Genomic DNA, 124,407 nt, shown 5'->3' on the forward strand with positions numbered 1-124,407 from the left:
TCCCGGCCTGATGAGTGCAAGAGGTCTGGCCGGACACAGCTGTGGATTGCGCTACGGAGCCCAAGGGCGAGGCTTATTAGAAAATAAGCACATCGAACACCCTGGCATTAACGATTGCTGTCCTTCTCTTTCCAAAATCCCTGCAACGTTATGATCAGAATCCCCACCTATTTTGCTCAACAGCGATCATCAGTTACATTTCCCGGAGGGCAACAACTTAATGATGGGACCGAAAAAGAATCATTTCCTCTTCCATTGAAAAGTGACAGCTTGGAAAGGTCACTAAACGGTGCAAGATATAAACACTCTATACGTATAAAGCAGCAAGGGGCTGCAAGAGGGATTGTCTTTGCTGTGCCTCCGACACCCATCCAGAGCAAACACACTGAATCCATAGTTCAATTGTGAGACAAGACATAAGCAAATTGCACTCATTCAAGGGGCCTACTTTAGGAACAATTGGAATTCAAATAGCTATTGCACAATGAAATTAAATGCCTTCCCCAGCCACACCACAAAACAACACACCCATCTCTCCACAATCCCACCACCACCACACAGCCCCGAAGGACACATCAATGCAAAACCATGGAGTTCAACATAGCCATGGCTCCAAGATCACAGCTGTTCCTCAGTCTGTTTGTCCTTGTCTTTGTCATCCTGTACCATCTGACAGATGACAATAATTTTTTAAAAAAGAATATGCTGGTGAGATGGATCTCCAAGAATGCTCTGAGCTTTCCTAAGGCAGGGGAATTATAAAACTCTTCTAAAGAGGGGAGAAAGAGCGCAACCCATGATTCTATGCGCAGTTGTGGTGACCCTTTGGAGCACCTTTGGAGTGCCTTCGGAGGACAAGGTTTTAGCACAGCAGGCTAATCACCAAGCTGCAATAATTTTGCCAACCAGAAGACTGAGAGTTCGAAGCCCGGGTCAGGGTGAGCTCCTGACGTTTAGCCCAGCTTCTGCCAACCTAGCAGTTCGAAAACAAATGTGGGTAGATAAATAGGAACCGCATTAAAAGCGGAGAGGTATTTAGGCTCAGCATTTAGATAAAAAAAGGAGGTGAAGCAACAGCACCCCCAGGTGGCTGGAACTGAGCACAGCCTCCAAAGACGCCAACAGATGGGAAAGCCTATATATACCTCTAACTGTTGCCTGTCTTGTCACTGTTATAATCGGCATTGAATATTTGCCGTATATGTCAGAATAATGCATTTTAATGGCTATGGCTCAATGCTGTGGCATTTGTTCAATAGTGTAGATCAGGCATGGGCAAACTTGGGCCCTTGCTCCAGGGTTTTTGGACTGCAACTCCCACCATTCCTAACAGCCTCAGGCCCCTTCCTTTCCCCCCTCAGCCGCTTAAGCGGCTGAGGGGGGAAAGGAAAGGGCCTGAGGCTGTTAGGAATGGTGGGAGTTGAAATCCAAAAACCCTGGAGCGAGGGCCCAAGTTTGCCACAACGACCTTGTTTTCCTTTGTTGTTGGGAAAATATTTGGTCAGGAGGAGGAGAAAGCCATAAAGGGGCAGAGGGGAGAGAGAGAGCTGTGATTTCCCATTGAAGGGTGTGCAGACAACCCTTGCTGCTGGGTGAGTGATGGCTCTTCCCAACCCAGGAACAAATATGGCAGTTAAAGGCTCGGCACATAAATATCGGTGACAGTGTATTTCCTTTGCTCGGAGCCAGGAAGCCAGAAACAGAGCCTGCCGGAGATCAATCTCTCGGCCGGGCTCCGCACTTCCGGGCTCCCGGCCCAGACCCCTGCCTTCCCCCCGCCCTTCCTTGCAGAAAGAAAAGACCCTCCGGCTCTGAGCAAACACCGGGTTTCCAGGAGAAAGACATCCCTCAGACAGGAAAGAAGGTAGGAGTCACAGGCACCACCGGAGCCGAGCACAAGGCAGCATCCTTTGTGAAAGACTGAGCTGGACCACAATGGATTTCAATAGGGAGAAATATACAGTACTGCACGGATATAGGATGTGTGGAGCCTGGCTTGGAAACAGCCCATGTGAAAGGGGTCTGGGGGTCTTAGCAGTGTTCCAATTCCAGCAATACTCTGCAAAAGAAATACCCGTATTTACTCAAGTCTAATGCACCATCGAATCTAGTGTGCACCTCAATTTACAAAACCCTGAAACTGAATGTAATGTGCAAAAAGTATCCAAATGTGACCTCTTTGTAAATTGGTCATTGCAGTTGCTGCCTGCTTAGGATTCCCGTTGGGACTCAACAAGAGGCTGAGGATTTGTCAGAGAACGAGGGGGATGATGGGTTTCCAATTGAACAAATAATAATAATAATAATAATAATAATAATAATAATAATAATAATACTTTATTTATACCCCGTCACCATCTCCCCAACGGGGACTTGGGGCGGCTTACATGGGGCCATGCCCAGAACAATACAATATAACAAAATATAAATAAAACAACAAATCATAACGCATTAAACAATGCAATAAAAGAAAATATACACTACAATAAACAAAATCAAAAGAACAGTAGAACTATAAAACCAAGGGTGGGCCACTAGGTTAAAACTCGGGGTGAGAAAGGAAGTGGGAGTAAAAACCACAGAGAGCAGGGTTAGAGAGTGGTGGTGCAATCTGGAGGACAGATATTGGAGGAGAACAGCAAAAGGGATATATGTAGCAATTACTCTCCAAAAGCACAGCGGAAGAGCCATGTTTTCAGGTCTTTCTTAAAGGCTGCTAATGTGGGGGCTTGCCTAATCTCACCGGGCAGTGAGTTCCACAATCGGGGGGCCACAGCAGAGAAGGCCCTCTCCCTTGTTCCCACAAGGCGGGCCTGAGACATCGGCAATGGTAACAGGAGAGCCTCCCCTGACGATCAAAGGGATCGGGCAGGTTTATAATAGGAGACACAAACTGAGGAGTCTGTGTGTGATCAGGGACAATTGCTGGCCTTAGACCAGAGAGATGTGCAGACAGTTGAAGGTGAGTCAGAGAGTGTTTTGGATCCCAATGTTCATTCCTTAGCAACAGAGGAAAGGGAAACCGGTGAAAGGCCCTTTTTCCTATGATATCAGATCAGGTTTCTGGATGGAGGAAGTGATAGATTAATTAGGCATTCAGAGAGACTTCATGGGAAGTCCTTGAAACCCAGGTGTGTGAGGCATGATCTCATGGCTTCTTGGTTGGGCTTGGGCTTAAACTAAGTGATGTTTACTTGGTGTCTCTCAGAGGAGACAATGTTGCCAAAATGTTTGGGTACCTGTCTCAGCTCTCAGGTTCATTATTCACGTTTCTTGTGTTTGTCTATGCTCCTGAAAGAGTTTTGCCTTGGAAAAAGTTTCTGCTTTCATGCTTATGGATTTATGCCTGATATCTTGACTTCCTTGACTTCATGTACTTTGCCAATTTGGGGCTACAGTTCTTTTGTATATGGACTACTGCTATTTTATAGCTCCTTTTCTCCTGCTCTTTTGGGAAATGCCTTTTTCTCTTTGTACCTGCATTTCTTAATAAACTGTTGTAGTTAGTACTGCTGGACTCTGGTGTGGTGCTGGGTGAAAAGGTGTCTCACTACTAGAATGCAGCAAGTCCTTCCTTAAAAACAAAAGTGTTAGAACACCAAAGCTTCCAGGAATTGAAGAGAAACCCTGGGGTGCATCTATGCTGCAGGATGTCTTCCCTTTAACTGCTTTGGTTCAATGTTATGGAATCATGGGGACTGTGGTTTTACAAGGCCTTGATCCTTCTCTGCCAAAGGATGCTGATGCCTTACCACACTACAAATCCCAGGATGGCATAGCCCTGCGTCCTGGCCATTTAATTAGAGATGATGTCCCTGAAAGAGGAGCTCCTGAATCAGGTTCCCCTTTGGCTTTGGCTCAGCACAAAGATTACCATGTGATGCAAATCGAATGAACACGTTCAGTTAGCCAAAAAAGGTGAGCATTAGATGCAAGTAAATATGGTGGCCTTCAATGTGAGGATGGATGGACTAAATAACTTTGGTAGGGATTAATTGCCCCTGCCTTAACCCTCTCGGGTTGTCTGTCCTGCCCCCATCTATCATGCTGCTATGCTGATATATATTCTTAGGTGCTGCTTCTCTCTCAAACTTCCAGTCCCTCCCCCAGAATTTCCCATCTCTTTGTCTTCTTCAATGATAGCTATGGATTGGTTAGGAACCCATTTTCTCATCTCTATCCGCAATGTAGTTCCTTTAACAAGGATTCCTTTTTAACTTGAGCTACAGGAGGAACCCATTTTCTCATCTCTATTCGCAATGTAGTTTCTTTAACTTGAGCTACAGGAGTTTGCTCCTTAGAGTGGCGTCTCACAATCCTCCACTATGAACCTTCTCTGCTAGCAACTAAACCCCAAGCTGAACATGAGTCAAGAGTGTGATGCAGCAACCAAAAAAGCCAATGTGATTCTATGTTGCATCATGAGGAGTCTAGGGTCCAGATTGAAGGACACCATGAAGCCTTTCTATTCTTCTGCTTTGGCCAGGGCTCTTCACCTGGAAAAATAACCCCATGTGCAGTTCTAGGCAGTTCAAGATGGAGATGGGCAAGAGGTGAACTATGAAGCCCTCTGAGGAGCCATTGATTCACATGGCAAGAAAAGAGGTCCCAACTGAACATGAGGAAGCTCTTCCTGATGGTAAGAGGAGCTGTTCAGCCCTGGAATGTGCTTCCACTGGAGCCTCATTCTCTGGCAGGGTTTAAGCAGAAACTGGGTGGCCATCTGTCTAGAGTGCTTTCATTGTATCTTCCTGTCTGGCAGAATGGGATTGCCTGGCAGAAGAAGGTCACCCAATTCTAGGATTGCAAAAGCATTCTTTGCAGAAGATGAAATGCTTCCATGTGCTCCCTCTGCATCCTCTTTCTCTCCTTCCTGCAGAAATATACAGAGATGCAGGCTGGGTGAGTGTGTTTGTGTGTATTTCTGTCAGGAGGAGGGAGTGTGTGCAGCCTTCCAGCTGCCTGGCCTATATCACCACGCCAAGCACCAGCGCCATTCCTCGGAGTGTTTTTACAAAGCACTTCAAGGACCATCAACAGCATTTACTGGACTATGAAGCAGCCCCGTGCAGAGCGAGGGGAAAGGCCCGGCTGGGCAGCCAACCTGGAGCGCTTGCTTTATTGTGTGCACAACTTGGAACAACATCTATAAAAGCCAGAAGGAAGGGGCCATAAATCCAAGCTGACCGTCAGGCGGCAAGAGGGAAGAGGGAGCCGAGTGCTGGCAAAGGCAGACACCAGGCTGGGACCACAGCATCCTCCAGTGGGAAGGAAGGGGCACCCAAAGGCCATCCAGCCCAACCCCGTTCCTGCCATGACCCTTCCTTTCGGCTGGCTTTATTCCAAGCTAAACACTCCCAGCTCCCTCAGCGCTCCCTCATACGGCTTGGTCTCGAACCCCTTGGCCCTTGTGGTGGCCCTTCTCTGGACACACCTTCCATCCTTTCCTCCATGACCTTCTTGAATTGCTTTGCCCAGAACTGGACACAAGGCTATTTCTCCAGGTGAGAAGGCCAGGCCAAAGCAGAAGGGAGGGAGAGGGACTAGGGCCCCTTCCACACAGCTGTATACAGTCCCACATTATCTGCTCTGAACTGGGTTATACGACAGTGCAGACTCAGATAACCCAGTTCAAAGCAGATGTTGTGGATTATCTGCCTCGATATTCTGGGTTCTATGGCTGTGTAGAAGGGCCCTTGGACTTCCCTTGATCTGGACACTATACTCCTCTGGATGCAGCCCAGAATCGCATTGGCTGTTTCAGCTGCCGCATCACACTGTTGCCTCATGTAGAGTTTGCGCTCTACTGAGACTCAAGCCAGGTGTCATCCATCCTAGATCTGTGCATTTCATCTTGATTGCCTAAGTGCAGGCCTTCCTTTGGCCCTCAAAATCTGCCTGATACAATCCTAGAATCCAAGAGGTGGAGGAGACCCCCAAGGGCCATCCAATCCAACCCTGATGTTGAAATTCACCCCTGAAGGAGAAGAGGAGGCCCATTGCTGTCCATCATTGGAGGCTCCACAGCTTAGACTCTCTTGGTGATGCCGATGGCCTCGTCCTGCTTGAACGCCAAGAATGTAACACCGTACCCTCTTTCCTTGATGGAGGAGCTCAACTCTTACCATCAAGTACGGAGCGACATTGGTTTGAGAGGCCACTTTGAGTTGTGGTTTGAGTGTTGGACTTGGACTCTGGAGACCAGGGTTCAAATCCCTGTTCAGCCATGGAAACCTACTGGGTGAGCTTGGAAAGTCACGCTCTCTCGGCCTCATAGGCAGGCCAAGAAATCTCTGTGATACTCATTGCCATTAGTTGGAATTGACTTGAAGATACACAACAGCCATTTGCAAACAGAAACTGGCCCTTTGAGAGGTCCATACGGAACAAGAAGTGCCTCCTACAGTCCATGCACAAGGCAGCACAAGGCCGGTGACCTTCCACGAAGCGGCCAGGGTCACCCCCAAACTACGCCCACCTATTCAAAGCAAAAGGCTGCAGGGAGAGGGTAAGTTTCAGGCAGTGGATTCTGGAGGAAATGACTCCCCAATCCAATTATGTCTCCTCCGGATTTGCTGAGCCTGCAGTGGCTTTTATTAAATTATCCCTGAACTCCTTATGCAAATCCTTCTGAGGGTCGGCCACGGTGCATGTCAACCCCCGGCTGTGTCTGTGCGGAGGGCAGAGGGTGGCTCCGGGGCTCCCGGGGAGGCCTCTGCTGCGGATCAGGATCACGATCCTCCGTCAAGATGGCCTTGCTTGCGTTACATGACCCTTGCGATGAGCAGCGCAGAATCACAGAACCACAGCGTTGGAAGAGACCCCAAGGGCATCAGTGCACAGCCAGAGGCAGAACCAAATGCCAAAGGATTCCTTCAGCCATTTCAAGAGGGCCAGGTGGGCACATGTCACCTGAGAATGTGCAGCGACGTGTGCAAGAGGAATTCACAGGATCAGAGAATCACTGGGCTTAAAGAGAACATTCTGTCCAATTCCCTTCTTCCAGGCAGGAAAACATAATCAAAGCACCTCAACAGATGGTGAGCCAGCTTCTGCTTAAAAGAGGGAGATTTCACCAGGCTCCAAGGAAGAACTTTCCACTAGAGATGGGAGGTACCCCCAAAAGATACCTTCCAAAAGGTATGCCCCATTCATGACAGGTGGGCAGATGCAGTCCAATCCTTCCCAACAGATGGGCACCTTGCCTCTCTTAGAAACCTCCAGAGAAGAACGGAGACTCCACCAGACTCTAAGGCAAGGTATGACACAGACCAGACTCGGGTCTTCACCCAAAAGGCCTCCAGCCAGAAGCACACTCAGCCTCTTCCAGCTCCGCAGGACCAACGAGCCCAGGCCAAGCGGAGAAGGGACCCAGTAGGGAGGAGGAGGGGAGGGAGGATCCCAGGAAAGAAGCCCTCCCAAGTGGGATCCCAGCAGCATCACTGCCGAGACCCCTCCCAAGTCACCTGCAAATCCCACCGAATCTCACTCGGCCCAACTCATGTAGAAAGAACAACCCAAAAGAGGCGACACAAGCCAAGAGCTCCCCCCTCAGCAAATGTTAATTATTTGATGTAAGGTTTCAAAGTAGACATGAATGGCTCTTGGCACTGCCTAATGCTGTTGGGTAGGAAGTAGACATCGTTTCTGGAATATTTAATGGATTTCGTGCTTTCAGAAATGAAACAATGCCTGATTTCCTTAACAGCAAATAAATTTTGGTCTTCACCATTTGTGTCAGGCTCATTTACCCACTGCATCACCAAAAAGTCCTTCTGTGACATGACTGTATTTCACAATTCTGTCTCGGACCAGATCCGGAGCAGGGCTTAGAAGGACCATTCTTGGCCGAAACCCAAAGACACACATTTTTGGCCCTTCTGTTGAGTTCAGAGGAAAACCTACTGTGGGTCAAGGTAGTTTGAGGCGGGATGGGATTGCCTTAGAAGAGGTGGACACCCCCCCCCCCTTAGTCTGGAGTGAGGAGGGCCCTCTCTCAGGGGAGCTTTCCTTGTGGATTCCTGCCTGGAAGAACAGGGTTGGACTAGATGTTCCCTGGGATCTGTTCCAGCTTTGTGCCTAGAATCTTCTTTGTGGCATAGAATCCCATTGCTTCTTCAAGGCCACCCAATCCAACTCCTTCTGACAGACAGGGAGACACCATCCAAACTCTCCCAAATGATCCAGCTTCTGCTGAAAATCCTCCAGAGAAGGAGACTCCATTGTCCTTCAAGGCAGTCCATTCCCCTGTCAAACCGTTCTAACCATCAGGGATCTCTTCCCCATGTTGAAGCGGGATCCCTTGTCCCTCCATTTGAACCCACTGCAAAAGTGTGGGCCCATTGTACTGAAGGTGGGCATTCCTGACTCTCTGTGGTCCCACTTGGGTCACTGGGATTATGGGAAGAGCCCCTGTGCATTGTTCCCTGTTGTACAAGGGAGCAAGAGGCCCCGGGTGCATGGGCAGAGACATCACTGATCGCACAATCGAACCACCACGCAACTGCATGGCACCAAATTTGCACCATGCAAGTCCTATGCAGTGGAGGATTCTGCCCCCGTGATCTTAAGATTCTGTGGCTACTAGTAGTAAGCCAACACCCCCCATGTGTCCTTTCTGTGCCTCTCATTGGAGATGGAGGAGTGGGTTAGGGTCATGGATGCGAGTGACCCTTCCCCCAAGCCCCCTGCCGCTGCCCAAGACGGGAAGGGTGGCCCAGAGGGGCCACTCCACGGCATCCCAGGGCCCGCTTCAGGACTGTGGCTCATTAAGGCCGGGATTGATTGATCGGAGCGCTTCTAGCCATTACTCATCCAATTAGAGAAGCAAGTGCTAACATGTTACAGAATGAATTAATAGTATTACCATTACCATTTAGCCATCAGTTGCCAAAGGCCACTTTGATGGGATTGCCTAAAGAGATCCCAGGGAACGTGGTCCCTCCATGCGCTCTTGGGAGGAAGGAGGAGGACGGAAGGGAGAAGAGGAGGATTAGAGGACACTTCTGCGGGGAGGCTTCCTCCATGAGGGATTAGGGGGACAGTATTATATTATATTCTTTGATCTCTTCCTTAAGCATATTGCAAGAGGGCAGGGGGTGTGTGTATGTGTGTGTGTGGGGGGGGGGGGTCTCCTTGGAAGCTCTGTCCGTTGCAGTGCTGACCAGTGCAGTGCCTGCCATTGAACGGTCCAGGCTTCCCCGTCCGGCCGCCATCCAAGGTCAGGAGCCTCCAATTAGTCCTTTCAGGCGCTTCCCAGGCGTGAATTGCAATCATATTTCAATATGGCAAAACTGAGGCTTGGCTTATTAAAGCAATCACTCACATATTAATCATGTTTCCTGGAGGTTTTCAAGCAGAAACAAGGCCAGTTTGCAAAGGAGGACTCTGGCCGTCCTTCACTCGGCGAGTCCCCTCTCCCAGGACGGAGACCTGCCAGTCAGAAACATGCTTTACTCCAAAAGGAACATCAAAGGAGGAGCTGCGCATGCAGAGCGTTGCTACTCACACGCTGCACCGCTTTGGAAACACATCACACCTGGCTCACCCCAGTGCCGACCCCATGACCTTCAGCTGCAAATGGATGCTGTGAAATAGGCAAATCCACCCACCCATCCCTACAAATAAGAAACCCACTGAGTATTGACCCAAAAGAGAGTTTCTCCAGTGCAATCCATTCCGCTGTCCATCTCTTATAGTCAAGATCAAGGGTCCCCAAACTTTTTAAACAGGGGGCCGGTTCACGATCCTTCGGACCGTTGGAGGGCCGGACTATAGTTGGCCACCGAGCAATAATAATAATAATAATAATAATAATAATAATAATAATAATAATAATAATAATAATAATAATATTTCCAGCATATCTATCTTGTTTGCTGTGTCATACAATAAAATAACAACAACAACAACAACAACAACAATAAAAAAGAGGGTTGGAAGAGACCCTTTGGGCCATTGAGTCCAATCCCCTTCTGCCTTTGTGCACCGAAAGCACAAGCAAAACACCCCTGACAGATGGCCACCCAGCCTCAATTTTTATTAATAATAATAATAATAAAGAGGGTTGGAAGAGACCCCTTGGGCCATTAAGTCCAACCCCCTTTTGCCTTTGTGCACCAAAAGCACAAGCAAAGCACCCCTGACAGATGGCCACCCAGCCTCAATGTATAATAATAATAATAATAATAATAATAATAATAATAATAATAATAATAATAATAAAGAAGGTTGGAAGAGACCCTTTAGGCCATTGAGTCCAATCCCCTTCTGCCTTTGTGCATCAAAAGCACTAGCAAAGCACCCCTGACAGATGGCCACCCAGCCTCAATGTTAATAATAATAATAATGTGATTTTGTGATACGAAATCCAGCATATCTATCTTGTTTGCTGTGTCATAAAATATAATAATAATAATAATAATAATAATAATAATAATAATAATAATAATAATAATGGTTGTAAGAGAAGAAGAGACCCCTTGGGTCATTTAGTCTAACCCCCTTCTGCCCTTGTGCCATGGGGGCCGGATAAATGGCTTCAATGGGCCGCATCCGGCCCCCGGGCCTTAGTTTGGGGACCCCTGGTCAAGATGTTCTTCTTAATGTTTGGTAGAATCTCTTTCCCTGCCATTTGGATCCATGGCTCCATGGTGTCTCAGTCTCCTGAGCAGCAGAAAACAAGCCTTGCCCACTCCTCTTCAATGGGACATCCTTTCAAATATTGAAATATCACTATGATGCCCTTGACTTCTTGCAGAAAATGTTGCTCTATATTAGCTGGAGACCCTGAGACTCCAAGAGAAACTGTTTTAATCAAATCTGCAAATAATCACATCTCCAAAAGTTCCACCTGCAAACATGGAGGGCCAGCTGTTCAATCAAAATGATTTAATGCACAGAAATGAGATGTAATGCCATTGATTACTTATTTAATACTTTTCAGTCACTGACCTTGCCCACCCTTACTCTGGTTGCATCTACAATGTAGAATTACTGCAGTTTGGTCCCTTTTCAAGTGCGGGTCAATGCTACAGAATCTTGGGAGTTGTAGTTTCACAAGATCATCATCATCATCATCATCATCATCATCATCATCATTTATAGACTGCCCTCTCTCCCCAAGGGGACTCACCTTCTCTGCAAAAAAGTGCTGGTGCCTCATGAAACTACACTTCCCAGGATCCCATGGAATGGAGCCATGGCAGTTCAAGTGGGGTCAAACAGTTATTGAGTCACGGCACCCCCTCCCCCAAAGAATAAAGACAATGAAGAGTCTTCAAGGAAGTTACATGTTTTTTCTTTATTTTCTTTATTTTAAAACATTTTCCATGGATCCAAAGTAGTGAAATGCCAGCGCCTCTACAGCAGGCCTGGGCAAACTTCAGCCCTCCAGATGTTTTGGACTTCAACTCTTACAATTCCTAACAACCGGTGGGAGTTGAAGTCCCAAACACCTGGAAGGCTGAAGTTTGCCCAGGCCTGCCCTAGAGGCCCTGAGATGGACCTAAAAGCAGCTGTAACTTAAAAACCCTATCAAATCTAATTCTTCAATAAACGTATCAACTTGATAATTTTTGTGTAATTTGTATCTTTTATGTTCGTGCCAATTCTTAAAAGTATAAAGTGTATAAACTGTTTCAAATGTATGTATCAAAATATATCTTGAAGGCTCTTCCTGCCCTCAGTTTGCATAATTTCTTGGGAAAGGAAATCACAGCCAGGATCCTTCTAGCTATTTCCCAAGTCAGGTATCAAAACTTTTGTGTATGTGTGTGTAGATAGATTATTCTCTTTGTCACCAGGATAAGCTCTGGGTGTTTGTTCATTCAGCTTGAGGCTGAGAGTCTGCTGCTCCTGCAGAAGAGGGTCTCAGCAAACATGATTTCATTAACTCTCTACAGGCAGCCAAGCCCTTGTCTGGAATTACCACTCTTTGGGTCTTGTACCCTTTGTCTCACATGGAACTGGACACTTGAGTTACACAAAGGCTCATCAGCATATCCACATCGCCATTTCCTCCAAGGTCATGCCCTCCCAGGAGATGACCTTGCAACGGATTGACTCTTTAAACTGTCCAACCATCAGCTGTTCTTCCTGTTATGGAAATGTCCTCCTTCATGCTGTGATGTCAAGGGAGCCCCCCCCCCCCCCCGGGGCAATCTTAGAATGAATCCTAGCCACCCTTTTCAGCCAATCAGGGAAAGAAGCAGGAAGTCTGAATAGCTATCAGAACTGTATTAAACATCATGTATTTTTCTGCAAATTTGTGCTTATACCTTTTGAAGTGTATTGCATGTACTGGCACCCTATTTGGCCAAATAGTAATAAACCTCCGTAGTTTTGCCTTCAAACCGGAATGCTTGCATTCTGTCCTGGCTGATTTGGTTTAGTGAAGGCTTACTGAGCACAGACCTCTCTATCTACAGTCCTAGCTGAAATCACGACAAAACTGCACTGATTCTATAGTGTAGACACCTGCTGTGACTCTGCCATTCTCCCAACCCTCCAAAGGCCATGCCCCTTATTCAAACCCCCTTTTGCATTCCACCCATTGCCATTCGCTCCCACCCACCCCACAGATCCTTAGCTTAAAACCTCTAAGGCAGGCCATTCCAAACCTTTTCAGCCACTGAGCCCTTGTTGAAGCAAAAGTGTCTCATGGAACCCCAAGAAATGTTTAGTGTTCAGTTCTGTGTTCTATGATGCATATAACAAATGCTACATACAGTATATGGAAGTATGAATAATAAGGTATATATATTAATAAAGGAAACAATAGTAAAAAAAAGAAAACTGGAGATGATATTGTTCATTATTTAAATTTACCAAATGATACAAAAACTACTTGAGATATTTGAAAAAAGTTACAATGTTACATGTACCCACGAAGTTAATGTCAACAATGTACCTGCTTTTTGTGGTAGAGTTTGTCAATGTCCGGTTAGAATCATAGAATCCTGGAGTTGGAAGAGACCTCATGGACCATCCAGTCCAACTCCTTTCTGCCAAGAAACAGGGAAATTGCATTCAAAGCCCCCCTGATAGATGGCCATCCAGCTTCTGCTGAAAAGCCTCCCAACAAGGAGGCTCCACCACACCCAGGAAATTCTTCCATATGTTCAGATGGAATCTCCTTGTTTTCCTGTCATTTGATGCCATTGTTCCATTGCGTCCTAGTCTGCAGGGCAGCATAAAACAAGCTTGCTCCCTCCTCCCTAGGACTTCCTTCCCCTCACATCTTGATCCCTGTCCCTCATCATGTGTCCTCTCTCTCCAGCTTCTCTTCTGCAGGCTAAACATGCCCAGCTCTTTCAGCCGCTCCTCATAGGGCTTCTTCTCCAGACCCTTGATCCTTTGAGTCACCCTCCTCTGGGCACATTCCGGCTTCTCAACATCTCCTCTAAATTGCAATGCCCAGAAGTGGACACAGTGTGCTTCCAGGTATGGTCTGACCAAGGTGGAATAGAGGGTTAGTTTAGCAGCTAACAATTGGAGGAGGAGGAAGGAAGCGGCATGGTGCTACCTGATGCAGAGCCCCTCACAATCACTCATGGAGCCCCAAGGCCTCCGCAGAGCACACTTTGGGAACCCCTGCTCAAAGGCACATTGCATGTATAACTAACTATGCCTTACCTTCCTATTTCTAATAATAGCAACACCATCAAACTGGCCACAAATTAGGGGCGAGGGCTGTCTCCTCTGCCTCTTCCTCCTGAAGCCAGATGGTGCATAGATGGGTCTGGGGTCCAAAGTGTCCCCTTCCTTTGGCATTTGGCCCTGATGACCAAGGGCCCCTCTTGCCTCGAGCCCTCTCCAATTGCCGCTTTGCCAGGCAGCAGCTGACTGCTTCAAGGGAGCTGGTAGTGAGCTTGTCTTTGGAGGCCAAACCCGGTTGTTATCGAGAGTAAATCTCACAAAGATATCCATCACACACACCCCTCCCGTTCTGTACACAAAAGAAACATTCACAATAATCTCCAATGCAATGTAAACATGGGCAACTACAAGCATTTAATTACTTTTCCCCCATTCATTTTCTTGTCGCAATTAGTTTGACTACATGTATCTCTTCCATCGGGATGCTCCTTATGAAAAAGTCAGATGCAATAGATGTGGGCACGGTCGGAAATGAGCAGGAAACCCAGGTGGCTGATCAGACAAAATAGAGTTGCCGGGGGTGCGGCAAAAGGAAGGGCCAAAACACTCCCCAGCACCGTTCTGTTTCTCCAGTAAAGTTGGTGGGCAACAGAATGCAAAGGGGCAGAAAGCCACGCCAATACTTCTCTCCCCCCACCCCCACCCCACACATTGAGGCCAAAGGTCCTGGAAGTTCAGATGAAACTTAAGGCAAGAGGCACAAAAGGAGTGGACCAAGTCTCTTGAAGCGCTCCTGTGGCCGGCCACAAGAGACCAGTCCAAGGGAAAGGGAACCAGGAGTGTCAGTGAACTACAGGCTGAACATGAGCTAAGAGTGTGACGTGGCAGTGATAAAGGCCAATGTGGTATTGGGCTCCATCCATAGGAGTCTAGTGCCTTAGTCAAGTTGAAGCCCCCTTTGTCCTGCCTCGGTCAGATCTCCACAACTGAAGTCTACTTCTGGACAAAGGAATTCAATAAGGAAAGGGACAAGATGGAAGGTGCCATGGATCCCTCTGAGGAGTGACTGAGGGAAGTGGGTAGGTTTAGCTTGGAGAAGAGAAGGGTGAGAGGGGGCTTCCTCGCCATCTTTGCTTATCTGAAAGAAGGCCACATTGAGGAGGGAGCTCTGCTGCTTTGGAGAATAGGATGCAAGGGAACCATGGATTCAAAAGGCAGGAGAAGAGATTCCACTGAAACATTAGGGAGAACTTCCTGACCCATCTCTCCTTGAAAGCCAACCCCATGGTCAGTCTTAACTATGACACGTTCTGTGTTTATCGTTCCATGTATTTTAATATGTGCGTGTTCCAATATGTGATTGCAAAGAACATATTCTAGTCATACGATGCATTTTAACTATGTTGTGTCCCACCTTCAGTAATTTAAATAACCTCAACCGCCATGACTTGGAAGTGCATTTGGAGGTCATGGGAGGGGCGGAGAATGTGGGCACCCATACTCTTTCCCTCCTTCGCGGTCCATCCTTCGCTCCATTCAGGGCTGCATTAATTTCCCAGCAAATACATAACGGGAGCCGGCGGCGGCAGCAGCCAGCGGATGGAAATTGAAACCGTCCAAATGGTAAATAAGACGCAGCTTGTTAACAATAAGAATAATTAACCACTGGAACAGCTTGCCCAAGGGAAGTGGCAGATTTATCTGCTGTAAATGGAGCCGGGATGTCTCTCCAAAGAAAAGGAGATCCAGCAGACACTCAATCACTCACTCACTCATTCTCTGGGCACGGAGAGGCAGGCGGGCACTTCACCAGCCCCTTTCAGGCACAGAAGGGCAGACGGGTGGGATGGGAGGAAGAAGAAGAAGAAGAAGAAGAAGAAGAAGAAGAAGAAGAAGAAGAAGAAGAGGAGGAGGAGGAGGAGGAGGAGGAGGAGGAGGAAGAAGGGGGTGTGACAACAGGAGGAAGAACAGAAACAAGGACAGGCAGTGCAGGCAGATATGGGTTGGCCAAGAAGTGACCCCACATCTGGCTGCAGGGCAAGGCACGCCTGCTTGGGCCTGAGGAGTCCCATCCGCACGGGGTCCCTTTGGAAGATGGCCTCTTCCCAACACTGTCATGACCAGCATAGCATCCCAGAGCTGCAACCATCCAATTCCTCCCAATAAACAGCCAGCCAGCCTTTGTTTAAAAAGCTCCAGAGAAGGAAGGAGACCCCACCAGCCTCCCAGGGCAGAAGCAAATCCCACCTTCTTGCCGCCAGGATGTTCTTCATAATGTTGAAGTGGAATCTCTTTTCCTGCAATTTGAATCCATTGCTCCATTGTGTCCCAGTCTCTGGAGCAGCAGAAAAGAAGCCGACTCTCTTCTCAATGGGATCTCCCTTCAAATACTTAAATATGTTGTTGTAGTAGTAGTAGTAGTAGTAGTAGTGATACTTTATTTGTATTCCGCCCTATCTATCTCGCCCCATGGGGACTCAGGGCAGATTCCAACATACAACGGCAAACAATCAGTGGCTCTATAAAAACAAACAAATACTGACATAAAAACCCAGAAACCCATATAAAGAAAACCCCATGTGTAAAAATAATGTTAAACCCTGACATCAAATTAAATCTTACATCGATGAATTAAACTAAATTTAGACCCGGTGGCGAAGTGTGTTAAATCACTGAGCTGCTGAACTTGCAGACCGAAAGGTCCCAGGTTCAAATCCCGGGAGTAGAGTGAGCACCCACTGTTAGCTCCAGTTTCTGCCAACCTAGCAGTTCGAAAACATGCCAGTGTGAGTAGATCAATAGGTACTGCTCCGGCGGGAAGGTAATGGCACTCAATGCAGTCATGCCAGTGGACACATGACCTTGGAAGTGTCTACGGACAACGCCGGGTCTTCAGCTTAGAAATGGAGATGAGCACCAACCCCCAGACATGACTGGACTTAACGTCAGGGGAAAACCTTTACCTAGTCAAACAAAAATTATATGATGACATAGAGTCTGCACAACCATCCACATTAATCTACAGAGCCAGCTAGAGTTCAGAAAGTTGTGTGTGTTAGTTGTGTGGCTAATGATGGTAAACATGGCTCTCGCGTCTCCTTCTCTCGGCCTTCTTTTCTCCAAGCTAAACATTCCCATCTCTAGTATGCAGCGGATTCCAACATCCAATGGCTGACCACAAGGGAAGGTGGCCATTGCAAGGAGGACCCCCCCCCCCAGTTTCCCCGCAAGACAACCTGGCTCTCGAGGAGCCCTAGAGGTGTGGGGCCCTTGAGAAGACTTCCAGTCAGCATAGTCTTCATGGGCAAGGGCCAAAGGCTCCTCCAAGCCCAAGCAAGGCATTGCCAGGCTCCTCCTCGGGCTGCTTTGGAACAAGGACAAGGACCGCCCCTCTCTGTGTGGGGCCCTGGGCTGGTTTTCTGACCCAAAGGGGTCAGGGCGTCTAAAAATGTTTAGCCCCCAAATGGCCCCAAATGCCATCCAGTGAGGCTTATTTTTAAAGAAAGAATCACTTCTGGGTCTCAAATGGCCCAAAGGACCAAAATCATGGTGGAATTGTGCCCACTCTTCAATATTTCCAAGCAATATTTCCGTATTTCCCCCCAAATGAAGGTGTGTAGCTTCCCAAGGCCCCTGATGTGGCCCTCAACCTCTTTTGCCCCCCCCCCCCCCACCATTCTGAATATAATGTGTTGGGAAAGATGGTTTGCAGCCCATGCTTCTGTGAAGAAAGCTTGATGCCTGAACTCTTTGCAGCCACCGCCGGCCCCGGTCTCTTCCATCCACCCTTCTTTGCAAAGTTCCTTCTGTCCGTCTCCAGAATATCTTGAATGGGTGCAAATGCCTCCTGGGATCTCAGGCGAAGGGGGGGCCATGGGGGCTGCAGGGCGGATTGAATATCCAAAGAGGCGCCACATCACTCATGGCTCCCTTCCGAGGCATCGGACTCCGTGTCTCCGTCTGGAGGAAAAATGACTCTCAAATATGTGGGAAAGAAAATACCATTAATCGTGAAAATCAGCACCACAGCCTTCCTGGAAAAGTTGCAGAGAGGAGCGAGCCTAGCTGGGGGGGGGGGGGGAGGACAATTAACAAAGGCAATTAATCTGGAAGGACCTGTCACAGGACGGCTGGCATTGATTAATTCCACAGATGCCGCTTGGAAGGAAGACGCCGGGAAGAGGCATAAACAAGTTGTGTCTCTGTTGTCCAGGCTGCAGAACTGGAAGGGTGGGTTCAGACCAAGGCAAACGTCCCACTAGAAGCGGAGTCCTTTCCAACGTCATCATGGCTGTTATGGAGTTCAGGTTCTTGCACCAGGCAAGGGAGTTGCACCTGCAGTTTGGACTACTTCTCAAAATCCAGGGCCTGTAATTTGGAATCATGGAGTCATAGAAGCATCGAGTTGGAAGAGACTCCTAAAGTCCATCAAGCCCATCATCTTCTGACCGGGGAGGAAAACACAATCCAAACCCTCCTGCCAGAGAGCCATCCACCTTCTGTTTCCAAAAAAAAAAAAAAAAAACCATGAGAAGGAGAATCCACTGAATTCCCAGGAAACAGCAGATTCTGTTGGGCGAGTGGGCCTATTAACAAAAGACACACACACACACACACACACACCCAATAAACGTAGAGAAGAGTAAGTTATTAGCAACAGCGTGACCCAGCACCAGTAACCTAAAGACTATTTGAAAAGGCCCGGGCTGTGGCACAGGTGGGAGAGCAAGCCAGCTGCAATTAACTGCAATGAATCACTCTGACCAGGAGGTCATGAGTTCGAGGCCCGCTCAGAGCCTATGTTTGTTTGTCTTTGTTCTATGTTAAAAGGCATTGAATGTTTGCCTATATGTGTAATGTGGTCCCCCCTGAGTCAAGCCTTCAAGGTGAGAAAGAAGGGCGGGATATAAATGCTGTAAATAAATAAATAAATACATAAATGTGAAGCCAACAAATGCTGTGATGCTTAGAATGCTGCCAGTTCTGACACTAACTGGGATGGAGTTGCTTGGGGGTTTTTCCCCATTGCATAAAGCTTTTCTACCTCAAAGTGAGGGGCCTGCATCTGGCAGAGAATGACACCCAGCAACCTCAGGTGTGGGATCCGGGCCTTTGTTTGTCTTTGCTTTCAATGCAAGACTTTTTAATGCATTTACAAGCCGCCTTGGCTGACAGTTTTGCAGAAAAGGGGGAAGAGAAATGCAGAAATTAATGAACAAACCACAACTGCAACAGCAAGGTTTACTGATGCGCCCCCTCCCCCCCTTCCCCCCTGGACTTCTGGGAAAGACCCCCTCCACCCCTCCCTTTCACCTTTCCTGCTCCCGAATCCCCCTCCCCTCTCCTTCCCTTCCTGGGGATCAATACGAATTAGTTGTGATTTGTCAGAGGCTGCTCTAAGTGACTCCGGGCCGGGAAGTGCGGCTAATCCTCCTCCTCGTCACTGCCCTTGCCTCTGGTGGGTCGCCAGTGGGGCAGGCCTTTCCCCTCCTGGCCTGATCTACTGGTTGCTGAGAGGATTAAGCCAAGAGAGAAGGCTTTGCAAGTGGAAAAGGGCAGAGGGAAAGAGGAGAACCTGCTGGAGGGGAAGTAATGCAACCTGGACCAAGGCAAGAAAGGACAGCCGGGGTCACAGACTCATAGAATAGAGTTGAAAGAGACCACAAAGGCCATCTAGTCCAACCTTCTTCTGCCAGGCAGAAAAGCACCATCATGGAGCCACAGAGTCCAACCCGGTTCTACTCAGTTCAGGGCCTACAGCCAGAACATCCCCAGCAGCAGGGAACTACCCAACCTGAACCACTCTCCCTCTCAAGAAGTTCCTTCTAATGTTCAGAGGAACTCTACCGTCCTGTGACTTCACCCCATTCGGTTTTGTTCTGGCTTATGATCCTAGAGTTGGAAGGGGCCTCATGAGCCATGGGCTCACTCCAACCCCGTTCTGCTCAATGCAGGACCTCCAGCCAGAACATCCCCAGCAGCATGGAACTATCCGGGCTGGGGTTTTGTTATGTGTTTTGAGATGTCCAGGAAGGAGACTCTGGCACTGCACAAGGCAATGGGGACCATGGCCAAATCCTCTCATTGACAAGAAGTCCCTTCTAATGTTCAAGTGAAATATACCCTCTTCTCACTTCAAACCATCCCCCTTGGGTGAGGGTTATCGTTGTAATTAGCTGGCCAACATTGCATTAGGATTAGGGTTAGGATGGTCTGGGGCAGCAGAAAACTGGGACTTGTGCATTAGTGACTGGCAAGGCCACTTAACTGAATGTGTAAACATTATAAATGAGAATTGCACCCCAGCAATGTCCAGCAGTATCAATGCATAATGCGCATCTGCATTTCCAGTGTGCAATTTGAGAGATAATGGCACCCCGCTTCTATTTATTTATTTATTTATTTTTCAAACTTATATGCCGCCACTCCCCTAGGGCTCGGGGTGGCTTACAAGAACAGGCTAAAATCAACAATTTAAAAACATCTTAAAAACATCTTTTTAAAAAAACCAGTGCTGTGCCACAGTCAAAGTGGGCGGACCAAATCCAATGGAGAGTTAACACAGAGAAGGATGGCAGCCAATGGGTTTAGCTCCTGCATTTCCTTCCATAACGGCTTCAATACTTTTGCTGTTTGATTCTCTTTTCATTGTTAGCCAACTGTATTTTAGTACACTCAATAAAACTGGATATAAACATTGAAGGAGCCAAGGCCAAGCCAAAGTCCTGGTTTTGAACAGGGACTGATTCCTACATTATAGCATTATGATACCACTTCAGTTGCCATGGCAACATCCCATGGGATCCTTGGGCCCTGGAGCTCCCCTCCCCAACTGCCAGTCTTGGGATGCCGTAGGAATGGAGCCATGGCAATGGAAATGGAATAACAGGGCTGAGGTTCTGGAGAGGCTGGATGGTCATCTGTTGGGGGTGCTTTGAATGTGATTTTCCTGCTTCTTGGCAGAATACGGTTGGACTGGATGGCCCATGAGATCTCTTCCAGCTCTCCAGGTTCTGTAATTCTATGAGTGCAGATGGGTCTTGGACTCATTGTTTGGTGTATTTTGGGAAAGGACACCTGAGCGTATTGAAGCCCAGGCCCGGACTTGTGACCAGGATGATTGCTGGATGCGACATGGAAATCGACATGCATCTGGTCTCTTGAGGATGTGGGACTTGTCACTGTTCGGATCGTTGTCTTTGCAAATGAGTAGCTTAGAGGCTCATTTGCAGAATGCTTTGGGCACGTCCACCAAGTGCAGGCATTTGCTTTCTCGATATAACTGTTTCCTGCCTTTTGGTTCCAAATATCTCCAAGAATGAAATTAAACCCTAACAAGAAAGATAAGAAGATACATTTCCAGTCAAACAGCAAACCAAAACACAACTGGAAAAGGCAGCAAGAAAAAGAGCCCAGCGCTTCAATGGAGTATCAGTAGGGGCTTTGGGGGGATTTGGAGGGGAAAATCTATCAAAGGACATGGCAACAAAAAGTGAGAGTGCATCTACACAAAGCATGGGCCAACTTTGGCCCTCCGGGTGTTTTGGACTTCAACTCCCACAATTCCTAACAGCCTACCGGCTGTTAGGAATTGTGGGAGTTGAAGTCCAAAACACCCGGAGGGCCAAAGTTGGCCCATTTCTGATCTACACTGTAGAATGAATGCAGTTTGAATCCACTTTAACTGCCTTGGCTCCATGCTATGGGATGCTGGGAGTTCTAGCTTTGCAAGGACTTTAGTCTGCCAAAGCTGCTGGTGCCTCACCAAACTACATCTCCCATAATCCCATAGCAGTGGGCCATGGCAGTTTAAGTGTTTCAAATGGCATTCATTCTGCAGTGTAGATGTCCTCCTCATTCTGGGAAGAAAGGGAGAGGATAGAGTCTCGAGGTGCAGAAATCCCGCGCTGGGTTTGTGCAGCCAAAAGGAACGTAATATGTGTGCATGAGCATTGTCTCTGCACGCACAATTCTTTTTTTCTCATCCATGAACCTGATCTAGGCTTTGCATTGGGCTGAAATGCTGAATCACCTTCTCCTTTCTTCTCATTGCATTCTGTGGATGGCTCGCCTTCTTTCCCTCAAGGCTGTTTACAGAAAGGTTAAAACAATACATTTCGGGCCATAAAAAGAACATTGGCTCATAAAAAAGATACCAGTGAGCTAGAAGTCATGGGAAAACGAGACTCCCTGGAAGCAGGAAGGGGAGGGGGAGGAGGATCATGATGATAATGATGATGATGATGATGATGATGTCAAGTTTACAGCCAGGAAGTTCAAGACCCTTCATGACATCTGGAACTTGGAGGGCAACTCCTTAACAGAGTATTGGATATGCCAGATATTTAGGAAAGGTCTGAAGAAGTTTAGTGGAGGAAGAAAAGGAAAAGCCCGAAGGGTTTGAGAAGTGCCTTCTCTGGAGAGAAGAGACATGGCTTTGGTGTGTTTGTGTGTGTGTTAAAGTGTTAGAAAATGTCATTCTGCACTGCCTAAGTCTCTATCGTTAGATAGCAAAGCCTAGAACAGAGTTAGGGACACCTTCCCACAGTCCTATGCATGCTTGATAGGCTTTACTCTTATTTCCTTCTTCCTGTTCTGTTTAGATCCAACCATTTGCTTGTTGACGTAGAAATGTGATCTCTCCTAGGGCTTCGATGTAACTTCCTCAATTTAGCCTTTGGAATTTTTATGGCCCTAAAGAGAAGAAAGGGACTCACCATGCGGTGGTTGCCATTCCTTTCCTGCTTTTGTTTCACTGAGAGGACACGCTTTTTGTCCCCTCTTGTAGTCAAGATGTAGCTATCTAGATTCTTTGTTTTTACCCGCCTATGTGTCTTAGACCAGCTTAGAGAAGCTAGTTTAGCTCCAAACCTTTTCTATCCATCAATGGATTTCTTTTTACCTGAATAAATGCTTTTAAACTTTTAAGCTGATTTTGCGATCCTTTGCCATCCTGAAGAAGACAAAGGCTTTCCTAAATTCACTCTGCTTAAGTTTCTCTGCTGCATTGGAAGAAATACTGCTGCTTTTCCTGGGAATTTACCTCACAAAGAGGGTGATTTTAGCTTAACAGCTCCTAGATTCCCAACATAAAGGACTTCTGGCAATGCCTGTTTTCAACCCATCCAAAATCCATTCACCCGCTCTTCCATTCATGGATTCATCCCAGCATCGCGCACTTCCCTGGCCCAAATCGCAGATCTCAGGGTCTGGAAGAGTGGCCTTGGCTGTGATGACCGTCACCCCGGCTTTCAAATTGATTTGGACCCGCAGCGGAGAGTTCCGCAGATCCATCACCAAAAGGAACGGAGCGGGACCGCAGCAGACTATTATTAAAAGATCTTTTTTTTCTTCACTTTCCCCTTCCCTGAACTATGTAACAAATCCCCCAATAAAAGTAGCCTTCATTTTTAACAGTAACACTCTCTATCTGGTTATTTTGTGTCTTTCTCTGACTCCTTCCTTTGCATGCAATTTCTCTCTCTCTCTCTCTCTCTCTCTCTCTCTCACTAACCCGTCCGATCTTTAAACCCTGGCGGAGGCTTCGCCCGCCATAGATTAATACGGTGGGCGATACAAATTGGCTCATATCTTTATCAAAATTACCCCTAGCACACTCTTCTTTTAGTCCTAACCCTTTCTAAGGCTCCTGACTCAAGGACCACCAGCGGAACCAAAATCGGTCCAGTTCTCGGCACCTCATCAGCTGACTGTCAAACGGGACCGACTGCTCTTTTCAAGCCAGACTGCTCTCTTCCAGCCTTAGCCCGGACTTTCCTCTCCCTGCGACCCGCGGAATGGTTTTAGGAGATCCCTGGTCCCTTTCTGTGAACTGGGGATGGGGGATCGCTCTCCCGCTGGGGAGACATAGTTCTCCAAGGACCCTCACCCTCCCTACAGCTGCCAGGAGGGTGCCTGGACGGGCGCACTCCACGTTTCATTCATACCTTCATAATTTTATGAAGGAGAAGAACACTCTTCCCCAGACCTATCCCTGAACTTATGAAATCTTATACTTCCAAAGACTGCAACCCACATGTGCCTTTTCCCCATGCCATCCTTCCACCACAGATGAACTCCTTTCCTCATGTATCCGTGAATTTTCATATTCTATGTACCTGGACGTCCTCATGAATCACTGTTGTATGAATTTCTAATCGTTGGGCTAACTTCATGAATTGTGAAATCATGCTGCTAAAACTCCACTTTTATGAATTTCCATATTGGGTTCCCCAGATGTTGTGAACTTCGTGCTTATCCAATGTTTTCAAATTGTTTATATCATTCATGATTCCCCTTTATGCAATGTAACCCACCTCTATGGATTCTCCCTTACTTCCTTGAAATCTATCTAACTGCCTATATGTATTTGTACTCTTTGGGATCCCCGGAAAATATGTGTTTTTCCCAGCTGGGTTTATGTTCCAACTTTATTTTATTTTTCATTTTATTTCATATAATTGTCAAATCATGAAATCAAATGGGAAATATTTTGACCCCAACATGAACCCCAGCTCCTATGACCCAGGCTTCCCTTCCCAAAAACAAAAGGATAATCTGCCACAGCTTAATCCAATCTAATTCAGATTGCATGGACTATATAGGGCTTGAGTCGCCGAATAAAAGGTGATTCGCCCTCAAGGCAAACATTGTCATATCTCCTCCAAAGGGAAAACCAGGACGTCTCAGGAAGACGCCCTGCTGAGCCCATTGCCACCCATCCTTACTTCCCCCCCCTGACACCCCAAGGCATATCTGAAATCAGTGTACATGACAGGAACCCCTGATGGCTGTCATTAATCCCTTTAGAATTCGGCCGGGCAGGAACTAATCTGACCCTTCCTGCTCAGTCACTTCATTGTTTCAATAACTCCCGCCTTCTCCTCTCTGATTGGCCCGAGTGGGGACAAAAAGCAGCTCCCTTATTGGGCCAGCAGAGCAAGGCGGGAAACGAAAGCCCGCCTCGTTCAACCTTCTAGCCTATCCGCGATCAGATGGGCGGGGGAGTGGGGCGGGAAATTCAAGGGGCTGTCAGACCGAAACATTGTATAAATATGGCTTTATTTTGAATATATGATACGCTAGTAGGCTGAATGATCGCTACAAGTGTCATTTTCAGCTGAATCGCTCAATAAAGACTCCTTGGCGGATTTTCCTTCAACTTTGGCGGACCTTCTTCATTTCGGCTCCAGGTTGTATTGCGGCTCATATTCTCCTATTGGCTCCGCCAAGGTCCGTTCTCTCAGGACCGGATCGGCTCTCTCCTTAAGGGGCCCGATCCCCTAGAAACGCGGTCGACAACAGCTGGGCTTGGCTGCCATTTCCAGCCTCCAGGAAGAAGCATCTCGGGCTCTTGCTTCGGTTGAACTCCCCTGGAAGGGACCACTCGCTCCCAATTGGGACTTCTTTCAAAGGGACTTTGCCAAAAAGAGGGTCTCCACCTGGACGCCTGGAGGCACATCGCTCCATTCCTGAAGGGGAGCTGACTTCTGGTACTCTGCTCTATTTTGGTGGAATTGCCCCAACGGTTATTTTGGAGCCTAACAGCTCAGATTGCCCAACAGAAAGCCCACCTGGTGGTTCAGCAAAAGGAAGGCCAGAGAGCAGAATGGCTTAGTGTGAGGCCTGGGGTGGGAAGGGTCCCATGAGGCCATTGAGTCCCTCCCACAGAGACCCCACGGCCTGCTGCAGCCACAGCACCTCCATAGGCATCCTTCTTCCCACAAATGTGGGAAATGCCACAGGGATTTGCAGGGCTGGCATGGGGGGGGGGGGGGGTGTCGGCAAAGGCTGGCCCATGACGGCAGTTCATCTCCGGGAGGAGAGCGGCTCCTTCATCCCCGTAATCTCTCCTTCATGTGAATGCAAATGACTTTGGGAAAACAAATAGGAGAATCTCTCCAGCAGCAGAAACCTGTCTCTGTTCTGAAGTACAGCTCTGACATAAATCTTCATTTCTCTTGTCATCTTGCCTTTGGATGTTTTATGAGATTTCACCAGCTGATTCAAACTGAAAGGCAGGGGAGCCCCCCCCCCTTCCCATCCCCCGGCCCCCTCCATACGCATTTCAGAGTCTGAAGCTGAAATTGAAAGATGTTCTGCCATGAATACACTTAAAGGCCTCGCACAAGATCGGCCTCACCGACAAGGCCGGCCAGGGAGCCCACCCAGCAGACCCTCCTTCCCCTGACATTTTGGGGGGGGGGGGGGGGTCTCAGGCCATTGAGCAAAGGGGAGGGAGGGAGGGAGGGGAGAAGAGGGGCAGGAGAGAGTAGAAGATAAGGAAGGGAAGAAGGAGGGCGGGGAGGGGAAAGGAAGGAAGGAGAGCAGGGAAGAAAGGGGAAAGAGTGGGAAGGGGAGGGAGGGAGGAGAGAAGAGGGAAAGCAGGGAGGGCAGAGGGAAGGAAGGAAGGAAGGAAGGAAGGAAGGAAGGAAGGAAGGAAGGAAGGAAGGAAGGAAGGAAGGAAGGAAGGAAAGAAGGGGGAGGACAATGAAGGAAAGGAAAAAGTGGGAAAGAGGGAGGGAGCTTCCTACTCCTCTGGAGGGGAAGGGGCTCATCCAGGCTCATCAGTCCTCGGGTGTCTCCTGGTGCCTCATTTCATCATCATCATCATCATCATCATCATTAAATTACTTACTAATTGCCCTCCATCCACGATGCTCTAGGCAATTTACAAGATAAAATTATAAAGGATAAAAATACATACATACAAATATTGATAAAATTAACATAGATTAAAAGCTCTAGTAAAGAGCCAGGTCTTGAGTGCGAGGGTGAAAGGCCCTAACTCACGCATGGCTCTCATCTAGGGCGGCAAGGCATTCCATAGGCAGGGGCAGAAACAGAAAAAGCTCTGCGCCTGGTCCTTTCCAAGTGCCCTTCTCTAGGACCCGGTATGTAAAGTAAGTCGCGTTGAGATGGTCGTTGCGACCTCCGATGATGGGAGAAGGAGAGACGGTCCCTAAGATACGATGGGCCCTGGCCGTAAAGAGTTTTAAAGGTCAGAACTAACATCTTATATAGACCACGGTAATCAGTTGGGAGCCAATGCAGATGCTGCAGCACTGGTGTGATGTGGCATTTCATGGGTGTTCTTGTGAGGAGCCTGGCTGCCGCATTCTGAACAAGACGGAGCTTTCACATGAATTCCCCCCTCCCTCCGGATCTGAGTTGGAGGCCCTATTACTACTTCATACGTCATACTCCTGGAACAATTCCACCCGCTCCAAAAAATCCTACATATCTCTTGGGAAGACAGGAGGACAAATGCCAGCGTGCTGGAAGAAGAAGCAAAGACCAACAGCACTGAAGAGATGTTCCTACACCATCAACTCCACTGGACTGAAGGCCACGTTGCCCAAATGCCCAAAGATCACCATCGTCTCTCAAAGTGGTTCCTCTACTCCCAACTCAAGAATGGGAAATGGAACGTTGGTGGACAGGAAAAGAGTGGAAAGGTGGGCTTAAAACCAACCTTAAAAACTGTGGCAGAGACATCGCGAGAGAACTGGGAAGCCCTGGCCCTTGGGCGCTCTAGCTGGAGGTCAGCTGTGACCAGAAGTGCTGTGGAATTTGAAGAGACACGAATGGAGGGAGAAAGGGAGAAATGGGCCAAGAGGAAGGAAGCGCAGCAAGCCAACCCTGACTGGGACCGCCTTCCACCTGGAAACCAATGTCCTCACTGTGGAAGAACATGTGGGTCAAGAATAGAGCTCCACAGCTACCTACATCTCCACTGCCAAGACATTACACTTGGAGGACCATCATATTTGGGCAATGAGGGATCGCCTAAGTAAATAAGTCCTTCAAGTGGCTGGCCTTCCCCCTCTGACCCAACTTCAAGAGAGCAAAGAGTGTGGGATCGGGGGTGGGAGTCTGGAGGAGCATCAGGGAGTGGCGGATGGCAAAGGAGCATTGGTGAGTGGCGGATGGCCAGGCTGCCCTCTTCTTGGCTGGCATGGCCAGGTGCCTCTTGTCTATGGCGGCAATTGGGGGAAACACAGACTTGGAGAAGAAGTTTCCCGGAAGCCGTTGCTCCATGTAGCCAAAGCCATGAGTCCGCCCCACCTTCTGCCAGTTCACGCTGGCCTCAAATCAGGAGTCACTCCTGGAAGTGACAGGAGCCTGGAACCCGCTGGCCCTGCGGTTGCCACTGGCTTTTTCCTGTCTTGCGCCCAATTGAGTGCTTAATCTGGTGTGAAGCCTGGGAGGCCCTTGGGCGCCTGTCCAGCCTGTCCCTCCCGGGCCCCTTCTTCTCGCCATTGCTCTCCCAGGGAGTGAGTGACCGACCTTTGGCCGCGAGGAGACCCCTAAAGCGGGTGCAAGGGCCCCGTTTGCCCCTTTGCGCCTCCGCATCCTCCCCTCGGGCCTCGCTCTCCGATGCTGCCTCCCTCCGCTGACAAATTGCTCAGTGGTTTATGTGACGCCATAATGCAAATGGGAAGCTATTTCTAAATCAGAGATTTGAGTAATAATAAGCAGCCATTTGAATTTGGGCTCAGAAGATAAAATGTCCTGAGGGAGGCCTTCGTGAATGAGCAGGGCTTTTTTCTCTCTCTCTCCTTCTGCTCTGACAAAAAAAAGAGAGTGTGTGTGTGTGTGTGGAGGGGATATTCATAATCACACATTCTTGTGCAGGCAGCCTCCCAACTGCTCCCTTTGGGTGGCTAAATGAATGGGGATGCGCCATAAATATGCATGCGGCCCATCAGCGCTCAAGGGCACGGCAGCACAGCCATCGCAGCCAAGCAGATCGGGAGGAGGGGGGATTGAGGCCTTCTCCAATCCCCAACCCCCTCCCCACACACACACACACACACACACAATGGGGTTGGACTGACTGGCCTTTGGGGGACTCTTCCTCCCCTAGGATTCCATAATATATCTATTGTATGTGTGTGTGTGTGTGTGTGTGTGTGTCATATCTATTACAGTAGAGTCGCACTTATCCAACATAAACGGGCCGGCAGAATGTTGGATAAAAGAATATCTTTGATAATAAAGAGGGATTAAGCAAAAGCCTATTAAACATCAAATTAGGTTATGATTTTACAAATTAAGCACCAAAATATCATGTTATACAACAAATTGGACAGAAAAAATAGTTCAATACACAGTAATGCTATGTAGTAATTACTGTATTTACAAATTTAGCACCAAAATATCACAATGTATTGAAAACATTGACTACAAAAATGCATTGGATAATCCAGAACATTGGATAAGCGAGTGTTGGATAAGTGAGGCTCTACTGTATCTATCTCTCCCAATAATATCTCTGGCTGGATGGCCACCTGTAGGGAGAGCTTGGATTGTGTCTTCCTGCCTGGTAGAAGGAAGTTGGGCTGGATCTCCCAGTTATACCTATCATATCTTTGGCTGGATGTCCATCTGTTAGGAGGGCTTGTATTATATTTATTTATTTATTTATTTATTTATTTATTTATTTATTTATTTATTTATTGTTCAAACTTATATGCCGCCACACCCCTAGGGCTCGGGGCGGCTTACAAGAACAGGCTAAAATCTAAAAATTTAAAAACATCTTAAAACATCTTTAAAACATCTTTTATGTCTTCCTGCCTGGCAGAAAGGGGTTGGACTGGATGGCCCTTGGAGTCCCTTCCACTGGTTCCAGTTCTAGGATTCTGTGGTTCTTTCGGGCAGATCATGAGGCCGAAAGGAGGCTGTTCTCTTCTCTCCCTTTGGCAGGAACATGGCTTTAAATGAATGTGTCCCCGGGCACCGCCTGCCTGCCTGCCTTCTGCCTCTCCTTCTCCTCCTCCTCCTTCTTCTTCTTTTCTTCTCGGCTGCTGCTCACCTCTGAACTTCCCCACCTTCTTCCCACCCAGCCAATTGTCCTCTGCTCCGCAGCAGAAGATTGGCACAGAAGAAGAAAAGGAAGGAGGAGGAGATGAAGAAGGGAAGCAGAAAGGAGGGAGGAGGAGGAGGAGGAGGAGGCAGGAAGGGGGCCTGGGAACCTTGGCCCCCAAACCCCACTGTCCCCCCCCCATGGACCCTCTAGTGCCCACCCACCCACCCCCGTCCCAGGCGGCCAGGGCAAAAGGCGGCCCCATCTCTCCTCTGGCCCAGGAGCCAAGGTGGGCTGCATGCAGCACAGTTAAGCCAAGCGGCAGTCCTACCGGCGTATCATGGAAAGGTTAGGCAATTAAACAAAGCACGGTATTTAGAAAGCCCCTCGTTAAGGCAATTTAAAACGCATTTAAAGCATAATTAAATAGAGAATGCACAGCTGTGCTATGAAGGCCATCCCCATACTCTCTTCACTCTCTCCCTCCTTTCCTTTCCTTCCTTCCTTCTTTCTCCTTCCATCTACCAGACAAAGGTCTCAAAGGGGCTTATGGAAAAGTTAAAAAACAGATACAATTAAATTTCAATAATGTAAACACAATTAAATGAGATATCATGGAAAATGCCCATATTGGATCACAGTATAAAAGTGTGTAAAAGACACAATAATAAGGATAAAAGGCAGCATGCATACAGGCAACATTAAAGAGAAAGCCCTCCTGCATGGCCTGTTGACCTCCCCACCGCCCCCCCCCCACCCCCAAAAATAAATAACTGAGCCTTTGCTGCCCAGGAGAAAGGGAGGCAGCCTCCCATGAACTGGGATTTCATGGAATCCTAGAATCCTAGAGTTGGAAGAGACCTCATGAGACATCCAGTCCAGCCCCATTCTGCCAAGAAGCAGGGAAAGCGCATCCAAACCTGCAAACTTGATGATCGTGCCTTCTAACCCTTCGTCTAAGTCATGAATGAAGATCCTGAGCAGAAACGGGGCCCAGGACGGAACCCTACTGATGGCAGGCCACTTGTCCCTTCTTTCCAGGACGTAGAGGAAGCATTGGAATCGCCCTCTGGGTTCGTTCGCTTAACCAATTACAGATTTTGGCATCTCTTCTTGCCTTTTCCCCAGTGCCAGGCTCTCACCAGCCAGCCTTGTCAACCCCTGAGTCAGAGACCACCAAAGTCTGTGGCATTCATTCCACAATACCTAATGTCTACTTGGCAACCCTTGCTTGAGGTCCACGTGACCCACATGGAATGAGTCCAGAGGCTGGTTGTTGTTTAAGGGGATGTTCTCACGGTCTGGCCCTGGATGTGACTCAGGTATGGGCAAACTTCAGCCCTCCAGGTGTTTTGGACTTCAACTCCCACAATTCCAAACAGCCGATAGGCTGTTTGGAATTGTGGGAGTTGAAGTCCAAAATACCTGGAGGGCTGAAGTTTGCCCATGCCTGATGTAACTTCTGATTGTTGGTCTGGGACTTATAAGTACATTTGCAGCATTTCTAGCAAAGCACAAGTGGCAAAGCTCAGCAAACAACTCAGGCTGTGCCCGCTATTACCAAAATGGCCAGGATACATGAGGTTTGTTCCAAGCATCCGTGTTTGAGAGACAGCAATGTCCAACACATACATGGCCATCCCTATGTGAGGTCTATGTGACAGCCCAGATTGGCGCTGGAGCTTGCTTGTTGTTTAAGGGAATGTTCTCAGGGCCTGGCACTGGAGGAAGCCATAACATCTGGTCGTGGCCCTGGGCACACAGTGTCGCATTCACACTATTTCTCGCAAAGCACGAATGGCAGAGCTCAACACACAATCCAGGCCAAGGGGAGATGTCAGCTGTTGCCAAGATGGAGTTGAGCAGGATCACTACAACAGATCAGCAAGCAGCTGAATGTTTCATTCTTGTTTTATGCCAACAAACTCAAAAGTTGATCTGAATTGCTGAAGAGAGAAGACTTGCCATGGGAAACACAGTGTCATTAATGCCAGTGGGAGGAGAGCATCCACATTCAATGTTGGCCATGTAGGTAGTGAGCCAAGTTTGGTGCAGATCCATTGTGGGCTGGATTAACAGTGCTCTTTGATTGTAGGTTAACTATAAATCCCAGCAACTACAACTCCCAAATGTCAAGGTCTATTTTCCCCAAATTCCACCAGTGTTCACATTTGGGCATAATGAGTATTTGTGCCAAGTTTTGGTCTAAATCCATCATTGTTTGAGTCCACAGTGCTCTCTGGGTGTAAGTGAACTACAACTCCCAAACCCAAGGTCAATGCCCACCAAGCCCTTCCAGTATTTTCTGCTGGTCATGGGAGTTCTGTGTGCTAAGTTTGGTTCAATTCCACCATTGATAGAGTTCAGAGTGCTCTTTGATTGTAGGTGAACTATAAATCCCAGCAACGACAACTCCCAAATGGCAAAATCCCTCCCCAACCCCACCAGTATTCAAATTTGGGTGTATCAGATATTTGTGCCAAATTTGGTCCAGTGAATGAAAATACATCCTGCCTATCAAATATTTACATTACGGTTAATAACAGGAACAGAATTACAGTTATGAAGTAGCAACGAAAATAATTCTACGGTTGGGGGTCACCACCACATGAAGAACGATATCAAGGGGTCGCAGCATTAGGAAGGTTGAGAACCCCTGTTCTGGTGGCTGATGGGAGGCTTCAGTAGAGACCAGGTCTCACAGAGAGAGAGGCACTCCTTTACAGATGGATCCCCAAGCCATGCAGGGCTTTGCATGTCTCTATCAGCTCCTTCAGCTCCTTCCTTTAACAGTGGTGTGATGTGGCTTTTGAGTGATGTGCTACTTGGACGGCTGTTAGAGTATGTCCGTGATGCTGGCAAGACTGCAAAACCCATTGGCTTCCTCTCCAAGTCCTGGGCTGAGCCATAGGACGCTGCCATGGCCATACACCGATACACACAGAGAGAGAGACACAGCCCAAGCAGAAAAGCAGCAGCATGGAGGCCTTGGGGGGGGGGGTCTTCCTTCCCGCATAAACGTGCTCTGCTCTGGCCCTCCCTCCTGGGAGAAGCCATGGCCTTATTCCTGCGATGTGCTTCCTCAGCCCTGCGACCCGTTGCCCTGAACCGGAAAGATCTATCGTTGCAGACAAGCTCGTGCCCAAATGCCCCACCGCTGCCGTCCGGGGTCCTCCCGGCCAGACACCAGAAAGGCGGCCCATTATGCATGCATGTATGTATTAAAATGGGCTATTTTTATCCTGCCTTCCTGACCCCGGGGGACCTCCGAGGGAGCTGGCAGAGCAGCACAATAACAAACAGGAATACATGAATAGCAATCAAGTCTGCGGCGCAATCAATGCGACAAATCAGCTCCATAAATCAGGAGGCCAACCCATAAGCGGCTACACACCATTGTTGTTGCCAGCAATAACAATCATTGCCGGGCTGAGCGGGGGGCAGGACCTTTGGGAGGGCGCACCTCCATGCGCGTGTTGCACACTGATGTTTTGCGTGATGTGCTGAATGCGATGGCCACGTTAGCCCTTGGCAAGGAACGCTTGGGAGCATATGTCCAGGGAAGACCTTTGTGTTGCCCACTAGACCTCAGAGAGCCATTCCAATCCCATCTCTGTATCAGTATTCCTGTAGCACTTCAGCCCACCTCTAATGGTCATGGCTCCACCAAAATAGGCCCCAAGGGCAATGGCAAGGCAGTGAGGAGGCCGCCCATGTTCCTATGGTGCTCCTTGCAGACCAGGGATTGCAGGCCATGGAAAGGTTCCCTCTGGATCCATTTGGGGCAAAATGGAGACCATCCAGGACCCTGCTGCAAAAAAATTGCCACAAGCAAAAGCTCAAAGCCTACATCCTGGAACCACTATATTAGTCCAGGAGGAGACTTCACAAAGCAGCAGAGAGTTCCAGCTGCCACTTTGGCCAGTGTTCAGCTGGGAAGATCCTGACCCTGGATCCTGACCTGCCAAGCAGACTCCTCTGGAGAGTCAAGCAATGATGCTCCATTGGCCTGGGCCCAAATGCAGGAGAGGGGCCCATAGATTGTCCTCCCCGGCCTCGGGCAAGGGCTCCTTTTTATGCCATTGTGTTCATTCTGCTCTCCATTCCCTTTTTCTTTTCCCTTTTCTCTACAAAGGCTTCTCACAGTCATTTCAGTCCCTATTTTGCTTCGGAAATAAGCAGAAAGCAGGCGGCAACATCCAAGCAAAGTCACAGATGAAATTGGAAAGGCACTTCAGGGGGCACAAAGGGGCTGGTTGGATTGTCAGGAAGGCCATTTCCTAGGTTTGCATCACTTTCCCAGTTAATGGCCTGAGAGATGCTGGTCCTGAAACCTGCCTGTGGCAGAGAGGCCTCCTGGTGCTCCTTTGTCAAACAAAGGGCAATAAAGGCACACTGAAGACTCTTAGGTACGGAGAGGTTGGAAGCGGCCTCTCCACGCAGGCAGGAAGCAAAACACTTTGAGCTTCACAGATCTAGGAAACAGTGGGAAGCAAGGCAGCAGGCAATGCCTCACAGGGTTCTCTGACTTTCTTTGCTCTCCAGTCCATCATAGGCTATCCCTCATGGCCCCCCTTGCCTTCCAAGAGTAGGGTCTTGGCAGTGGGTCTGTAGGTGGCTGTGGAGACCTGTTCTTGACCTGCATGTTCTTCCGCAAGGAGGACATCAGTTTCCAGGTAGAAGGTGGACCCAACAAGAGTGGGCTTGACATGTCTCTCCTTTCCGCTCTCCATTCCTGCCTCTTTGAACTCCACAGCACTATTGTTTTGGAGCCTAGTTGCATTTTCCCTTTAAACAGGTAACCCTGTCCCGTTCATGTGGTCACAGTTGACCTCCAGTTAGATGCTTGAGGGCTGGGGCTTCCCAGTTCTTTCTCGGTGTTTTAAGCCCATCTTTCCATCTCTTTACCTGTCCACCAACCTTCTGTTTCCCGTTCTTCAGTTGGGAGTGGAGTAACTGCTTTGGGAGACGGTATTCCTTGGGCATTCAGACAACATGGCCTTCAATCCAGCAGAGTTGATGGTGGAGGACCATGTCTTCAGTGCTGGTGGTCTTTGCTTCCTCCAGAATGCTGATGTTTGTCCACCTGTCTTCTCAAGAGATTTGTAGAATTTTTCATAGGCAATGCTGATGGAATCATTCTAGAAGTTGAGAGTGATGTCTGTAGACAGTCCACGTTTCTCAGGCACATAACAGGGATGGGTGCAACGGCTTTATAAACAAGCACCTTGGTCTCCCTATAGATGTCCATATATCCAAGTGTGGATGCTTCCTTGCTTGCAACAATCCCTGGGCTCCTGGGTCCCTTGCGGCTCTAGCCTTCATGCACCAGGGCTGATGGAAATGGCCATCCCAGAAGCACCTGTCTCTCACCTGTGGCCAGTAAGGCTCAGCCTTGGTCCGCTTCTGAGTGGCCCAACCTCAGGGTGGATGGCAGCTTCTCAAGGGAAGACAAGGGAGCTCCACAGGACCTCCTCCAGTGACAGAAATGTGGGCCGACGTGGCCTCTTCCTTTCCTGCTCACCTGTGCTTGAACTCCTTCGGTTCACAAATAAATCCCTCTCCTTCTGAGATCTAGAAACCCTAGCGAGGAAAAACACAGAGCAACAAACGTGAAAGCACATGGCTTCTTCCCTCGCGAAGGAGAGGGACTCAGAGACTCTGTTAGTGGAAGAACGCGGAAGTTGAGTCCAAGTGACAGATTCAGGCCAGGATCTGTCTGCCTGGCTCACATGGAAGGGGCTGCGCATGGCTGAGGCGGGAGAGAGGGGCTGCGCCTTCATCAAGCCCAGTCTGCCTCTTGGGCCTCCTTCTCCCTGAGGCTCCAGCCTTCATAGGAGAGCCACTGGGGACCTGTGAGGGCAACCACCTTTAAACAGAAAAGGCAAGAGGCAAAGCCCTCCACCCAACTGCCAGGGCAAGATCTGAGCAGATGCCAATCTCATGTCAGAGCAAGATGCAAACTCAGTCCTCTTTGCAGAAACATTCCCAGTCAAAGGCATGGAGGAGTCGGCCAGAAGGAGAAGATCACTGTTGTTTAGAGCCATGCAAAGCAGGAGGAGGGGTGTAGTAATCCTCAGGTGAGCCATTTGGGGTTGCAGGTGGCCCAAACGGCCTCCCCACCCCGCATGCAGAACCACAGAGAAGCAGAGAAGAAAGGAGATGGGGACAGAGTGGCCCTTTGATGGAGGCTCTTGGTGAAGAAACATCACAAAGACAGGAACCCATGGTGAGAAGGATATCCCATTGAGGAGTGGGCAGGCCTGTTTTCTGACATTGTACAGTAGAAACAATGGTGCATTGAACGTAAACTCCAAGAAAAGAGATTCCATAATCATTTGTTTCCTGAGGTTGGAGTCCAGTGGAGCCTCCTCTGGAGGTTTTTAAGCCAAGTCTGAATGGCCGCCTGTTGAGAGGGCTTGGCTTGTGCTTTCCTGCCCAGTAGAAAGAAGGGGGTTGGACTGGCTGGCCTTTGGGGGTCCCTTCCAACTCTCTGCCTCTACAATTCCTGCCATTGCGGGAATCGCACCCCTCAAGGGGCAGAGAAAGCGGCCCAAGACTCGATCCCCAGCCCCCCTGCAGTGGCGTGATGGAGCCCCCTCATCTCCCCTATTTATCTGGGTGCTTCCCAGGGTGCCAAAACATAAAAAGCAGGATATTAGCTGGCGGTGTGATAAATTAGCCGTCGACGGGACATAGCTACACTTCCCGGCCATACATTCCTGGGCAGCATTATGGTTGTGACACATTTACTGCAGTTTTAACTCTAATAAACTCTGGTTTATGTTTGTGATCTGAATATTTGGTATCGCTTTGCTGGCGCCGAGTCCCGGTTTATGTCAAAATCCATACAGAACCTTTATGAGGATTTACGCCGGGATGCTTGTTCGTTTTTCTGGAGAGGGAGGCATCTTCAAGATCAGGATGCAAGGGCCATAAAGCGAGAGACGGAAATGGGTGGGAGGGAAGGCTGCGAAAGAGACCCCTCTCGCCCCATAATTCCCTCCTCTGCCCCCAAGGTCTGGCCTTCCTCCTGATCTCCAAGCAAGGGGATCATTCCAAAACACAAAGCACCAACACGCCAACATGGGGGTCAAGCTGGCTGGACATTGAGGGGAGGGGTGACCAGAGCAAAACCCAGGCAGTGGATTTGTCAAATCATAAAATCATACAATGCTTTATGAGATTGGAAGAGACCCCCAGGGGTCATCCAGTCCAACCCATTGTGCAGGCAGGAAGACACAATCAAAATGCTCCTGACAGACAGACAGACAGCCATCCAGCCTCCACTTAAAAACCTCCACAGAAACAGACTCCGCTGGACTCCAAGGAAGCAGCAGGTTCCACTGTTGAACAGCTTTACGGTCATAAAGTTCTTCCTACAGTTTAGGTAGCATCTCGTTTCCTGCCATTTGGATCCGTTGTCCCCTTGTGTCTCCGGAACAGCAGAAAACTAGCTTGCCCCTTCCTTCCTCCTCAATGGGACATCCTGCCAAGGATTCCAACATGGCCCTAATGCCCCTGCTTAACCTTCTCGTCTCCAAGATAAACATCTCCATCCCTAGGTTGCTGTGAGTTTTCCAAGCCGTGGCCATGTTCCCTCTTGACGTTTTGCCCACATCTGCAGCAGGCATCCTCACAACCTCTGAGGATGCCTGCCATAGGTGTGGGTGAAACGTCAGGAGAGAATGGTTCTGGAACAGGGCCGGAAAGCTCACAGCAACCCAGTGATCCTGCCATGAAAGCCTTCAACCACACATCTCCATCTCCTTTAGAGGGATTCCAGTCCAACCAGTCTGGTGCCTCTTCTCTGGACACCTTCCATCTTCTCAAGCTATTTCTTGACTTGCTTTCTCCAGAAACAAACACAATATTACAGGCAAGGTCCAGGAAAAGGACACTAGAATGGGACTGTGACTTCCTTTGATCTTGACTCTAGATTCCTGTAGATCAGACATAGGCAACTGCAGCCGTCCAGGTGTTTGGATGCCTGCCTAGAATCGCATTGGCTTTTTCAGCTCACGCATCACGCTATTAATTCCTGTTCAGCTTGTGACCTACCAAAATTCCTTGCTTAGGTGATTCCCTCATTGTCCAAGTACCATGGCCTTCCAAGTGCAGTGTCTTGGCGGTGGGTACATAGGTGACTGTGAAGCCCTATTCCTGACCCGCATGTTCTTCTACAGTGAGGGCATCTGTTTTCAGGCGGAAGGCGGCCCCGGTTCCTGGCTTGATGTGCCTTCCTCTTGGCATGTTCCTCCCTTCTGCCCTCCATTTGTGCCTCTTTGAATTCCACAGCACTGCTGGTCACAGCTGACCTCCAGTTAGAGCACTCAAGAGCCAGGGCTTTCAAATTCTCAGTGTCTATGCCACAGTTTTTGCAGTTAGCTTTCAGCCCATCTTTCAATCTCTTTTCCTGCCCACCAACATCCCGTTTTCCATTCTTGAGTTGGGAGTTTTGGGAGACAGTGATTTTTGGGCATTCGGACAATGTGGCCAGCCCAACTCCTAGGTCCCTTTCACATGGACTTTTCTCAAGCCAGGTGTTCTGCTGCTCCAGAGACAAGGACACAATGGAGCCATGGGTTCAAATTCCAGGGAAAGACACTCTGCCTAAATGTAAGGAAGAACCTCCCAGTGGAATAATACTATGTAACAACTTCGGAGAGACTTCCTGTCCCTGGTTTGAAAGTGTTATTTCCTGTTTAATGGTGTGGTCCTTACTTTGTTGGTGGTTGTTCTACTCCAGAAACATTGTTTTTGTGGCTGCCACAAACTAGGTTGAATTGGTTGAGACTCTATCACAGGCATGGGCAAATTTCAGCCTTACCTCCAGGAGATAGGGCTCAAATTTGCCCATGCCTGCTCTATCAGATATTCATTGAAACACTGTAGCAACACTTTTTGTAATTCAATACACTTTTCCCTTAAGCAGTGGCTGGACGGCTCTCTCTTGAGACAGATTGGATTGTGAGTCGCATGCTGCAGAACTGGGATGGATTGGAGGGTCTTGATGGTCTCTATGGTCCCATGGCCTGCAATATGACCACAAGTGACCCTCTCCTGGGCAAGGGCACAGACTGACCCCAGAGCCCCCGATTGCACTGCAGCCTCAGCCGGATGCTACGAAGGGCTCAGCAGCCCTGGTTGGGGCCAGGGAAACCTCCGAGCAGAAAAGGATGATAAATATTTAAGTGCAAGCCTACAAATATCCTTGAGTGCCTTATTCCATGTCTTTGGCCAAGTAGAAAAGCCACCCTGACATTTCTGCAGCTGTTCAGGCGGATAAATCTTTGTTTCGTCGTCCCCTGGTTTCAACTGTTATGAAAGAAGCAACAAGACGTGGTGCTGCCATTCGGGTCTTGGAAGAGGTCCCATGGAGGAAGACCAGGGTTCAAATCCCGCCTCCTCCTCCGCCATAGAAATCCCTGGGCAATGGACTACATAGGGCAGCAGCCATGTTGGGGGGAGGTAGGTCACAAATCCGTTGTTATTATTACCATCATCATCATCATCATCATCATCATCATCATCATCGGAGGAGGATCCTGAGATTTGTAGTTCTGGAAAGGAACTTTTCCAAACTGGAACTCTGCTCAACTCTTTCAAGGCATCTTTCCTCTGGTTTTCTGTGAGTTTTCTGGGCTGTGTGGCCATGTTCCAGAAGCATTCTCTCCTGATGTTTCACCCATATCTACGGCAGGCTGCCCAGATGGTTCAGCCACAACCTCCACATCCCCTTCTTAGTGACACAAATGAAGCATTCCTCCCAAAGCCTTTGAAGGACAGGCCAGCCCAAACGGTGCATTTCCCCCACCGAAAATCTGAGACATTGAACCGGGAGTGAATCTTTTTCCTTTTGCAGATGAAGCCTTGCTTGGCCTTCTCCTCCTCCTCCTCCTTCTCTCTCTCTCTCTCTCTCCATCCCCAAAGGCAACAGGTCAATTCCTCATGGTGAAAACTTCCTTTGCTGCTTCTCTAAATGCACAGCATGGATAGGGAGGGTTTTCCTAAAGCCATTTCACCATTGATTTTTGCAAAATACACTGCAAAAAAAACCCCTCACATTTTTGGCTTTAAGGAGCTTTAAAAAGATCTATAAGTTATAAATTCCCAGCAAAAGAATGACTCTCTTAGGAAACAAGGGTTGAGACCCCGCAATGAAGGGATAAAATGTCTCTTTAGCATTGGTGAGTTGAGTGAAGCTCATGCAACTGGACAAGACCCATTCAGGGCCATCCAGTCCAGATCCATTTCTCCCAGGCAGAAAGACACCATCCAAGCCCTCCAGGCAGATGGCCATACTGCCTTTGTTTACGAGAAGGAGGCTCCACCAGACTCCAAGAAAGCAGCACATTCCACAGTTGAACAGCTCTTACCACCACCTACCATTTAAATGTCTTGCTCCCTTGTGTCCTGGTCTCCAGGGAAGCAGAGAGGACTCCAATGGGACCCCCTTTCAGACAGTGTTAGAAATGGTGGGACCTGAAGTCCAAAACACCTGGAGGGAAAGCCCAAGTTTTCCCTAAGTGACCTTCTGGGGATTGAGCCCCATCATCATCCAATGACCCTCCTCCCTCATTCATGGATTGTTCAAAAGGACAGAAACCACGGAGGGTGCAGACATTCAGCCAGCAGCCCCAGGGAGGCTGGGAAACACCTGGGAATTGGAGAAATGGAAGTGAGGTGAAATGTAAAGCTTGTTGAAGTGGGAATGATTGTATATAGAGTTGTTTAAATGTAATTGGGTTATAGTGGTGCAATGTGAGCTGGAGATTGCATCATGCACTGTCTGCTGTCCACTATGCGAGTGTGTAAAGAGTTAACTGTGTATTGCATCAGACAGCAGAGGTGGTTATAAATAGCTCCCTGTGTTATCTCCTCTGCCCTCTGCTCTCTGCCTCTCTACACTCTGTATGTATATATCGTCTTGAAAGTTTTCCGTTTGTTAGTAAATCTTTTGTAGAAAGCCAAACAGGCTTCAGCCTCTTTATTGGTGCCAGTGATTCTTCGTTGATCTTCTGCTGCATGTGTGTTTATCCAAACTTCGCACTCTGACAAAGCTGCTCTTGCAACAAAACCAGCTGAGATCAACTGGGAAGAAGAGGCAAATGTCAGAAGCAATTAGGGCAATAAATGTGTGAGCAAAAGATGGTGGCAGGTGGATTTAAAGTGGATCCATGCTTTAGTCACATGTGATGAGGTCCTGAGATTTCTCTCAATCTGGACACTATATTGATGCGGCCAAGGAGTGCCTTGTCTGGGGTCATCATTGCCCACCCCCCCCACACACACACACACACACACGTACACAGTGACAGGAGAGGGCGGGTGGAGGAACCATCAGCCTTAACTGGAATTTCTGAGGGAGGCGCGTGGCTCTTGGGGCGGCTGTTGAGAGCGCCACATAAAATGATCTGATGGCCTCCCTCAAAAGGCAGCTCCGGAGACCGTAATTCAGACCAATCTCATTTTGCCATGAACTTTTCTGCCCCTTGGAATGACAATCATGGCAGGTTTTGCTGAGCTGTGAAATGTGTTTGAGATGAGAGCTCCCCAGAGGAAAAGGCAGAGAGATTTGCAAAAGTGCTGAGGCTTCGCATTCAGCCTTGGAGTGATGCAGGGGGTGAAGAGGTGGACGTCCAGTGGCTGGAGAGGGGCTGCACCCCCTTTTCCCCTTGAAAGAGACCCCCACAAACCGCCTTCGTGCACCCCTTACATTGCTAAATGTCTTTATTCATCACAACTACAAAAACATTTTTGAAATATACAATGTATATATTAATACTAATAAACAACCATCCTAACCTCTACTCCATAAAAAACAACAGCTGGAGAGCAAAAAGAAAAGCAAAATAGAGCCTGGCTTCCAGTCTCCCAGCCAGAGATGTGACTTGTCTCGAGTGCTACCTGGGAAACTCTCTTCCTCAGTCTGGGTGATGCAGGCAAGCGTCTTCTGAACGTGATTTCGGCTGTGCCTCAGAGGGTTGGAAGAGACCACAAGGGCCATTCAGCCCAAACACTAAAACTGATGATCTGCTTCCATTTTCTCTCAAATGTGTTTTTAAAACTTTTCCTATATTGGACTTTTGATTACAAAGAAAAACGTAAGAGGGAAGAAGATGGCAAAGAGAAAAGATATGAAAATGAGCTCAGGCCACACATGGCTAACCAGGCATTTCCAGAAAGGCCTTTTCCTGAGGCAGGTGGCCCTCAAATCCACCTCTGTGCCTGGCGAATGCAGGACACTGAAGGACGGGGAACGGAAAGGTCCCTTTTTCCAACCTTGTGGCTCTTTGTGCAGCTACAGATTCCTGCGGGATCCAGACTTTTCCACTGATGGCAACGTGGTGCTCTTCCTATCTCACTTGGATGCCATGCCATAGGAAGGCCGTTGCCCCGCTGAGGAGGGTGCAGGAGGCTTTGGGATCCTTTCTGGACCTGAGGATGAGAATAGAATTGAGAGATGGGCCAAAACTAAAAAATGAACTTCAACAGGGAGAAATTTATGGAATTACCTTCAGGCAATCAAAATGCAATGCACAGATATAGGATAGGTGGCACCCGGCTTGGAAACAGTCCTTGTGAAAGGGATCTGGGAGTCTAGTGGAGCATAAACTGAACATGAGCCAAGAGTGTGATGGGGCAACTATAAAAAGGCCAAAGTAATACTAGGCTGCATCAAGCGGAGTCTAATGTCGAGATGGAGGGAAGTCCTGGTGCCTTTCTCTTCTGCTTTGGTCAGGCCCCCTCACCTGGAGTAACAGTCCTGGGTCCAGTTCTGGGCAAATACATTCAAGAAGGATATTCTCAAATAGAAGGGTCCAGAGAAGGATGAAAGATCTGGAAGCCACGAAGCATGGATCCCTCTGAGGAGCGGCTGAGGAGATGGCAGAGATTCCACTCCAAGGACACTCTCCAAGGTGCTGAAGCTTCAGGGCAAGAAGAAAACTGGGGCTGCAATTCGGCAGTTCAAGGCAAAGCAATTCAAGAAAGAGAAGGAGAAGGTGAAAGTTGTCCTGAGAAGGGCCACCAAAACGGTCCAATGTATGGAAACTATCATTCATCCCCACAAGAAACATCTGAAGGAGCTGAGTATGTTTCGCTTTGGAGGAGAGAACATTGAAAAGGGACGAGAGAGCCAAATTTCAATATCTGAAAGAATGTCATATTGAGGAGGGGGAGGGATTTATATTCTGGTGCTTCAAGACTAAGACATAGTCAAGTAATTGATCCAAATGACAGGAAACAAGATTCCAATTCATCATTAGGAAGAACTTCCTGATGGCAAGAAGAACTGTTTGATGTTGGAATAGTCTTCTGCCCTGGAGTCCGATGAGGCCTCCCTCCTTCTCTGGAGGTTTTTAAGCAAAGGCTGGGTGGCCATCAGTCTGTAGAGCTTGGGTTGTGCCTTCCTTTATGGCAGAAGGAGCTTGGACTGGATGACCTTTGGAGGCCCCTTCCAGCTCTCTGATTCTATGGTTCATTGAGAGAACCTTTCATTTGGCTTATACCAGGCTGCATCACTGAGTGATCCTGGGGCCACCCTGAGAACCTTACTTAGAGAACAAAAGAAGGGCCTGAGTGTCTTGTTTGCCAACACCACACCCACTTTCTCTGTGGCATCAGGGCGAGAGGAAGGTCAAAGCGGTTCTTCAGCTGAGTCACACTGCCAGCAGGCTTTCCATGTGCACCACATCACTGCAAAGGGCTCTGAAGGTTTTTGACTTTGGGCAAACATATGTGGCACCGTGCTCTGAATCATGATTGGATCTGAAATGCTCTTCTCCAAGAGGAGAAAAGGCCTCAGTAAAGTGATGAGGATGATGGCCCCATCTGGCTGCAGCGGTGGGTGGCCCAGGACCAGTGAGGGCGGGGGGCGGGGGGGAGGCCACGCTCTGGGAGAGAGAGAGACAGGCTGGGACCGAACATCAGTCTGGATTGGGGTAAGCCACCCGTGCAGTTACTCAGGGGTTGTGCTGCATCCTGTTGTGCCAAATGTTGCAACTGCACAACTGCTCTTAGTGCCTCTGCCCCAGTGTGCCACTTGAGATAGCGATGCATGGGCTCTGTTTTGGCAAGGCATCCGACGGGGCACTGAAGGCACTGAGGAAGAGCTGCATGCGCCATCCAGGAATGCACAGCTGCATGTGCCACAACTACGCTTGTGTAGTCTTGTTTCTCCCAGCATGAATAGTATATATTTGTTGCGTAAATGCCCAAAACGGTACAGTTCATGTGTGCATTTGACACCAACAGGGTTTGGCCACAGTTGCCACCCTCCTCTGCTTCTCCTCCGCATGGGCACCTTCAGGACAATGCAGCCAAAAGGTTGTTGTGTGTTTTCCGAGCTGTATGGCCATATTCCTCACAACCTTTGAGGATGGCTTGATGTGCATGTGTGCATGTGTAGGAGTGCATGATGCAATCTCCAGCACACATTGCACCACCATGACTCAATTACATTTAAACAACTCTATATACAATCATTCCTACTTTAACAATAGATGTGGGTGAAACATCAGGAGATAATACTTCTGGAATATGGCCATACAGCCTGGAAAACACACAACAACCCTGTGATCCCGGCCATGAAAGCCTTCGGCAACACAGTGCAGCCAAAGTCTCACCTGAGCCTATGCACACTTCTGCAGGGACCCCACTCACCCCCTCCTCCTCCTCCTCCTCCTCTTGCTCTTCCTCCTTGGAGAACCACTGGCAGCCTGGCACAAGGAGGCTTTGCATTTAACAGCCCTGCCAGCCAGCTGTTTCAATTCTTCCAGCAATTAAATGGATTACAGTGGAAAATTAGATCTAATATTTGTTCAGGGTGAAATAAGCCAAAAATTGGCAGCCTGTGTGGCGTGGCAAAGTTGGAACTGGCTGTGCGAATGGACAGAACGAGGAAGGAAGGCAGAGAGAAGGGGGCAGAAAGGGAAGGCAAACTGGGAATGGGGTGCGGAAGGGGCCAGGCACCATCCACAGGCAGCACTCCCCTCGTCTTCCTCCTCCTCTTCCTCTTCCTCCTCCTCCTCTTCTTCCATCTGCCCCCAGGAGAGCGCATCCACACACACAAACCCGCAGGACCCCTGGAAAAGGCCCCAGGCCGAGCTTCCGTGTGAGCATTGCACACAAAGGTCTGCTCCATTGACACATTTGGTGTCTGGTTCAGTTGAGCTGCATTGCCATTCAGCACAAGCAGTGTGTAGCACAATTAAGGCATTATTCTATGTTAGAATATTCATACCATAGTTTTGTGCTTTGGGCAAGTGTGTATATTCATGTGTTTAATTTCAATAGGTGCTTAGTTCTAGCCTTTGTAGTTGGAGGTGAAATGTAGATGTGTCGTTCTTAAAAACATAGAACTTTATTTTTAAAAAGAAGATTCATATCATGGATCCTTGATGTAGTATTTTGGTGAGATAGAGATGTGTTTGTGAGTGTGTGTATATATATCAGACACACTACACACACAGAGTAGACTCTCGGTTAACTGGAGCTCAAGCAACCAAAACTCTCAAACAACATGGGAAAATTAAAATTGCCTCCTGCCTTCACAAAGCTGTAAAACTGTATTAGGCTAAATTATGTTTCTCTTTATTTGTCTTAATGTGCTTTAAATAATTGTATATCAATATCAAATCAATACAGAGTTATGGTATGGCATAGCATAGGATATAGTGTGAGTTAGGCTTATTTCTAAGATTCACTCTCAGGCAACCATTTATCCGGCCTCTACCCAGGCATCAACAGAGAGTCTACTCTCCTACGTGTACAAACACAGACACATATAGACAGAGCCATTGCAAAACATGGATGAATGGCTAGTCTCCTGTTTCTCAAAATTGGTTTCTCCTTCCCAACAGCAGCAGCCGAGTGACAAGGAGAGCCCTGGCACAGGGACCAGGAAGAAACGTGGGCTGGAGCTGGATGGCCATGTGCTGAATTGGGTTGATAATGCCATGATGCCGGAACCATTCCTCAAATACACAATTCCACAACATGGAAGCACACACACACACACATTCCTCCTGGTTGTTCTAACTTTGATGATGATGATGATGATGATGATGATGATGATGATGATGAGGACCCCTGTAATGGAATGGCAGGGAGTGACTGGGAAAGGGGGGGGCTCCCCTTCTGCCCTTCCTTGCCAAAGCCATTCTGCCTCCCAGTGAAGAGCATCTAAGGCAAGGCGGGCACAGAGCGGAGCATGTCTGCGGTGGGTGCTCAGCCCTTTGCTGATGAGAATCAAATGGAAATGACAATTAGTCACTTACACAAAGATAGCGAGAGGAGGAGAAGGGACCCCCCTTCCCCATTACACCAAATTTAAGGGGGGGGGGGGGTAATGGGCTAGATTAATTAGCCAGCTCATCCTGATGCCAACTGGCAGGCAGGCAGGCAAGGGGGGGGGGGGGAGGCTCCTCTTTGCAAACCACTCTGGGACCAACAGCTGGAACAGCTGGATTTGGGTGTCCTTGCCTCTCCTGCACGGGGCAGCCAGATGTGAGCAACACAATGCCAACTGGCCTGTCGGAAGTTCCCCCAAGGAAGCACTGCTTCTGGTGAAGTCTAGAAGTTGTGTATGAGGTGGTTTTGTGCATTAGGTTCCAAGGGTGAAGGATCTGCACATGGATGGGCACACTGAGCGCCCTCGTTCAGTGGCTCATTGTTGCCATTCAGTAGGAGCGCTGCCTCCCGAAACCTATGCACAAGTCTGTATGCAAAGATGTTCCACAAGAAGGTCCCATCCATCAAGGCCAAATAAGTAGAAAGGCAGTATCAGCTTCACTAGAAGCGCCAAGCCACGTGCCCTTTGTGCATCCGGAGGAAGAAGGTGCTATTCAGGACCTTTATCCTTTATGACTTGGACAATGATGGGACAAAAAGAACCCTCACATACATCTGTTGTGTGTGCTTCAATTGTGCTTTTCCTGCAAGGCAGAAGTGGGTGGGACCAGATGGCCCATGTGGCCTCTTCTAGGATTCTTTGACCTGGGCAAGTCTCTCTCTCTCTCAGCCTCAGAGAAAGGCAAGGGCAACTGTCCTCTGAACAACAGCATTGCCAGGAAAACTGATTTTATGTTTTGTCCTCTTGCAATGTCATTGATTTTATTGAGATATGCTTTAATCTATGTTTGATTTTAATCTTTGTTGGGTCCCCATGTAAGCCTCCCTGAGTTCCTTCGGGGAGATAGAGGCAGGATATAAAAATAAAGTAGTTATTAGTAAAAGGTAAAGGTTTCCCCTGACATTAAGTCCAGTCATGTCCATCTCTGGGGGTTGGTGCTCATCTCCATTTCTAAGCTGAAGAGCCGACGTTACCCATAGACACCTCCAAGGTCATGTGGCCGGCATGACTGCAAGTAGTAGTAGTAGTAGTAGTAGTAGTTGTTGTTGTTGTTGTTATTATTATTATTATTATTATTATTATTATTATTATTATTATTATTATTATTATTATAAAACTCCGTGATAGAGTTGCCTTAGGGCCTCTCACCCTCCAGTTCTTCCCAATGTCTTTTGCCAACAACGTCTCCTTTCCTATTTCTCCTCCCTTCTTGAGTGCCTCCCCCCCCCCCCCAATTTCCTCTCAGGCAGAAAGACTTATTACATTTCCCTTGCGAGAATTTCCCTTGCTAGAATTTATGCCGCCATTGACTTTCTCGACTGTTTGGATCACCTTTCCGATTTCCACCCTAAAATATTCCTATTCCAGTTTTAATGGCTTGTTAAATCACTCCTCTTTAATTGAGGCCCTGTCCTTCCAGGGCCACCCTCCCTCCCTCCCTCCCTCCCTCCCTGCCTCTGCTCCAGGGAAGGTTTCTCTTAAAGGAGCCTCCTGCAAGAACCCACCCCCTGTTCCCTGAAGCAAAGTTGGAGCCCTCAGCCATGAGGGATAGAAGCTCCTCTCTCCACCATTGGGATCTCCTTGACCTCTAGGGTGGGACTCGGGCCCATGGAGCCCCTGTGCCCACAGGAACCGCCCTGAAAAGGGAAGGGCTTTCAGACTTTGGTGGAAGTGCAAGGGCCCAGCAGAATCCCAGGGTTGGAAGGGACTTCCAAGGGGCAACTAGTAGACATGTGCATTTCTTTTCTTTGTCCTCGTAAGTTGTATCAAATTTGTTTCATTCGTACTTATGAGACGATATCCGATGCATGGACTTAAGAATTGAAACTTCCCTAATACTTTTTTGTTTGCATTTTGTAAATCTCAGAATCCTTCCAAAGTCAGTTTCATTTTCAGTGCAATTATAGTATTATGCGCAATGACTATAATGAAAAAGTTACAAAATTTCGCTCCTCTCGTTATAGTAATGACATTTTCACTAACTATACTTTAGAAACAAAATGCCAGCGCCCCCTAATTTTGTAATGAGCTTTGAAACATTTTTTTTATTTATTGCACATGCCTAGTAACTAGTCTAACCCCCACCCCACCCCCACCCCCCGCTTCCATACAGACAATGCTCTTTCAGGAATTGGACCGCTGTTGCAAAATGCCTCTGGCCAAGTCTCTGGGCAGGAAGGTCTTCCCTTGAGTCCTCTCCAGTAAGACTGCCATGGAACCAAACTATCCTTGGAAGAAACTGACATGAACCCAACTGTGCCTATCAAAGGAAAGAGGCTTAGCAAAGCCACTCTTGACCTCTGCCATGAAGGACGGTGAATCCAGTGCCAGCTTCAGAGCCCAGAGTCAATGGAAGGGCAGGACGTCCTTCCTTCCTTCCTTCCTTCCTTCCTTCCTTCCTTCCTTCCTTCCTTCCTTCCTTCCTTCTTTTTTTCCTTCCTTCCTCCCACCCTCTCTTTGCCCCCTCCCTCCTTTCCTTGGGGACCACAGCACTCCATTTTTATTGTTGTTGTTTCTTGTTTGCAATTCCAGGAGACAGGGATGCTGAATCAGAATTTGGGTTTTACTTACTAATCCCATTTTTTTGTTCCGCACGAAGGCAGAGCGGAGTCTCCAGTGAGCCGTTGGAGCGCCATGAAAATGTGAGCATTTATTAAAGGCAATAATAAAAACAATTCATGCCAGGAAGAAGAAGAACATGAATAGAGGAGAGGCTGCAAACACATGCCGGGCGGCAATCTGCCATCCTCACAGCAAGGGCACCAGAGAAGGGGGTCGCAAGGGTATCCTTATGGGGCAAAATGGGGACATTGCCCCACAAATAGGAATTCCGCCCTCCTCTCTGCCAGGTGTCTTCATTCCACACACGTCTACCTTGGCAGAGTGCAGAAGAACCAAAAGCATTGCCAACTAGACTTCCTCCTCTATCTGTTGTCCCCACGACTGCCTCTTTGGATGCCTCAACCATATTTCAGTGCCCAATTGAAGTTATAGCTGCAATGCTCATGTTCTTACAATTGGAAGAGGCCCCAAGGGCCATCCAGTGCAACCCCTTTCTGCCAGGAAGGAAGACACCACTAAAGCCCTCCTGGCAGATGGCCATCCAGCCTCTGCTTAAAAACCTCCAGAGAAGGAAGGAGACCCCATTAGATTCCAAGGCAGTCTACATTCTGTGGTCTAACAGCTCTTACTATCAAGAAGTTCCTTCCTAATGTGTAGGTGGAATGTCTTTCCTTGCAGTTTGAATCCTTGACTCCGTTGTGTCCTAGTTTTCAGATCAGCAGAAGCCAAGTCTTTCCCTCTCCTTAAAGGGACCTCCTCAACATGCCTCTCGTGCCCCCTTCTCCCAGCCTTCTTCTCCCAAGCCAAACACTCCCACCTCCCTTAGCTGCTCCTCAGAAGGATTCAGGGTTTCCAGACCTTTGGCCATTGTGGTGGCCCTTCTCTGGACACCTTCCAGCTTGTCAACATCCTTTTTGAGTTCTCTTGCCCAGAACAGGACACAGGGTTATTCCAGGTGAGAAGGTCTGTCCAAAGCAGAAGAGAGGGGGACTAGAACATCCCCTGATCCAGACATTATACTCCTATTGATGCAACCTAGAATTGCATTGGCATTTCCCCCTATTGCATCACACTGTGGGTTCATGATCAGCCTGTGGTCCACTGAGACTCCTACATCCCTTTCACATGGACGGTTTTCAGGTCAGGTATCCATCCTATATCAGTGCATTTCATTATCTGTGTCTAACTGGAGCAACATGCATTTCTCAAACTCGGTTTCTTAAAGGCTGAGGGTTGAGTTATGCAGGCGGATGTCACGACAACCAGGAGCCAAGCCTCAATGTTCTGAACTCCAGGTGCATAATTCAGCCCCCAGCCCTAAGGAAGAAAGCAAATTGGAGAAATGTCGAATCAAGTTTCATGTTGAGGGGTTCCCTGGATGGTAGGCTTCATTTGCTTCAGACACACAACGCACGCCCTCTTCATTCATTTGGGGCTTCACTCCTTTGTTTCATTAGGTCCAGGGAGACCCCAAGTCAAGGTGAGGGTGCCTCTGACCCTCAAGAGTGTTGTAGCCCAGCCTCCATCTGAGCTGTCAGGTGAGCCTGAGGTTGGCCCCATTCAGCCTGTGATTGTCCTGCACCTGCCTTGTCAGAGATGCAGCCAGAGTTCGTTCCCCCACTTGCCTTGCCAGAGGACTCTGGGTTTGGGCCTGAGATGCAGCCAGAGTTTGTCCCAGTGGATTCTGGGACCAGGGACAGAATGGTTGCAAGCAGGCAGTTTGAACCGCATTCCTCACAGCAGTCAAGGTCACAAAGGGGACTCGGTGATAATGAGCTACCTTCTCACGGTTTGGGACCTTGAATTTCCCATAAGAAGCCTTGCTTTCTCTGACACAGCCAGAGGTGGTAACGTTGCTAATTCAAGAAGGAAGATCTTTGCTTCGTATGTATTTCTGCAGCCTTGTATCTTGTTTGTCCCTGTGTTTCCAGTTGATTTTGCAGTTTGGATTTGTGTTCCAGCCAAGACTTTTGCCTTGTGTTCCAGTCGAGACCCTTGTGTGATCCAGCTTGGACTCTGTACCTTGGGCTACCTTTGGAGTCTTGTTCCTGCATTCCAGTGTACTTTCCTGTGTTTCCAGTCTGATTCATGCCTTGGATTAATCCTTGAAACTCTTGTTTGGACTATTAGTGATATCTTTCATGGGACTTACTTTGAAATCCAGTTTGGACTATGTTCTTTGAGTGACTTTTATAGACTCTTGCTTCAGGATTATCAAGTACTTTGTTCCTGTGGATTCAAACCCATTTTATTGACTCTGAACTTTAATGTGCTTTTGCATGCATATAATCTTCAATGAACAGCTTGCTTGCCTACATCCTGGGGCTCCAGTGTGGTTTTGAGGTGCTTCGCGGCCTAGGGGTGCAACAGAGAGTAGGATCCATTTGGTTCCCATTCCTCAGTGGCAGAGGGACACCCCCCTCCCATGCGCGCACACAGAACAGGGGATGCCTGTCTGTATTTGTGCAAAGAGGGGAAGAAGGAGAGAAGTGTGGCCAATGTAATTTCACTCCTTTCCTCCCCGTTGAAGGGAGAGCGCCGCCGCCTTCGGAGACACTGCGTGTGGAGGCACGCAGGAGGAATATCTTGTAATGCAAATGGCCTCGGATGGAAAAGTCATGTTGCAAATGCATGTTGGAGATGCCCCGGCGGAGCGAGGCTGAAGCGCTCTCCTCTGCAAACATGAATGTTTTAGGCACTCCTCTTCCGCCGAGTGCTTCTCCAGGAAGCTTTTGGAGAATGGCAGGTTCTGAAATACAAAATATTTATGGATGTTCCTTCAAAGGAGAGGCAAAGAAGCGCTCTTCCTGCTCTGCCTGAGACGCTTAAGTGCGCCTGCATAACGAACCCGTGTCTCTGCTGGGCCCCATTTGCCCCAATTCCCACATTACGTGGGGGTCTTTTGGTGTCAAGGCTCAAGCAGACCTGCCTTCCGGAATCACAGCTTTTCCCCATCAATATTAAAACAGTGCCGGAGGGATTCTGCTCATCACCGACCATGCGCACTTACGCAAGCCAGGGCTGAGATTACAGGCCCAGTTCTGCCTCAAGCAACAAAATGCCCCCCAACACAACACCACAACACACTCCCAATATCCTAGCATCATTTTCACAATGAAGGGGAGAAGGAGGATGTTCATTTGTGTGGGGAGGAAAGATGTTCAAGATGCCACAAGGAGCTCACCCTGGCAAGGCCAGAGAGAAGGCTACAACCACAAACAGGAATCACAAGAACGGGGTCTGTGCAACCAATGGCTCCAGGTGCTTGACCCACTGAAGGGTCTGAAAGGCACTGACTGACTCCAGAAGGTTGTGTCCAGTTACTGGTTGCTGCCTCAGGTGTGCAAAACACTCCCCCCCCAGAAGCAGAGCTGGGTGTGTGGTGCTACAGAGCCTGCATCTGGACTACACCATGTGCAATGTAAAACATGTGGACTGCATGTTGTGCATTGCACATTGTGTATTTCGCATGCCAGGGACCATGGTGCATGTGCATTTGTGTTCTCATCCACTTGCACACCATCGCAGGTCACGCGTGAATATTCCAGAGCTCATGTTGAATAATAACCCTGTGTCCAGTTCTGGGCAAAACAATTCAAGGAAGAGATGGGCAGGAGGGAAGGTGTCCAGAGAAGGGCCACACAAAATGGTCAAAGGTCTGGAAGTTACCCATACTTCATTGCATAATAGCTGCCATCACATAGTAGTCAGCCTTCTTTTTCCTTCTCTGGAGATTTTGAAGCAGAGGCTGGATGGGCATCTGTCAGGAGGGCTTGGATGATGTCTCTTCCCTGGGAAAAGGAGGTTGGACTGGATGGCCTTTGGGGGATCATTCCAACTCTGGGATTTATTCTTCTAGGGTTGTGCATGACCATTAGGCTGCACATGCAGTTTTACGCCATCACAGTTTGCTCATGAATTGGCTCTGGGTGATCCCTGTGTGGTTCTGTGGGTCTAAATGTCTGGCCCATCTCCTCCAGGTAGGATCTCAGGCAATAGGGCCACCTGGAAATCATCCCCAGTGCATCCATGGCCTGCTCGATGTACACAACCAATGGAGGTTGCTCTTTCTGTCAGAACAGAACTGCTCAAACCCAAATATGAACCAGAGCTTTGACTTCATGCCAGAAATTTTCCATGTACTTAAGACTGTTTGAAAGGGTCTTGAGAGAGAAAGAGGGGGCAAATTCCATCCAAGGGGACCGGGCAGGACCATTCATGAGTAGTGCTGCTTGCAGAGATGCACTTTGTATAAACGCAGCCCTATGGAGGATTTTCACAGCATTCCTTTGTGTCCACTCCCAACTAAACGTTTTCCTCCTCCGTTTTAAATACTGGCCATGCACTGGGGAAAGGTGTGTGAGGGCTTTTTCACTTTTCACTCTGCTCTTGTCAATCCCTGAAGGTCCAGGTAATTTCCCAGGTCTCATCTTTGGCAGGCCTTGTGGCTCCTGCAGGCAGACGGCCATGTCCTCTCCTTTGGCAAACACTCCCCATGGTGACGATGGGCTCTCTCTCCACAGGTGGATGCATGGTGCTCAGAGGGAGGGAGGGAGGGGGGAGGGAGCTGGAGATGGGGCCTCTCAGGGGAGCACATGCCTGTCATCACACCCCTCCATTCGTCCATCCATCCACCTGCCAGCCTATCTGTCTGGAACAGCCATGAACTCAAAAGGCGGCTGGGATGAAGACTGCAGGAGCAGACAGATGGTTCTTGTTTGTTGTCCAAGGCACAGTGTTGCATTTCAAGCTGAAAGTCTACGCTGCGTCTGCCGGTCGCAAAAACATGAGACCATGCGGATGCCTCAAAATGTGATCGAGAGCAGAATCCATTGGATTTCTCTCCATGCGTATGTGTTCCCTTTCAGATGTGGTTGGGCATTTCAGTAGCATGCACAATTTCCACACTAAGTTCAAGATTACCTGAGCAAAGGGTCCCACTGCAAATGTGTGTGTATTGTGCATGGATGAGCATTGCACAGGGGTGGGCATGGCACACATCACAGGGACCTGGTTGGATGAGGCCCTGGCTGTGGGGGGTTTCCCCCAGGTTTACCAATCAAGAAAAACCAAGGACAGCAGGAAGGTGGTGCTTCCCCAAGCAGTTGCCCAATCCGTCTCCCAAACACTGATGGACAGGACAGGACAGGACAGGACAGGGGTGCTGTTGGTGTGCCTGCCACAGTCTCCTTTCCTGAGCCAACTCAGTGGTCTCGGGACTGCCATTAGAATCTCAGCTGCAACTCTATCATTCTCTGATATGGTGCTGGGCGACTCCAACATCCAGGCTGAGGACTTTATGGCCTCTATAGCGACCATGGGTCTGCTCCAAATGGTGCCCAGCCCTACTTATGCTTCTGGGCAGGCACACTTTGACCTTGTTTTCTGCGTAGGATGGGATGATCACGATGGTGGTGGAGAGGAACTTTCTAAAGCTCCGTTGTCATAGACCGGTCATTACCTGGTCAGGTTTAGATTCAAAACCTCCTCAGGGGTGGAGGCTTTTTAGCATGTCTCCCACAGAGACTTATGGATCAAGGTGGATTCCTGATGGCTGTTGAGGATCCTGTTGAAGCCTATGTTGAGCTAGGCTTTGTGAAGAAGGTGTCTCCTGATACAAATCAGGCCAAGCCTAAAGATCTTGGCCTTCCCCGTGGCCCTTCGTGTGGTGGGTGGGGAGATGAGAGGCAGGGCCTTCTTGGAGACTCCGTTGGGCCCTTTCCTGCTCTTTTTTCCCCCCCTCGGGCCTTTGGCTGCCTACAAGCCACCAAAGAAGTTCTTTGAAACTGGCCATTTTTGCAATCTCCAGGTTACAAACAACATACGTAAGAACAAGGGCCAGACAACAGGAAGGGAGAGGAATCTTCCCCTCAGAAGAAAGGGAAATTCAGTCCTGGAAGAGTTATTATCGGGGGGAAAGGGTGTCTCCACTGAAGCTTTCCCTCCAAACCTTGTTTCCACAACAAGCCCAGTTTCCCAAAATCCACTTATCACAAGGCAGACAGTGAGGTCAAGTCTCCTGAAGACAGGCAGAGGCCACACGGATGCTCACCATTGCCGATGCCATCCAAACCTAAATGATAGATAGATAGATGGCTGGAGTTACACTTAATGTCCCTGTTCCGACTTAGAAACAAATCCAACTGAAGACCAAACCTACAGAACCTCTCTTGTTCATAACTTGGGGACTGACGGTGTTCCTTTATTTTAATTGCCTCTTAAATCCATTTCAAATTAATGTTTTAAAAATGAGTGTATGGTTATTTCCTAAAAAAAAAAAACCTTTTGGCTTACTTAAAAATCTATTTATTTTCCCCTTTGATCACCAGCCGTCTTGGCTCTCATTTTGGGAGAAAAGCGGGAAGCATCCAAGAGAGAGCTATCTGTATAGCGTTGTCCTCTGAGGCCATCAAAACGCAGGATAGAAATCAAATGTAAAACTAGAAATGAATTGGAAGCCTGATGTTATGTCGCTCCTGGGCACCATTTGGGCTGGTTGTTGTTGTTTTGTAGGCTTTGTGTGGAGGGGGATGTAAACAGGCACATTTGCGAGCGGGCTGGTTTGCATGTGGGGCTGCCTGGGAGCTCAGAGGAGTCTCAAACATGGGCAGGATTGTGTTGTCGAAGGCTTTCACAGCTGGAATTACTGGGATGCTGTGTTTTCCAGGCTGTCTGGCCATGTTCCAGAAGCATTCTCTCCTGAAATTTCACCCACATCTATGGCAGGCGTCCTCAGAGGTTGTGAGGTATATTGGAAAAAACTAAGCAAGGAAGGTTTATATATCTGTGGAAGGTCCAGGGTGGGGGAAAGAACTCTTGTCATTGAAATCCACAGAAATCCACAAGGAGCATGTGGACAATTTCAACAGAAAGGAGGAAAGCATGAAAATCTTTGCACCCCTCAGCCATCATTCAGGCATCTTCCAGGCCACTGTCCCAACCCAGAGCTGTCCACAGGGAGACCAGCACATCCGTGGTCATTTGCGAGCCCATTTCTCAGCCATGCGCTGCCAAAATGAACTTGAAGCAGTCTCTTGAGGCGTCACATCAGCTGGCATGCATGCGCTGCCCTGGAGAGCAAAACCACGCCAGGCCCCTTCCCATAACAGACTCATTGTGGCAGCATTGAATGGACCACCAAGGCTCCTTAATGGCCCAGGGCAGAGCCAGGGACACAAATGACACACAACAAGGCACATGCTGGTATTTAAGTGGGACGCCAAGCAACGACATGGAAGGAGGATGGGACTCTCACTCCAGCGGCTCTTTATACTTTCCCGTGTGAGCCAGAGTTCAAGAGGCAGGAAAAGGGAGAAGGAAATGAAGAGGAACGAGCAGCGCAAGGGCCGGCTAAGCTCCTCTTGAGGTGCAATAATGAAGCCTGCGATGGCTGAAGGAGATACGGAAGCTAATAACGAGAGCGAATATTAAAAGATCCGAAAAAGGAAGCCCAGCACGGCCTGGCTGTGTCCCTATTAGATGCCCCTGATAGAAGCAGCCTTCTGAAGGAATAATTCAGGGAGCTGCAGGGAAGCCGGTGGAGGCAGGGAACGTTGAAAGGGCCCTGCGCTTGAAGCCGCCGCTCTGCAGAACCCGGCTCCAGCAAAGGGACAACGGGACAGCGTTACGGAAAGGACAAATCAAGAAATAATGAGCCAAGGAGGCCAGAGGGCACTTCTCATCTCTTGAGCCCGTTTGCAGGCAAAAATGTGAGCTACGGCTCATCCAGTTCCTCTCAAATATGCAGCTCAGCCTCGTATCCAGTCTCATTCAGCTGCAAGATGGAGGAAGGCTGAGGAGGCCCCGAACCAAGGAGACCCACAACCACCAGCTCAGGTCCCTCCTGGGCAACAGCCTCCACGGGGCTTTGCAGAACATCTGGGCACAACCAGGATGGGAGGACGGGGGCTCCTTGGCCAGAGAGGAGGCTCGGACAAGGAGAGGAGCAGCAGACCCCTTGAGATTCCATAGATTTGCAGGACACCCTCTTCCACCTGCCAGACCCACAGAAGCAGAGTCAACCTGCGCAGCCCAGGGCCAACGGGGCCAGGAAGGGCAAGCTGGCAGCAGAGTCCACCTGGCCGTCCACCAATCTCAGATTCTCTTCTCATGTAGCTTCAGTCTATGGGCTCTAGAGCAGCAGAAGACAAAATGGCTCTCATGGATACGCCTGCTGTTGTTGGAACATCAGAGCTTCCCCGTGCCAGTTTTGAGGCCAGAGAGAGGAAGACGTATACATTTGGACACCTGCAAGTGTAGCATGAGAACAGACTGATAAGAAAGGACTTGGCCTGTGAAAGGAATGAGAGTGAGAACTGATTCAAACTGGCAAACAACTCTAGCGAACTCAAAAAGAGAGGGTTCAAAAGGTAGAAAAAGAAGGGTTTCCACAAGCGTTCTTTGTTAGCAATTTTGCTGAGCTGTAGCAACCAGGCATGAAAGCTGTTATTCCCAGGAATCATTGTGAGAGACTTCAGCTGCCAGAGGGGTTCTGCAGACCCTCACCATGGCTCCACCTTCTGCCAGGCATCCTTTCAGGTATATAGGGACGGCTCCATCATGTCTCTCAACCTCCTCCTCTCCAGACAGAGTGGGCCTATCTGCCTAAGCCGCTTGCTGGGGTCAGACCTTTTGCTGTCTTCCTTGACCTTGCCTGGGCTCCTTCCAGAGGCGAATGCTCACTGGGGTTGGCCTTGAGTTGTGCCATGCCTCCACGCAGTCACAAGGCTGTGCCGCACAACTACCCCAAGGGTGTGACACTGTGCGGTCGTCTCCAGAGCGCAGGAGCCTGGCTGGTGGGTGGGTGGCCCTTCTCTATTTCGGGCTGGGCTGGGAGTCTATTTTGGGCAGGAGCCTCCTGAGCCGCCTTCCCAGTGTTGTTCCTTCAGCACAGAAGGCTGCCTGCCCACCACACGCCCACAAATGGACCGCTGAAACGAGGGAAAGAACTATCCTCATGTCCTTCGCTGCTACAGCTTCTGCCACCAAAGTATCATTGCACAGGAAGCCCTCTCCTGGGGTCACGTACGTCCTCCTGCCCTGAGCCAATGGCTAGCCTGGCCATCGCTCTCTAAGCAGCAGCCCAAGCCCCTCAGCCTTGCCTTGGACGTCCACGGGCTGCTTTCAGCTGGGTTTCATAGAATCATAGAGTTAGAAGAGACCACATGGGCCATCTAATCCACTCCCATTCTGCCAGACAGGAAGAAACAATCAAAGCACTCCCAACAGATAGCCATTTGGCCTCTGTTTAAAGGTTCTCATAGACAGAGGTTTCACTGCCTCAGGTCAACCCTTCCTCACCTTGAGGTGACATCTCCCTTCTTGAACAGCGAGGGGATTCCCACAGACAGGCCTTGCGCACTCTCTCTTTCTTCCTAGAGACCTTGAGTGGGGCCAATCAGCACGGGATGTGGGAGGCGCTCTTGAGCTTCTGGCCCTTGGTCCAATGCAGGACTGTTTTCCAGATATGGGCCCAGGTCTCAGAGACTCCACTGACTCCATGCCTCACAAACCTCTGCAGCCCAGGCTCCTCAGGGGCACAACCCTGGGGCCCAGTTTGGCCCCTGCAGGCTGTATGGGTATTGCCATGGGGGGGGGGGGGGGGTGGAGTCTGAGAAAGAAGAAGCATGCTTGACACCCCCCCACCCCCATCACCACCCATTTTGTCTGGAGAGACTTTGCTGCAAAGCAAATGTCTGCCCTTCGCAAGGCTTCCTTGGGAGACAGGCGTCCTTGTTGTCAAGACGATGGTGATGCTCCGAACGAGGTGCCATCTCCACTTTAGAGAAGGAGCAAGAAATGGGAACATCGGTGGCACAGCAGGGCCTCCCATCACGGCAGGTGGGGAGGAGGAGGAGGAGATGAAAGGGAAAGGCAGGGAGAGGAGGGTGGCAAGAAGGGACAGGGAGTCAGGAGGGACCAGAAGGGCCAGAGAAGGGGGCCCTGCAAAGGCCCAGTGCATGGATCTGACTTCTGTGGGGTGCTATGATCCTATGATGACCCCACAGGGAAATCAGGGCCACCATGCGACCATAGAGTCCTAGATTTGGGAGGGACCTCTAAAAGCCATCTAGTCCAACCCATTTCTGCCTGGGGAGGGGGCTGCCATACCCCTTCGCTCCCCAAGAACATTATCCCTGTCATTAGTATCTTTGCACAAACCCTGTCGGTGCTGAAGCCAAACCAAACGGCAGCATTCTGCATTGAAAATGTTTCTTCTGATATGGAAAACAAGATCTTCCTCTCTGCACAGGTAGATCTCTCTCCTTGGGATCAATGAGGCCTCTCCTTGGCTGGAGGCCCACCTTGGTGGCACCAGAGGGTTGGACTGGATGGCCTTTGGGTGCCCCTTCCTGTTCCCTTTGAGGCCCACCCAGCCCCCCTGGCCTCCATGGGTCAAGAGGCACACAGTTCCAGAGGTCATCCCAGTCCAAAAGGCAGGGGGTTACTGAAATCCAGTGCACTTCCGAACATGGCTGGAAACTTCGGACTGCAATCCAGAACAGGCAGATCCAAGATGCTGCCGCCAGCCTCCTGGCAAGACCCGCAAAAGGCATTTGGGGCTGAGACAATATCCTCTCTCCCTGAAAAAGAGGAACAAGCGTGGTCCATTGGTGTGTGCATTGACTAGACTGGCGTCCCTCTTCTGCCAAAAAGAAAGAAAAGGAGAGAAAAATGGGACTCTGGAATAAAATCCTGCCAAAGCAGAGCACTAAAAACCAGGCTAGAGCCCAATTAAAAGCTCATCAGAGACAAATAAATGGGGATCCAACTGGTTAAGCGGCAACGATCCAGCTGGGATCCAAACCACCTGCCGCACCTCCCTCTGGTTTCACTGGGAGCCCCTGAGCACAACAAAGGCCAGAAGAGGAGGAGCCCTTTGCGACCTGGGAAGCGAGTGCAAGTCACACCGTGCTGAGGGGAGAGCTGCCATACGGCACAAGGCAAGCGTGCCTCAAGGGCTGGCCACGGCAATGGGCACCACGGAAGACTGGCCCTCCTGGACCCATCAGAAGGGGTCAGATGGCAAGACTTCCCGCTCAGCCAAGGAAACCCACCCGGGGGTGGAAGGCAGACCCCTCTCTCAGCCTCAGAGCAAGCCAGCCATGTCAGAATAACACAATCCCCAAGGAAAGCATGCTTTTTTGGAGTCAGAGTGGAGTTCTGTTTGGAGTGTTGGACTAAAAGTCGTGGCGCTGATGCTGGATTCGGACCCTGGGAGATTTCGGATCTCTGCCCAAACATGCAAGCCCATGGGTTGATTTTGAGAGAGTCACGCTCTCTCAAACTTTGAAAGCTACTGCTCAGGCCATTGGTGGTTTTGTTCAATGGTGTTATGTACTGTGTTATGTTGTGTGTTGTATTATATTGTTCTATTATGTTGTTTTATGAATTTTAGTATGTTATATTTTAACTATTTGGGCCTGTTTCCATGTAAGCCGCCCTGAGTCCCTTCAGGGAGATGGAGGCGGGATACAAAAATAAAGGGATTATTATTATTATTATTATTGTTATTATTATTATTCGAAAGCAGCAATGGCAAGCCTCCTCTGAAGATAACTTGCCAAGAAAAGTCCAAGTCCGCCCTTCATTGTAGGCATATAGAATCACAGGGTTGGAAGTGTTCCCTGTCCACTATCCATGCAGACCCCATTCTGCCAGGCAGGAACACACAATCTGACCTCTCCCAACAGATGGATGGACATCCGGTCTCTGCTTAAAAACCAAGGAAGAAGAGGTGTTGTCAAAGGCTTTCATGGCTGGAATCACTGGGTTGCTGTGATTTTTCCATGCTGTCCAGACGCATTCTCTCCTGATGTTTCGCCCACATGTATGGCAGGCATCCTCACAGGCTGTGAGGTCTGTTGGAAACTAGGCCAGCGTTCTTACCATACATCTGGGAACCACTGAACGCAGAGGGAAACTAGTGAAGAAACACAAGCTAGAAAACATCTCCAGACCCACTAAGAAAATCCAACAAATGCTACGCTCATCAAAGGACAAGACTGCAGGAGTCTACTGCATACCATGCAGCTGTGGACAAGTCTACACTGGGACCACCTAACACCACAGTATTGCCCAGGCACGAATCAAGGAACACGAAAGGCACCGCAGACTAAGCCAAGTAGAGAAGTCAGTCATCGCAAAGCCCTTGATGAACCAACCTGGACGCAGCAGATTATCTGAGAACACAAAAATGCTGGATCACTCTCACAACCACCACGTCAGGCTACACAGAGAAGCCATTGAAATCCACAAGAAGCACGTGGGCAATGACAACAGAAAGGAGGAAACCATGAAAATGAACACAATCTGGTGATTATGCTTCTGGAACATGGCCAGACAGGCTGGAAAACTCACAGCAACCCAAGTCAGAGTCTCAGGCCGAAGCATACTTGGCTCTTGTCAAGGAAGTCTTTCCTCATACTGATATGAAATCTCTTTTCTTGCCATTTGAATCCATGACTCCATGATGCCCAAGTCTCTGGATCAGCAGAATCCAACCCCGCCTGCTTCTTAAAGTGACCTCCTTTCCAGAATCTAAGCCTGGCTCTTGCGTCCCCTTCTCGCTGCCTCCTCTTCTCCATAAAAAGACGTCTATAAAGGACCGGGACCACATGCAATTAGTTTTGAGTAATATATTCAAGGACTTCCAATGGTTTTGGACTGCAACTCCCACCATTCCTAACAGCCTCAGGCCCCTTCCTTTTCCCCCTCAGCCGCTTAAGCGGCTGAGGGGGAAAAGGAAGGGGCCTGAGGCTGTTAGGAATGGTGGGAGTTGCAGTCCAAAACAACTGGAGTGCCCAAGTTTGCCCATGCCTGCATTAGGACCAATTCGTAAGGCAAGGGCTTCCGGAAAGGAAGACACATACACACTTGCACGCTTGTGTGCTCGCACTTGCACACCTGCCACCGTTGACACTGCCTGCAAGCGCTCCCAGCTGCTGCCTCTGCCGAAGGAACTCCTCCCGGAGGAATCCCGACATCTGGTTTGCATCTCCACGGGACGCTTCCCTCCATTATTTTATGCATGAGCACATTTATTATTCCATCCTCTCCCAAGGTTTCCAGGGGCAAATTAGGAAATTAAGAGCAATTGACAAGCAATTTGGGAAACAAAACAGTAGTGGGAAGCATTGGCACAAACATATGGTGGCGGAGAGGTAAAAGCAGGCGCGAAGCCAAGGGGCAAACTTTGCTACTATGAGGAGGAGGGTGGCTATCTGCTGGGAATAGCAGCCCTCCATGGCCTTCTATTATTATTATTATTATTATTATTATTATTATTATTATTAACACAACGACATTGTATAACACAGCAAACAAGATAGGTACACTGGATTTCGTATCACAAAATCACAAGTCGAACACTTCCCAAGTGTCTAGGACTGTGATTATTATTATTATTATTATTATTATTATTATTATTATTATTATTATTATTATTTTATTGTGACACAGCAAACAAGATAGATATGCTGGATTTCGTTTCACAAAATCACAAGTCGAACACTTCCCAAGTGTCTAGGACTGTGTGATGTATTTTCGGATGATGCGAGCAGATCCCAGTAGGGTGGCCTTTTGCAGCTGGCAGATCGTAATTTTGTCAATGTCTATTGTTTCCAAATGCCGGCTGAGATCTTTTGGCACGGCACCCAATGTGCCGATCACCACCAGGACCACCTGTACTGGTTTCTGCCAGAGTCTTTGAAGTTCAATCTTGAGGTCCTGAGAGCGGCTGAGTTTTTCCTGTTGTTTTTCGTCAATGCGACTGTCACCTGGGATGGCGACATCAATTATCCAAACCTTTTTCTTTTCCACAACTGTGATGTCTGGTGTGTTGTGTTCCAGAACTTTGTCAGTCTGGATTTGGAAGTCCCACAGTATCTTTGCGTGCTCATTTTCCAATACTTTTGCATGTTTGTGATCCCACCAGTTCTTTGCTGCTGGGAGGTGGTACTTGAGGCATAAGTTCCAATGAATCATTTGGGCCACATAGTTGTGCCTCTGTTTGTAGTCTGTCTGTGCGATTTTCTTACAGCAGCTGAGGATATGATCAATGGTTTCATCAGCTTCCTTGCACAGTCTGCATTTTAGGTCAACAGTTGATTTTTCGATCTTGGCCTTAATTGCATTTGTTCTGATGGCTTGCTCCTGGGCTGCAAGGATCAGGCCTTCTGTCTCCTTCTTCAGTGTCCCATTTGTGAGCCATAGCCAGGTCTTCTCTGTATCAGCTTTTCCTTCAATTTTGTCAAGGAACTTTCCATGCAATGTTTTGTAGTGCGGTTTTCTTGTACTGGTTTTTTGTCTGCTGTGTTTTGAGGAGTTTCTGTTTTTTGACTTCAATCAAAGCAGGTTCTTCACTTTACTTTACATATTCTGCCAGGGCATGTTCTTCTTCTTTGACTGCTTGTTTTACTTGCAAGAGTCCTCTGCCCCCTGATCTTCTAGGCAGATATAGCCGGTCAACATCTCTGCGAGGGTGCAGTGAATGATGAATGGTCATGAGTTTTCTTGTATTTCTGTCCAAATTGTCCAGTTCCGCCTGTGTCCAATTTATAATGCCAGCAGTATATCTTATGACAGGTATGGCCCAGGTGTTTATGGCCTTGATGGTGTTGCCTCCATTGAGCTTGCTTTTGAGAATTTTTCTGACCCTTTGTGTGTTTTCTTTGCTAACCACAGTTTTCACATGTTCATGCTTGATGTTGTCCAGCTGTAATATGCCCAGATATTTATAGGCCTCTGGCTGGTGACACTTTATTGTTTGGTCATTGGGCATATTTATGCCCTCACTTTCAATTATTTTTCCCTTCTTCAATGCCACTGTCGAACATTTGTCCAAACCAAACTCCATGTTGATATCAGTGCTAAAATTTCGGACAGTGTTGGTCAGAGACTGGATTTCAGTTTGCGTTTTCCCATATAGCTTCAGGTCATCCATGTACATCAAATGTGAAATTTTGTGAGAATTCTTAGATGTGTGGTAGCCGAGATTTGTTTTTTGTAAGATTGTTGACAGAGGGATCATGGCAATAATGAAAAGCAGAGGGGACAATGAATCTCCCTGGAAAATTCCTCTTCTGATGTTGACAAGTCCATAGCTTTCATTTCCAACAAACAGTTCAGTTTTCCAGTGCTCCATCATGTTTTCAATGAAGGTGCCAACGTTTTTACTAATCCGATGGCGTCCAGACACTTGATGATCCAGCTGTGTGGGAGTGAGTCAAAGGCCTTTTTGTAGTCAATCCACATTATTATTATTATTATTATTATTATTATTATTATTATTATTATTATTATTATTATTTGATACACAACAAGATTAGTACAACAGCAAACAAGATCCCTATGCTGGCTGTTGCATTGGATCACACGTCGGACATTTCCCAAGTGTCTAGGACTGTGTGATGTATCGGCGAATAATGCGTGCAGATCCCAGTAAGGTGGCCGTCTGCAGCTGGTAGATGGTAATTTTGTCAGCGCCAATTGTGTTAAAATGCAAGCCAAGGTTTTACGCCACTGCACCCAGGTGTGCTGATCACCACTGGGACCACCTTGACTCGCTTGTGTCAGAGTCTTTGCAGTTTGATCTTTAAATCCTCATATCGTGTCAGTGTTTCCAGTTGCTTCTCATCAATCCTGCTGTCACCTGGGATTGCAACATCGACAATCCATACTTCGTTTTTTAGCACAATTGTGAGATCAGTAGTCTTGTCCTTCAAAACTCTGTCCGTCTGAATTCAGAAGACCCAGAGCAGTTTGACGTGTTCATTTTCTGTAACCTTTTTCAAGCTTGTGATCCCACCAGTTCTTTGTCCCAGGCAGATAGTATTTGTGGCACAAGTTCCAATGGATCATCTGAGCAACAGTGTTTTGCCTCTGCTTGTAGTCCGTCTGCACGATCTTCTTTCAACAGCTGAGAATGTGATCCATTGTTTTTCCTGCTTCCTTGCAGTGCCTACATTTGGGATCTGTAGCGGACTTCTCAATTCTGACTTTGATGGTCTTTGTCCTAATGGCTTCCTCTTGGGCTGCAAGAGTCAGGCCCTCCATCTCCTTTTTCCAAGTTCCATTTGTGAGACACATCCATGTTGTCTCCTTGTCAATTTTGCTCTCAATTTTCCCCGGGACAGATCTGTGGCATTTGGTACCTAAGTGTCTCCTTCTGCCAAACAGATACAGACAGACACACAGTTGATGCTTTTCCTTCAGCTAAGCCAAACTGCGGAAGAATCTGCCGGAAGGGATTTCCCAGCTCCAGACACTATCTGGGTTTAAATCAGCAGAAAAGAACAGTCTCTTCTGGCAGGTCTATCCAGATTATTCTGTAATTATGCTTTTAAAGTATTGGTTTCATATACTCTTTTAGCTGATATTATGTGTTGTGTAATTTGTTGTTGATCCCACACTTGATTCATAAAGGGGGGGGGGGGGAATAAGATGATAATGATGATGATTATTATTATTTCCCAGCTAATTTCAAAAAGTTTGTCGGGTATTATTTAATTCATTTGTTGAGTCATTGGGGTTTTCTAAAGTCAGCACAATATCATCGGCAAACACTTGAATTTCGTAGTCTTTTCCTGCTGCCCAAACACCCTTTAACTCCTTATTCCCATGTATTTGTTTTTAAACACTTGTATACAGAGTCTTTGGGGATAGAGAGACCCCCGAGGACATTCCCTCCTGTCTTGTTTTCACCTCCGTTTCCTAGATTTATGTAACTCAAGGTGTTTTGCTTCCTGCCTAATGAAGAGGTCACTTCCCCCATCGTCGTCTTCTTCCCAAAAGTCTTTATTGTGTGCTTTTGCCTTTGTGTGAAAAGGGAGCATCTTGAGACATCGCTGTCTCAAGATGCCTTACAACACAGACATGAGTCAGCATCAGGGACTCTTCAACCAGAATTAGGTAATCTTCTTTTATCTGCTCTTTTATCTGATATATATTACCTGACACAATAATAGTATGTTTTTACCTTTTGAACCACATCTGAGAATCATCCAGTGTACTTTTTCTCCTGTTTCCTCCCATTATATAGTACTGGCTATGCTCCACTCTATTCTACTGGAGGTACCCAGTATTCTTCCTACTGGTTATGGGCTCAGCATGGCTCTACCTCACTCCACTTTGCCACAGATGCCTAATATTCCTGCACCAACCTCATTACCCTGGACCCGATTGCTCCCCTGCCTGGAGGTTTGATGGTAGCATGACTATTTCTGACTTAAGCATGGATGACCACTAACATTGCAACAGGGCATTTTAGGGCTTCCTTTTTGGCCACCTTTCGCAACACAAGAGTGCCTTGCTTTTTGGACTTTTCTGGAGCTCCAAAGCACCCCCTTCCTCTCCTCAAAACAAGAAGGGGCTCCTGCTGGGCATTTCCTCCACTCTTGGTCTACATCAGGCATGGGCAAACTTTGGCCCTCCCTCCAGGTGTTTTGGACTTCAACTCTCACTGTCCTAACAGCCTTGGGCCCCTTCCTTTTCCCCCTCAGCCCCCTCAGAAGTTCGTTGTGAGAAGCAAAGAAGGAAGTATAAATAACTTCATTTGTTCTTGTAAATAGTGCAACCATATTACTTTGCTATAAATAAAAGCATCCAAAGGAAGAGATAGCATTGGTCTGTGTGTTTTGTTCTTTTTATCTCTTTTGGCTACTGGTGCTGGGTCACACTGCTGCTAATAAGTTACTATATGTTTATAGGAAGGGTTTTTTGTTAATAAGCTCACTCACCCAACACAAAACATCTGGAAGGCCAAAGTTTGCCCATGCCTGGTCTACAGCCTATAGTTATTCCCAATGAGAGCAGTCACTGCTTCCATTGCATTTACCTATTTGTTGATCCTAAAGGATTCGCCAAGAGCGCTGAAGCCACCGGTTCCTGCATCAGGTGTGCCATCAGGACCCAGTCAATCAAACTCTGTTATTAAACCATTTATTTCTGCAGAGTGGTGGGATGGAATGGAGCATTGGGTACTCAGTGACATTCCCCACCAATTGCACTGGGAATCATGGCTGGGAGCAGTGATTTTTCCAGCGTCCTCTCTGGCCTCGTTGGGCCCGCGATGCAGTCTGGAGGCACGAGGTGCAAAGTCCCTGCTGGCAGAGCAGAATCTGGCCCTACCGCTCTTCAGAGAGTTGGAATCGGATGGACTTTTTTGGTGTACGAACGAGAGAGGCCCCAGTTTTGTGGGGCAGAGGTGGAGGGCAAGCGCTCTTCAGGCTACATCTGGTTTCTGTGTGGTGGAAACAGAAACAGAAAGAACTATAAGGAGATCCAGCCAGACCCCTGCCTGCCCACCCATCCTCCTGCCCACCCTTCAAGCCCGGAAGCCGAAGACCTGGCCTTGGGGCAAAGAAGAACACCCCCCCCCCCCAACCAGGCACCCTGGCCACCCTGGGCATGGGGAACTCTGCACAAGCAGCAGGTTGAAAGAACAATGGAAGCCAGGAGGGGAGTCACTTTTGGCCTCCCCACTGCAACACATGTGTGCGTGCACACAGACAATAGAGAGTCACTAGAGACGCATCAGAATAGACCTCTGTGCCCGACAGACTTTCTTGCCACAAGGCACCAGCAAAGACATTTGGCTAATCTATAGACCCCTTCACTTGGAAGAGACCCCAACCCTCTTCTGCCAGGTGGGAAGGCATAACCAAAGCCCTCTTGATAGATGGCCACCTGGTCTCTCTTTAAAGAGCTCCAGGTGCCAGCATATTTCCAGGCAGCAGTGGATTCAAATGGATCTCACAATCAAGCATTTCTTCCTGATGGTTAGGTGGAACTGCATTTCTTAGAATCTGAATCCATTGCCCTGTGTCCCAGTCAGCCTCTCTGTGCCAAATTGTCAAGGAAGGCCGCTTGCAACAGAGGGGCAATTGCCTCCAACCTCCCCAGCCCTCCCCAAAGGCCCTTTCTTATGCTCCTGAGCATGTGTGGAGTCCATGGATGGATGGGGGGCTGACACCAGAAGGGGGGAGGAGGGGCCCACCCTTTTCATAGGGACAGCACCAAGAAGAGAACTGCAGGCAACCGCCACTGCCTCCTTGATCTAAGGAAAGGAAAGCTAGACACCAATGGATAAGGTAAGAACTTATTTGGACTGAGGCGCAAAAGAGAAACAAAGAGCTTTGATAACCATGACAGAAGTGGTTAAGAAGGTCAAAACAGGAAAAACACCAGGACTAGATGGCTTAACTGCTACGTATCACAAAACTCTAGAAGACAAATTGCTTATGCCATTTCCACAGAACACAAATTCAATTTTGAATTCTGGAAGTTCACCAGACAGCTGGAGTGATGCTAATATAACTTAATACCAAAAGAAGATTGAGATTTGCGGGATCCCAAGGAGGACAGACCTATCTCTGTGTTGAACAAGCATTATAAAATATCTGCATCGATGTTAATGGACAAAACTAAGCCATAACACCTGGAATCCCATAGCATGGAGCCACGGCTGTTAAAAGTGATGTCAAATGGCATTCATTCTGCAGTGTAGATGCACCCCATGATAACGAAAGCGAAAGCAAGGGGGAGGGAGTTGAGAAGGGAGAGGGAGGGAGGGAGGGAGGGGCTCTTCAGCCCTGGGTTCCCTCCCTGAAGAACCATAGAATAATGGAGTTGGAAGAGACCACATGGGACATTTAGTCCAACCCCCTTCTGCTATGCCTGGTGAAAGTGGCCTCGCAGTGTTGTAATCCTATGCCGTGAACACACTCCAAGCAGAGAGACCCCTTTGTGCTCCTGGGGGGCTTTGCTATTTGGTTTTAAAGCTCTCTCTCCCTGCTTGTTTGTGCGTGTGTGTGTTTGTGCATAAGTGTGCTGTGTGTTGAGATCAATTCCCTGCTGCCTCCTGCTCCTGGCTTGGCTTTGGTTTCCTTCTGTGGCTGTTTCAGATTTTATGCTCTTTTACAGCATCATATGCAAGTTTTATGACTTAATCTTTATCTCGGCAGCAGCCACTTGCAGAGCTCCAGCTCCTGGGCATTGCGGAAACGGAGGCATCTGATGCATGGAGTCACCCCTCGCCTGCAAAAACGGGGGCAGAAAGATGCATTTGGAGAGAGGAACAGGGGCCCACCAGCTGGAAGAGACTCAACCTTATTAAACACAACACCCCCTCAATGCCACAGGTGCAGCTCTCCCCAAAGCCATCTAGTCCAGCCCCCAACACAAAGGAATGCCCAAATGAAGCCCAGTCACATGGGAGGCCCCCAAGCCCCACCTTTCCCCTTGGCACTCTATCGCTCCCCCCCCCCCCCTTATATCACATAAAATACATTGGACACCCCTCTCTCAAGCACAGGATAGTGAGACTGCATTAACTGAGCCAGGCGACCATTGTGCTGGATAGCAACAGAACATACAACCCAAGAAGAATCAAGTACATGTGCCACTCAGGCGCATCTGCTGTGCAGGCGCACCTTACGGGCCTGCGCACTGCCTGCATGCACAGTGACACCGACCTTCAGTTGAACGCAGGCCTTCCTCCCCACACAAAACATCTCCAGCTGCTTCTGCAGGAAGACCTCTGCAGATGCCTGGCACCTACAGGATTCCAGTCAAGTGAACACATTTGGTTGAAAGACTGCTGTTCCTGTCACTCCAGTGTGACTCCAGTGAAGGAGGCCACAGTTTAGGAAAGCCAAGACTGGCCAGGACTGGCCACTTCCCTCTGGTCTCTGGCGGTTGAAGGGAGTGATGGATGCACATCCTCATCAGCCCCGCACAGCCCACACTTCAGTGGAGACACCAGGCAGAAAGAAGCCCAGATCAGTACGAAACCCCAAGGGCACAAGATGCAAGAAGGAAAGGTGAAACTCAAAGCCTCTCCAGCCACACTGCAAAGCAACCTTAGTCTGGGACCTGTAATTGGACCCCATCCCTGCAGGACCGAGAGACACACAAGGCTTGCAAGCACAACAAGCAGCTTCCGAAGGGAGTCGAAACCGCAGCATGCCTCCTCTGCCGTCACGAGGTCCAAAAGCATCAGGAAGGAGAAGGCCTTTGCCAGCCCTCTCTTCGCCTGCAAGGGCCCCACAAAAGCAGCAAACACAGACTCTCTTGGGGTGGGGAGAAGAGAGCTTTAGAAGCCCCCACCCCGGTCTTGACATAAGAAGAGCCCAATCTTCTGCCACCATACCTTTGCCTCGCTGGGAACACCATCCCATCCACACAGGAGCCCTTCTCTGGGAGGAGGCCTCAGAGTGGCCTTTTGTCTGAGTTTCACAGCAACATAACCCAAAAGGACAGCAACACAACCCCCAGAAGAGGATTGTGGGGGGGGGGTGCATAAAGGCCATAGAAAAGAGAGGGGGAACAGCCCCTGCATAGAAGACGCCTGAGCCAGGGCTGGGCTTGAGCCTCCAGAGCCAGGCAAGTGAGAAAGGAAATGCCCCATCCATCTCCCCACGGACTGGGCTCCCTTCCTCAGCTCCTTTTGCCAGAAGGAGTCAAGAGACAAGCAGGTTGCCCACATTTAGTAACCACTCTGCTGGATTTCCCATTTCTTTAGTATCTGAACTGGATTTTGCAAATGGGAGCTGGCTACAGGGAGTACACGATTCTCTTCTTGCAATAGCTGCAATGGCTAATGGTCCACCGTTCAAGGTGCTGGTTTGACCTGCAAAGCCCTATAAAAACGTGAGTCCAGGCCAATTGAAGTGACGCATCTCCTTTCATGAGACGCTTTGGCCTCTGAGATCTTTTGGGGCAGCCTTTCTCTCCATCGACCACCTTCCAAGGCTCATTTGATGGCAACAAGGGGGGGCAGCGCGGCCTTGTTGACTCTGGAGTTCCCTCCCCAGAGAGGCCCGCTTGGCCCCATCATTACTCTCCCTTCAATAGCCTGGCTTTTAAAATCTGGGCTGGGTTTTAACCTGGAGCAGAAGTGTTTTCAAGGTCTTTCAAGGTAGATGGCCTTTAAATGAACTTTAACTTTTTACATATGTCATGTTGTCACTTTAGATATTAATAGTTTTTGAATAACTTTTATATTCATACCTTTGTTAATGGTTTTATAGATTTCTCATCTGTACTGTTTTTCAAATATGTTGCCTTCCACTTTAGGGGAAAATTGGGACAGAGTTAAACACATCAGGAGACCTCCTTGCGCCGAGGCTCAGACATGTCCCTCCTCCGTCCTGGATGCGCCTCAGCCTCCTCTTGACAGAAGAAGCACCAACACAAACAAAACAACAGCGGCCCAGCTGTGTATTTGGAGAACACAAACAACCCCTCAAACTCAACCAGAGAAACAGCCAGTAAAAAGGAACTGCTTTGGGCCAATTCCAGAAAAGGAGAGGAGCAACCTGGATGAGAAATGCACACGGCACCAAGGGTGAACCTCACCGGCATTCCAGGATAGCTCCACTTCCATTCAGAGCTGTCTCCTTCCCAGCAGCTGAAGGCACAAGGAAGCCCCCCAGAAATGGGCTGGCCTTAAGAGACTGACATTTCCTAGGCCACCACGATCAAGGAGGAATCGTAGGGTCATATACAGTTGGTCCAGCCTCCTCTGCAAACCAGTTGACACAGTCCAAGCACTCTTAACAGACTCTGCTTGAAAATCTTTTAAACTTAGAAACAGGCTTCTCCTCAATGTGGCATCCCTTAAACTATTTCTCATGCCCTTCCTTCAGCCTTCTCTTCTCTAAGCTAAACATCCCCAGTTTCCTATTCTGTTCCTCAGAGGGATTCATGGCTTCCAAACCTTTGATCTTTTGGATGGCCTTCCACAGACAGCTTTCCAAAGCCCCTTCCATGGACAGCAATGTGCAAGAACAATACAGCACCAAAAAGGGGTGTCAGATCCAGCTGTGCCACAAACCGCCCCAGAACCCTCTGTCTCCCTCTGCCCCATTGCCCCCAATGCAGACAGGGCAAGCAGCCATAGAGGGGCCCCTGCTAAGGCTTATTCAAAGAGGGATCAACCATTCCCCCGTCACACCAACTGCATGTATGGATGGAATAATTTTATTTTACACAACATAACAACACAGAGTTGTTGGTTTTGTACAGCATCTGCCTGGAAAACGAAGGCAACACCATTGTCAATGGGAAAGGAAAAGAAAAAGACACTCAACCGCTTTTGAAAAATACTCTTTTCTTCCCCCTTTTTTTTGCGTACTGACAGATCCGTTGTTGTTGTTGTTGTTGTTTGGCGCGGGGGGAGCCGATCCCTTGCCCAGGCCCCGTTTGTTCCCAATCTGCCAGCGAGGGACCAGAATGCCAATCCAAGGGGAGGGGAAGGCACTGGTGCTGTTTTCATGCTTTTTCCCTTTTTAGATAAGGATCTGCCTTCATTGGGAAGATTAAACCAAACGAAAACCCAAACGGAAGAATGTGGAGGTGCTCAGTGGCTTGTGCACAACTTTGCACGGACACGAGGGGAGGGCGGGAAGCCCCCCATGGACAGCTCAATCGGGCGGGAGTCCTCGGGCAATGTTTGGAAAGGGAAGGCGGTGGCGGTGGGGGGCCGCCTCCGTACTCCCCCCTGCCCGTCCCCCCTTTTGAATCAATTAGAAAAACCCATCACCACACACCGCAGCAGACCGGTCACACAGTGCTTTCCAATATCCACTCAGAACTGGAAAAAGTCGCTTTGCCGCTATCTGACTCTGAGCCTCCCGTTGCCGGCAGGAGCAGCATCCCGTTCATGGAGAGGCTCCGCTTGGACCAGAATCCGCCCGGCTGCTGCGCGGAGGGGGAGGCGCTCACGCGGCAGTAGTACTCCACCGCCTCCCCTCCGTTCAAAGAGTACCGGCGCTTGGCCCGGGAGGGGTCGGCCGGCAAGGTGAGGAACTTACTTGGCTTGGCTTGTGCTCTTCTGTACATGGAGGAAGGCGTCACCCGGGCGCAGTCCAAACCCCGGGCCCCGGCCAGCTGCAGTGCTGTGGAGTTGTTCCGGTTAGTGTTCTGGGACTCCAGGCCGGTGGAGGAGGCGGCGGAGGCGGAAGCGGCACCGGCACCCTCGCACGACTGCACCAGCAGCTCGCTACCGGGCTTTGGCATGGACTTGCGCTTCAGCTTCTGAGAGCCGGAAGGGCCCGCAGTCCACGTGTGAGGCAACGTCGCAGAGGTAGCGGCAGCACCAGCTCCTGAGGAGTCCTGGCCGGAAGAGTCCGAGGACGAGGGCACAACCACCGTGCTGTCGCCTCCAACTTTGCAGCACTTCAGTTCCTCCTCATGGCCCACGGCAGCCTGCTTGGACCCAGACGGCCCCTGCCCCTGGGCCCCGTTGGTCTGCGAGTACACATTGCTGACCTTGGTGGCCTTGTGGTGCCCGCCTCCGCTGCCCCCACCGGGACCGCCACCGTTGTTGCACACCTTGTACCGGATCATGAGGATGATGATGAAGACCAAGACGGAGGCCACGATGATGCCCCCGATGATGATGATCATGGTGCCCCCCAGGAACTGCGACTGCATAAAGTGGCACCGGACATAGTCCTGCTCCGTGGCAAACTGGATGCAGCCCACCACCCGCGTGGCCGTCAGGGAGGTGATGCCGTCGTCGTAGATGGCCAGCACGCACAGGTCGTAGGTGGTCCCCGCAGCCAGGTTGTTCACCAGGAAGGTCTTGCTGGTGGGAGGGATCATCCTGTGGGGGGAGAGAAAGAGAGCGGGTCAGCACTGGGCCTTACGCTCTGGGCCCAACAGGAGTCCCTCTGGGGCCACACAAAAGGAAAAGGAAAGGGCCTGAGGCTGTTGGGAATGGTGGGAGTTGAAGTCCAAAACACCTGCAGGGAGGGCCAAAATAGGATCAAAATTGATCGAGAGCAATTAGACATAGGGAACCTTGGGGTTGGGGCTACTTCCTTGTTATTCACCTCTGCTTGTTAGGCATATTCAACCCAAGGTATTTTGCTTCCTTCCTGCATGTAGAGGACTCTTCTTCCCAAAATGTGTTTCAGAAGGGAGCATCATGAGGCCTCTCTCCGCATCAATCAAGATGCCCTGCACACACTCAGTGAGAGTCTGCATTAGGGACCCTTCTGTCAAAGTTAAGTCACTTTCTTTTTCTCTATCCAATCTTTGATTACTAGCATCTATTGCAGTGGGTTTTTGCCCCTTTTCAAGCCATAGCCTCCTGTGTTATTTCCTCTCCTATTTCCTACCATAAGCTCATATATAACACAGGCTACACTGCACTCAACCCTGCTACGGATATCAAATATTCCCTACCCTTTCTTCATCATACACACAGAAGTCAAATTATTTCTTGCTCCTTGTTGGAAATAGCTACGTACCAAGCCACTCACTATTTATTTGTTAATGTGTATATTTGGTAACTTGTTTTCTATGTGTATGTTGGTTTGACTCTTTGGTGTGGGAGGAGTTATAGACATGTGATTATACTGAGCATGTGCAGACTCAGGACTCCATTTTATATTCAGTATCTGTTTAGACCTGAAAGTAGGTGCGTGCATGCAATTATCTGTTTGGACTTCAGTTGAAAAATCAGTTTAGAGACTTCAACATTTGCTTATGGACTTCAGTGAGCACAACTATACTCAAAGACTATGGACTATTGATAAAGAATTATATCCTGTGTTCTCAACACAGAGAGAAAGAACTATGGTATATTGTTTCTGAAACTGAACTTTTTAAATAAATGTATGGTGAATTAACACAAGATACATTATTTTTCAAAGTAGACTTTGTTTTTATCTCTGAGTGCATATTTTAACTACGGTAAGAGGTTTAAAGGGAGTGTATATCTTTTGGGCAACTTCAACTGCAAAGAAACAACCATCCTCTGCTAACTAAATATATTTTTGTAGTGGCATGTCTTTACTCTTGGCAGTCTAACAACATGGTTTTTCAGTTTAACAGCTGAGATACCTGTGTGCCATTACATGAATGCTTATGAATATCACTTGTTCAAAGAGTTGACTTTTAACAAGGTCATGCTTTCCTTGACTAGTGGTTTTCCAAAGGTGGTCTCCACATATTCACGCCTACCTGTATTTTATAATGTGTTTTATGAATACTGATAATAATGATAATTTTTAACTGATTAATATTGCACTGTATAATTTTTATATATGTGTTTTATTGGAAGCCGCCCTGAGTCCCCTGTTGGGTGAGAAGGGCGGGATATAAATATTGTAATAAATAAATATTATAATATTCATGGCGATTCACATTTGTCAAAAGGACATGTGCCCATAGACTGGGTGCAGTTACGTTCTGATAGCTTATGTAATAGGTTAGGTTTTGCAATAGGTTATGGAAAGTCAATCCTCCCACACATCCTGTTCTTCCAAGATGAACAAATCAGGCACAAACACACAAAAGGGAAGCCCCGCCCCCTTTTTAGAAGGCTGGGTACATGTTAATTAATTTTGAGCCATTTGACAGAGGCAGAAGCTGAAACATTTTGCTAATATGTTTATAAAGTTCTGCCTGCTCCTCTCCCCCCTCCCTGTGCATATATATTATATTCAGAGGACAAACATATGATAAATCACATCAAGTGTGACTCTTCATCAGCAGCCTCAGAGAAAATCCACTTAGCAATTCCAACGCTTGGTCCACACAACTCTGCCCCTGTCTATCTCCCTGCAACGTTGGCTGGGATTTGGGGGGGGGGGGGCTATGGACGTGACCTCTGGGCCTGAGGCCCCGCCCATGTCGCCCCCGCAGACACACACGCATACATGCACATATGCGCACACATCGTCCAACACATGGAGGGTGTTAATGTCCTCTTAGCTGGGCTGACTCTGCTAAACAGATTACCTTGGCGGATTAAAGGTCAGCACGGATTATCCCAAAATAAGCACAAATCAACATTCAGCAACAGCAATGGCACTTGCCTGCCACCCCACCGGCGGCAACTGACCCTTGCCGTCTCCAACTGGCCCCAAACCGGACCGGGCAGCCCCCTCCCTTGCATTTGCATTGCATTTTATCTCCCTCCCCCCCCCCACCCAACACATCCTGCAAGGCGCTGGATTTCCCAGGCCTGTTCCTGTGTTAACACCTTTACACCTGAAAGCGTTCACATTTCTCAGAGTGATACTGAGAACAAACACGGCAGCACGAAACAGCAGGAAAAAAACTAAAACCTTGAAGGAATATATTTAGAAAGCAAATGGTGGTGCCAGGAGAACATTTCTGAGGAAGGGGCTCCACAGACACAGCGTCATCGTCCTGTCCCCCCAGACATACACACACACACACATATTCCACCTTCAAAATATACTAATATTAATATTATTAATAATAATTTTATTTTTATATCCCGCTTCCATCTCCCCAAGGGGACTCACTGCCAGCCAGCCACGTTGCTTCGGCCTTTGGAGGCACCTCAAGAGCCCGTCTTGAACTGGATTACATGGCAGTGTAGAGTAATATAGTCCAGTTCAAAGCAGATCACCTGGGTTTTATATGGCAGTGCAGAAGGGGCCTGAGTCTCCACTATCACCACAGATATCTATATATGGTCCCAAACAAAAGTTGTTTACACTTGTAAATACTGATTGAAATGGTTATAATATCTAACAACTAGTTTAACTGGTGGATAAATATTATAACCGTTTCAATCAGTATTTACAAGAGTAAATAACTTTTGTTTGGGGCCCCGAGTCTCCACTGCCATATAACCTGGGACAAGCGGATGGTCTGGGATCGGTTCCTGGGATTTACGGCAGTGTAGAAGGGGCCCCGGTGGCACAGTGTGTTAAAGGGCTGAGCTCCTGAATTTGTGGACCAAAAGGTGCCAGATTCAAATCCCGGGAGTGGAATGAGCACCCGCTGTTAGCCCCAGCTCCTGCCAACCTAGCAGTTCGAAAACATGCAAATGTGAGTAGATCAGTAGGTACTGCTCTGGCGGGAAGGTAACGGCGCTCCATGCAGTCATGCCAGCCACATGACCTTGGAGGTGTCTACGGACAATGCCAGCTCTTCGGCTTAGAAATGGAGATGAGCACCAACCCCCAGAATCGGTCACAACTGGACTTAACGTCAGGAAAACCTTGACCTTAGAAGGGGCCTAAATTGATAAGCATTGAGCTGTATTTTGTAAGAAGGCAGGTGCTTTTCATTTACTGCAAGAAATTGGAAGTGCTGGGTGCTACAAAACACTGCATTGCATATAAATGTCTGTAGCAGACCAGGCAACGCTCTCAACAAATGAAATCTGAGTTATAATGCATCAATAATGTGTCTTTAGCCAATTTATACTCCATTTACATGGTACCTTGTAGGAGATAACGTACCTAGATTATGAAATATCTGTATAAAACAGCATGCCTAGCATATATAGTATTTATGAAAGCCAATGTGTGTAGACATACCCTGTTAGTCCATGTATGAAATAAATATATAGAACTTTAAAGAAAGAGTCCACCTCAAGGAGCCAGACATGAGGTGAGAGAACACCTTTGGGAGTCTGAGTTCTAGTCATCAAGGGCAGGCCCCCTGCGAACTGAATGTGGGCTCTAACTGGGTCCCCCGCCCTAAGGATGAGGAACACAAGATCTGGACCATTTGCTGACATCATTGCCTGGTTTCTATGGCACTTTCAGCCACCAATGGCCAGCAAGTGCCACCATCTCCTCCCCTTCTTCCCAAGGAGCCCGAGATGTCTCTGTTAGGGCACTGCTCCACAGACGTGGCATCTCCCATGGCTCTCTGCAAAGGATATTCTCACCAGATAGACATCTCAACAGTCAAATCCACACCATTCCCTCCCCAAAATAAGAGCTGCACATGCAACACTGAGTGGTGTCCTCCATTTGTCACACCCCCAGAGCTTCTCAGCCAACATAACCTCCAACGGCCCCAAACTCCTCCTTCAGAAGGATGACCAAACCCCACGGAGAGAAAGGAAGTCTCCCTTAAACACACCTCCTCACCCCGGGCGCTCTGCCAGTCTGACGCTAAGAGGGCTCCCACTGGGCCACGGAGCAGAGGAGGGCATCACAGGCCACTCTTGCTCATGGTCCTCAGAGCCAGCCCTGGGCCACCTCCTGCTCCGAAGCCTGGAGATAGTGGCCAGGATCACAGAAGGGTGGTCCTACACCTGCCCTGCCCACCCCAACAGCCTCTCAACCGACATGCTCCTTACTACTATTGTACACAGAGATACCCATGAAGATCTAAGTCTTTTTAAATGCTATTTGCTCCATCCAACTGCCCTACTCTCACTCCGGTGTATCAAACCCAAGAGACCTTCACTCTCCATACCCAAAGGCATCCAACATTTTTAAGGGAGGCAAAATGGACATGCAGTGAGCCATTCCTTGGGAGGCACCATAGCCCCCCAAGCCCCATGGGGCAAAGGGAGCAAGAGGCAAAAAGATAAGCATTGGCAGGTTCCACTGCTTGTGAGTGGACGTGTTTTGGGATCCCCACCTGTAGACGAGCGAGTCATCATAGGTCCCGTTGTACTGAATCTGGAACATACGTATCCCTGGGATATTCCTCTGGAAGTTGAACCTCAGCAAGACAGTGGAGGCCGTGGCCTCAGCCACCACCACCTTCTTGTCCGGGCTCACTTTGGCCTCCCCATTACTGCTGCCACCGCCACCGCTACTGCTGGCGTTGGAGCCGGACTTGGTGGAGGTGGAGATGTCCGAGGAGCCCGGGTCCGGCTCGTGGATGTGGCTGGTGCTGTTCACAATGTGGGGCAGCTTGATGATGTGGAGATCCACCGACTGGGTGGCCTCCCCGGCTGGGTTGGAAGCAATGCAGGTGAAGTTGCCCGTGTCCTTCACGGTGGTGATGTGGATGTCCAGCGTCCCATTGTCGTAGACCAGCGAGCGGGTGGCGTTGGAAATGAGCTTGTTCTCGGGGGAGATCCAGTGGATGGTGGGCTCGGGGTCCCCGCGGGCCTTGCACCGCAGAGTGGCCCGCTGCCCCTCCAGCACCCGCAGCTCATGGGTGTGTCGCGTGATGAGCGGTGGCTCGCACAGGAACTCCTCCTCGGGCACTGACCAGAAGTAGCGGCCGGAGAGCAGGGCCGGAGAGGCACAGGTCTCCAGGTCGTCCTCGCGGGAGAGGCGCCGCAGCCAGAGCAGCTCACAGTTGCAGTGCAGGGGGTTGCCCCCGAAGCTGAGGGCGAAGGTGGAGGGGCTGATGACCCCCGAGGTGGCCAGGACCTGCGCCCGCTGGAAGAGCGGGTCCGGCGGGAGCTTCTGCAGCTTGTTGGAGGTGACGTCCAGGCGGGTCATCTTGTGCAGGTGGGAGAAGGTGCCCTTGGGGATGTTGTCGATCATGTTGTGGTCCAGGCTGAGGGTGTGGAGGCTGACCATCTTCTCCACGGCGTCCCAGGGGATGGTCTCCAGGTTGTTGTAGGAGAGGTCCAGCTCCTCCAGGGCCAGGACGTCGTCGAAGGCGGTGGAGGAGATCAGGGTCAGCTGGTTGTTGTTCAGGATCAGGTGGTGCAGGTTGGTGAGCCCGCTCAGCATGTCGTGGGTGATCCTGCTCAGCCGGTTGCTGTTCAGGTGCAGGGCCCGCAGGTTGCGCAGGTCGGCGAAGGCGTGGGGCGTGACGAAGCTGATGGTGTTCCGCGACAGGGTCAGGTCCACCAGGCTGGTCATGTTGGCAAAGTCCTTCCGCTTGATGCTGGTGACAAAGTTGTCCGCCAGGCGCAGCTCCACCGTCCGCCGGTCAATGTTGGGCGGGACAAAGAGCAGGCCTTTCTTGGCGCAAAGTGTGGCCAGGTTCGGGGACAGGATCTGGCAGACGCACCGCTTCGGACAGATCTGCGCCTTCACCACTACGCCAATGAGCAGCAGGCACAGGAGCAGTTTTTCCATTGTAGAGCAGGGTCCAGGTCCTGCGGAGGAAGCAGAGGAAGCACATGGAGTTAGGCAGGCAGTGACAGGCGCGCGAAATGCAAAGTTCAGGGCTGTGCAGAGCCCAGGTTCCCTACTGCTTCCCTCCAACTCAAAGTACTCTCCTCTGGGGCTGATTCACTCCCCCCCCCACTCCACCCCATAATATATCAGGCCCCATCCCTGCCTTGTATAAATAGGCCCCTCTGTGGGCACCCGGCTCCGAATTGGTGGCTTCCTTCGCTCCCAGTGAGTCATGCCTTACAAACTCCCCTTATCTTGGGTTATTTTTGAAGAGCAAAACTGTGTTCAGAATGCACACCTCAACAAGAAATGCCAGAATTGTGCATCATGGCCTCAATTTGCTTTTATATAAAAAGCTCAGACTGCCGTGGCAGCGAATGCCTCCCCTTAGCTGTGTGAGCACAAGCACCTTGTCACATAGGAACAGAGTCCCCTCCATCCCATGGGCTGGGTGCCGGGTCTCGCATCACGAGGGAGGGCCCCAGACCCACAGACCACAACCCTCTGCCCCACAACCCTCCTCAGGCCACTCCACCTCCAGCTCACCCTTCCCATCTTTCCATCAGGAAATGCTTTGGTCCCTGGCCCCTTCTGGTTGGCCTTTGCTGCCCTTCCTTTTAAGCTCTATTGAAAAGTGATATTGATTGATTGACTTGACTGATTGATAAGTGCAGATCCAAAGCAGGCACACAATGTCCAGTGAGGCTCCACTGCAGAGGGCTTTCAAGGCTGAAGGATGCTGCTTGACCCCTTTCTAGGCAACACCCTTTATGGTCACGGTGCTCTTGGGCAATGCTTGTCCCAAACTGTGCCCCAACGCAACCCAAGACCCCCTCCCTGGTCAGATGCCCCCAACACACACACACCGGCCACACTGCCTTTGAAGCCCTGGGCAAATGGGGCTCGGCCATGTCCATGATGGGCGGAGCAGCACTGGCTCCAAACAGCTGGAGGAGCCAGTGAAGGGCAAGCCCTGCAAGACGGCAGCTGTGAATGTGGGCAGAGTCCTGTGCAAAGTCTAGTGGGAGCTGGACAGACAGACAGACAGACAGATGGGTAGACCAAGCCCAGAGTCCCATTGCAAGTTTATACCATGGACGTCTTCTTATGGAAACAACTGGACAGTGTGTTGTCGAAGGCTTTCATGGCCAGAATCACAGGGTTGTGTTTTTCCGGGCTGTATGGCCATGTTCCAGAAGCATTCTCTCCTGACGTTTCACCACATCTATGGCAGGCATCCTCAGAGATTATAAGGTAACCTCTGAGGATGCCTGCCACAGATGTGAGCGAAACCTCAGGAGATAATGCTTCTGGAACATGGCCATACAGCCCGGAAAACACTCAACAACCCAACAACTGGGCACTTATGCTCACCGTCAGTTGAGGTTTGCGAAAGCAGAGTGGCACAAGGTTGTTGCACCCTGATGTGCACTGCACATATCTCTATACTGCATGTGGCAGAAGATGTGCACAGAGACACACAAGACATTTAGTTGTGCCCACGACTGCACACTGGCTCCCTTCACTGAGAAGTCGTTACACAACATTGCCATTCGAAGATTGCAGAGCGTAATCAGTGTGTAATTCCACGAGGCCACGGGTGATTTCTGCCAGTTTATGAAGGCCCTGCCCCCTCCCTCCCTCAACTGGCCTTACCCGTTTTGCAAAGATGTGGGGAATGGGGTGCTGCTTCAAAGCCACCCATGAGGCGCGCACAGACCCACTGTGGGGCATTGCTCTTTCCCATGACAGGCGCATCAGAGAGAAGACCAGGAAATGCTCCTAAAAACACATCTATTTTTCACAGCCAGCCTTGCAGCATTGCTGCGGTTTATGCCCTCTGTGAGAGGGAACGTGGGGTGCTTCTTTGCTGGGCACCCAGTCAGTCCCGGGCTCTGCAAGGCCTCGATCCATCCTGCTCCCTTGGGCCATGAACTCAAAGCAGGGGGGCAAGGGAAGGATGCGGCCTCTCCCCAGAACATCCTCCATCAGGACAAACTCCTTTAAGAGCAGGGAATTGCATTAATTCTGGCCATAAGCAAACATGTCCAGGGTGATGCTTAAGCACATTTCTGGGGATTAGGCCTCATGCTTGTTGTGTCAGCGCTGTGCGTCAGCTGGAAAGGGAACATTTCGCCTCTAATCCTCAACTGCAGCGCAACCCAAAGAGGTTCCCCCAGAGCAGGGCCAGGCCCCAAGGAGAGGAATGGATGGTGGGCACCCGGGAGATCCCGGAGCAGAAGCAGGCCTTTGGGGCCAGGGCACGAGCACAATGGGGGAAGGGGCCAGGTTTGGGGGCCTTTGGGAAAAGGGCCCCCTGCCCACCACATCAGAACATTGTCAAAGGAAGATGACGGGCGTGTCTGCAGTGTAGAATGAATGCAGTTTGACCCCACTTGAACTGCCACGGTTCAGTGCTATAGAATCACAGGAGTTGTAGTTTCCAAAGGTCTTAAGCCTTGTTGCAGGCTTTCATGGCCAGAATCACTGGATTGCTGTGAGTTTTTCAGGCAGTATAGCCATGATCTTAGTAGCATTAACATTAGGAGAGAATGCGACTCACCCTGGACATCATTCCACAGGGTTATGTGTAAACCCTGTTAATGTGGGATTTGTGTATTGATAGTGTTTAAATGCAATTTGTGTCTTGGTTTGTATTGCATACTGATTGCATCATCCAGAGTGTACTATAGTCTGGAAAGAGTTAATTGCTGAGAAGCTGTGTTGACCTTGATGTGTGGCTGGAACTGGGGAGTGTCCAGACACAAGTGTGTATGCATTACTGATTGCATCAGTTCTGTTCTGTCTGCCTAGAGTGAGAGTCCCGTGTGTTTGTCTGCAAGTCTGTTAGTCTTTATTACTACTTTCAGTAAAACTTGTATATAGTTTTACCATCGTCTCTGATGTCTCTTCGTTCTGCGTTCCACTGATTCCATCCAACTACTGCTACGCTGTTAATTACTCTGACAAACCCCACTTGCGTAGTTTCCACACACCTCACAACCTCTAGGGATGCTTGCCATAGATGGGGAGAAACGTCAGGAGCGAATGCTTCTGGAACATGGCCAGACAGCCCAGAAAACTCACAGCAACCCAGTCTTTATCCTTCTCTGCCAAAATGCATTCATTGTACAGTGTAGATGCACTCGCTGTTATAGCAGCACCCCTCCCCAATCTGGCAGTGACTCCACCAATAACAGCCATGATAATACAGTTTAGGTTTTCTCCCAAAATTGTCAGGAGTGTTAGACTTGGGAGGGGGGTCTAGAAGGCCCCACTAGCCTTCCCACAAAGCGACCTGGGCCCAGAAGAGTGGCCCAACCGGGGCGAGCGGCTGCCATCCTCTCTGTGCCTCCCTTTAGGCCAGGGCCCCAAATCCAGCCCTGTTTCCGGTGCAGAAGGCAATCCCTTTTTAGTGAGCAGCACTCTCTGTGGGAACACCCTCACGGCAGTCGCTAGAGAGAGATGCTGCCCAGAATGTCCTCCTTCCTCCCTCAGAGGCTCCTCCTTGAGGTCGCCATCCACGGCACCTTCCGCCCATCCTGGGACCCTCCTAAAGCCACAAAGGCCTGGGGGCACTGCCTATTAATGCTGCTAGAACATGGCCATACAGCCCAGAAACCACACAACACCCCATGTTGAAATACTTGAAAGGATGTCACGCTGAGGAGGGGGCAAGCTTGTTTTTCTGTTGACCAGGACACAATGGAGCCATGGGTTCAAACTGCAGAAAAACGAGATTCCAGCTAAACATTAGGGAGACCTTCCTGTTGATTAGAGTTGTTTAATTGTGGGATCCATCAGCGCCTTAGAGTCCGGTGCAGTTCTCCTTCCTTCTCTGGAGGTTTTCAAACAGGGTCTGCATATGAGCATCTGTCAGGAGGGCTTGGATGATGTTTTCTTGCATGGCAGGAAGGGGCTGGGCTGGGTGGCCCTTGGGGCCACTTCCAACTCCAGGATTCTAGGCTTCTCTGATTCAGCAGAGCTTTGCTGTGAGGAGAAGCCAGGCTGGTGTTCTTTCAAGTTGCCCCAGTCCCCGTCCCCAGTGAGACCCCTGCACTAACTGGAAGCCGAGAGAGAGAGAGAGAGAGGCCTTTCCAAATGGTGCCTGGGAGGGCCAGGGCAGCGGGGAGGGGGCTGAAACAGGTGGCCAGGCTGACCCACAGAGTGAGGCTTCGCGTGGCTGCCTTTATTTATTCCCAGGTGCTTTGAATGTCTTTGCCACTCAGCTCAGAGAATCGCAGAGCCAAAGACGAACCCCAAGAGCATCTCAGTCCCGAGTCTGGCACAGTAGAGCCCCAGCTCCAGAGGCCCCGAGAAGCGGGCACCCAAGCCACCTCTGAAGGCCTCCAAAGATGGGGAGAGCAGACCACGTTCTCAGGGAGGGAGGGACGTGGCCCTCGCCCTCAGTGTGTTATTCCTAAGACTTTGCCTGGGATTATAGGGACCATAAGCTAGAAAATAGTAAACTTTTGCCTAACATAGCTTTGCTTCTGCATATATCATATAGCCTTTATATAGACAAAATAAGCACTTTGTATGAACCAAAGTAATATGTGCAACACGGGGCCTATGCCCCTCCCTTCCTATGAGCTGGTGCCTCCCTTCAGGAAGTTCCAGAGAGAGAAGAAAGCTCAGAGGAAATAAGTTAGGTCATTGGTATCACTTGTGCCAAAATAGATGTGGAAGGTGGGGAAGATCCTCAGCCATTGGTCAATTCTAGATAAGCCGAAAGATAAATTATTTGTTTGCTACGCATATGTTGGGATGGCCATTTGCATGGTACGGACCCACAAAATGTAGGTACCTACGGCTGTTTTGCCTTATCATCAGCTGTGATAATAAAAGGCTTGTTTTATTGCTCTCCTGGAATTCTCTCCTTTACTCCCCCTCTGGGCTAGTCTCAACAGGATCTCTTTATCTTGACTTTCTTGGGATTCAAGTCCTGCCTTCCGGGGGAGCAGAAAGGGAGCTCCCCGCACCTTGCACAAGAGGGCAGCCCCTCCGGGACTGGGAGGGCGGCTATCAGGAAAGCCTTCTGTGGCCGGAGCGGCCAGAGCAGCCCACGCAACCACGCAACCCACGTCATGCTCCACAAACAAGCACACCACCACATGCACACTAACACCTAGGACACATGTCACTGTGCACACCTGCAAACGTTCACAACTATGTGCAATGGCACCACGTGCACAACTCTGCTTCCACAAAGTTGAACTAGGTTCAACCTCACCCGTAAAGCCTGCAGGGAAGATGCTGAGGGCATCAAAAGAGGGTTGGACTAGATGGCACCTGGCGCTCCTTCCCACCTAAGACCCCCTCAGTGAGGCAAAGAGGGATCCCACTTCCACGCTCTTTCTTTGGGGGAAGGAGCAGCCTTCATTCGGAGCCGCTCGCTCTGATCTTCCTTTGTTACGTTTCGGAGAAGGTAATGGATCCAGCTTTAAGAGATTATAAGCTTACTTTAATACGTTTGCTCAGAATCCAGATTCCATCGTTAAGCCAGGAAAGGCAAAGAAGTGCTTGCTCCCTTTGTTCTTGTTGCTGTTGTTGCTGTGCGCCTGGTCCAGCGGATGGTGGGTCTCCCTTGGCCAGATCTGTCCACCAAGGCCTTCCTTCCTCCAAAGAGGCTGAGAGAGTGTGGCCAGACAGCAGCCTTCAATGGCTGAGTGGGGTTTGGACCTGGCCCTCCAACGCACTGGTCTCCTAAAGGAGCCCCAAATGGGACCAGGGCTGAAAGGAGGGGGACCAAGAGACAGCACTCCTGCCTCATGTAGGATTCCCTGCAGCCCCCCCCCCCCCCATTCCTAGCATTGCAGACACTGTGGGGATGGGACTCCTTTGCACCCCAAACTCCTCCCTGTGCTACGTCTGCACCCACATAACTCATTCGCTGCCCCTTCTTCTCTATGTTGTTTTTATATTTTGCTATATTGTATTGTCCTGGGCATGGCCCCATGTAAGCCGCCCCGAGTCCCCGTTGGGGAGATGGTGGCGGGGTATAAATAAAGTATTATTATTATTATTATTATTCTCCTTTTCTGGAAGCCTGTGGTCTTCCGATTGGCTCAGCACAAAGGTATAGTTTTCTTCATTATCTCAATCTGAGGAATTAGAGGAAAATACTTGGGCGGGGGGGGGGGGGGGCGTGGTTGAGTTCATATTTGGGAGGAGGAATCATTTTCACCCTTGTGAAAGTTAAACTCTTGTGCTGCAGAACTGCTGACCTGAAGGTAAACAGTTTGAATCCTCCGTACAGGGTGAGCTCCCACTGTTAGCCCTATTATTATTATTATTATTATTATTATTATTATTATTATTATTATTATTATTAGCGACATTTATATCCCGCCCTTCTCACCCCGAAGGGGACTCAGGGCGCTTTACAAGAGTATATACATACAATATATATTATAGGACTATATTGCAATATTATTAGTAATATTGCATGTAATATAAATATTACATTTATGATACTGAACTGCATGTCTTAAAAAAGGACTGTTTCACATTGCTGGTGGCAACACTAGGCATCACTGGGCAGCTGTGAAGGTCCTAGCACTCTGCCATATCCCATCATTGATGCCTGTTCTGGTTCCCATGTTCTGGGCACTGCTAGGAGTTTGATCCAAAGAAACTTTGACATAGCATCACTTTGGGGAATTTACATAGCATCACTAGTTCCTGCCAACCTAGCAGTTCGAAAACATGCGAATGTGAGTAGATCAATAGGTACCGCTTCAGCGGGAAAAGACAAAAATGCCGGCCACACAACCAGGAGGTGTCTAAAAACAACGCAGCTTGGAAATAGAGATGAGCATTTTCCCTAGAGCCGGAAATGAAAGGAGAAGCCTTTGCCGTTGTCTGTGTATTTGTGTCTCATTGTATGTCATTGTAACAAGGCCTGTGTCAGTGTATATGCTGTAATTTGCTCTGAGTCCCCTCGGGAAGAAGGGCGGAATATAAATAAAGTGTTGTTGTTATAGTTGTTGTTGTTGTTGTTGTTATTCCCTTTGGAAGGCTGAGGAGGGGAAGAGGAATGGGAAAAATCAGCACGAATCCTGGGAATTGTAGTTTAGTGAGGGTCCGGAACTGTTTCTGGGCCCTCCAGGGCTTAAGCGGCTGAAGGGGAAAAGGAAAGGGCCTGAGGCTGTTAGGAATGGTGGGAGTTGCAGTCCAAAACACCTGAAGGGATCTATCTACACCCCCTCCCCAATACATACCTGCAGGAAGACCCCCCCCCCTTTCAAGATAAAGAAGCCCCTCTGAACACGCAATTAACGCCTCTGCGCTTTCAAGTGGCCCAATTTGAATTCTGATTAGTGATTAGCATAATAGTATTAATTCCAGATACCAGCACACTCCACTGACTTGATATTAATTTGCAGTGGCCTATGCATTTTTAATACGTTTTCAGAGGTTTCCTTTCCCTCCCCCTCTTTCCTTCCAGTTTTTAATTGCGATGATGACACAGAGCAGCGTTAATGTGTATGTTGGGGGGAGGGGTAATGCAGGCTTTGAAGCCAAGAGCCCCCCTCCCCACTCACTGGGGATGCCACAGCCCCCTCCTCAAAAGGGGATGGGGTGCTCCAGGCATTTGGGGGAGGGGTCTTACAGGAGCGGAAAGAGGGGTCTTCCAAATTGATCCCATTCCCGATTCATGGCTATGGGGAGGGGAGCAGAAGCCTTGGGGGTGATCTTTGGGCAGGCCTGGGGCCCACAGGAAGTGCCCCCATCAAGACTCAGTAGGTGTTCTCTTCCTTTGAAGCTCACTAAAATGATGAAGAGTCTGGAGAACAACCCCTATGAGGAGTGGCTTAAAGAGCTGGGCATGTTTAGCCCGAGGAAGAGAAGGCTGAGAGACAGGAGACATAATGAGGGCCAGGGATCAAGATGTGAATGAGGGGGAGTCCTAGGGAGGAGGGAGCAAGCTTATTTTCTGCTGCCTTGGAGACTAGGACGCAATGGAAGAATGGCTTCAAACTACAGGAAGGAAAGGACAGTCTACCTGAACATAGAATCCTAGAATCCTAGAATAGTAGAGTTGGAAGAGACCTCATGGGCCATCCAGTCCAACCCCCCGCTAAGATGCAGGAAATCGCATTCAAAGCACCCCTGACAGATGGCCATCCAGCCTCTGCTTAAAAGCCTCCAAGGAAGGAGCCTCCACCACAGTCCGCGGCAGAGAGTTCCACTGTCGAACAGCCCTTCTCACAGTGAGGAAGTTCTTCCTGATGTTCAGGTGGAATCTCCTTTCCTGTAGTTTGAAGCCCTTGTTCCCTTGTGTCCTAGTCTGCAGGGCAGCAGAAAGGAAGCTCCCTCCCTCCTCCCTATGACTTCCCTTCATGTATTTGTACATGGCTCTCATGTCTCCTCTCAGCCTTCTCTTCTGCAGGCTAAACATGCCCAGCTCTTTAAGCCGCTCCTCATAGGGCTTGTTCTCCAGACCCTTAATCATTTTAGTCGCCCTCCTCTGGACGCTTTCCAGCTTGTCAACATCTCCCTTCAACTGCGGTGCCCAGAATTGGACACAGTGTGATTCCAGGTGTGGTCTGACCAAGGCAGAATAGAATAAGGGGGAGCAGGACTTCCCTGGATCTAGACGCTATTCCCCTATTGATGCAGGACAGAATCCCGTTGGCTTTTTTAGCAGCCGCATCACATTGTTGGCTCATGTTTAACTTGTTGTCCACGAGGACTCCAAGGTCTTTTTCACACACACTGCTGTCAAGCCAGGCATCGTCCCCCATTCTGTATCTTTGATTTCCATTTTTTCTGCCGAAGTGAAGTATCTTGCATTTGTCCCTGTTGAACTTCATTTTGTTAGTTTCGGCCCATCTCTCTAGTCTGTCAAGATCGTTTTGAATTCTGCTCCTGTCTTCTGGAGTGTTGCCTATCCCTCCCAGTTTTGTGTCGTCTGCAAACTTGATGATCGTGCCTTCTAACCCTTCGTCTAAGTCGTTAATAAAGATGTTGAACAGAACCAGGCCCAGGACGGAGCCCTGCGGCACTCCACTTGTCACTTCTTTCCATGATGAAGACGACGCATTGGTGAGCACCCTTTGGGTTCGTTCGCTTAGCCAATTACAGATCCACCTAACCGTAGTTTTGTCTAGCCCACATTTTACTAGTTCGTGGAACTTCCTCATTGTGTGAGAGAGAGCTGTTCAGCAGTGGAACTCTCTGCCTTGGGAGTCCAGTGAAGGTTCCTTCTTTGAAGGCTTTGAAGCAGAGGCTGGGTGGCCATCTGTCGGGGGTGATTTGAATGAGATTTTCCTGCTTCTTGGCAGAATGGGGTTGGACTGGGTGGCCCACCAGGTCTCTTCCAACTCTAGGATTCTATTATTCAGCTTAGATGGACATTTGTCAGAAGGGCTCTGATGGTGTTCTCCTGCCTAGTAGAAGAGGGTTGGACTGGATGGCCTCTGGGGTCCCTCCCACTCTCAATATTCCAGGATGGCCACGTCCAGCCCCTGCTTCAAAATCTCCAGAGAAGGAAGGAGATCCCTCTGGACTCCAAGGCAGAAGCAGATTCCACTGCCAACACAGGAAGTTCTTCCGAATGGTTAGGTGGAATCTCTTTCACCTTATTTATTTATTTATTTATTTACAGCATTTATATTCTGCCCTTCCCACCCCGAAGGGGACTCAGGGCGGATCACATTACACATATAGGCAAACATTCAATGCCTTTTAACATAGAACAAAGACAAGACAAACATGGCTCCAAGCAGGCCTCGAACTCATGACCTCCCAGTCAGAGAGATTCATTGCAGTGATTCATTGCAGCTGCTCTCCAGCCTGCGCCACAGCTGGAGCCTTGAGCTGGAATCCATGTCTCTTTGTGTCCCAGTCTCTGGAGCAGGAGAAAACAGTCCTCGCCTCCTTCTCTGCAATAGGACACTCTTCCAACATGGTTCCCACGCCCCGTCTTTCAGCCTCCTCTTCTCCAAGCTCCCTCCGCGACTCCTCATAAGGATTCATATTCTCCAAACCTTTCACGCTTTGGACACCCTCCACCTGGTCCATACCCATATCTTGAATGGCTTTGCCCAGAACTGGACACAGTTAGGATTCCAGGTGAGATCTGACCAAAGCAGACCATGACTTCCCTCAGTCTGAATGGCACCCTCCTATAGACGCAGCCTGGCCCCGTCCCCGGGGCTGTCCTCCGGTGCAACCCGCAAAAGGGTGTCTTTGTATGTATCCGTGTATGTGTATCCCAGCTTTTCACCAAATCGGAAACGCAGGCACGCAGACAGAGCGCAGCAAAGCAACACAAGGGAGAACAAACGGTCTTGCCGCCATGGCAACGCCACCCGCCTCCTGTCTCTCTCTGGCAATTTGGGCAAAAATGGAGGCGGTGGGGATCAGTCAGGCTTCTCTCTGGCCCAAAAGGCACAGTATGTGTATACTTATACATATACTGGTGGCAAAGTGTGTTAAGGCACTGAGCTGCTGAACTTGTGGACCAAAAGGTCCCAGGTTCAAATCCCGGGAGCGGAATGAGCGCCCGCTGCTAGCCCCAGCTCCTGCCAACCTAGCAGTTCGAAAACATGCCAATGTGAGTAGATTAATAGATACCGCTCCGGCGGGAAGGTAATGGCGCTCCATGCAGTCATGCCGGCCACATGACCTGGAGATGTCTATGGACAACGCCAGCTCTTCGGCTTAGAAATGGAGATGAGCACCAACCTCCAGAGTTGGTCACGACTAGACTTAACATCAGGGGAAACCTTTACCTATACATAGATCACACACACACATATATACATACATTGTTTGTAAAGAGCTTTGATAGGGCAAAATATTGTAAGACTATCCTGGTGTAGGATCAGGAGGTTTTCTTCCAAACAGGATACACATGGATTGCTGTGAGTTTGCTGGGCTGCCTGGCCTTGTTCCAGAAGCATTCTCTCCTGATGTTTCACCTGCATCCTCAGGGGTTGTGAGGTCTCTTAAAACTGGGCAAGAGGGATTTATATGTCTGTGGAAAGTCTAATCAAGGTGGCCAACGCTAGATTCACACTTGCCTCCAGCAGACACGAGTTCTTTCTCTCTCCCGCCCTGGACATCATTCCACAGGGATATAAACCCCTCTTGCCAATCGTCAACAAATCTCATAACCTCTGAGGATGCATGCCACGGATGTGGGCGAAACATCAGGAGAGAATGCTGCTCGAACATGGCCACACAGACCGGAAAACTGACAGCAACTTAGTGATTCCGGCCAGGAAAGCCTTCGACAACAGGATACACATGCTTTACTCTTCTCAGAAGGCGTAAATACAATTGTTAATGGGTGGCTTTATATACCAATATTGATGTTATATGTGTACACTTTGGAAATAATAAAATATTGCTATAAAAACAAAAAGAAAAACCCCAGAAGGTGCAGAACCCCCCCCCTCCATCTCCCCCCCCCCCCCCGCCCCTTCACAGTGGTACCTTCTTGTCTCCATCGGTTGCACTAAAGGTTGTGCCAAAGGGAAGAGCGGTTCCTATGGGGCGGCTCCAGGTGTGTCCCAATGGGGAGCTTCCCAGGTGCCTCCCAGGTGAGTGTGCCGGAATGAAGGTGGGGGGGGGGGGGTCCCAGAGGAGGATGCCAGCCCTGTGCAGGAAGGAGAAGGGGGCCAGGCTAGGCCGGACCCTCCAGCCCCAGACTATGGATGGCAGGGAGGGAGCCAAGGCTCTAGGGGCTCATGGGGGGGGGGGGTGAGGAGGAGGAGGAGGGGGGGAGCAAGGACTGGATCTGGATTAACAGCGAAGGCATTACTGGAATAAGACTGTGTCACTGTTACACAACCGAACATCACAAAACCCTCCCAGGCGCCACAAAGGGGATTCTGAAGGAGTGACTTAAGACATTGTGGATTAGCCAAGAAGAGAGAGAGAGAGAGATGCAAGACCCCACACGTGTCCCAGGGCTGAAAGGAAGTCATTGTGCAAATGTCATGCGCAAGCCCATGCAAACCAGGATGTGAACGTCTGCACCCGTCCCACTGGCCTCTGGAGAGAATGCTGCTCCTACAATTCAGATGGGGCCGGGAACGGGGTCCGTCCTGCAGTTACACCAAGGGCTACACCTCCGAGTCCTGTTTCAGACTGTGCAGAGCAAGGCCCATCTCCCCAAGCGCCAGCCCCGTCCCCCAGCCCAGCCTTGTTCCTCGTGAGCACCATTCACCCCCCAAAGCCCCCGGTCTAACCCCTCCAGACCTGGACAGAGCTGGGGATGACCCGAATTGCAGCCGGTGCCAGAACACCTCACACCGGGAACATGTCTCTGACGCAAGGCGATTTCCATGCCCTGGATGTCAAGGCTTAGCCCTCCACACAAACGCTGACACCTGGGAAACCCATAATCCTCAAAGAGCCAATGAACCAGAAGTCCCTGATGACCAATGCCACTGGAGGCCCTCCTCATCGCAAAGGGCCCAGGGAGGCCGCACACTTCCACAATGCTGGGCAGATGGGGAGATGCGCTGGGCCCCTGGGAGCCCTGCTTCCTGTGTTTCCAATGCTCCCAAAGGGACCCAGGTCCTCCCTCCCCTTTGGAGAGAAAGACAGGAGGGACCCAACGCTCCTCTTTAGTGGGAAGGGGCCGAACACAGCCAGTACCCCACTCCATACACACAACAGGACACAGCGCTTGGAGACACCACTTTCCACAAGCAACTTCCTGAGGAATAGCTTAAGCAGCTGAGGGGGAAAAGGAAGGGACCTGAGGCTGTTAGGAATTCTGGGAGTTGAAATCCAAAACACCTGGAGAGCCAAAGACCACATGAGGCATGTAGTCCAACCCCCTGCCATGCAGGGAAAGCACAATCAAGACAGATGGCTACCAGTAGCCAGCCTGCCTGCCTTCCTTCCTTCCTTCCTTCCTTCCTTCCTTCCTTCCTTCCTTCCTTCCTTCCTTCCCAGTTCTGTTTAACATCTTTATTAACAACTTAGACGAAGGGTTAGAAGGCACGATCATCAAGTTCGCAGACGACACCAAACTGGGAGGGAGAGCCAACACTCCAGAAGACAGGAGCAGAATTCAAAACGATCTTGACAGACTAGAGAGATGGGCCGAAACTAACAAAATGAAGTTCAACAGGGACAAATGCAAGATACTTCACTTCGGCAGAAAAAATGGAATGCAAAGATACAGATTGGGGAACGATGCCTGGCTAGACAGCAGTACATGTGAAAAAGACCTTGGAGTCCTCGTGGACAACAAGTTAAACATGAGCCAACAATGTGATGCGGCTGCTAAGAAAGCCAACGGGATTCTGTCCTGCATCAAGAGGGGAATAGCGTCTAGATCCAGGGAAGTCCTGCTCCCCCTTATTCTATTCTGCCTTGGTCAGACCACACCTGGAATCACACTGGGTCCAATTCTGGGCACCACAGTTGAAGGGAGATGTTGACAAGCTGGAAAGCGTCCAGAGGAGGGAAACTAAAATGATTAAGGGTCTGGAGAACAAGCCCTATGAGGAGCGGCTTAAAGAGCTGGGCATGTTTAGCCTGCAGAAGAGAAGGCTGAGAGGAGACATGATAGCCATGTACAAATACGTGAAGGGAAGTCCTAGGGAGGAGGGAGCAAGCTTGTTTTCTGCTGCCCTGCAGACTAGGACGCAATGGAACAACGGCTTCAAACTACAGGAAAGGAGATTCCACCTGAACATCAGGAAGAACTTCCTCACGGTGAGAAGGGATGTTCGGCACTGGAACTCTCTCCCCGGGGCTGTGGTGGAGGCTCCTTCCTTGGAGGCTTTTAAGCAGAGGCTGGATGGCCATCTGTCGGGGGTGCTTTGAATGCGATTTCCTGCTTCTTGGCAGGGGGTTGGACGGGATGGCCCATGAGGTCTCTTCCAACTCTACTATTCTATGATTCTATGATTCCTTCCTTCCTCCATCCCTTCCCTCCTTCCTTCCTTCCCTCCTTCCTTCCTTCCTTCCTTCCTTCCCCAGTTTGCAGGCAAGAATACCATTGGGAAGCAGTCCTTGCTGAAGTCAAAGCTCTCTCCTCCTTCCGCAACATCTGCCCTTCTCCTGCCTGCTGGGACCTCTCTTGCTCCCAGAAACCCCCAAAGACCCTTCCCTCTGGCTCTGAGACCTTTGGGTTCCTTCACCCGCGAGTTCCTTCCATGCTCTCAGGTGCAGCCCACCTGGCCCTGGGAGATGTGTCCTCCTTTCCCCCCTCAGAGCCCTGCTTTCCTTCCTTTTGGGAGGAGGCCCAGGAGGAGACGGAGGCACGGAGAGGCCTGGCCTCCTTTCCCTCTTCCTCCGCCTTCCTTGCACAGCAGCAGCAGCCTCACCGTTTCCTTGTTCTTCCCTTTGCTCTAAACACACAGAAAGCCCTTTTCGTTATTTTTAGCTTTTCCACTGAGCTGAGTGCGTTCTGAGTTACAGCTTTTGTGGCTTTCTCTGAATGAGACCCACGGAGGCCCCTGTTTCCTCGAGGGGCTGGGAGCGTAGAGGAGGACAAGGCCTCTCTTTAGCGGCTCAGGGCCTGGCTTGTGTCAGGGTCGCAGGTCCGGCCATGTTTTCCAACCATGCTTTGTATACCTGATGACGTGATGCACCACATTCTCGGGTGAGACCAGAATTGCTTATCAAACGCAACTAGATTCATAGCTGGATGTGCAGAGAGAGGGGGAAACTAATGACTAGGAGCTGCCAGGGCCATTTTTTGGTGGGAGAAAGAGCACAAAGGGGGGAAAGAAGGAGAGAAAAGCCCCTCCCCGTAGATGACTAGGACACAATGGAGCCACGGATTCAAACTGCAGGAGAGGAGATTCCACCTCAACATTAGGAAGAAATTCCTGATAGTCAGAGCTGTTTGGCAGTGGAATATGGAAATCAGTGATGGAAATATGCTGCCTTGGAGTCCAGTGGAGTCTTCTTCTCTGGAGGTTCTTAAGCAGGAGCTGGATGCCCATCTGTCGGGAGGACTTGGATGATGTCCCTGTCAGGATTGGACTGGAGGACCCTTGGGGTTCCTTCTGACTCTGTGATTCTAACTCTGTTATCTACTGACCACAGCAAGTGGGCCTCGCTCTTGCCACAGGAGGACCCTTCTGACTCTAAGACCCCCTCCGGCATTGCCTGGATCACCAAGAAAGGGTTTGATACTGTGAGATACAAAGGCCACCTCAGGGCAGAGCTGGCTTGCAAAGGTTCTCTTCCTGGGAAGAAGGAACCACAAATGGACTAGGAAAGCCAGACCAAGGCATCAAAAGTGGTGTGAAGAGAGGCCACCAACTGGCCTCATGACCTTGACCCACCGTTGGTACGAGAGGCATGGACTCCCCCCTATGATGCCCCAGCTCCACTGGCTGCAGATAAGTTTCCAGTCCCAATTCAAAGTGCAGGTAATCACCTATAAGGCCTTAAATTGTCCGGGCCCTGCCTATCTTCGTGACCGGATCCCCCCCCCCCCCCATGTACCTGTGCAAGCGTTAAGATCTGCCAGGGAGGCCCTTCTTGCGATCCTGCCACCATTGCAAGCACGTTTGGTGGGGACGAGGGAGAGGCCTTCCTTCTCGGTGGTGGCCCCCCGGCTCTGAAACACCCTTCCCAGGGAGATTAGGCAAGCCCTCACCATGTCCTCCTTCCAGAGGGAATTGAAGACTTTGATGTTTAGCCAAGCCTTTGAGCCCAACGGTCTGCAATGAGGATACAGCACCGCAATTTCATCCCATTCCCTTGTTCCTTCGCTACAACTTGCACCATCCCTTTCCTTTCTTCTTGTTTACAGTTGGCCATGTTTTTACGACAGATGACACTTTAGGTTATTGGCGCTGTTATGAGTTCAAATTGTTGTTTTATATACTTGTGGTTTTATTTTGTATTGTAAGGTAAAGGTAAAGGTTTCCCCTGACGTTAAGTCCAGTCATGTCTGACTCTGGGGGTTGGTGCTCATCTCCATTTCTAAGCCAAAGAGCCGGCGTTGTCCGTAGACACCTCCAAGGTCATGTGGCCGGCATGACTGCATGGAGCACCGTTACCTTCCCGCCGGAGCGGTACCTATTGATCTACTCACATTGGCATGTTTTCGAACTGCTAGGTTGGCAGGAGCTGGGGCTAACAGCGGGTGCTCATGCCGCTCCCAGGGTTTGAACCTGAGACCATTCGGTCTCCAGCTCAGTGCTTTATGCACTTCACCACCGGGGCTCAGAATTTTGTCTTGTACTGTCTTCTTTATTTTGTGTGTTATTTTAGGCACCTTGTGCCATATGTAAGCTGTCCCGAGTCCCTTCGGGGAGATGGAGGCGGGGGACAAAAATAAAGTTATTATTATATTATTATTCCTCTGCTCAAGGAGACCTTCCTTGCTGTGACAGGCAAGGTTGTGCTCCAAGCCGAGCAAAGGCAGACAAACAGGCCATTATTGTCCTTGTGGGTCAGAACGCATTAGATCCGGTTGGCACTCTGCATTGGTCTCAGTGTCACGTTCCTGCTTGAATCCCGAGCACCCTTTTGCTTCTTTTGCACAAGCGGCATGTTTCCCGCAAGCGGCCTCTCCATCGGTAATCCAGGCCGAGAGATAAGGCTAATCCAACCTCTCCGGGATGCGGCCGAGACACCTCCGCGCTCCTGAAGAGGATCATGCGCCACGAGCACCGAGGATGGCGCCTCTGGGCAGCATGGCTCCCGTTCTCCCTGGGAACGCTCCTCCCTCGCTCACAGAGAGAGAGAGAGAGAGAGAGAGAAAGGAAGGAGGACAGGGAACAGCAGAGGCAGCCAGGGCTCCTCAAAGGGCAGGCGCTGCGGAGAAGCGAGGAGCCAAGCAGGCAGAGATTTATGGGCACTTATTTTAATTTACTTTTTGGGCCAGGTTCAATTCATCCCGAGACATGAAAAATTAATCAAGCTAACAGAGGAGTTTTAATAAACCTGTTGGAGGGCCCGGTCAGGCCTGCCGTCAAAGGATGCCAGTCTGTCGGCAGGAACATGTCCACCTCCAGAGCCAATTAACGCCAAATTAACAGGTGAGATGCCACATCAACCACCCAGCAGCTGCTGCATGGACACCGCAGGGCCTGGACGTGGACTGGGCCTCCCACGAGACCCCACCAGTCACAATCAAGGGGGTGGGGGGTCTACCATTCATTGCACATTTTGAAATGTTATAAAGTACCACTGCTTCATAATAGGAATGCCCATTTCATTATTATTAACCTTTACATTGCGAATTATTTTTTCAGCTGCATAGAACCATAGGGCTATAAGACACCACAAGGGCCATCCAATCCAACCCCCCCCCCCAAAAGCCCTCCCAGCAGATGGCCATCCAGCCTCTATATCAGGGATCCCCAAACCAAGGCCCAGGGGCCGGATGCGGCCCTCTAAGCTCATTTACCTGGCCCCGCCCTCAATTTTATAATATAATATATTGTATATACATATAATATTGATAATAATATTATAATGTAATACAATATAACACTAATAATAATACAATATAATAATATTAATTATATATTCTATATTACATATAATATTACTAATAATATTACAGTATAGTGGTGTATTTCAATATAGTAATATATAATGCTAATATTGTGCTATGCTAATAATATAATATATTGTATGTACATATAATTTGTAAGCCACTCTGAGTCCCCTTTGGGGTGAGAAGGGTGTGATACAAATGTAAATAAATGCAGTAATTAAATAAATAGATTTTAGACTTAGGCTCGCCCAAAGTCTGAAATAACTTGAAGGCACACAACAACAACAACAACAACAACAACCCTAATTAACTTGACTATCTCATTGGCCAGAAGCAGGACTACACTTCCCATTGAAATCCTGATAAATGTATGTTGGTTAAAATTGTTTTTATTTTTAAATATTGTATTGTTCTTTCGTTGTTGTGGTTGTTGTTGTTGTTGTTGTTTTTGCATTACAAATAAGACATGTGCAGTGTGCATCGGAATTTGTTTGTATTTTTTTTTCAAATGATAATCCGGCCCCTCAACAGTCTGAAGGATTGTGGACCGGCCCTTGGCCTAAAAAGTTTGGGGACCCCTGCTCTATATAAAAACCTCCAGAAAAAGAGACTCCACTGGACTCCCAGGCAGAAGAGGATTCCTCTGTTCAACCGCTCTTACCGTCAGGAAGTTCTTACTAATGCACTACCAAATGCAGCCATGTCCAAACACGAATCAAGGAACACGAAAGGCACTGCAGACTCACTCACCCAGAGAAATCAGCCACGGCAGAGCACCCGAAGGACCAACCTGGATGCAGCATATTATCTGAGAACACAGGAATGCTAGACCGCTCTCACAACCACCATGTCAGGCTACACAGAGAAGCCATTGAAATCCACAATAAGCATGTGGACAATCTCAACAGAAAGGAGAAACCATGAAAAACAACATCTGGCTACAAGTATTAAAACAAACACCAGAATCAAGTAAATAAAGAACACCACCCAGAAAACAGGAATTCCATACAGAAAGCAATCAAGTGCCAGTTAAGACCTCCCAAACAGAGGATGCTCCCAAGCAAAAACAGCCTGGCTTTGTAGCTTCAAGGCTAGTCAATGCTAATCAATCTTGCCAACTGCAACATTCACACTTGCTTCAAACAGACAAGGATCCTTTCTCCCACCCTGGACATCATTTCAGTGGTACCTCTATGCAGATACCCTCCCTGATTGACTTTGCAAACTTCATAGCTATGCAATGCTAATTCAAGCTTGCAACATATGGTAGATATAGTCATTACTTTGTATCAATGTTAGATACTAGCCAATCTGTTCTATACACCTGGGCAGTTACTTATTTTTATACACCGGAATTAGGTCAGTACATAGTAAACACAGAAACACAAGAACTCAGGCAGACAGCAAGGAATCAAGGGCCAGCGGTGCCTCAAGGCAACAACAGCCAGGCTAACTCTATGCACATTTCCTCCCTGATTGAGTTTGCAAACTTCATGGCTATGTAATGCCAATCAAGCTTGCTAATTACAACACTGACACTTGCTTCAAACAGAAAGAGTTATTTCTCTCACCCTAGACATTCCATAGATACATACACTCCGGGTTTCTGTATGTTTTCTGGGCTGTATGGCCATGTTCCAGAAGTATTCTTTCCTGACGTTTAGCCCACATCTATGGCAGGCATCCTCAGAGGTTGTGAGGTATATAATGCAGACTGAATTGCATTGAACTGGATTATATATCTCACAACCTGTGAGGATGCCTGCCATAGATGTGGGCTAAACGTCAGGAGAGAATACTTCTGGAACATGGCCATACAGCCCGGAAAACATACAGCAACCCCGTGATCCCGGCCATGAAAGCCTTCGACAATACATACACTCCTCTTGCCTCATTTCCAACAGACCTCTGAAGAAACCTTTGATGCAGGCGAAACATCAGGAGAGAATATTACTGGAACATGGCTAGACAGCCCAAGAAACTCACAGCAGCCCAGATCTTCCTAATGTTTAGCTGGAATCTTTTCTCTTGAGGGCTGAATGCATGGCTCCGTTGTGTCCCAGTCTCTGGAGCAGAAGCAGACAAGCCTCCCCCTCTTCATATGGCATCCTTTCAAACATGTCTCCATGGCTGCCATGTCCCTCTCAGCCTCCCCTCTTCCAAAGGTCTCTCCTTCCCTTCCATCCTCTCCCCAAGATGCTGAGCCCAGAGTCGGACCCAGCATCCCCAACAACAAGGGAAAAGCACTGGGGGGAGGGATCCTAGAATCCTAGAATTTGAAGGGCCATCTAATCCAATCCAAGCCCTCGCAACAGATGGCCATCCAGCCTCTGATAAAAAAAACTTCCAGAGAAAGATTCCACTAGACTTCCCAGGAAGCAGCATGTTCTACTCTCAAACAGTTCTTACCGTCTGGAAGTTCTTTCTAATGTTAAGGTGGAATCGCTTTTCCTTCCATCTGAACCCATTACTCTGTAATGCCAACCCTTCCTCCTCCTCCTCCTCCTCCTCCTCCTCCTCCTCCTCCTCTTCTTCTTCTTCTTCTTCTTCCTCCTCCTCCTCCTCCTCTTCCTCCTCCCCATAATCTGCTGCCTGAACAAGGCCACCTCTCCCAGGAGAGCAAGGGGAGGGCACCCTCGATAGTGCAAATGGTGTGCCATGGGGCCGGGAAAGTGGATGAAGTGCAAAACAGAGTACTTTCTGGAGAACTAGGGACTTGGCATATATAGCTAGGGGGTAAACCATCTCTAATGCCTGTTAGGGATGTTGTCAAAGCAAAGAGTGTCCAGAGGAGGGTGGCCAAAGTGGCCCAAAGGCCTGGAAAATGAGCCATGGGAGATCTGGGGACGCTTGGGCATAAGAATAGAGCAGGCATGGGAAAACTGAGGCCCTCCAGGTGTTTGGACTCCAACTCCCACCATTCCTAACAGTCTCAGGCCCCTTCCTTTTCCCCCTCGGCCGCTTAAGCGGCCGAGGGGGAAAAGGAAAGGGCCTGAGACTGTTAGGAATGGTGGGAGTTGGAGTCCAAACACCTGGAGGGCCCAAGTTGGCCCATGCCTGGGACAGATGCCAGAAAGGTTGCCATGGGTAAGACTGGGGCACCTGGGTTTCAAATGGATCTGAAGGGCAGGGAAAGAGACTCTCGAAGGAAGGAGTTGCCCCAAAGAGAGAGGAACCCTTCCTCTTGAATCACTGCAGAAGCCCTATGGGGAATGCTCAGCTGCAAGAAGAGAGGGGTGAAAGGGAGTATGGAAGATCCACCTCGAAAGGGCTCAAGGGATGCTGGCTCTCTTTCTGCTGCTCTGGAGGAGAGGCAGCCCATGAACCAATGGACTCCAACTGCAGGGAAAGGGATTCCACCAAAACATGAGGGAAAGCATCTCCATAGAGGGAGAAGCCTGAGAAGAGAAGGCAGGATTCCTGCTGCCTGACTTTGGGGGGCCTTGTTCTGGAGCAGGGGTGCATGTGCCAGCACTCCCTGCACATGCAAGCGCAACACACATGACTGCCTGCACGCACCCCGCTCCATTCTCCCACCCTCCCAAGATGCATCACTCAAAGCCTCCCTTCTGAGTCGGCGGCTGAGCTCTGGGTGCAAGAGGAGCCTCCTCCTCCCCCTCCCCTCCCCTCCCCTCCCCTCCCCTCCCCTCGCCCCACCCGGCCATGAGGCAGCAGCAGGCAGATGGTGCTGCTCACGAGGAGGAAGCGCAGGCAGGAGCAGAATGGGGTGGGTGGGGGGACAACATGTATGTGCATGCCACCAACCCCCCTCCCCAAGCCCCACGCCTTCCTCTCACAGCCCTGGATCCTTCCCTGTGATGGGGATCTGGCCTTTCTCTGGTCCAAATCTGGCCCAAGAAGAGTCAGTGCGCACGGGATCAGGCCAAGTCGGTGCCTTCCTGGCACGGCTGCTTAAACAGGAAATTTGGCTCCAGAGGCAGAAGCAACCTCTGCGCCACAAAAAAGGAACAGCGGCTCCGACACATTTCAGGCCATTGGTGGTTCTACACTGGCAACAGGCAGGACAGGATGCAAACGCAAGGACCAGGCCAGGAAAAGGCTTCTTCCAAATGCATCCAGGGCCACTTTGGGGTTTTGCCACTCTCCACTTCCCCCATGGCTTCCGTTTTGGTGGCCAGCCTGGCAAGGCTCTGCTCTTTCAACAGACTGGGCATGGCTCGCCCTCCCTCTCCTTTTCTCCCCCTTTTGCTGTTTCCAAATGCCCAGCAAGGGACTCTGGCAACAACTGTAAGTCACCTTCTGTCTTACAGGGAAAATGTGGACCATTTCCACTCCCTTGGCAGCCACCTCTCCAGAAAAGTCAACATTGACACTGAAATACAACACCGCCTGAGCTCTGCGAGTGCAGCATTCTTCCGAATGAAGTAGAGAGTGTTTGAGGATTGGGACATCTGTAGGAATAGCAAGGTGCTTGGCTATAAAGCCGTTGTCCTCCCACCCTATTATATGCCTGCAAAATGTGGACTGCCTACAGGCATCACACTCAACTCCTGGAACAATTCCACCAGCGTTGCCCCAGAAAAATCCTGCAAATCTCTTGGGAAAACAGGCAGACATATGTCAGCATGCTGGAAGAAGCAAAGACCACCAGCATTGAAGCCATGCTCCTTCGCCATCATCTTCACTGGACTGAAGGCCACGTTGTCCGAATGCCCAAAGATCACCATTGTCTCCCAAAGCAGTCACTATACTCCCAACTCAAGAACAGAAAATGGAATGTTGGTGGACAGGAAAAGAGACTGAAAGATAGGATTAATGTTAACCTTCAAAATTGTGGCAGAGACACTGAGAGAGAACTGGGAAGCCCTGGCCCTTGAGCGCTCTAGCTGGAGGTCAGCTGTGACCACAGTGATGCGGAATTCGAAGAGGGTGAAAGGGAGAAAGGTGCCAAGAGGAAAGCGCATCAAGCCAACCCTGACCAGGACCGCCTTCCACCTGGAAACCGATGTCTCAGGGGGACCCAACACGCATCCTGACCCCTGGCTCTGCATCCTGACAAGAACATGCGGGTCTAGAATTGCGCTCCACAATCACCTACGTACCCACTGCCAAGACACTACACCTGGAGGACAATCGTACTTGGACAACAAGAGATCACCTAAGTAAGTGTGGGGAGATACACACAACTAATGTAGATTGGGATGGAGGAGACTTTGATCCTTTCTCACCTCAAACCTCATTGCAGCAGCGTCTACTCTACAAGCCATGCAGCCACTCAACAAAGAAAGCGTGCCTTTCTCCAGCCCTCCTTGGTCGCCATCCCAATGCTGATGCTGCTAAAAAGGTTTCCAAAGAGGCAGAGGAGGAGGAACGGGGCTTTGAGAGATTTTGCAAAAAGGAGCTTCTTCAGCAGAGTTTTTTTCAGCTGAGGTATTTCTGTACCATTGAAACTTCTCCTAATGGAAGGAACATTATGGAGTTTAGGAAAAACCCATTAACGGAAGCATCTCATTCAACGCAGGGCTAATAAAAGAGCATTGGGAAACATTACACTGAGGATCAAAAGCAGAATCACAGATTTGGAAGAGGCTTACTTCAAAGGCCATCGAGCCCAACCCCCTTCTGCCAGGCAGGAAGACACAGTCCAAGCACTCCCGACAGATGGCCATTCATTTTCTACTACCGTGTTTCCCCGAAAATAAGACAGTGTCTTATATTAATTTTTGCTCCCAAAGATGTGCTAGGTCTTACTTTCAGGTGATGTCTTATTTTTCCATGAAGAATTCACATTTATTGTTGAACAAAAAAAATGAACATTTATTATATACTGTACAGTAGTGGTCATCACAAACCAGCAGAACCAAACAAACTGTGAATCTTATCAAGAATTTCTTGTTACTACCATTATTTCCATGTACAACAATCTATGGAGCATATATTTACTGATCCTGCAAGCTCTGGTGTTCTGTTTGACGGAGATGCTTCCAAACACAAACTTTGCTGGGTCTTACTTTCGGGGGAGGCCTTATATTTAGCAATTCAGCAAAACCTCTACTAGGTCTTATTTTCTGAGGATGTCTTATTTTAGGGGAAACAGGGTAGAGTCTGTTTTACAGCAGAAAGGGGAAGCCAAGCAGAGTCAGAAACCCATTCTAGGCTTTAGGAAAGATGACTTCAGTAAACGCAAGAGAAACACTGAGCACGATCTTATGGTCAGGAATATTAAGAGAGAAGGGAATTCAGGATAGATGGGAGATTTTGAAAAGTGAAATAGTGGAGTCACCGGGTTGTTGTGTGTTTTCTGGGCTGTATGGCCATGTTCCAGAAGTATTCTCTCCTGATGTTTCACCCACATTTATGGCAGGCATCCTCAGAGGTTGTGAGGTATATATATGGGCAAAACGTCAGGAGAGAATGCTTCTGGAACATGGCCATACAGCCCGAAAAACACACAACAACCCTGTGATTCCAGCCATGAAAGCTTTTGACAAAACATTGGAGTCACAGTTTCAAACAATTCCAATGAGAAATAAAAACAGGAGGAGTCTAAAGAAACCAGAATTGATGTGAATTGAACTTTCAATTGAGCTAAGCTTTAAAAGACAGACAGCCAACAAATGACAAAAGGGAGAAATCAACAAAGAGAGATTCCAACGAATAACAAGCATATGTCGGGGAAAGGTCCAAAAGGCTAAAGCACAGAATGGGCTCAGGCTTGTGAAAGAGATTTATGACAACAAAAGGGGCTTTTTATTTTGTCTGTAGCAAAAGGAAGAACAAGAAATGGGAGGACTGCTGTGTACAGAGGATGGCAAAATGCTCACAAGGGACTGAGAAAAGGCTTAGCTGCTCCACAACTTCTTTGCCTCAGTCCCCTTTCTCCCAAAAGATAAACAGCGCTCAATTGAGGAGGATGTAGCAAAGGACGCAGTTGTGGAAATGCAGCACAGAATAGGTAAAGAGGCAGCACAGGAATATCTGGCTAATCTAAATGGATTCAAAAGTCCAGGGAGAGATGGACTTCCTCCAAAAGTATTGAAAGAACTAGAAGAAGTTATTCAGAACCACTAGCAATCCTCTGATGGTGTGTTCCTGAATGGCAGAATGGGGATGGACTGGATGGCCCTCGGGGCCTCTTCCAACCTTTCATAAGGGATTGACTGCTTTATGAAAGGCGCCTGAGGAGCCGGGGGGGAGGGGTCTGGTCACAGCACTGCTCGGCCTCTCCCCCCTCACCTGCCTGCAAATGGCTGCATAACCAAGTGTGCACTTGCATGCACAATGGCGTCACCACACGCTCAACTCCACGTCCACAGCCCTAATCAGAATACAGACATTTTGCACCAGATAAAAATGTGCATCCTTTCCAGCAAGGGAGCTCTTGCTCTGGGTGGTCCTTCATCTCCCTGAGGGGTTCTGGCCCAAGGCTGCTCACGGACAGGAAGCCTTCGAGCCCAGTCTGGGGGAAAGGGCCACCCTGGGGGGCTCCGGGGCAGAGGAGAGAGGCAGCATCCCTCTGGGCAGCAATGGCAACCCCTGGGAGGGGCCCACAGTGCCCATGGGGCACCCAACCCAAGTCGCAGGAAGGCCTCCCTTAGAGATAGGCTCCAAAGGGGGTGGGGCAGGCGGGGGGGGATTGGAATCCGGGGGCTCAGAGGGAGTTTCATTGCAATGCCACCTCCTGCACGCACACACACACACACACACACACACATTATGGCTTGTCATCCTAGTCTCTGCTCCCTTCCCAAAGAGGGAGCCAGAAGGGGACCCCAGGGGCCATCCAGCCCAACCCAATACTGCCTGAGCATGAGGCCACGGAGAAAGCACTCCCGGGAGGCAGGCGCCCCACTTTCAACTTCCCAGGAAGTCCATCCATCAAAGAGACATCTTCCCTCTCTCTGTACCTCTGTGACATTCAGCCTGGATTTAACTGCGGCATCGTGAGGCCATGGAGGTGGAGATCCCAGTCTTTCAAGAGGTTGCGCGCATTTACTTTGCCTCGTTTCTTCCAAAGGTCCACTGTCTGTCTATCTATCTGTCTACTGCACTGGAAGCGATGGGAAAGTAAAAACCACTGACGACCTACTTCCTCCTTGAGAAAAAGTGGGGCGCAATGCCTTCAAAATGCTGGGATCCATGTGGCATAGTGTAGATGTCCATTGCATGGAAAACAGCTTTGAGTCTTGTTCATACAATCCTAGAGTTGGAAGAGACCTCATGGGCCATCCAGTCCAACCCCATTCTGCCAAGAAGCAGGAAAATCAAAGCACCCCCGACAGATGACCATAACTCCTGGGGCTGAGGCACATGAGGCCCAGGCCACATGTGCAGCTCTGGGGCCAAGAGGGCCCTGCCGCTCACATTTGCATCATGAGACATTTGGGAGGTGGGACCCAGCGTAAACACTACGTTCATTTATGTTTCATATACACTGTACAAACGCAGCCTGAAATATGCTAAACAGCACGACTCCATACGCTGAATTATGAATGAAGCATTTTCTGCTTCTGAAGAGTACGTTTCTCCATTTTCAAAATCCCCGGAATGCTGCCTCCCTTACCTGGGTGTTTAAGAGCCAGACCTCCAACTCCTGACTTAAGAGAGTCTTTAGCCAAATGCCCAAGCTGACATTTTGGGGGCCCCAAAGGGTTGCATGGTGTTCCTGCTGCCTTTCCTCTCCAGCCTGCTTTTCTTCCCACAGAAAACAGCTGGACTTGGTCTCAGGTGGGAAGGGCCCTTGGGACCCTTGGACCCTCCTTCCCCAAAAGAGGGGAGCCAGGAAGGAGCTGTCCAGCCTTCATGGAAACATTGGGCGGGCAGGAAGCATTGCCTGCGCTGCTTCCGCCTCCAAACAAGTCCCAAAGGCAAAGAGAAAGACACAAGGACCAGACACACAAAGACGGCCCTCCCAGCCACACACACACACACACACACACAACTCTCTTCAAGACACAGCCTACAATAGGAAAGGGGGCCTGTTTTGGGTGGGAACCAGCTCCAATTCCAAGCCCCCCAAAGAGACACACACATACTGTGGTCGTACAGCAGACATTTGCTCGACAACAATGCCACTTGGTGTTAAATACTGACACACATGCCACACTTTTATCCAATCATTTTTTTCATATGGGAAGCAAATTCGTGGTGAGAACTGGTCATCCTGAGGTGGCTCTCTGGCCCCAGGGCAACAGGAAGGAAGAAGGAAGGAGAGACACTGACTTCCATCAAACTGAGCCCATCTTATTCCTAAATTCAGCCAGAATTACAGAGTTGGAGGGGACCACAAGGGCCATCTAGACCAACCCCTGGGCAAGCGCATCCCGGTCCCTTTGGCCCAAAGGGAAGGCCAGCTGGGTCGGGCACGGCATGCATGCACAGGGGCTCAGGTGCCCAGGAGCATGCCTTTACAAGCCATCCACCCCAGTCTTGGACCAGAGTTTTCCAAGCTGTGTGCCATGACATGTTAGTGTGTCACTGCAATGTGTGGGTGTGTCGCGCAAACGCAGCACGAAACCTCTGAGTCTGTGAAATAAGCAATAAATGATCTATTTTTAGAAAATATAAATGAAAAGCTTTCATGAGATAGGTTGTGTCCCCATACATTCAATTATTACAATTTAGGTATGTATCCGTATCTCTTAGAAGGGAGTGGTTTAACCCAGACATGGGCAAACTTCAGCCCTCCCTCCAGGTGTTTTGGACATCAATTCCCACAATTCCTAACAGCCTAACGGAAATGGGAATTGCAGTCCAAAACACCTGGAGGGAAGGCCCAAGTTTGCCCATGCCTGGTTTAACTTCTGGTCTGCTAGCAAAACTGAATTACTGTGTTGCAAAATGATGCCTGTCTAAAAATTGTGTCGCTGACATGAAACGACTGGAAAGCTCTGGTTTAGACTGTAACAAGGTTGTCCTCTGCTCCTTAGTGTTGGTCTGGAGGGGGGGCGTGAAGGCTCAGCTGGGAGTCCCACCATCTCAGCCTCCCCCTCCTCCTCCTGCTCCTCTGATTGGGCCTCTCCTGCAGGGCAGAAGGGGGTTGGACTAGATGGCCCATGTGGTCTCTTCCAACTCTATGATTCTATGGATTCATCCCACTAGAGCATGGAACTGCTCAGCCAGACAAGCCCTGGGCCTCACTAAACTACAAACCCCAGAATTCTGCAGGAGACAGAAACCAGATTTAAAGTGAATTCAGGCTCTAATCATGTGATGAGGCTGTTAGACTCTTCTGCTGCTGAAGCTGAAGCTGAATCCTGCCGGATCCTTCGCAACACCTGAGGCACAATGGGCTTTCCCTGGGCCCACAATGAAAAGAACACAGTGGCCTCAGGACTTATACATTTTGACTGATAAATTAATGATTTAAATAATAATAATAACAATAATAATAAAAAATAAAACATGTATAAGTAAATTAGGAGCCCCGGTGGCACAGTGCATTAAAGCACTGAGCTGCTGAACTTGCAGACCGAAAGGTGCCGGGTTCAATCCCGGGAGCGGAATGAGCACCCGCTGTTAGCCCCAGCTCCTGCCAACCTAGCAGTTCGAAAACATGCCAATGTGAGTAGATCAATAGGTACCGCTCCAGCGGAAAGGTAACGGCGCTCCATGCAGTCATGCCGGCCACATGACCTTGGAGGTGTCTACGGACAACGCTGGCTTTTCGGCTTAGAAATGGAGATGAGCACCAACTCCCAGTCAGTCACGACTGGACTTAACGTCAGGGGAAACCTTTACCTTTACTTTACCTATAAATAGATTAAAGGTGTGTAGTAGAGGGATATGTAGTAAAGTTGTAATGGAAAAGTGAAAAACTGATAAGAAATATGCTTTAAAATGTTCTTGATTTTTTAAATGTCAGATTGTACACAATATGATATGTCTTAAGATATTGTAAAATAAGGAAAGAATGTATACTGGTGCATTTTGATTGATAAATTAATTTAAAAATGTAAAAAAAAAAAGGACAACTGAAGGGAAAAGAGATTGGGAAAATAGACAAAGGTCTGGCATGTGCTGTGCAACAGAACAGAAATGAGAGACCAAAAAGAGAGGAGAGTTCAAGCCTAGGGAAAAGTTCACTCTAGTAACACCGCAGGTGCAAGAAGGAAAACCACTTCCGAGACAACACTGATAAGAGAGATGCCAGAAGGGAAGAGAAAAGATGAGGCAAAGTTCAGAGAAAAAAACTTGTGTGCGCACGCTCCAAGTATGCTCAGAGTTTGGCCTTAAAGCTAAGCAACTCTCAGCTGTGTGTGTGGCACTTTTCATACCCAGCAGAGAGTTTTGTCCAAATACATGTATTGAATGATCTCCTTGGCTTCCAGAGTCTGGTTGGATAAGAGACCCTGAAGGGGTTTTTGGGCTACTTGGAAATGGGGGACACGGCAGCAAGTCCCAACATAACAACCGTGGGGGGGGGGGGAACGAATGTGTGGGGAGGCTTCACTGGGAGCTGGTTGTGGGCCCACCGGCCACGAAGTCCTGGGGTGGGAGGGAATGAATCAGACGGCTGCTTCATAAATAAATGGGGCGGGAGCGTGGAGGCAGGATGAATCAAGGCTTGGCCGTCCCTCTCTGGCAAAAATAGCTTTACTCCTCCCTCCCTCCCTCCCCCCCCCCATCAGATGCTTTCTCAGAAAATGCCTGGAGGTGGAAGAAGAAGACATCCTCCCTTTCTGCCCACATCAAGAGTGCAAAGCCTTCCCCACGAGTGTGTGTTTGTGCACAGAGTGAGGCCAAAGTCACCAGGAAGAGGCCACAGACCGAAAGAGCTCCTTCAAACTAGGGGGCAAAATCCACTCTAGTTCTACCCGACATCCGCCAATACATTGAAAAACAAATCAATGGCCCACGGATCAGAAAGGCTCAGTATACATTCCAATCCCCAGGAAAGATCGCTTTGCAAATATGCACTGCATAATGGAGCTCACCGAAGAATTTCAGGAGAGAATCAGCCTGCAATTTATAATTACAGCAAAGCCTTTGATTGCGTAGATCATGAAAAGCCATGGATGTCTCTTACGGAAATTGCTCTGCCACCATTTCACTGCTCTGACGCATAGCCTGGACGCAGGACAGAACGGGAAGAAAAGGACGGGTTTCCAGCCGGCAAAGAAGGCCAAGCAAAGATGCGTTTGATCACCCTGTGGGTCCCACTTGGATGCGGAACATGTCATACGTCAAGCAGGAGGAGATACAGAGGAAGGAGTCCACTGCAGGGAGGACCATCAATAATTCAAAATATACATCCTCCTACCAGCAGAAAACAGCAAACACTTGGAATGCTCGTCAGAAAAAATTGAAGGCAGAAAGTGCAAAAGTAGGTTTACAGCTGAGCAATGTGATTGTGTGCCTTCAAGGCATTTCCGGCATATGCCACCCCTGAGTTTCCTTAGAGAGATGTGCTGCCTTTGCCTCCCTCTGCGGCTGAGAGAGTGTGCCCTGCCTGAGGCCACCCAGTGGGCTTCCATGGCCAATTAAAGGGGGTTCGGACCCCGGCCTCCAGAGTCCAGCCCCCAAACCAGTACATTGTGCTGAACACGAAGGAAACACCGTTTGCAGAGCTTTGAGGGAACACCCGGCATCCTTCCCTGCCAGCTCCACCTCCCTCCTGTGAGTAGAGCTCCCTTCCTTTTAACTCATCTGCTCTTAGGCCTACTCCATGAATATGTAAATGTGAAAGCCATTAGTAACTTCTTCTAGGTTTGCAACCTGAACCTGCTGGTGTTGTCCATTTTGAGTCTGTTTCAGTTCAGGGAAGTAACGGAGATGGAGGCAGGCTCCTCTCTGAGACTCTGACAAAAGAAGGCCCATCCCTAACAATTGTAGTGTTTCTGTTTTCTCTGGGAAATTCTAATTCCCAGTAGTATATATTCAAAGGAGAAAGTGGAGGCATTGGAATACTCCCAAGTTTTCCCATCCCTTGGCTCAGTCTATCATCAGAATGAGTCAAGGAATCAGAGGAAGAAGAGGAGGAGGACTTGGAAGAGCGGCCAGGGAGGAACTGGCCAAGGTCCTGAAACATGAGTGAATCCTAAAGTTAGAACGGCCCAACCTGGAGAGTGATTAAAGTGGATAGGAAGAAAGCCAAGTCCTTTGAAATGTGGGGCTGAAGGGGAGATCTATGGATGCCATGGGTGACCAGAAAGACCACGTCATGGGTCCAGAGGAAAGGAAGCCTGGACTTCCCTGGGAAGGCCAGATGGCCAACCTGACGCTGTTGTGGGTCTCACTGAAAAGGGCAATGATGCTTGGAAAGACACAAGGCAGCAGGAAGTGAGGAAGATTCCATTCCAGGTGTATGGACTCAACCAGGGAAGCCAAGTGTGCAAGACCTGACTGAGCAGGGCAGCTAAGGAACGGAGGGCTTGGAGGTCCCTCCTTGGTGGGACGCCAGGAGTCAGTCAACCTGACGGCAGTTGAGAAGAACAATCCCCATAGGAAAAGTCCAGGACTTCCTTCCTGAGGTCTGAGGGCCTCCCCACAAAGGCAGAACCTCCCTCACAGCATCCCAATGCAATGGCAAGGGCAAAGCACCTCCCACCAACACACACGGAACGCCTCACAAATGACAGAAATGGGAGTTCCAGCCAAGGCTTAAGAAGAACATCAGAGAAGCCTCCTTCTCTTGGGTTCCTCCTCAGGCCACCCGTCTCAGGGCTTCAGGGGCAGGTTTCCTGGCATTAGACTAGATAGCCTTGGCAAGTTCCTTCCAGCCCTGCAAGTCCAAGCGGCCCTTCCTTCTCTCCTCCTGATTGGTCAGGCTCTTTCTGGACAACCACCACCACCACCACCCCACACACACAGACACATACACAGGGAAAGAGAGGCCAGGATCAAGGGGCAGAAAGGCCAAGAGGGATGCTGCTGGAAGTGCCCTGGGGCCCCTCAGGAGAAAAGTAAGGTGTTAATCATTCCATTAGCCTACCAATTAGCCATCTAATTAGGGGGAGGCAGAGAGGGGAGCGAGATGAAATGGCTCCAGAAGGCTCCAGTTAGGAACTGCTGGGAGTGACCTGAGTCGGAGGACAAGGCAGAGGCCCAGCGTGGACCCAGGGCAGGAGGGCTCTTGAACCCAGAGCAGCTGGAGCAAGGCCCAGGGAAGCCAAGGCAGGGCTGTGCTCCTGGCCCTGGAGAAGACTCTTAGACGAGGCAGTTTGGCACAAAGTGTGCATTTGGGAAACATAGGAGGGTTCAATTGTGGATTCCTTTAAGGCAGGAAGGGCTTGGGTTGGATGGCCATGGTGGTCTCTTCCCAATCTATGATTCTGTGAAATTGTCTACATGCAGGGCCATTGTATGCAGATGTGAGCTGCAGACTGATGGGGGCTTATGTCAGGGTGAGCATTGCACACAGGTGTGCACACATGACGGGGCGTGTGCATTGCACCCATCTCCCTCGGCCACGTCTCCTGGCTCCCTCTGCATGTCGTGCCCGCCCCACTTTGCTCCGCTCCCCAAATGCTCCCCTCCCATCTCTCCATATTCTGGGGGGGGGGGGGGTCCTCACCTCCTTTTTGGCTGACCCCCTCCCGCAGTGTGCTTTGGGCACATATGCAAATGCAAACTCTCACACAAACACACTTGGTGTCAAACTGCATACTAAAAACCCAATCCAAACACAGAGGTTTTTATTCCCTGACTTTTACCAGATTGCTTGCCCTTAACAGTTCTCTGCTTGCCTTTGACACAGATTCCAAGCCACACTCGAGTCAATCCTTCCAGGTGCTGAGGATCAGCTCACAATCATCTGGTGTGACTCCTTTACTTTTTATTGATGCTTTGATGTTCACACATTGACTCTCAGTCGTGAAAAAAGCCACGCTCCCCAAGCCCACAAAGAGCAGCGGGTGGGTCTCCTTTTGAGGTCCCTTGCCGGCTCTTGTTCAACAAGGAAACCCCACCCTTGCCTGGTCCGCCCTCCCCCCCATTCTCCATCCTGGATCTGCACCATCCGCTCCCCACATGGACACCATTGCCCCCTGAGCATGGGCAGAGTGCCGCTTTCTAGAGCTGAGGCCCTGTTGCCGCTGTGTCTCCTCCCCCGGCCTCTCCGCCGCCGTAAGAAGGAGAGCGGCAGAGATTGCGTAGGAAGATTGCTTCAGGGATGAAGAATGGATTGCAAGGAGCCTATCGCCAAAAACATTAGGATCATCAATAAAACATTCTTTAAACACACCAGAAAACAGAAAGGGAAAGGCGTGTGCGGACGTGACGCCTCCCGTCCCTCTCGGCGGCTGCAGGGGCAGGAAGGACGCGCATGAGGCGCACGGCCTGAACGTATTTGGGGGGCACAAGGGGACGGGGCAAAAGGGGCCTCAGAGACCAGAGGGAGACACCGAGGGGCAGGAGGGACCCACCGGAGAACCCCCATCAGCCCCTTCAGTCCATGAACAGACCCCCTCCCCCCCCCACACACACACACACCCCTCCTGCCCTCTGGTTCCGCCTCTCTAGAAAGTGGCCAGCCAGGCTCACACTCACCTTGCAAAAAGGGGGCCAAAGGGGTCCAAGGCCAGCTGGCAGGACACCAAAGGGAACAGGGAAGGAAGCAGGTGTTTGCTCAGAATCAGAGAATCCCAGGGTTGGAAGAGGCCCCCAAAGGCCATCTAGTCCAGCTCCCTTCTGACACCATCTCAGCCCTCATGAGGGAATCATACAATCTCATACTTGGCACAGACTTCAAGGGCCATCCAACCCAATTCCATTTCTGCCAGGCAGGAATGCACAGACAAAGCCCTCCTGGCAAAGGCCCATCCAGCCTCCGCTTCAAAACCTCCAGATGAAACTCCACCAGACTACGGAGAAGCACATTCCACTGCCAAACAACTCTAACTGTCACAAAGGTCTTCTAAACATTTCTGTGGCACCTCTTTCCCTGCAGCTTGGGCCCATTGCTACATTGTGTCCTAGGTTCTGCAGCCCCCTCCTCACTGTGACATCCTCCCAGGCCTTTAAACAAGGCCCCTCCTCCCAGCCTTCTCTCCTCCAAGCTAAACATCCTCTGTTCCCTCAGCCACACCCCAGAAGATTTTTGGCTTCCAGGCCTTTGACCCTTTTGGTGGCCCTTCTCTGGACACTTTCCATCTCGTCCATCTCCTTCTTGAACTGCTTTGCCCAGAACTGGACACAGGGCTGTTATTCCAGGTGAGAAGGTCTGGCCAAAGCAGAAGAGACCTCCCTCGATCTGGAGGCTAGACTCCAACTAGTGCAGCCTAGAAACATGGAAGCATGCATGTGTGCACATGTGCAGGAGATCACCCAGATGCTACGTAACTGTGTGCATGAAGCTTCTGGAAAGTAAATCTCATTCAAATACCCGATGGGATTGGAGGGGATTTGCCTCATTAGATAGAGGCGCCATTTTTGACCCAGAGGAGGCTCCTTTTGGCAACAGTTTCGGACCCAGAACCGTCCAAAGAGGAACAAAAACATAGCAATCCTGCTGCTGCCAATTCCTGATGATACCCAAAAAAAAATGAGGCAAATGAAAGTCTCAACCCCAACCATGAAAAGCCCACTTTTGGTGAAAAGGTAGAAAGGCAGCCGGAGGAGGAGAAGGGAGCTCTGAGGGGTGGCATAAGGGGGGGATGGGGAAGGCACAAACACACCGCCACAAATGGGGACATGAGAGCCAGGTTTAAATGTTCGAAAGGAAGGCTCATTGAGGACGGGGCAAGTTTGGTTTCCTCTGTCTTGGGGGCAATGGCACCCGCCTATACACAAATGGCAGGAAAGAAGATTCCACCTGAATATGAGAAAGACCTTCCTGGTGATAAGAGCTATTTGACAGAGGACAGTTTTAAACAGAGGTTGGATGTGTATCTATTGCATGTTCCTTCCTGGCAGAAGGGGGTTGGACTGGATGGCCTCTGGGGTTCCCTTCCAACTCTAGGATTCTATAAAATTCTCAGAGAAATGAGGAGATCTCCAACATCTTGCTTTGTCCCTGGAGAAGTGTAGTGAAGGGAACTCCTGTTGAAGACTTGGCCTCAAACAAGGGAGCAGAACGGTTGGGAGGAGACGATCCAGGAGGGACCAGAGAAGGGCCTTCTTTATGCAACATCACAGCAGGCTCAACTCGCTAATACCTGCTAACCGGCCACAACAAAAAGGCAAGCGGGATCAATACCTATTTCACTCTGGGTTTTTCCCCAAAAAGCAAGGATTGTGTGCTTCCATTCAGTGGGGGAGACCTTGAAGGGATGGCAGAAGGAGATTGACAGGAAGAGGGCTGTCAGTGAGAGGACTCGCCCCCAAAGGGCTTGATGCCCTCCTCTCTGAACCACTTGCCATCAGAGGAGCAGAGAAAGGCAAGCCCTGCCCAGCTCTCCAAAAGTGCAAGAAGAGCATCCTGGAAACCACGGGCTCAAGGCCAGGAAAAGTATTAGAACGGCTGATCCCAGAATCTGCCTGCAAACATCTCTAAGACAAGGCAGGGATTGATCGGGGGAGCCACCACGGGCCTGCGGTGAACAAACCCTGCCAGATTAATCTCATCTCTTTCTTTTCTTAATCAGGCCGCAATCTCAGTAGTAGATGGAGGAAGTGCTGCAGATGTAATTTATCTGGATTTCAGCAAAGCGTTTGATAAAGCCCCCGTGACATTTTGATTGGCAAACGGATTGAATGTGGAGTAGATGGAGAGACCATCAGATGGACCCCTAATTGGCTGGGAGAAGCGTACTCAAGATCCATCATCAAAGGCTGCTCTTCAGGCTGGAAGGAGGCTCCAGAAGACCTCTCTCTGGCCTAGAACTCATCCGGTCCAATGTTTTGACCAAAGTTTGAAGATGACACCGAACTGGGAGGGGGAGGGGACAGTCTGGAGAATGCTGATGAAGCTAGATAATTAATCAAATTCGATAGAAACACGCAAGGCAGAGGGTTGGGCTGGATGGCCCTCGTGATCCCTTCCCATTCAGATGCCATGAAGTGCAAAATCCTCCATTTAAGCCACACACAAAACAAATCCACATATATGGGGTGGGGGATGCCTGGCTCAGCAGTACTACACAGGAGAGGGACCTTGGGATTATTCTTGATCCTAAACTGAACTTCAGCCAACAGTGTGGTGCTGCAGCAAAGAAGATGCATGCAACTCTAGCTTGTATGAGTAGAGCCAAAGTGCCCATGAAGCCCCTTCTATTCTGTGCTGGGGAGACATCGTTTGGAGTCTTGAGTTCAGTACTGACCCCCTAATTACAAGAAGGATGGAGACAGGTTGGAGCAGAATCAGAGAAGGACCAGAAGGACGAGATGAGGGATGGAGGACAAGACTTGGGTGGAAAAGCTGGCGGAGCTGAGCTTGAGCTTGTTCCGTTTGGTGAAGAAAGATTCAGGGGGGGCATGACCATCCTCTTTACATCCCTCAAGAAAGTTACAGGGGTGCAGCTTTTGAGTGAATTTTAGACTTGACTAACTAGATTAACCAGAGGGTTGGACTAGATGGCCTCTGGGAAACCCCTTCCAACTCTGTCTTATTGCATGGCCAGAAGGTACAGTGATGGCCTCCAATGGGGCTCATCTGGAAGGAAAATTAGAAGAACCCATGGGGAAAGTGGGGCGACGAATGGCTGCCAGCAATGGCCCTCCCTCAAGGCACAGGCCTCGGGCTTCTGGCTCTGCTCCCTTCCTGCAAACCTGAGTTATATTCAACCATAAGGCGGAAGTGAAAACACAAAATGTGTTACAAGATATTGAGACTGGTGTAAAATATGAATGCCATTTCTGTGCTGGACTCTGGAGATCAATGCTGGCGTCTCCACAAAGACACACCCACCCCGCAGGGTTGTTTTGAGTACATTTGGTGGGCTCAGCTTTGGCAGATGTAATTACTCCCAGGTCTGATTAATACGGTATCTCTAGGAAGGCCTGGAGCCCCAGTGCAATCTCCCTTCTCAGAAAGCGATCACAGGGTTCTGTTGGAGACCTTAGAGAGACGCCTGTCTTGGACTCCTTCGCTCTCCCAGCAGAAGATGGACACAGAGTCAAAATGGAGGGCCAGGGGCATCTGCAGTCTGACACAGCTTCAACTTCCATGGCTCTCAGCTATGGAATCCTGGGAGTTGTGGTTTAGTGAGGCCCCAGCACTCCACGGCGGAGAAGGATAAAGACCTTGCAAAACTACCACTCCCAGGATTCCATAGCATTGAGCCATGGAAGATAAGGGGGGGGGGGGAGGAGCAAATCCTGTTCGTTTCACAGTATAGATACATCCCAAGAGGTATTATCTCCAAATTTAAAAAAATGTTTTTCATTCCCTTTTTTTCTGTTGCAAAGCCCTGTGTCTTAATTCCAGAAAACGTGTAGGGCACCGAGGAGAGCCACGCTTGCCACCTGAGGAAGGGAAGGCACGGCAGAAGTGTAAAATACCAAATAATGAGGCAAACGAGTATTTTTCTCTGAGAGCTCAACAGGGGGAAATGTATGATGCCACACCTGACAATCAACATGGAATGCACAGAACTGGGAGTGATGAGACACGGCTGGAAGGGGATCTAGGAGTCTTAGGCGGCCACAGCCTGAACATGAGCCAGGAGTGTGAAGCAGCCGCTAAAAAGACCATTAGGATTCGGGGCTGCATCAATACGAATATAATATCTACACGGAGGTAAGTCGTCATCCCACTCTCTTCTGCTTTGGCCAGGGCTCAACTGGAATCAGAATGTGATATGTACAGTTCTGGGTGCAGCAGGTCAAGAAGAAGATGGAAAAGCTAGGAGGTGTCCCAAGAAGGGCCCCCAAAATGGCCGAAGGTTTGGAAACTATGGATCCCTCTGAGGAGTGAGTGGCTTAGGAAGTGTTTAGCCTGCGGAAGAGGCAACTGAGAGAAAGAAACATGAGCACCAAGTGCAAATATTGGGAAGGATGTCCCATTCTAGATGGGGTCAATTGGTTTCTGCTGCTCCAGAGACTGAGACACAATGGAGCCACAAAGGCAGGAAAAGAGATGGCACCTCAAGATTAAGAAGAAGTTCCTACCACTCAAAGGTGTTCCACAGGGAAACCAATGGGAGAGCGGTGGACACAGGTCTGGTGGGCATCTTTCAGGCCAGCTCCAGAGCGGTCTCTTTTCCTGTGTATCCAAATGGGCTTGGATGACACTGACTGTACTATGATTGCACTTTTCCAGCATGGCTGAAGGGGGTGGACTAGGTGGTCCACGTGGCCTCTTCCAACTCTATGACTTTATGGTTCTATCATTCCACATGGCCAACCTGAACATCCATCTGGAATATTCTGTGGCTCCAAGACAAGTTCTTTCACCCCAAAGCAACCTGAGGATTTCCATGCAATGCCACTTGCAAATGCAGGCCAGTGCCCTCAAAACAAGGCTGTGAAACTCTACAGCTCCAATAAAGAACCGACACACGTTAGTAGCCTGAATGTCAGGTTTGTAATAGAATGCAAACAGGTACAAGAGATGTTCAATGTGTTGTCGAAGGCTTTCATGGCTGGGATCACAGGGTTGTTGTATGTCTTTCGGGCCACACAGCCTGAAAGACATACAACAACCCTGCTTCTTAGCAGGGGGTTGGACTGGATGGCCCATGTGGTCTCTTCCAACTCTACTATTCTATGATTCTATGATTCTATGAACCCAGGTACAAGAGACTTTGCTTTCTTACTGTATCTTTTAAGCATGATAGTTCAGTCACTAATGAGGTTTGAACAACACTGTTACAGAATAGTAACTCGGGCAAGGGCCTCTGTCTTCTCTTTTGGGGAGGAAGGGGCACGGTCCCAGTTCCCTCCATTTCCCTTTCAGTGGAAAAGTGACACTCAAAATGCCAAGAGATACTTCCTTTCCATTGTCAGAGCAATTGCACAGGATTTGTCAGCGCAGTCATGAGTGAATCAATCTGTTTACTCTTCCGTGCCCTTTTCACCTTCTAATCCCTCCAGAAGCCCCCAACCAACCAACCAACCAGTCCAGCCCTGGGTCAAGAGGCGCCCATTTAGATCTCCAAAACATCTCTTGTCCATTCACAATAGAGAGAGACTGGGGGGAGGGTGCCAGGCAAACCATCCTCAGCCCCTGGCCCTCAACTGCAAGGCCGTCTGCCCAACCTCATTCTGCCCAACAAGAAGACCAATCCAAGCCCTCCCGACAGAGAGCCATCCAGCTTCTGCTTAAAAACATGACTCCACCGGATTCACTGGATAATCCGCCCTAAGTCCCCTTGGGGAGAGAGGGCGGAATACCAATAAATTATTATTATTATTATTATTATTATTGACACAACAACATTGTATGACACAGCAAACAAGATAGATATGCCAGATTTCATATCACAAAATCACAAGTCGAACATTTCCCAAGCATCTAGGACTGTGTGATGTACTATTATTATTATTTTATGACACAGCAAACAAGATAGATATGCTGGATTATTATTATTTTATTATGACACAGCAAACAAGATAGACATGCTGGATTATTATTATTATTATTATTATTATTATTATTATTATTATTATTATTAATTGCATGACTGCAGCATCGTCCATTGCCAAACAGAAGCCCAAGTAACACAAAATGCAGCCCTTGGGTGACTGGAGTGAGATCTGCCAGCCAATAGGTTTCTGGGGTGACCCCAAGGCGCTGGTGTGGCCCCCCTCTGCCTTCCCCTTTCCCCACTCGAAGCCCAAACACCCTGAGAACAAGCCCCTCGAAGGAGCGCCTCAAGCAATACACCAGCCATGGCCTGAGTGCAGGGCCTCCTCTGCAGCAGCAACCACAGAGCTAGATCCAAGCTTCCCTGGGGGGTCTTTCTGCCCCAGCCTGTTTTGCTCCTTCTTGAGGCTCTAAGCTCCGCTGGGTTCCTCGCCTGAGAGGCTGCCCTGGGACCCCTGGACACAAAGGCCTGATAAACAGCAACAACAATGCCTGGCCAGTCTGGGCCTTGCCCAGGGGGAGGGGCAGGTCCAGCCTAAGACTGTCCTCCTCACAAGACCCCAGGGACACTGCAGAGGAATCCCACAAACTTCTGTTGGGGGGGGGGGGGGAGAGAGAGAAAGAAGGGGTGGCTCAGGCAGCCCCAGGCCCCCCCTCTCCCCTTCCATATACCTCCAGTGCCCATGGAGTGGGGGGGGGGGGCTATCCCCAATGGGCCCTGCCAGGCACATTCATGAATGCCCAGCCCTAACTGAGTGATGGATTGCACTCTGTGCTTGACCCCCAGCCCTGGCCCCAGAGTTCTGTCTTTGCACAAGTCCAGACCCAACCCTTTTTAAGTCTGATCATGCCCACCATATTCCTGGTTATTGGTTGTGGAGATTTGTTTGTGATACATTTTAATGACGTTTTTATACCCTGCTGTTTTTAATTGTTTAATTAGATTGTTATACGTTTTTTACATTTTTAACTGTGTTTTCATTTGGGAAACTGTTGTTGCTCTGGGCTTGATCCCACATGTAAGCCCCCCCCCCCCAAGTCCCTACAGTGAGATGGTGGCAGGGTCTAAAGATAAAGTAAAAGGTAAAGGTAAAGGTTTCCCCTGACGTTAAGTCCAGTCATGTCTGACTCTGGGGGTTGGTGCTCATCTCCATTTTGAAACCGAAGAGCCGGCATTGTCCGTAGACACCTCCAAGGTCATGTGGCCACTGGCATGACTGCATGGAGGACTGTTACCTTCCCGCCAGAGCAGTACCTATTGATCTACTCACATTTGGCATGTTTTTGAACTGCTAGGTTGGCAGGAGCTGGAGCTAACAGCGGGCGCTCACTCCGCTCTTGAGATTTGAACCTGGGACCTTTTGGTCTGTAAGTTCAGCAGCTCAGTGCTTTAACACACTTCGCCACCGGGGCTCAAAGATAAAGTAGTTATTGTTAATGTTGTTGTTGTGATTATTATTATTATTATTCAAAGCAGACTCAACAGATGTCCACCCAGCCTCTGAATCCAAACTTCCCAAGAAGAAGACTTCACTCCCTAGTCCCTCTGCCCACCCCCACAGCCTCCACAAGGGCGCTCAGAGGTGAGGGGCTCCTGTGTTGGACATCTCAGCGGCTTGGGAAACCATCCACAAACATTAAGGCACATCTGTTTCCTTGGACGCTTTCAAACAGAGGCTGGATGGCCACCTGTCAGGGCTACTTTGATGGTGCTTTTCCTGCATGGCAGTTTGGGGTTGGACTAGATGGCCCACGTGGTCTCTTCCAACTCTGTTATTCCATGATTCTCTGCCAGGTGAGGGTACCCCCCAAAGGACCGCTTTCCAGGGCTGGCCCCAAAAGGAGGCCTTGCTGCCAATGTAAAGGAGAGGCTGTAACCACAAGCGCCCATCCGCTGCCCCTCTGCGCTGGGAGTCAAAGGCAGGTGCCCTCTGCCCCCGCCCCCCCCCCCCCCGCCCCATCAGGCACTGCCCCACTTCCTCTCCCCACCTCTCTCTCTCTGAGAGTGCAACCCCAACCCCCCCCCCCCCCACCACCACCACCACCACCACCCTCAGCCAAACCCCGTCTTCTCTCTTTCTCAGACCCGCTCTAGGCAAACCCCGCTTCCCAAAGCAAGAAATGCACAGATGTATTCCTGCTACATGAGGAATATGCAAGCGGGAGGAAGAGGTGGGGAGGGCTGCACAAAGGGGGACGTGTGTCTCCTGCCATCGCCTCCTGCCTCCCCCCCTCCTCCCCCCCCCCCATCATTGCAAATGTTTGGAGGAGGAAGGCGCCTGTTCTGCTTGGGAGCAGCATCTATTTCAGGCTCAAGGGCAACAGAGGAGGGAAAAGGAGAAAGAAGGAAGGAAGGGAGGAAGGCAGGCAGGGAGGGGGGGGGGGAAGAGCCACAGAAGAGACCCAAAGAGCACCACGGCCCCCTCCTCACTCCAAGGATGCCCCCCTCAGGCATCAGGGGCGATCCCTCCCCCCCCCCAATGTCAGGCAGAGGAGGTGAGCCCCCCCCCCCTCAGAGGGAGCGGAGATGGCCGGAGGGGCCCTTCATTCCAGCCTCACCCCCCAGACCCCCGCCACCCCCTCCCTCCCAGCACTGCCCCCCTGCTCTGGAACACACACACACACACACACACACACCCAAGACTCCCCCAAAGAAGACAATGGGGAAGGAGAGAAGGAGGGCAAGGCAAGAGACCCCCCCCCCCCGCCCTGTGACTTGACTTGATTTTAGTAATTGTTTGGATATTGCTGCTGACTTTTGATTTTAATGCATATGCTTATTTTTACTGTATGTATGTATGTATGTATGTCCGTGGCATGAGACTGCTGCCCCTCTGGGTCCGCCCTGGGACCCCCCCTTGGGGTGGAGGGGAAGTGGGCTCCGCAAACCAACCAGCCAAGCCTCGACCACAGCCCCGCGAGGCAGGACGGGGGGGGGGGAACACCGGCTCTTCGGCCCCTAACATGAAGGGTGGGGGGAAGGGGGGAGGAGGCGGCGCTTGGGGTGAAGGGCGTGGAGGCCTACCCCGCCCCCTAGAAGACCCCTCCCTCCCTCCCTCCCTCCCAGACACCTTTGAAAACGGAAGAGCGCCCTCCGGATGGAAAAGCGAGCAAGAAACTGGAGGGAGGGGGGCAATCTCCCCACTCCCACTTGGCACCCAGGCACGCGCCGCCGCCTCCCCCCCCCATCTTGAGTCAGACCCCCCCCCCCGGTGCTGATGGGGGAGGGGGAGAGGGGCTGCGGGCGGGGCCTTCCCTTCAGGGGTGGGGGAGGGGGAGGGTGGAGGATCCCCGCCCCCACCCAGCCCAAGCCTCCACCTCGGCGCCCCCCCCCTCCGGGCGGCCTTGGAGCGCCCCCTTCGGCCGGAGACGGAATAAAGACGGAGAAAGGGAGGGAGGGAGGGGCGCTGGGAGCCCCCTCCCCGGGGGTGAATGCTTCTCTCTCTCTCTCTCTCTCTCTCTCTCTCTCTCTCTCCGTGCTGCCCCTCCCTCCCCCCCTGGTCAGGCCTCTCTCCGGAACGGGGACGGGTCTGCAATGCGGGGAGGGGGAGGGGCGGGGGTCTCACCTGCCTCCTCCGGGGAAGCCTCCTCCTCCTCCTCCTCCTCCTTCCTCCTCCTGGTCCTCTTCCTCGGGGGGCGTCGGGCCTCCGGGCTGGCTCTCCTCCGGGCGGTTCTCCGGGCGGCGAGCGGCTCCTCCTCACAGCGGCCCGTGAGCAGCGCGGGGGCCCCAGCCGCATCCTAGGGGCGCGGGGCGGCAGAGGCGGGCGGGGAGAAGAAGCCGGCCGAGGGGGCGAGGGCGGGGGCCGGGCCGGGGGCGCGGGCGGGCTCCCTCGTCTCCGCGGCCGCCGTGCCCCGCTCCCCTCCCGCGCGGGTGCTGATGCCGCCTCCGCGCCGCCGCCGCCGCCCCGCCTCCGCCGCCCCCCATCCAGAAGGAGCGGCCCGGCAGCAGGGGGGCGGGGGAGGGAGGGGGAGGGAGGGAGGGAAGAAGAGGAGCCGCCGCCGCCGCCGCCGAGGGTGACCTTGCCGCCGCCGCCGAGGCTTCTTCCCCGGAAAGAAAGGCAGGAAGGAAGGGAGGGAGGGAGGGCGGGTGGGCTTCTCCCCTCCCCCTCCTCGTTCTCCTCCGCCTTCGGGGTCCGGAGCGGCGCGGCTCCTCCGCGGATAGATCTCGAGCGCCTCCCGCCGCCGCCGCCGCTCCTCACATCCGCGCCGCCGCCTCCTCTCTCCTCCTCCTCCTCCTGCGGCGGGATGGATGGATGGATGCGCGTCTCAACGGGCAGGTGGGCTCCCGACGCCCCTTCTCCGGGGCCCCCCTCCTCCGCTTCCGCCGCAGAAGAAGAAGACGAAGAAGGCACCGCCGGCGCCCATCACGGGAGATCCGGAAGGAGGACGGAAGGAACGCCGGTGCCGCCTCGCCTCTCCTTCCCTCCCTTTCCCTTCCTTCCCGCCGCCTCTCCCGCCGCTCCTGCGGCTCCTCCTCCTCCTCCTCCTCCGCAGTCCGTCCGAAGGAACGGGAAAAGCAGGGAGGGAGGGAGGGAGGGAGGGGCGCCGGGAAGCGCCGAGGCAGCCGGTGCCGACGCCGCCCGCGGAAGGAGGGAGGGAGGGGAGAGGACGGGGCGGGGCCTGCGGAGGGAGGGGAGGGGAGGGGAGAGGAGGGGAAAGACAGGCCCCGCCCCGCGCCCCGCCCCGCGCGCGCCTCCCTCCCTCCCCTCCCTGCGTGCGCGCGCCCGCCCGACCCTCCAGGCCTCCGCCATAAAGGCGCCGCCGCCGCCGCCCCGCGCCCGCACTCCGCTCCTCCGCGCCGCCAGGAAAAGAGGAAGAAGGGAAGGAGGAGGGGGGAGGGGAGGGAGGGAGGGAGGGAGGGGGGCCGAGGGGAGGGGGGGGCGACCCTTGCCTCGGACACAGCCTGCCCCTCCTGCGCCGGATCCCTTCCTGCCCCTTCGTTGGTGTCTCTTTAGAAGGGCCTTCCTTTGGCGCCACTTTGCGTCTTGGAGTTCGGCCCTGGGGGGGAGGGGGCGCGGGGCGGTTTGGGCCTCCAAGAGGCCTCATGGGGGGGGGGGGGGACGAGGAGGGAAGGGCCCGGGCCCGCGCGAGACTCCCTCCGCTTCCACGGCCGCCTTCGCTTTTCCCGCCGCCGCCGCCGCCGCTCTCCAGGGTCCTGAAGGGACGGACGAAGGAAGGAAAGCGTCTCCTCCTCTGTGACCCATTCCTCCTGCTTCTCTGCCCCCCCCCCCCCCGCGAGGAGAGAAAGCGGACCTCCCGAGGACATCCCGGCCCTGCCCCTCCCCCCCTTTTTCCCCCTGGTGGGCCCGGCGATTGCGGAGTGGGGCTTAGGCCCAAGCCAGGCAGGACGAGAGACAGAGAAAGAAAGAGAGCAGGGCCTTCTCACCCCCCACCCCCCCCCCCCCCGGCACCCCGTCCTCTGGCCCACAAGGGGAGGGTGCTGGGCTTCATCACAAGTCTCTTGTGCCATCCAGTTTCCAGTCCTCAATCAGTAGCTAGGCTAGGGATAGGATCAGGCTAAGGGATTCCTCCCCCCCCCCCCCCCCCCACGCACACATTCCGATGCATGTTTTCCCAGAAAGGGCTTCGTCTTTCCCCCAGGTGAGCCCGGATTCTCCGACAGAGGGGCGCCCCTGCTCTAGGCCCCTCCCTCCCTTCCTTCTTTCCTCCCTTCCTTCCTTCCTTCCTTCCTGCCCGCCACTGCCCCCTCCCCTCCTCTCCCCTCACCACACCATCCTCCCCCCACCCCGTTCGTGTGTGGCCTTCCAGTCTCGGCCGGCAGGGGGCGGAGGGGGGTCGGGGAGGGGGAGGGCTGTTGGCAGAGGCGAGGGGAGGGGGCGGCCCTTGGCCGGAAGTGGACCTCTGCTTCGGGGGGGGAGGGGGGGCTCGGTCCCAGAGCCCCCTGGGAGCCCCTCCCTTCTCCCCCCCCCCTCCTTCACAGACCCTTTGCGCATGTTCCCTTCAGGTCTGGCCAGGCGAGGAGGGCGGAGATTCAGGAGGGTCGCCGGCCAGCCCCTCCCCTGCCTCCTCTGGACGGCCCTCGCCTCCCCCTCCCAGGCCCAGCCAAGGGCCCCTCGCCCCACACTTCTCAGGGGACCAGGAGAGGCTTCCCCGGTCATGGCCTTCTTCAGCTGCTTTGCCCAGAACTCGATAAAGCAGGGTTGTGATCATTCAAGGTGAGAAGGTCTGGCCAAAGCGGGAGAGGGGGGGGGGACTCTGGACACTGGACAACTCTGGGTGCAGCCTAGACTGGCATTGGCCTTTTTGTGTGCTGCATCCCACTCTTGACTCGTTTTCAGTGTGGTCAGTGAAAACTCCCCAATCCCTTTCCCAGAGACTGTTTTCAAGCTGCGTCCCACCCGTCCTGCATCCGTGCAGTTCACTTCCATGGCCTCGTTTGTGCCCTACCATCTATTTCTGCCTGTTGACATTCACTTGGTTGGCCTA

At 50.0% G+C, this 124,407-nt stretch overlaps 1 protein-coding gene across 3 annotated transcripts; it reads right to left on the reverse strand.

The window, feature by feature from the left end:
- Nucleotides 1-66,255: 66,255 nt before the first annotated feature.
- Nucleotides 66,256-121,669, reverse strand: lrfn5 (leucine rich repeat and fibronectin type III domain containing 5). Of its 3 annotated transcripts, XM_062968748.1 has the most exons (4): nt 121,527-121,664; nt 77,703-79,128; nt 72,146-72,939; nt 66,256-66,570 (listed from the first exon to the last, which is right to left on the reverse strand). In XM_062968748.1, the coding sequence occupies exons 2-4, from the start codon at nt 79,106-79,108 to the stop codon at nt 66,455-66,457; spliced, it is 2,316 nt and encodes a 771-aa protein (XP_062824818.1). In that variant the 5' UTR covers nt 79,109-79,128; nt 121,527-121,664; the 3' UTR covers nt 66,256-66,454. The 3 variants fall into 3 exon arrangements, with proteins under 3 accessions (XP_062824818.1, XP_062824817.1, XP_062824816.1); XM_062968747.1 differs by lacking the exon at nt 66,256-66,570 and having other exon boundaries at nt 71,297-72,939; nt 121,531-121,669; XM_062968746.1 differs by lacking the exon at nt 66,256-66,570 and having other exon boundaries at nt 71,297-72,939.
- Between the last annotated feature and the right edge of the window lie 2,738 nt (nt 121,670-124,407).

The sequence above is a fragment of the Anolis carolinensis genome, chromosome 1 (genome assembly GCF_035594765.1).
Source record: "Anolis carolinensis isolate JA03-04 chromosome 1, rAnoCar3.1.pri, whole genome shotgun sequence".
Classification (NCBI taxonomy): domain Eukaryota; kingdom Metazoa; phylum Chordata; class Lepidosauria; order Squamata; family Dactyloidae; genus Anolis; species Anolis carolinensis.

Excerpts from the sequence above, each read along its gene's own strand:
- lrfn5 (XM_062968747.1), bottom strand. The coding sequence starts at position 79,108 with ATGGAAAAACTGCTCCTGTGCCTGCTGCTCATTGGCGTAGTGGTGAAG. Across the intron at positions 72,940-77,702 it reads GATGACTCGCTCGTCTACAG|GATGATCCCTCCCACCAGCA; the intron begins GTGGGGATCCCA and ends CTCCCCCCACAG.